The 144179-nt window shown below is 44.4% G+C and overlaps 2 protein-coding genes across 2 annotated transcripts; both read right to left on the reverse strand.

Moving 5' to 3' along the window:
* Positions 1–34052: 34052 nt before the first annotated feature.
* On the reverse strand, positions 34053–34476 carry LOC120915139 (39S ribosomal protein L52, mitochondrial-like). Its single transcript, XM_040325403.1, has one exon. It carries the CDS (start codon positions 34457–34459, stop codon positions 34055–34057), a length of 405 nt encoding a protein of 134 aa, XP_040181337.1. The 5' UTR covers positions 34460–34476; the 3' UTR covers positions 34053–34054.
* A 2336-nt stretch (positions 34477–36812) lies between these two features.
* On the reverse strand, positions 36813–91339 carry PPP2R1B (protein phosphatase 2 scaffold subunit Abeta). Its single transcript, XM_040325402.1, has 15 exons — positions 91164–91339; positions 76281–76371; positions 73268–73368; positions 64788–65020; positions 64444–64591; positions 61701–61856; positions 59205–59319; positions 55651–55721; positions 54129–54263; positions 49722–49895; positions 47513–47573; positions 44318–44472; positions 40001–40143; positions 39827–39918; positions 36813–38505 (listed from the first exon to the last, which is right to left on the reverse strand). The coding sequence occupies exons 1-15, from the start codon at positions 91239–91241 to the stop codon at positions 38489–38491; spliced, it is 1770 nt and encodes a 589-aa protein (XP_040181336.1). The 5' UTR covers positions 91242–91339; the 3' UTR covers positions 36813–38488.
* Between the last annotated feature and the right edge of the window lie 52840 nt (positions 91340–144179).

Consider the following 144179-nt stretch of genomic DNA (forward strand, 5'->3'; position numbering starts at 1 on the left):
ATTCTCCTCGGGCCCATACCCCTTCCATTTAACGAGGAACTGAATTTGGTTGCGTCTCCTCCTGCAATCAAGGATGGATTCTACCTCAAATTCTTCTTCCCCATTGACTAATACCGGTTCTGGGGGACCAGTATCTCGTTCAGGAAAGGGATTGGGAACATCCGGCTTGAGCAAAGCAACATGGAAGACTGGATGAATTCGAAAGGTTTCTGGTAAATCAAGTTCGTAGGCTACCTCATTTATCTTTCTTTTAACAGAGAAGGGGCCCACAAATTTAGGGCCTAGCTTCTTCGTGGGACATGCAAGTCTTAGATTCAGAGTGGACAAATAAACTTTGGTTCCAGGTTCCAGATTGAGTTCTCCTCTTCTTCCCCTGTCAAAGATCTCTTTATTGCGTTCCTGTGTCTTAGTCATTGTCTCCTGCAGGATCCTGTTATTTGTGTTGAAAAAATTTAGAGTATCCTGGACAGCGGGTACCGTACTCTCCGGAATAGAATTAGACAGGAACAGAGGATGAAACCCGTAGTTGGCATAAAAGGGTGACTGTTTGGTGGCGGAGTGAATAGAATTATTGTAAGCGAATTCCGCTAAGGGCAGCAGGGACACCCAATCTTCTTGAGAGAACGAGGAGAAGCAGCGGAGATACTGCTCAAGAGTTTGATTTGTTCTCTCCGTCTGCCCATTTGACTGTGGGTGGTATGCTGATGAAAAGGAGAGACCGATTTTGAGACTACTGCAGAGTGCCCTCCAGAACCTAGACGTGAACTGCACCCCCCGATCGGACACGATGTCCGCTGGGACGCCGTGAAGCCTAACAATTTCCCTGATGAAAACTTTGGCTGTTTCCGGGGCAGAGGGTGTGCCCTTCAAAGGGACAAAGTGTGCCATCTTTGAGAGCCTGTCCACGACCACAAAGATAGTGGTGAAGCCTTCTGATGGGGGAAGTTCCACAATGAAATCCATGGAGATCATTCTCCATGGTCTCTCTGGCACTGATAACGGTTTAAGGAGTCCCCAGGCTCTAAGCTTGCTTCCCTTGTTGCGAATGCACGTGGTGCAAGACTCCACATAGTCCTTGCAGTCCTTCAGAAGTTGAGGCCACCAAAAGGTGCGTTGCAAAAGTTCCGAGGTTTTTTGTATCCCAAAGTGACCGGCCAACTCATGATCGTGACAAGAGCTCAGAACATCAATTCGTAGACTCTCGGGCACGAAGATCTTGTCCTGATGCCATAGCAAACCGTCCCTGGACTGCAGCTCCGAACCAGATAAAGGGAAAATTCCAGCAGAGGCTTGCCTGATTTGCGGTAATAAGTCCCTTTGTAACAATAGAAAGTTCCCAGATGACAAGATGGTGTCAGGGGGACTGAGAGACCCTGAATCTCCGTACATGCGGGAAAGAGCATCCGGCTTGGTGTTTTTTGACCCTGGCCTGTATGTGATATGAAAAGAGAATCTCGTAAAAAAAAGTGCCCATCTGGCCTGGCGTGGTTTAAGTCTCTTGGCCACCTTCAGGTACTCGAGATTCTTGTGGTCAGTGTAAATTAAAATTGGGTGCGCTGCGCCCTCCAGGAGGTAACGCCACTCCTCCAGAGCGGCCTTTATTGCCAACAACTCTCGGTCCCCGACGTCATAATTTCTTTCTGCTTCAGACAACTTACGGGAGAAGTAAGCAACGGGGTGTAACAGAGCCTTGGGGCCCTGTCTCTGCGAAAGAACTGCCCCAACCGCGGTTTCAGACGCATCCACCTCAAGAATGTATGGCAAACTCGCGTCGGGGTGTCTGAGAATGGATGCCGAAGTAAACAAGTTCTTCAGGGTTTCAAAGGCTGTTTGGGCTTCTGTAGTCCAGCGGAAACGAGCAGTCTGTTTGGTCAAATCCGTTATAGGAGCAATGATGCTGGAGAAAGCTCTGATGAATTTCCTATAAAAATTTGAGAAGCCGACAAATCGCTGAACGCCCTTTCGGTCCGTAGGTGCTGGCCAGTCGAGAATCGCTGAGACCTTCTGGGGGTCCATCTCAACGCCTTTTATGGAAATTATAAGCCCCAGGAACTGTATACTTGAGCGTTCGAACTCGCATTTATCGGGTTTGGCATACAGTCCGTGGGTTCGGAGACGCTCAAGTACATTCCTGACGTGTAGCCGGTGTTTTTCCAGAGAAGGGGAGAAGATCAGGATATCGTCCAGATAAATGATGACAAAGAGGTCCAGGTAGTCTCTAAAAATGTCATTCACGAAGTGTTGGAACGTTGCTGGGGCGTTACAGAGCCCGAAGGGCATGACTAAATATTCGAAGTGCCCGAAACGGGTACGAAAAGCGGTTTTCCACTCATCCCCTTCACGTATGCGGACTAAGTTGTAGGCCCCACGGAGGTCTAGTTTGGTAAAGACAACCGCGGACCCAAGACGTTGAAACAGTTCAGGCACCAAGGGGAGAGGGTACCGGTTCTTAATTGTTATCTTATTAAGTTCCCGATAGTCCACACAAGGGCGAAGGGAATGGTCTTTTTTTTCCACAAAAAAGATGCCTGCTCCCGCGGGTGATGTGGATGGGCGGATGAACCCCTTCCTCAGACTTTCATCGATGTATGTTTTTAAAGTCTCTAGTTCAAGTCCTGTTAAGGGAAAGATCCTTCCGAAGGGAACTTCAGCACCTGGAAGGAGTTCAATGGGGCAATCGTAGGCCCTGTGTGGTGGAAGGGTCTCAGCCCCCTTCTTGCTGAAAACATCCAGGTAGTCGTGGTAAGCTTCTGGAACAGATTGACGGGTCTCGATGTCGAAGTCCATACAAAGTAAAGGCAGAGGAGGAGGTGACACTTGTAAGCAGTGCTGTCGGCAGAACAGAGAACCGAAGCTGACCTTGCCCGTGGTCCAGTCAATCTGCGGGTTGTGAATTTGAAGCCATGGTACCCCCAGTATGACAGGAAACAGGGGAGAATGAATCACATCTAGGCATAGCAATTCATGGTGATTTTCAGCAATGGTGGTGGGTAGAGGCTGGGTTTCTCGGGTGACTGGTCCGGATTTTAGCACCGAGCCATCCGCTAGGTAAACAGAGAGTCCAGTAGTCCTGGGACGAAGAGGGATCCGATGCTTGATGGCGAAAGACTGGTCCAAAAAGCAGCTGCAGGCCCCTGAGTCAATTATAGCGCTGACTTGGATGGACTCTCCTGGAAGCTGGAAGAGAATAGGAATAGCCAGATGAGCGGAATTACTTGGCAGAACAGGTAGGTGAACGGAAGACATGGACAGACACTTACGAAGTTTGGCAGGACAGGTCCTCACGTAGTGCCCGGCCTCTCCGCAATACAGGCATAAGTTGTTGACCCTGCGGCGTTGTCGTTCTTCGGGCGTCAGGGAAGGACGGAGGAGACCCAACTGCATGGGCTCTGAGGTGTCAGGAATAGATGAGGCTGAAGGAACCGGAGGAACTATACTGGAAACGGGAGGCACCCGTGGCAGCATCCAGACCGGACGAGATGGGGTAGTGGTCCTTTCCGTTCGGCGCTCCCTCAGGCGCCGATCGATCTGGATGGTCAGGTTAATTAATGCCTCCAGGGTCCCTGGAACTCCTACCCGGGCCAGTTCGTCCTTCAGTGGCTCAGAAAGACCAAGGCGGAATTGGTAGCAGAGGGCCGAGTCATTCCAGGTTGTGTCTGAGCTCCATCTGCGAAACTCGGACACATAGTCCTCTGCTGGTCTGCGACCCTGTTGCAGGGCGTGCAAAGCGGCCTCCGCGGAGGCGGCCTGGTGAGGGTCCTCATACAGCAGAGACATGGCTTGGAAAAAGGTAGTAACATTGTCAAGTGATGGATCTTTGTTTTCCAGGAGGCGATGGGCCCAAGCTTGCGGTTCGCCAGACAGCAGTGAGATGGCGAAACCCACTTTAGTGGCTTCTAACGAAAAGGTCCGTGGCTGCAGAGCAAAGTACAGTTCGCAAGCATTGCGGAAGGCCCGGTATCTACTACGTTCACCCGCGAACCTCTCGGGCATAGGGACTTTGGGTTCGGGCGGTAGCATGATCACGGATGGGGAAGCAGATGCCCCAGAAGCCGCTGCAGCGGTGGTGGGAGTAGATAGAGCCTGGACACGATTCTCCAAACGCGTGTAGCCTTCTTGTAAGGTTCGGACGGCCTGGGTCAGTCCCTCAAGATGGCGGCAAAGTTCCTGCATAGGATCCACTCCCTGCGCGGGCTCGGACATGGCTGTCCGGTACTGTCACGTACCTCAGAGGGTGAGCCCGACGTGCAGGAAGTGGCAGCCGTTACTCCTCTGATTCCGGGACCCCTGATAGAGTAGACAGGGGGAACGGAAATGCAGAGTCGCACAAGCGCCTGGAGAGACGCTGATGCAGGGGCTGTTGGTCGCTTCTGCAGGATCTGATGGAGTCTCTGGAAGGCAGGTGCAGCCTGGCAAGTAGCAGACCGATGGGAAGAGGTCTGGAAGATCAAGCAGCAACAAGTCCCAGAAGACAGTGCAAGTCCCAGAAGCCGGAGAGAAGCTGGACCAGCCGATCAGGCGCAGGGAGGTCAGGATGGTAGAGGGGTCGTCAAGCCGGGTCAGTAACAGGCGGGCGGCAGAGTACCAGGGATGAGGCAGAGGGATGGTCGGAGCAAGCCAAAAGGTCAGGGCAGGCGGAAGACAGGATCAACAGGAACAAGCCGGGTATCAGGATTAGGATTCAAGCAGGGGTAACAGGTACTGGCAGGTTCAGGAAACACTTCAGACCGGACAGCAAGGGGCCAGACTCCCAGGACGCCTTAAGTACCTTGTTTTGGCGCCGAATTGCCGTTTGCACGTGCCCGTGCGCCGTTGCCGCCGGTGCGCGTGCCCGTGCGCGCCGTTGCCGCCGGTGCGCGTGCCCGTGCGCGCCGTTGCCGCGATTGCGTGTGCCCCGCGCGCGCCGATGTGCCGCTAGCGCCATCTGGTGGCTGAGGTATTTCATGACAGGTGATCAATAATTTGAAAACGGATAAGGCTCCCGGTCCGGATGGTTTTTCTTCTCCTTACTACAAAACATTTTCAGTTGTCCTGTCGCCCTATCTCGCACAGTTTTATAATTACTTAACGTATGGTAACCCTATAGGTAAACAACTCAATATGGCATATATTTCGGTAATCCCGAAACCTGACAAGGACCACAGTCAAGTTGAGAATTATAGACCAATATCCCTTATAAACAATGACCTTAAAATTTTGACTAAAATAATGGCCAATAGATTGTCATCTTTCATAGGTCAATATATTCATAAGGATCAAGTGGGTTTTATTCCCGGGAGGCAAGGTCCAGACCAGATAAGGAGGGCTGTCGATCTAATTTCTATAATGCAATCTAGATGGACTGGGGAACATAAGCAAGAGGGTATGCTTCTTTCATTAGACCTTCAGAAGGCCTTTGACTCAGTTTCTTGGCCATATATGTTTGCAGTACTGAGGAGATGGAGATTTGGTTCCAGAATTATGGGAATTTTATCTGCACTTTATTCTTCTACTGAGGCTAAAATACGATTACAAGGTATATTTTCGGAACCTATTAAAATAAAAAGGGGTACGAGGCAGGGATGTCCCTTGTCTCCCCTGATATTCGCGATCGTGATAGAATCTTTGGCAATAGCTATTCAAAGTAACTCGAATATCAGGGGGGTTAACTGTACGCAAAAAGATCATAAATGTGCGTTATTTGCAGATGACCTGTTACTATTCATAACCTCACCAACCTCCTCTTTACCTGCAATCTACTCTTTGCTGGACAATTTCTCAGAAGTTTCAGGGCTTAAAGTCAATATGGCCAAATCTAGAGCCCTTAATGTATCGCTACCTGAAACTATGGTATCCTTACTGAAAAATGAATATAAATTCAGCAGGAACGATTCATCTATTAAATATTTGGGTATTAATCTGACTCCGAATTTCGAGTCTTTATATTTAGCTAATTACCCTCCAATGTATAAGAAACTTGAAAAGGATTTGTGCGACTGGGGTACTCAGAGCATAGGCTGGATAGGCAGGATTAATTCGGTTAAGATGACCCTTCTCCCCAGACTTCTATATCTTTTTCGCTCACTACCTATACCGATAAAAAAAATCATTTGAAGTCCTTTCAGGGTAAAATTACCAAATTTATCTGGAACAAAAAGGGTCCGCGTGTTTCTTCACATTGTCTTTTTAATCTCCCTGAACAGGGGGGTCTGGGAGTTCCAAATTTGTGGTGGTATTACCAAGCTGCTAGATTGGCCCAACTATCGGACGTATACATCAAAAAGGATCGTCCTGAATGGGTTAATATAGAAGAACAGGCATCCCCAGCGTATTCGTTAGAAAGTTTATTGTGGTGTATCCCCAAACGTAGACCTTCTATTCTGTCCCCGGCTCTTTCACAGGCTTTAGTTCTCTGGGATTCACTTAGGAATAATCCTTCCATAATCTCGAAGGATCAACCTTTGGCTGATATTTTTCAAGATCCGATCTTTACCTCTAATGTTGATATCGAATCATTTAAATGGTGGCGTGACAAGGGGGTGTACCGTATTGGGCGTTTTTTTTTCACATTTAGGTCCCCTTTCTGAACAATATTTTGTGGATAATTTTAATCTTCCTTCCTCTGAGAAATTGAGATTTTCTCAAATATACGATTATGCTCAGAAACTTTGGACAGACAAAATTGTATCTGGACGTCTATCTCCATATGAGCATAAATGTGATCAAGCTTCGGAGAGAAGGGGAGTTATTTCGGTTATATATAAATCACTTGCGACAAATGATAATAAATTACCTCATATGCTAGCTTGGGAGAGGGAACTTCATGATGAATGGGACTTGAAAGATTGGTGTGGAAACTTTATTAGATCTATTAAAGGCTTTATGAGTGTGCCTCTTATGGAGGCAAATGTGAAAATATTTACCAGGTGGTATCTTGTTCCTCTAAAATTGGCATCTATTTATCCCTCCTCCTCACCTCTGTGCTTTAGAGGATGCCATGGGGTGGGCTCTATGATACACACATGGTGGGAATGTCCAAGGATACGTGGATACTGGAACAAGGTATTCCATATTATTAGACGGGTCACGGGTTGTAATTTACATCAGTCCCCGGCGATTGCTTTGCTGAATGGATTCATACCTCAGGTTCAAAAGGTTACCAGAAAACTGATATTATTTATCCTGACGGGTGCTAGAATTACTATAGCAGCTGCCTGGAAGAAACCATCGGTTTCTATACTAAATATGAAAAGAAAAGTCACATGGATAATGGAACAAGAAAAAATAATTGGCTCCATGATGGATAAACTTACCCAGTTCAATGAAATATGGGAGCCTTGGTTGAAATTTATGGGAATCTCATATACCTTGCGGATTTAGTATTAGCTTTCGCTTTGGACTGATGTGCACTTTTGACAGGTAGACTCTTTGTCCTTCTTTTATCTCTTCTCCAACTCCTTTCTCTTTCTCTTTCTCTATCTTTCTTTCTTTTATTATGCTGTCTTTTTTTTCTCTATTATTATTTCTCTTTCTCTCATTATTTTGTTTATGTTGTTTCTTTTTTTTTTTTATTATATGAATAAGGAACAAGTTTTGCATACATATATTGTTATTTTCCTTTATTTTGACAAGAATAATATATATTCTTTATTATTCTTCCCATATGTTACATTTTATTTTAAAATGGTTTGATTGAACATAATTGTAATGGTTTCTTAAACCCTCTTAGGTATGTTATATAGAGGATGGTTTTGAAGTTGTCCTCTTGTTATCGGGTTATTCTTATTATCTATTAACAGAGAGGGGGGATGATAGGGGTTATTCTGCCTCTTAGGGCACAGAGTGATCCCATTAGGGGTGTCGGGGGGTGGAGTTTACCCTAGGCATCTATCCTCCTTATAGATCTAAACAATCTATTATATTTTTTTAAATTTCATGGGTCTGGACTGGATTATACGGATTATAGTATCTCTGGAGGTTGGGGAGGACAATTGGGTTGGATTTTGTTTTCTTCAATATATTTATTCTTTTTTGTTATTCACGATTTCTTTTACGTTTTAATGGTACTTTGTTTCAATGTGGAATGGAAGGGCATGAAATGAACTAAATGTACCTTGTTGTTTTTTTTTTTTTCAAATTCTTTATTTTACCATTTTTCATCATTTCACATACACATTGCCTCTAACAAAGGTTTGTATCTTAACATACAGCACAAATCAACTTAATTCTTAACATCGGGCAATTTTTCCATTCTTTGATAAAGTCCATCTCTTTATCCTATACACCTTTTTCTTTATTAATCCTCGAAACTAAAATGCTAATGGACCTTAGCTTTCATCCTTTGCATCACCCGCATCTTTGACGTTAACTCTCCCCGTTAGAGACCTTGATACCCCTTATTTTCCCTAATAACTTCCTTCCCCCCCTCTCCCTCCCCCCCCACATTCGAGCCTGTTGTTCAAAACCGCCACATTCTCAAATGAAAAAAAGAAAAAAGAAAAAGAAGAAAAAGAAGAAAGAAAAGACGAAAAAAAAAAAAATACAAAGGACTCCAAGCTACTCCCTCTCCCCTCCTCCTACTCCTCCCTTCCCCTATATCTGACATAGGGTGCCCATATCTCCCTAATCCCCTCCTCTTGTTCCCTCAAAGCTGCCGTGAGCTTCTCCATGTGTTGCATTTCTGTAATTTTTGCCAACCATTGTGGTCTGCTTGGGGGGCAGGTACTCTTCCAAAGAGCTGGAACACATGCTCTAGCTGTGACCAATAGATGCCTTACTAGGGATTTCTTATATTTTTCTATTGATATCGGAATGTCTAGCAACAGGTATGTCGCCGGGTCCTCTCCTAAAGACATCTCAGTTATTTCTTCTATAACTTCGGATACCATTTTCCAAAAATCTTTCACTCCCTCACAGTTCCAAAAAATATGTAACAGAGTTCCCTCTTCTTTTTGACAGCGCCAGCAAAGATTTGTCACTTGTGGGAAGATCTGGTTCAGAACTTCCGGCGTCCTATACCACCTGCTTAGGATTTTATACCCTCCCTCCTGAAATTTAGATGCCAGTGATGCCCTATGATTAAATTGAAATAGTTTTTTCTTCTGATTTTCTGTAAAAGTTACCCCTAAATCTCTCTCCCATGCCTGAATAAAGCTTATCTCTTGTGGGGCTTTTAATTCAATTATTAAAGAGTAAAACAGTGAGAGTGCATGTCTGACCGGTTCTCCCTTAAGACACAGTTTCTCAAATTCCGACAGTGTTACTCTAACCCTTGTTTGTCCTTGGATTGAGCGTAGAAAGCCCCTTAACTGTCTTCTCCTATAAGGGTCCAGATCGTCAGAAAATTCCCTTTCTATTTCTTCATTTGACATTACACGATTCTCTCTCAAGAAATGTATCAATCTGGTTTTGCTCTGAATTTTTAAATTCCCAAAAATCGAGTCCCTCAGACCCGGAGTAAACGCTGGGTTCCCTAATATTGGTGTCATCGGATTCACGTCAGTTTCCCCAACTGAGTTTCTAAGTGTTTTTTTAACTACACTAATTGTTGTCCCTATCGTTGGGTGTCTTTTAACTGTCTGTGATAGAACAGATTTAGAGAGCCATATTAGGCCTTCCAATGGAAGCTCCGACATTGCCTGTTCTAAAAGCACCCAGGGTTTATCCTTCGGTGCTATGCACCAGTCTAATGCTCTTGATAGATGTACCGCCTCATAGTAGGCCACTGGGTCCGGAAATCCTACCCCTCCCTTTTCTTTTGGTAATGTAAGTATATCTCTTCTCACTCTGGCAGGTTTCCCCGCCCATATAAATCCCGCAAACTTAGCTCTGATTTCTTTCAAAAATCCCTGAGGTATTCTGGTTGGGAGTGTCTGTAATAAGTACAATAATCTTGGCATTGCATTCATTTTTATGATGTTGATTCTGCCGAACCAGGTGAACACCTCTCTATCCCACTTCAGTAGATCTTTTTTTATTTGTCTCATCAATGGGGCTAAATTTAACTCTAAAATTCTGTTTAATTTCTTCGGAATTTTAGTCCCCAGATATCCTATATGTGAGTTTGTCCACTTAAACGAGAAGAAGTTAGTTAATTGTAGTTGTTGCGCCGTGCTCATCTCAACCCCCATTGCCTCAGATTTATCATAGTTCACTTTAAAGTTTGAAAGTGCGCCATATTTATCTATCTCCGAGAGCAGTGGGGGCAGAGATAACGCCGGCTCAGTTATGAAAAACATTAAGTCGTCCGCGAATGCTGCAAGCTTGTGTTCTCCCCCTCTCACGTCAATACCTCGAATATCTGTTCTTAACCTTATTGTCCTTAAAAAGGGTTCTAACGTTAAAATGAAGATAAGTGGCGATAATGGGCACCCTTGCCGCGTCCCATTGCAAATGTCAAAGGGGTCTGACATAATGCCGTTTATCTTAATCTTAGCTTTCGGTCGAGAATACAAGCTCATAATCCATCTTTGCATCCCCTCTCGCAGTCCAATATATTGTATAATTGTTTTTAAAAATGTCCAATCCACCCTATCGAACGCTTTTTCGGCGTCGGTTGAAACCAGTACTAAGGGCTTTTTGTTTGACTGTGAGAGGTGGATTGCATTTATCACTCGCTGCGTATTTTCTCTACCTTCTCTTCCTGGGGTGAACCCTACCTGATCCTGATGTATCAGACCAGGGATATAGGGTAGTAACCTATTTGCTAGAATTTTTGCGAAAATCTTTAAGTCTGTGTTCAATAAAGATATTGGCCGATAATTTGTGCATTGCGCTGGATCCTTCCCCTCCTTATGTATAACCGCTATGTGTGCCATGAGAGCTTCTTCTGGCATCTCCTGTCCTTCTCGTATTGAGTTATATGCATCTAAGAATCTTGGCATCAGTTTTTCTGCATAGGTCTTATAATAAATGAGGGTAAATCCATCTGGACCAGGGGCTTTGCCTGATTTTAGTAATTTAAGCGTGTTTGTGAATTCTTCTGCTGTAATCGGGCCTTCTAAGCTTTTCCCTATTTCCTCTGATAATTTCGGCATTCCTGACTCCTCCATATATTTTTTTAATCTTTCCTCCCTCCCCTGAATCTTTGCTGTATTCTGTTTCTCCTTTAACTGGTACAGACTCACATAGTAATTTCTAAATATTTTCGCAATTTCTTGCGGGGATTTGACTATCCTGTCTCCTGTTGTTTTGATTCCCTCAATGTGATGTTTGGCCCTTGCTTCTCCTAATGCTCTCGCTAACATCCTACTTGGCTTATTCCCATATTCGAAAAAAGCTTGTTTACTTCTACTTAATGCCGCTTTTGCTTTGTCAGTTAGTAGCAGGTTCAGTTCATCTCGGGCCTTCTTCAGCTTCTCCTCTGCCTGTATTGCCAATGACATTTTGTGTATTTTTTCTAGTCTACGTATTTCTCCCATCAACGATTCGATCTGTGCTCCTATCTGACGTTTCCTATGTGCTCCCATTGATATTAGTATTCCTCTAATGTAGCACTTATGCGTTTCCCAAACGCAGGTTGGGGTCACCTCCCCCACCTCATTATTAGCAAAAAACATCTCTAACTCCTGTGTTATCTTTCCTTCATACTCTGGGTCTTTTAACAAGGACTCGTTAATTTTCCAGTGCCACTCACGTGCTACGTGTTCCCCCAATTCCAATATACAGTTTATCGGTGAGTGGTCCGATATTGAAAAAGAACCAATGGAGGCCTCTACTATTCTTTGTACAAAGTTTTGAGATATAAATATATAATCTATTCTGGAATAGGTTTTATGTTTAGCCGAAAAAAAAGTGTAGTCTCGCTCATGTGGATGGGTAGTCCTCCAACAATCTACCACCTGTATCTCTTGTAACAATCTATTTGCTTTACTTAATTTACTGTATGCTATATGCGAGGTTCCCTTAGATGTGTCTAGTATAGGGTCTAGAGCAATGTTTAAATCACCTGCCATTATTACCATGCCTTCCCTATTCTGGTACACCTTGTCTGTGTACTTCTCCAACGCTGCAATCTGTCCCTCGTTGGGCAAGTACACATTTACCAAGGTGACCTTCTGATCATTTAGATATCCTTTCACTAAAAGAAGACGTCCTTCCTCGTCCTGGATTACACTTGTCTCTTTCCAGGAAATCATTTTTGAAAACATAATTGATACCCCCTTTGTCTTTGTTGTCAATGAGGAACTGTGGTACACTGTTGGGAATCTGTGATTCCCCAGCTTTGGGATTTTATTTTTTCTAAAGTGTGTCTCCTGGAGGAATACTACATGCACTTTCGCTCTCCATAATTCTGCCATCAGTTTAGATCGTTTCTCCGGGTTATTTAACCCTTTTACGTTATAGGACATCACCGATATCTTTGCCATTTTGATGTTTTACTAAAATTTTTCCCCCACGGCTCCTATAGGGATGAGGAAGGGGTGAGAAGAAGGATCGGGGAGTCAGGATAGAGAGAGAGAGAAAGGAAGGAGGAGAAGAGAGAGAGAAAAAAAAACACAAGGGGGAGATGGCCCCCCAAAAAAACAAACAAAAAAAAAAAATATTTTTTTGCCCCCCTCTTCTTCAAATCTGGTTGATCCCCTAGGATCCCAGAGATGAAAAAAAAAAAAAAAAAAAAAGAGAAAAGAAAAAAAAAAAAAAAAAAATTTGTTAGCGCCTCCGACTTCCCTCCACACGGAGGAGAGGCGCTCTAATGGGGATAGGTGTATGAGCACCGAGGAGAGTCACATCTTCCTGTTAGTCCGGGTGCAACCCGTTGATTAACCCTTGAACTCCTATTTTTTTTTTTATTATTTTAACCCCCCCTATACAGACAGAAAAAGACCATTTTAGTAACTAGGCATTTTATCCAACTACCATATGTTTCAACCCCGCATTTCTACCAGCCCCTTATCAACCCCTCTCCCGCCTGTGCCTCCCCTCTCCCTCTTTACATTACTTGCTTTTTACACTTCCAGTAATTCATTCGTCCATACACTTTTAACCTAAATTTTCCCTATTCCTTATCTTCCCGGGCTGGCTGTTATCCCACTTTATATCCTCCCCCCCCCCCCCCCCCCCCCCCCTCCCCTTTTCCCCGTGTCACACACTAAATTTACCCTTTCCCTTAGTATCTCTATGTGTGGTATGTGTACTATACATTAATGTGTATTTTATTATAACATGCTAATTAAGTGACCTTCGTTGGTTTCACAAGTGATATCCAGTGATACATTTTTCCGTTATTCCTCCCCCAGTGAATAAAACATCAAATTAATTACATAGAATTCCCAATTTGGTTTGTGGCTAAGTGATTGGTTTATGACCCCTTCCTCCCACCCCCCATACTTGATTATATTTACCCCTTAACTACCCTTAAGTTAGTGGAGAAAAAAAAAAAAATATTTTAATAACCCACCCGGTTCACAAAAAAAAAAAAAAAAAACCCCAACCTTATCTACCATTATCCCCCCCCCTTTATCCCACCCCTCCCCTTTCTATAATAATATATATTATCCTTACCCCTAAACTACCCTTGATTCAAAAAAAAAAAACACTCTTTATCCACCCTTACCCCCCCCCTCATTCCCCCCCCCTACCCCTCTCTGGGTGGGAGAGGTTTCTAATCATTGGTTAACCTCTCTAACATCAAACCCTTCAGATACATATAGGAAAAAAAAAAAACTAGAAAAACAAATAAGACCATCAATCTTAATAAGAAAAAGCATATATACATTTGAGTCTAGCAAAAAAAAAAAAAGGGAGTCTAAAAAAAAAAAGAAGGATTCTAGCACATTGCTTCCAGAGACAACCCTTGTCGGCTATATTAGACCCCTCTTAAACCAAGACTGGAATATTTTTCAACCAACTCCCTCTTCAAAAAAGGGAGTTCCTACAGAGGGCGCCATCAAAGAGGGAGATAATGGGAGAAAAGAAAAAATAATATTTATGTATAAACAACAAAACGAGAGAAAGAAAAACAGGCGTATTAAGTTTTTCTTTTTAGAAAAGGGAGTTGGTTAGTTATTATGTAAGACCCCCCCCCCCCTCCTGAAAGTTAATATTAATATCAATAAACTTTCTCTCTTCCAGAATTGAGGGAGCGATCTTCCATGTTCCATATTGCCATTGTTACTATAACAGATAGGTCTAGGTCTGTCCTTCTGTCCATATCTTCCCTCTGTTTATCTAGCATCCCTCTCTGCTGCACCTGGTAAGTCCAGCCAATTAGGAACTTCTACTGGCGTTGTCCCCAAAAATTCAAATAGCGAGGGAAGCTGAGAGGGCTCTCTTAAATAAAAGTTCCTTCCTTCCTTTTTTACGTTTAAGGATAGAGGATAGCCCCATCTATATATAGCATCTTGCCTGCGTATTAATTCAAGTAATGGTCTAAACAAGCGACGTCTTGCTTTGGTTTGCCAGCATAAATCGGGGAATAACTGTATGCTTGCCCCCTCCCATGACACCGTTCCTTCTTTCCATGCTTCCCTTAGAAGTTCTTCCTTTATTCTGAAAAAATGTATCCGGCATAGCACGTCGCGAGGACTATTCTGTTCAGGGCTCCGATATGTAGGGACTAGGGTTGTCCAGATACCGATACTAGTATCGGTATCGGGACCGATACCGAGTATTTGCGGGAGTACTCGTACTCGCGCAAATGCTCCCGATACCTAAATAGAATACTTTTTTTGTATTTATCAACATGTTCTATGAAAATTCTTTGAGTTTTTTACTACTGCGTGACAAGCAAATAAAACATTTTTATTCATTTTTACTCATTTTTATTCTTTTATAATGTCTTGAGTTAGAGTTCTTCATAATTCTAAAGAAAATATCCTTAGTCTGTATTGTGGTTTGAAAACTGTCACATGACATTTAAAAAAAGTATCGGTATTCGGTATCGGCGACTACATGAAAAAAAGTATCGGTACTTGTACTCGGTCCTAAAAAAGTGGTATCGGGACAACCCTAGTAGGGACCTTATGGACCCTGTCCAACTCCAATGGGGATTCTGGGCTTTTTTTTAGAATTTTATTGAGAATAGACAAGACAGCTTCCCTGAGTGCAGGGCCCTCAAAGCTTTCGGGTATCCCTCTTATACGTACATTATTCCTCCTGCTTCTGTTATCAGCCTCTTCAGCCTTTAACTGCAATCTAACCAGTTGCTGTTGCTGCTTGCCAACTCTTTCCTCATGGGCTACCAACCTACAGTCCACCGCCATTTGCTGGCTCTCCAAAACACAAATTTTCTGCTCCCCCACCACCACTTTTGCACGGACCTCCTCCATCTCTTCCTTTAAAGTGCTTGTCATAACCAATAACATTTTCTGAATGTCCTCCTTAGTTGGGAGAGCCTGGATAAGCCTGCTTAGCTGCCTGATATCTGGTGTCACTTCTAATGCAGATATATTCCTTGAGCCCCCCAGGCTCTGTGTGTCAGACTGCATCTCCTCCTCAGGTGGACAGTAATTTGCTTTAGGCATTACAGTACTTATTATAATATTACCCTCCTTAGATAACGGTATATGTAATGTAGCAGGAGTGGTTACTGCAGTCAGTGTCTCTGCTGATACCTCTGTAGATGTCACCGTAGGCTCTATTATAGGTTCTCCTGACACCCTTAATGCATCTGGTATGACAGGTAATATAGGTAAAGCTGACAATACCTCTACTGCGAATTCAGGGGTACCTCTCGTCAATTCCGTCAGCTTTGCGATCACTGCTTTCCTCTCAGCCTCGAGGGGTGTCATAACGCTTCCCACCCCCTCCTGGTCCTCCGGTATAAGCTCTCTCCTTACCGGCTGGTCTGCTGGGGTGAGTGCGGGTGCTTGTGCTGCGGGTGCTGCCGTACACTTCGTCCCTTCAAGCAGCTGTAGTCTTCCTGATCCCAGAGTGACTGCAGTACCTTGGATTTGTTTCCCAGCAGCGGCTAGGCGGGGGCTTTCAGACAGCGACTCTCTCCTCTGAGCGTGACTTCCACGTGCGTCCTCCTGCCTCGCGTCGCCCCCTTTTACCGTCATATACCGCGTGATGTTAGAGTGACTGGGTACGTTCCCTGTGCTTCTTCCAGTGCTCTTTCCTCTCCGTGACATCGGTCTTGGTATCCGCGGTTAGAGAACAGCTGAGAGCGTCTGGTTCTCCCTCACACGCTTCTGTAGATTAGAGGGAAGGGGGGTCGGGGATTCACCGGATTCACCGCTCCACTATTGAGCCGCACCACGGACCCAGCTCAGACTCTCCTTCTCTGCGCTCACTCCTCCATGCTCACATCACCTCCCCCGGAAACGGAAGTCAGTGCATCATGATTGTCCATAGCTACCTTGTTGTTTTTGACTGTATGCCACAATGTAATAATTTTAATTGATGTTCATTACATTATACTGATTTATTTTTTCTGAAAATAAACTTAAACTTGAATGAAAAAAAAAGAAATTATGGAAATTAGAGATAAGGTGGCACCATTTAAGGATGATGCCAGATATATTTATCTTTCTTCTAATTTGCAGAGATTCCTACATCTGGTATTGTCTTTAAATGGAAATGAAAGGAGGATTCAGCTATGCAAACTCAATTGTAAGGTACCATGTTTCAGGGACCAATACACGTTTAAACTCTTTTAGGGACACTCATGGGTTACCTACTAGAAAAGTGAGATCATCTGAAAGAGGAGAGATCATCTGAAAGAGGATTGCAATCTCTTGGACGTCACAATCCAAAAACTTCCATGAGCAATGGAACCCAACCCTATGCATATTATCCAAGAATTTAATGATCATCCTCCCTATCAGGGACCACCTCATAGATACCATTACCCATCAGGAAGAGGTCAACATACACGTTCTGGTAGGGAAAAAGTTGGTAATAGGGGAGGTAGGGGTCGAGATCGCTTGTACCAACCCCATCCCCCCTCAGGACAACTATTAAGGACCATCTAACCATTATCCCAGAGGAATATATGGAACCCCTCAAGGGCAGAGAGTGTCCACAAACAATAGGTAACCATGAAACAGCCCATATTCCTATATGGCCTATTATAGACACGTATAACACATGCTCTTACAATTACAATCAGTATTTTCCCCCATCAAATGGGCGGGGTTTTCCCAAAGTCTCCAGGGGAAGAAAAAAGGGTCCTGAACAAGGAAAAGCACTAGAGGGGGAGGCGAATACGGAGGAAAAAGGAGGAGGATGTAAAAGGAAAAGGCATTTTTAATTTGAGTAAGACAGTCCTTACACGTGGAGACTTTGGTGTTGGATAAAAGGTCTGAAATGTGTTCCATCTAAACAGATGAATCGTTTAATACCTTCATATTTATAAATATATTTGAAAAAATTATATACAAAGATATGTCTTCTCTAATCCCATTCCGGGCAAAACGGCTATACAGACAGGACACATTAAACATTCAGGCCTTACCAATAGCTCTGTTTAATCTGCCAGGAGTTTTGCCTGCATCTATCAATATTTTTAGAGATCTTGTTTTGAGAGATCTGGAAAAATGTAATTTAAGGAAACCCCCTTCCAATCCAGCTTTCAATTTGTGCCTCAAGAAGCTTTGTGAAAACAGATCTTGTAGTTCACCCTGCGGACAAAAGGTGCACTATTGTTATTTTAGACAAAACCAACTACCTTCAGGAGATGTCCAGGATCCTAGGGGATGGGGATACCTATGGCCTACTTACCAATAACCACACATTTTCCTATAAAAAGGAATTGTCCATTCTTATTGATAAGGGTTTTAATGCCCAAATTTTTGACAAAAAGGAGAAGTCCTTCTTGGTACTGGAGGTCCCTCATATCCCTACGATGTAATATTTGCCTAAAATACAATAATTGTCCTCCCAGCCGCCCTATTATCAGCGGGATTGATTCCATTACTGCCAGGAAATACACTGATTACCACCTTCAACCAGTCGTCAAAAAGACACCCTCCTATTTAAAAGACACCAAAGATACCATTCGACTATTAGATTGTGTTGTGTGGGACGGTGGTTACAGCTGATTTGGCATCACTCTACACATATATATCTCACGATTTAGGTTTTGAGGCAGTGAATCACTTTTTATCCAGGGAGATAGATATGTCCAATATTCAGAAGGATTTTATCCTTCATCTGCTTGTTTTTGCTACTACCCATAACTATTTCTGGTTCAAGGACCAGTTGTATATTCAAAAAAAGGGAGTGGCCATGGGAGCAAAGTTTGGCCAATTTGTTTATGGTCAAGTGGGAGAAGGATGTCGTCTATGCCTGTGCCTGAAACTTGTCCTGTGGGCCACATACATAGACGACATCCTCCTCCTATGGAGAGGCAGTCATGAATCCCTGGAGCAATTCATGAACCTTCTGAATTCCAACCATCAAGGTATAGTCCTTACATATGAGGTGCATCCTGATAAAATAAAACAATTTTAGACCTCAAGATTTTTGTTGAGGATAACAGATTAGTTACTAGTAGGGATACACCGATGCCACTTTTTTGACACCGAGTACGAGTACCGATACCTGACATCATGTACTCGCCGATACCAATTACTGATACCCATGGCCTAGGAAGAGCAGGTGGGGTGGGGGTGGTTTGGGAGCAGTAAGGTTGTTAGGGAGTTGGGTGAGGGCACCGGGGGGGAGTAGAGGGGTTAGTGAAAGCAGGGTAGTTGAACACAGGGAGGGAACAGTACAGGGTTCAAGCAACATTGCATGCAGAGTGCAGGGTTCAGGCACCATTACATGCAGAGTGCAGGGTTCAGGCACCATTACATGCAGAGTGCAGGGTCCAGTTTTCCTCCACCACTCCTTTCCACTGTATTCTCATCCCCCAGCCACCCCTCCTCAGCTCTGACTCATGTTCTCACCTCCTCTACTCCCCCCTCCCTTAAAAGCTACATTGTGCACATGCCTTACCATTGTGAAGTACCCGGCCGGCTCTAGCACAGACATCCCCCACTGCAAGCGCTTCCTCTGCAGCCAGATCATCCGGGGGCGTCGGCATCCAGTGTCAGGTCAGAGAAAGTGGAGAATACCTTCCAAGGCCCCACTCCCACCCCTGACTGTACTAGCTGGGACAAACAACAAAAAACCGCGCTAATATCCCCCCCCCACCCTCCAGTCCCCGGCAGCAGCAAGCGTGTGAAAACACAATAGAAATAAACAACAGAAAAAGCCGCGCCACAAAAGTCAGTTGAATCACACGCATTAAAGATGTGATGAATCCGTGGCTGTTCAGATGACACAAGTGTTCACAGGCAATAAGATACAGTCCTTGCAATGATCGATCCTACGTTCCACACCACCCAGTGACACATATGCATACAGTGACCCTCCACCGGAATATGGAAAGCCGCTTACCAGAAGGCAAGCGGTTTGAGGCAGGTGGCTATAGCCCAGCCCAGGCCTTTATCCCTCAGATGGTCACCAGGAAGCTCTCCGTCCCCTGAGCGTGATGTCTCAATACCACCGTAGAGATGTAAATAAAGAAAGACAGGCGCACATAGCGTGACTCTGTAGCATACACTTTTATTTTAAAAAAGGGTAAAATATACTCACAAGCGAGCGTGTTAAAACAGCATAAAAAGGTAAATTGCCGGCCGGCATACAGGAGCCCTACTCCTTGTCGTGGTGGCGTCACTGCGTGACGCCGGCATCTCCCTTGTCACTGCATGCAGGGACCAAGCTGTGTCCAGTAAACATCACTTCCAGTACTGGGTTAGGGTATCAGAGCATTTTTGCGAGTACCGATACCCGCAAAAATGCATAGTATCGGCCCTGATACCGATGCATCCCTAGTAACTAGTACTTTTTTAAGGCCACACATCGTAATTATTACATACCTACTGACAGCTGCCATCATGAAGCATGGCTGAAGTCCGTACCATGCAGTCAATTTGAGTACCTCTTTTGTGGCAATAGATAAATATATACCACCATGGAGAGAAGGGTCTGCAAAAGAGGTGTATCCCAAATTGAAGTCAGGTGGATTTATGAACTAAAATCCTATGCCCCTTTTGGTATAAACATAGACTGGGATATCAATGCCTTTATCAATAATGCCTGATGTGTTTGCTATCCTCTCCTTTATAAAAAAAAAATAGTTTATTACATATATTTTTCATTTTTGAAATATATTGTTGATCCTTTTTCCTGACTATGTTGTGTCTTTTATACAAAAGGGAAGGAATTTAATGGATTGTAGAGGTGCAAATTTACAACAAGGTTATAAAAAAAAATATTTATTGAAGGTTTAAAATGACAATCCAAATATAAAAATCTAATCATACAGTACAATTGAAAAGTGCAGACTGAATAGTTCTCTACACGTTTTGGCACGAGTAGTAGCTTCCTCAGGAGAATTTATCAGGCACTCTAAACACTAAAAACAGAAAAAGATCTTTTAGAAAAACATAAGACAATACAATAATATACACATACACACATATTATAATTTTCCTGGATTGGCTGAGAACACAATGGCAAGTTAAATCCAAATTTGTAGGAATTACCTGTGTTTTGTATAGTAGCTAGTAAGAGTTTTATATTATCATGGAGGACGTGGAGTCATAGGGATGCAATAAAATGGATTATCTAGTGCAACCATAGAGGGGGATGTACCTAGATACACACAAAACCCACTTAATGGTCCACCTAGGTTACAGAGATAGAGATGGGAATTAATCAGTATATACATTAGGAGGGTTAACTTTATTCTACCGAAGGTAGGACAACACGCAATTGAAGTGTTACCTGTGAAAAAAATAGAAATCATCTGTGATCAGAGAACTGGGTTTAGGAATATTTTAAAATTCTCAAAAAATCTTCCCATCATTTCTATTCCAAGGTAGGTAAAAATAGCAAAAAAGGAATAGAGGAGGAATAAGATGGACTATCGTCTGGTACTCCATGAAACCAGAGACAAATAACCCAACAATCAAATAAATGGCATGTAAGCAGACGCACATGCAGCGTCCTCATCGCCCATTTATTTGGCGCCAAACAGGCGCCCTATAGTGAGGTGGAGGTGGGGTTTTTTTTTAAACTCACCTGCTAAAGTCTCTTTGTTGGCCCAGTGCTAGGGGGGGGGAATACACCTTGGAACCTCTGTATAAGGCAACCAATTTATTGATCTATCTGGGTATTTTACTACATTAGTATATTTCCCAAACAAATTGTTGGGTTATTTCTCTGGTTTCTACTGTCATGGACAGTAGAATAAAGTTAATTCCTAATGCATTATACTGATTGGTTCCCATTTCTATCTCCATAACCTAGATGGACCATTAAACAAGTTGTGTGTATCTAGATACATCCCCCTCTATGGTTGAACCAGATGATCCATTTTATTGCATCCCATGACTCCGCTGCCTCAATGATGATATAAAACTTTTACCAACTACGATACAATACACAGGTAATTCCTACAAAATTGGATTTAACTTGCCATTGTTTTCTCAGCCAATCCAGGAATAATAATATTTATGTATGTCTATATAAATTGTATGGTCTTGTTCTGTCTTTTGTATGTTTTTATAAAAGATTTTTTTAGATTTTTAGTGTTTACAGTGCCTGATAATTTCTCCTGAGGAAGCTCTCGTGGCGAAAAATGTAGAGAACTATTCAGTCTGCATTTTTCAATTGTACTGTATGATTAGATTTTCATATTTTGATTGTCATTTTAAACCTTCGATAATTAATATTTTCTCTTATAACCTTGTTGTAAATTTGCACCTCTAAAATCCCATAAAATTCCCTTGCTTTTGTATTAAAGCGGGGGTTTACCCAAAAATAAATTTTTAACATTACATTCAGCCGAGTTGTCCTAATGACAATCGGCTGTTTTTATTTTATTTATTTTTTCGTACATACTGACTTTCACCGCCGCTTCTGGGTATATCTTCCTCGGTACTGGGCATTCCTATCTGATTGACAGGCTTCCGACCGTCGCATACAGCGCGTCACGAGTTGCCGAAAGAAGCCAAACGTCGGTGCGGCTCTATACAGCGCCTGCGCACCGACGTTCGGCTTCTTTCGGCAACTCGTGACGTGTAGTATGCGACGGTCGGAAGCCTGTCAATCAGATAGGAATGCCCAGTCCCGCAGAAGACAAACCCGGAAGCGGCAGTGAAAATAAGGTATGTACGGGGAAAAAAAAAAACAGCCGATTGTCATTAGGACAACTCAGCTTAATGTAATGTTAAAAATTAATTTTTTGGGTGAACCTCCACTTTAATGTTCTCTTCAGTGGATGTGGCGCTGGTTTAAATTTAGAAAAGCAATAACTTCTCTCCTTTGGATATTGTGTATTTTGTTGACCTGGTGTGGTAAGAGCATAACAAATTTAAAGATAATAAAAAAAAGGATTTATATTCATTTTCACTTTTTAAAAATTTTCCTTCCATAGGTTTCTCTCTTTTATAGACACTTTCTATATATATTTTTTGGATATAAAACAATTTTCTGTGCATATTTGATGATTTTTTTTTAAATAAATACGGCTGATATGTTAGGATTATATCTCACTTCCGGAGTGACACCGTGGGCTTCCTTACAGTCTTTTTTTGGATGTGAGACTTTGGCTATAATTTATGTCTTCTATGTGGGGGCCATGTTTTTTTTTTTCCAAACTAGGTTTGGTTTTCCCTTTTTGCACTTCTTCCTCATTGAGAATGAGGCTTGGTTATCCAGTGTGTTGCAACTGTGGCTATTCCCCCTCTCACAATGTTTTGATTCTTTACATGTGCTGGCCATAGTGCAGACATTTACCTTTTGTTTTGGCAGTCATAATTAGCTATAATTGTTGAACCAGATCAGCTGTGCTCTTTCCGTCCTAGACCCTATATTAAGCACGATTCCTGGCATAGACTCCACACCCCCGATGTCGATTATGATAAAACTAGTAGGGTGGAGTATTCAACTTACCGCGCTGGTTTGGGATCTGCAGAATCTTAACCCAGGACATTTTTTAACTCTTGTGGCCAGGGCCGGACTGGGAGGAAAAACCAGCCCTGGAAAACCTTTCATACCAGCCCCATAGCATTATTATACCAGCCCAACATCATAACGTCATTATTTTCTTGTTTATAAAAGAGAAAACCATACATTTTAAAGAAACATTTAAAGAGCGTATTATATAAAGATAAGACAGATATGAAAGCACATAGGGCTAGGGAGATATATATATATTACAGTGGAACCTCAGATTACGAGCATAATCCGTTCCCGGAGAACGCTCGTAATCCAAAGTACTCACATATCAAAGTGAGTTTCCCCATTAAAGTTAATGGAAACGAAAATAATTTGTTCCGCATTGACTTTAATTGCATGCAATACCGCATGTGGCCAGAGGTGGGGGGCACCGGAGAGCATCGGAGACACTCGGAAATGTCACTTGCCACTTGTCCCTTGTCACCAGATTCAGCATGTCACGACAGCAGGGGACTGGGTGACAGAGGACTGGGCGACAGCAGGGGACTGGGTGACAGAGGACTGGGCGACAGCAGGGGACTGGGCGACAGAGGACTTGGCGACAGCAGGGGACTGGGCGACAGAGTACTTGGCGACAGCAGGGGACTGGGTGACAGAGGACTTGGTGACAGCAGGGGACTCGGTGACAGAGGAATTGGCGACAGCAGGGGACTGGATGACAGAGGACTTGGCGACAGCAGGGGACTGGGTGACAGAGGACTTGGTGACAGCAGGGGACTCGGTGACAGAGGAATTGGCGACAGCAGGGGACTGGATGACAGAGGAATTGGCGACAGCAGGGGACTGGGTGACAGAGGAATTGGCGACAGCAGGGGACTGGGTGACAGAGGACTTGGCGACTGGGTGACAGAGGACTTGGCGATAGCAGGGGATTGGGTGACAGAGGACTTGGCGACAGAGAACTTGGCGACAGCAGGGGACTGGGTGACAGAGGACTGGTTGACAGAGGGCTGGGTGACAGGGGACTGGGTGAGAGCAGGGGACTGGGTGACAGAGGGCTGAGTGACAGAGGGCTGGGTGACAGAGGGCTGGGTGACAGAGGGCTGGGCAACAGCAGGGGACTGGGTGACAGAGGACTGGGTGAAAGAGGACTGGGTGACAGCAGGGGACTGGGTGACAGCAGGGGACTGGGTGACACAGGGGACTGGGTGACAGAGGACTGGGTGACAGAGGACTGGGTGACACAGGGAACTGGGTGACACAGGGCTGGGTGACAGCAGGGGACTGGGTGACAGAGGACTGGGTGACAGAGGACTGGGTGACAGAGGACTGGGCGACAGCAGGGGACTGGGCGACAGAGGACTTAGCGACAGCAGGGGACTGGGCGACAGAGGACTTGGTGACAGCAGGGGACTCGGTGACAGAGGAATTGGCGACAGCAGGGGACTGGGTGACAGAGGACTTGGCGACTGGGTGACAGAGGACTTGGCGATAGCAGGGGATTGGGTGACAGAGGACTTGGCGACAGAGAACTTGGCGACAGCAGGGGACTGGGTGACAGAGGACTGGTTGACAGAGGGCTGGGTGACAGGGGACTGGGTGAGAACAGGGGACTGGGTGACAGGGGACTGGGTGACAGAGGGCTGGGTGACAGAGGGCTGGGTGACAGGGGGACTGGGTTACAGAGGGCTGGGCGACAGCAGGGGACTGGGTGCCAGAGGACTGGGTGACAGAGGGCTGGGTGACACAGGGGGCTTGGTGACACAGGGGACTGGGTGACACAGGGGGCTGGGTGACACGGGACTGGGTGACACGGGGGACTGGGTGACACAGGGGACTGGTTGACACAAGACTGGGTGACACAAGACTGGGTGACACAGGACTGGGTGACACAGGGGACTGGGTGACACAGGGGGCTGGGTGACACAGGACTGGGTGACACAGGGGACTGGGTGACACGGGACTGGGTGACACGGGACTGGGTGACACAGGGGACTGGGTGACACAGGAGACTGGGTGACACAGGGGACTGGGTGACACAGGGGGCTGGGTGACACAGGGGGCTGGGTGACACAGGACTGGGTGACACAGGGGGCTGGGTGACACAGGACTGGGTGACACAGGGGGCTGGGTGACACAGGACTGGGTGACACAGGACTGGGTGACACAGGGGGCTGGGTGACACAGGACTGGGTGACACAGGGGGCTGGGTGACACAGGACTGGGTGACACAGGGGGCTGGGTGACACAGGACTGGGTGACACAGGACTGGGTGACACAGGGGGCTGGGTGACACAGGACTGGGTGACACAGGACTGGGTGACACAGGGGGCTGGGTGACACAGGACTGGGTGACACAGGGGACTGGGTGACACAGGGGGCTGGGTGACACAGGGGGCTGGGTGACACAGGGGGCTGGGTGACACGGGACTGGGTGACACAGGGGACTGGGTGACACAGGGGACTGGGTGACACAGGACTGGGTGACACAGGGGGCTGGGTGACACGGGACTGGGTGACACAGGGGGCTGGGTGACACAGGGGGCTGGGTGACACAGGACTGGGTGACACAGGGGGCTGGGTGACACAGGGGGCTGGGTGACACCAGACTGGGTGACACGGGACTGGGTGACACAGGGGACTGGGTGACACAGGGGGCTGGGTGACACAGGACTGGGTGACACAGGGGGCTGGGTGACACAGGGGACTGGGTGACACAGGGGGCTGGGTGACACAGGGGGCTGGGTGACACAGGGGGCTGGGTGACACGGGACTGGGTGACACAGGGGGCTGGGTGACACGGGACTGGGTGACACAGGGGGCTGGGTGACACAGGGGGCTGGGTGACACGGGACTGGGTGACACAGGGGGCTGGGTGACACAGGGGGCTGGGTGACACAGGGGGCTGGGTGACACGGGACTGGGTGACACAGGGGGCTGGGTGACACAGGACTGGGTGACACAGGGGGCTGGGTGACACAGGGGGCTGGGTGACACAGGACTGGGTGACACAGGGGGCTGGGTGACACGGGACTGGGTGACACGGGACTGGGTGACACAGGGGACTGGGTGACACAGGGGGCTGGGTGACACAGGGGGCTGGGTGACACGGGACTGGGTGACACAGGGGGCTGGGTGACACGGGACTGGGTGACACAGGGGGCTTGGTGACACAGGACTGGGTGACACAGGGGGCTGGGTGACACAGGACTTGGTGACACAGGGGGCTGGGTGACACAGGACTGGGTGACACAGGGGGCTGGGTGACACAGGGGGCTGGGTGACACCAGACTGGGTGACACGGGACTGGGTGACACAGGGGACTGGGTGACACAGGGGGCTGGGTGACACAGGACTGGGTGACACAGGGGGCTGGGTGACACGGGACTGGGTGACACGGGACTGGGTGACACAGGGGGCTGGGTGACACAGGGGGCTGGGTGACACGGGACTGGGTGACACAGGGGGCTGGGTGACACAGGGGGCTGGGTGACACACGGGGCTGGGTGACACAGGGGGCTGGGTGACACGGGACTGGGTGACACAGGGGACTGGGTGACACAGGGGGCTGGGTGACACAGGGGGCTGGGTGACACGGGACTGGGTGACACAGGGGGCTGGGTGACACGGGACTGGGTGACACAGGGGGCTGGGTGACACGGGACTGGGTGACACAGGGGGCTTGGTGACACAGGACTGGGTGACACAGGGGGCTGGGTGACACAGGACTGGGTGACACAGGGGGCTGGGTGACACAGGACTGGGTGACACAGGGGGCTGGGTGAAAGCAGGGGACTGACACAGGGGACTGGACTCTCTCTCTCTCTCACCATTCCATGGTCAACCCCCCCCCCCCCCTCTCTGAGATTATTAGACAGACTGCTGCCCCTGGAAAATGTAAACAAAGGTAGGTAGGTGGCAGAGAGAGGAGGGGGGGGGCGGGGGGTGCAACGTTATATGGTGAGAGATACACACAGTATATAGGATTTGTTCCTCACCCTGTGGCCGGGCCGGGCGTTCACTTATTCTCCTCTGGCTGCGGCTGAAGACACGTGACTCTGCACTGGGACTCTGGGAGGTGCTGGCGCCGCACGGGAAGATAGAACAAGATCTGACGTTCGGTTCTTCTCCCGCTCGGCTCCTCCCCTCCCTCAGACACGTGACACGATCGCTCCAGTGACAGTCCACACAGCGCGGGCGCCGGGAAGGAAAGTGCAGCGGCGAGCATGGCGGCCGCAAATCGCCGGCGGCCGGCCGCCGCTGCTTTAATCAACATACATACATAATGTGACTGAGACATTAACATGACACTGACTGGAGAGGGCAGGCGCATAATTGAAAAGTGCGGCCGCGGCCGCGATGGCGGCCGCCGCCGAGGCCCACAGGCAGCTGAGCTGATTAATATTTGACTAACAGCAGGCGGCCTACCGGGAATTTTCCCGGTATCCCGGTAGGCCAGTCCGGCCCTGCTTGTGGCCTTATTCAATAAATACCATGGTTTTACGCTATGTGGTAGATATCTTTTTTTTATATCAGTTGCATGAGAGAAAAAGGAAAAACCAGCAAGGCAGATTTCAATGCCATCTTTGTCTGCTTTCCATGGATGGATCCTTAATGGGGTGTGTGAATCCATGCTTTGCTGGGCTCCTATAACGTGTAGTGTATCTATCCGGTAAGGGCACATCTTTTATACTTCACGGTGGAGGTGCACTTTGGGTGTCTGTTATCCTTCATGCCAGGAATCACGAGGAGTGTTTGGAAATACATGGATTTATTATCCAGCGCCTCTGAACTCTGTATGTAGTGCATCCCTAAACTCTGTACATAATGCACTTCTGGTATTTATTGCCCCTTTCAGATCTTCCCATTATGCAATTTGGCCACACATTTGATGCAGTTCAGTGGAGGCGTGCGAGTTCCTGCACCCATTCTCGGAGGAATAAAGCCCTGCATAAATTTATATAGTCTTACAGATACAACTGGCCCTTTGAGGACAACCATAATGCTGATGTGGATAGATAAATAAATCCTGCGCTTAGGACCAAATGTGTACGCCAAAGGCTGCTGCCCCCCCTAAAAACAAACCCCCGAGGATAGTGAAAAAGGTGTGGAAAGGGGGTAATGGCGCTGCCTACCCCTCTGTACCCCTAAAAATAGGTAGGGGGATGGGACTCCTAACCAAGGGTCCTATAGTGAACTAATAAAATATTCAATGTGCAAAAACTATCATAAATAAACATTGATATAGTGATAAGATATATGTGTATACCTACACCAACCCTAATGTAGGTATGTGCAATATTATAACACAAATCCAATAACCATAGTATAGTGACAAAGAACCTTAATAACCATTAGATCAGTTCAGTCACGTTTTTTTATCATCAATTGTTGTCAGTAAACATCAGTTTTCATCTTTTTTAACTTCCGTTTTTCATCCATTGACATCCATTTTCCATCCGTTGTCATCCGTTTTTCATCCGTATAGGTCCGTTTTTTTTTTTTTAGAACTTTATTTAATCAGTTTTTCATGAATTTTCCCATGATTCTTTGTTTTCCCCAGCGTGCATTTCGCTTTCAGTGCTGCGTTGTGGTTTCAGCTCGCGTTGTGCTTCCCGATACCTTGCTGTAGTGTTTGTGCTTATACAGCAATGGATTTCGACAGATTTTTGGAGCATGTGACATTATTTGTCATGTTATCCTATTTGAGGAGACAAAAAAGCACAACAGGTGACGTGGTAAGTGGAAAATCCACAAATTGTGGCAAGTGGACAATCCACAACTTGTGGCAGGCGACGTGGCAAGTGGACAATCCACAACTTGTGGCAGGTGACATGGCGTGACAAGTGGACAATCCACAAATTGTGGCAGGCATATGGATGCGGACATATGGGTGGACTACAAGTTTAACCATGCCAACCCACCCCCCATCCCACAAACTGCTTATTTTGATGAAAAACGGATGTCAGCGCATCGGATGTTAACGGATCGTCTAACATCCGTTTTTCGTCCGTTCTGGGTTTTTTTAACGGAAGAAAAATAGGGTTTTCTTCCGTTCAAAAAAACGGAGACAGATGTTAACGAACGTTAGCGGATGCTCATCCGCCAAAGTCCGCTATCCCATAGGAAAGCATTGCAGTCAGTTTTAATCCGTAAACGGACGTATGAAAAAACGGACGAACGGTCCGCACGTGTGAAAGGGCTCTTAGGTAAAATGTAGCACAACCAGTGCAGTGTCAGATACACCCTATGTCAACATAATTGAAATAATAATATAAAAAAAACGATGGCATAAAATAAAAAGCGAACAGCAACAGTTATATGATGCACCAAATATGAATCACATAGGTAAAGAATTGTCCTATGAGGAAACTATGACAACGTTCTATTGCTTCCAAACAAGAATTTGATAGTTTATATGGTGCCACTTCTTGCAGTGAGGGAGGTGCTCCTATGTCACAAATGGTGGATTTGCAGTGATTCCAGTGTTGCCCCCACAGGGATCCCCACTCACCAGATCCTACTACCACGGCCGGGGGTGTATGGCATATAGTGCAGACTTCCCGGTACTGCGTTACTCCAGGGCTCCCCTTGATAGATTGGGATCGTCCATGATTAAGGATTCCCAGCAACAAATGATGTAGTAATTCCTCAGAGAAATTTTTTTTTGGCTCCCATAGTGTAGTATTTAAATACAATTTTATTGCAGCCACTACTGCCGGCTATAACAAACGTAGTGTAGCACTTATATAAAAAAAAAAGTTGTGGCCCAAATAAATACAAATAAAAATTCCAGGCTCGGCTATTATTGGCTACCAAGCTGATTAAAAAAAAGCTAAACGGGTGTTTGTAAAAGTCGCCTGTGCTAGCGAACAACAGCATGCGCTCCAGCTGCGTTCCTCCTGGGGTTTCCCGGAAGTAACGTGAGTGCGTAACTGCCTTACGCGTTTCATCATCAACGTCTTCTGAGGCAGTGTTACGCACTACTCACTTGCATCCTATTAAAAGAGAAGCACCACGCAAGAGAACGCCCACTCCCCTAGGATGCGCCAATCAATGGGACCCAACGATAGCCTTCTGCCCCCATAGGATAAACTACCAGGGATATGCAAGGAATGTAACCCTTGGAGTTGAGTTTGTAATGCGCGGTGGTGCTCTCCCTACATATTTAATCATTCACATTGTTATACAAAACCAAGCAGGTGATAAAGTAACTGTGCAAACAATTGTGAATACACAATTACCGCCAGCACATAAATATATAATGCAAAATGGCAACGGAATTATACTAATAAAAACAATAGAATAAAAAAAAAAAAATGGGAAGAAGCAGAAATTGATTGGCCTAAAATGTCTAGGCAGCCCCTTGAGGAGGGGATAGAATGTATAATTATGCATAAATGAATGTGCTCCTTTAGATAAAACTTAACTGGGTAAGTTGTGTATACAGACCCTGTTATACCACAGCAGGTCAGCCTACAATTTAATGATACTACATAGCTAAACCAACTGGTTGCAAGTAGTAAGCCCATACCTAGTATAGTATAAACCATAAAAAAGGTAATGGCCCCTCAATAAGGGGATAAATACCAAGCAAAAAAACAGGTTATAATAAACTACAAACGGAGTAAGTAAAGGGTACACACCCAAATAGCCACATGTCCTGTGCAAAAGAGTCCCCTATTGCATTGGGGTATCCATAAACTAGGGGGTACTAGGTCAACCCAAACTAAGTAATATGTACCCTAAAATGACTCTCAAACCCCATGTAAAACAAATATATAAAAGTGTGTGATCCCACCCAATAGGCAGACACACAAAACCACCCCAGGCCACTCCTATCTCATAATAGAAAAGGGGAGGGGGGAGGGGTATGGCTGGCTATTGACCCTCCGTTATCATATCTAAACCAAAAAGTAGTGTCCTGTCATTTGATGTGATCTATTAAGGGTTAGCTAGAAAACAGTTTAGGTCAATATCCAGGTTCAGTCCATATGGTACCAAAGAACCAAGCCGGTATATCATGCTAGTTTCATTTTGCGATATAGCTGTCTGTTGCCTCCCCTCCAATTGTCCTTAATCATATCAATCCCATAAAAAATGAGGCTTGTAGGATCTCTTTGGTGGACCTAATCAAAATGACGGGATAGGTTAGGTTTAGGAAACCCTTTACGGATATTATTCTGTTCCCGTATACGGACATGTATTGGTCTGGTGGTTCTCCCCACATATTGAAGGTGGCACGGACATTCTATAACATATGTAACATGAGTGGTGTTATATGTTCCAAGATCCTCGATTTTTTACTCTTTATGGTCTGTTCTGGATTTGAAGCTAGTTTTCCTGCGTGATTGCTTTTTACCAACCCTGCATGCCAGGCACCTTAGGCACATGCAGAAGCCTTTTAATTCAAGGCAGATGTTAACTGCCTTAGGTGGGTCTATTACATTATGCACAAGGTGAGGTCTCGGAGATGGAGCCCTTCTGTAAATGAAGGTGGGTTTATTGGGCAATATTTTTGAAAGGGCCAATCCTTAGAGGACCTAAAAGGCTTCTGCGAGTGCCTAAGGTGCCTGGCATGCAGGGTTAGTAAAAAGCAACCACGCAGGAAAACTAGCTTCAAATCCAGAACAGACCACAAAGAGTATAAAATCAAGGAACTTATAACATGTAACACCACTCATGTTACATATGTTATAGAATGTCCGTGCCACCTCCAATATGTGGGGAGGACCACCAGACCACTACATGTCCGTATACGGGAACATAATATCCGTAAAGGGTTTCCTAAACATAACCTATCCCGTCATTTTGATGAGGTCCACCAAAGAGATCCTTCGAGCCTCATTTTTTTATGGGATTGACTTGATTAAGAACAATTAGAGGGGAGGCAACAGACAGCTATAGCGCAAAATGAAACTAGCTGGATATACCGGCTTGGTTCTTTGGTACCATATGGACTGAACCTGGATATTGACCTAAACGGTTTTCTAGCTAACCCTTAAAAGATCACATCAAATGACAGGACACCGTACTTTTTGGTTTAGATATGATAACAGAGGTACACTACACTATATAATGGGGTATAATTATTATACCGTAGACCGGGTCAATAGGCAGCCATACCCCTCCCCTTTTCTATTATGAGATAGGAGTGGCCTGGGGTGGTTTTGTGTGTCTGCTTATTGGGTGGGATCACACACACACACAATATATATATATATATATATATATATATATATATATATATATATATATATATGTTTTACATGGGGTTTGAGAGTCATTTTAGGGTACATATTACTTAACCACTTGCCCACCAGGTAAATTCTGGCACTTCTCTCCTTCATGTGAAAATCACAATTTTTTTGCTAGAAAATTAATCAGAACCCCCAAACATTATATATTTTTTTTTTAGCAGACATCCTAGGGAATAAAATGGCAGTCATTGCAATACTTTTTGTCACACCGTATTTGCGCAGCGGTCTTACAAGCGCACTTTTTTTGGATAAAAATCTTTTTTGAATTAAAAAATAAGACAACAATACATTTTGCCCAATTTTTTTATATATTGTGAAAGATAATGTTACGCCGAGTAAAATGATACCCAACATGTCACGCTTAAAAATTGCGCCCGCTCGTGGCATGGCGTCAAACTTTTACCCTTAAAAATCTCGATAGGCGACGTTTAAAAAATTCTACAGGTTGCATTTTTTGAGTTGCAGAGTAGGTCTAGGGCTAGAATTATTGCTCTCACTCTAACGATCGCGGCGATACCTCACTTGTGTGGTTTGAATACCGTTTTCATATGCGGGCGCTACTCGCGTATGCGTTTGCTTCTGCGCGCGAGCTCGTCGGGACGGGGCGCTTTAAAAAATTTTTTTTTGGTTTTCTTATTTATTTTTATTTAGTTTTATAATTTTTTACACTGAAAAAAAAAAAAAAAAAAAATTGATCACTTTTATTCCTATTACAAGGAATGTAAACATCCCTTGTAATAGAAAAAAGCATGACAGGTCCTCTTAAATATGAGATCTGGGGTCAAAAAGACCTCAGATCTCATAATTAGACTTAAATGCAAAAAAAAAAAATAAAAAAAAAAAAGTCATTTTTTCAAATGACAAAAAAAAAAATGTTTCTTTAAGAGGCTGGGCGGGACTGACGTTTTGACGTCACTTCCGCCCAGCAGAGCTATGAGGACGGGTGAAGGAGATTTCTCCTTCAGTCCCGTCCCCGCTCAGCTGCCGGACACATCCGATCCCCTCCGCCGCTACCGACGGCTCCGGTAAGCGGCGGAGGGCGCGGGAGAGCGGCGGGAGGGGGGCCCCTCTCCCGCCACCGATAACGGCAATCTCGCGGCGAATCCGCCACGGAGACCGCCGTTATCGTGTACACCACCGCCCCCTGAAAAGATGAATGTCTCGGTTGTGGCAGCAGCTGCTGCCGTTATCGAGATATTCAACTTTAAAAAGGAGGACGTCTTTTTGACATGGGGCGGTGGTCAAGAGGTTAATTAGTTTGGGTTGACCTAGGACCCCCCACCCTAGTTTATGGATACCCCAATGCGATAGGGGAATCTTTTGCACACTAGATCCTATCCCCAGAGGTGGTACCCAGTCACGCACGCACCTGACGCAACTTCCTGTCCCGCTGGTTCGAGGTGCTATGCGAGGTGGAACGCAAGCACGCCATTACAGCCACTAAGTCGGGACTTCGATCCACCCCTACAGACACGCGAGCAAGCCTCAGTGCCGGGTTTGGGGCACTTTTAAAGTAAGCTGCCACTTGGCTATTTTATGTTACTCCCTTTTAAAATTAAACAGTACTATACAATGTTGGCATCGGTTTTAGCTTTACATATTCGCTTGGGAGATATCTGCCACTAAGGAACACATGCAAAGGATCCATTTAACTATACAGGATTACACCTGTTAAAGCGCATGGACTCCTTTTTTGGTAACAAATTAGGGTCAACTCCATTCGGTAAGAGACCATCTATTACTGAACATTTTGGGTGCATACAGCAATATTGGTGAAGGTGGAACACTACTTCTTTCATCCTACCTTGATGACACAGGAGAAATATATGGACTTTGATGAAATTATTTTGCATGCAGCACTTTATTTTTATATTTTTTCTCTTATCTAATTTTTTTTTTTTTTTTTCATATTTAAAGTTTTATTTAGAGCTTGGTGTTTTATTAAATAATGACTTAGACTTCAGTTTGGTCTTCTGTTTAAAATGCTTTTGTTGTTCGAGGTCCTCCTGTTTCTCAGACCACTTCATTCCTTCATCAATTTCATTACTGAGAAGAACAATTCGGCTAGCCAAAGCCTTGTTTTCCTCTAGTCTCCTGATCTGGCCTTTCCACAGTGGGGCTGGACGTCCATCTGCAAAGCTCCAGTCTGGAAGGTCTGTCAAGGGTCCATACTCTGAATCCCTGCGAGCAAAACCATGCTGTTTTCTCCAGTCTTGCCCTGCAAAGAGCACAGCACTGTTCTGCAAGTTTCTTTTAAATGTGCATAATACAGATGTCCTGGGCACACCTCGCCGCTTGCATGTCACCAGCAAGGGCGCCGCCATCTTCCCGGCTCAGCTCCACCCCCTAAGTCCCTCTTATCTAATTTAGATTTTTTTCTGCACACAGACTTTTGCATAGTTTCCCACACATAGTGGGTCACATATTGATGTCACATTGAGTTACTACTCACTGTTTCCACATTTAATGCTCAAATCTGATTATTGTCATCACTTATCCAGTTATGGTATATTAAGTAGGAGCTGGTCATCTTGTTTTATGCTTTATAGCACTATATTTATTATTCAGTAATATATATTGATTAGGCACTCTATTTTAGCGCCCCCACTTTCCATTTATCATTCATTATAATCGTATAGATTATTTGGGGAGCAGCTTATATTTAGATTTATATACACAATTGGGGCAAGATATTTTTTCTTTTTCACTAGATCCTATGCATTGGGATATGTGGCTATTTGGGTGTGTACCCTTTACTTACTCCGTTTGGAGTTTATTATAACCCGTTTTTTGCTTGGTATTTATGCCCTATTTGGGGGCCATTACCTTTTTATGGTTTATACTATACTAGGTATGGGCTTACTACAGTTGGTTTAGCTATGTAGGATCATTGAATTTGGTTCAGGTAGGTTGACCTGCTGTGGTATAACAGGGTCTGTATACACAAGGTACCCCATTAAGTTTTATCTAGAGGAGCACATTCTTTTATGCATAATAATACATTCTATCCCCTCCTCAAGAGGCTGCCTAGATATTTTAGGCCAATTCATTTCTGCTTCTTGTTCCCATTTTTATTCTATTATTTTTATTAGTATAATTCCGTTGCCATTTTGTATTATATATTTATGTGCTGGCGATAATTGTGTATTCACAATTGTTTGCACAGTTACTTTATCACCTGCTTGGTTTTGTATAACTATGTGAATGATTAAATATGTAGGGAGAGCACCACCGCGCATTACAAACTCAACTCCAAGGGTTACATTCCTTGCATATCCCTGGTAGTTTATCCTATGGGGGCAGAAGGCTATCGTTGGGTCCCATTGATTGGCGCATCCTAGGGGAGTGGGCGTTCTCGTTGCGTGGTGCTTCTCTTTTAATAGGATGCAAGTGAGTAGTGCGTAACACCGCCTCAAAAGACGTTGACGAAACACGTAAGGCAGAGTTACGCACTCGCGTTACTTCCGGGAAACGCCAGGTGGAACGCAGCTGGAGCGCATGCTGTTCGCTAGCACAGGCGACTTTTACAAACACCCAGACAGCTTGTTTTTAATCAGCTTGGTAGCTAATAGTAGCCAAGCCTGGAATTTTTATTTTATTTGTATTTATTTATTTGCCACAACCGTTTTTTATATAAGTGCTACACTATGTTTGTTATACCTGGCAGTAGTGGCCGCAATAAAATTTTATTTGAATACTACACTATGGGAGCCAATTTTTTTTTTCTCTGAGGAATTACTACATCATTTGTTGCTGGGAATCCTTAATCGTGGTCGATCCCGATCTATCAAGGGGAGCCCTGGAGTAACGCAGTATCGGGAAGTCTGCACTATATGCCATACACCATACACAGATAGTAGGATCTGGTGAGTGGGGATCCCTGTGGGGGCAACACCGGAACCACTGCGAATACACCATTTGTGACATAGGAGCACCTCCCTCACTGCAAGAAGTTGCACCATATAAACTATCAAATCCTTGTTTGGAAGTAATAGAACTTTATGTCATAGTTTCCTCATAGGACAATTCTTCACCTATGTGATTCATATTTGGTGCATCATATAACTGTTGCTGTTAATTTTATGCCATCGTTTTTTTATATTATTATTTCAATTATGTTGACAAAGGATGTATCTGACACTGCACTGGTTGTGCTACATTTTACCTTAAGGTCATTTAGGTTCTTTGTCACTATACTATGGTTATTGGAATTGTGTTATAATATTGCACATACCTACATTAGGGTTGGTATAGGTATACACATATATCTTATCACTATATTGTTTATTTATGATAGTTTTTGCACATTGAATATTTTACTAGTTCACTATAGGACCCTTGGTTAGGAGTCCCATCCCCCTACCTATTTTTAGGGGTACAGAGGGGTAGGCAGCGCCATTACCCCCTTTTAACACTTTTTTCATAATGCTGATGTGGCCCACAATTAAATTGAGTGTGACACTCCTGGGACAGCCACTCTCCTTTTGACTTGTTATAAAGTTACTATGTTGTTTTCTGATCCGTGCTTCCCCTACCTGCAGCAAGCTGATGACATTAGGTCTGCATACACTTGGAATGTCTTTTGCAATGGGACAGCATAATGCAAGTCCCAGGATTAAAAAACATGAGTTAAAAGATAGAAAGGGAAAACTACAGAACAGGGAAATACAAGACATCCATATTGAATGGTAATTGTTTATTTCCTTTTTGTCAACCACTTACATTACAATTTCTACAGTCAACATCGAGCTATCCCTTAAAAGAGGGACCCAAAACAAGACAGATCAGTTCAACTTTACACTTTAATAAAATGCTCTTCTGAGATGATTGAGGTGCACGCTCATTGCCTGCAGAGAAATATTTAATTTTAAAAACAGGAGTGACATTTGTTCAGGCAATGTGATGCAAAGCGAACCAGCTCAAAACACACAAGGAATGCCATCAAGGAGTCAGGATTTTTAACACAATAGATGCTCTTCTGTCTGTAAGCAAACACCCGCATCATGCCAGATACGCACAAGGATTAACCATTGCATTTCATTCCAGTGACTTTAGAAATTAAAAGTTAAAAAAAGGGAAGGAGGTAACAGGAGGAACTTGTGTAGTCTTCAAAATAAGTTACAGGTTTAGTGGAAGTTGTATGTAACAGCCCCATTTCTTTTAAAAGACAGTCAAGACTAATCTAAAAAGCTAGGTCATGAACAATACTCTTAACAAGTAATCAATATCCTGTGCTCACATTTGTTATGCAGTTAAGCTTTATGGTGTTCACAGTTACCCCCTTTCCGTAGCAATGTTGAGACACAGGGTCATGTTATTAAACGATATTACCAACACTTCTAATTTTCATTCCTCTACAATGTCCCTTCCTTCCAATTAGAATAGCCAAAACCTCAGATAAAGTATGCAAAATACACCAATGCTTTTACCAGTCTGACGGCAGCTTTATTCCTTCTACAGCACCAGCCACAATTTAATTCTGGCCTATTAGACGCTTCAATTTACAAACGGTTCCACCATGTTGGCAGAAGCACTAACAGGTTTTACTCATTCCAGAGTACTTTTTTGGGCGACTCTGCAGGTGAAATCTATGAGGCAGCCAGCGATCTGCACCCCAAGTTGGAAGGAATAGATAAGATGTCTGCAGCAGAACAATATCTTCTACATTATATTACCTACTGATTTGGGGAAACTGAAGCTGCCTTAAATTTATTATGTGACAGTGGATTCCTGACCGGGATCTAGAAAATGCATTTGATGCAGATGCTCATCAACTGATAAAATACTGAAGAAATTCTAAAAATGTACTCTGCAGATTACCAAGTCTGTTCAAGACACTGAAGAAATAGTAAGCCATTTCTATGATTTATAAAAAAGCATATTTTGTTTTTCATTAAATTGATCCATGACCGACTAGCAGTCATCTTTCCAAATACAGATTTGACTGACCTCTAAAGACCTCTTGGATCCAAATTTTAAATCTAGATCAGCCCTCATATTGCCTCAGAAAAAAAAAATAAAAAAAATCTCAACTGAAACAGGGATCTGACCACGTTTCTGCCATTGAACCACTAACGCTGTGTTAGTACACCAACCACCACCAGTAACAAATAAGACTTCTGCAGTAGAAATGCCAAGAATACATGAAACTGGAAATGTATAAATAAAATAGTTTAAAAGGGGGGGAAAAAAAAGTCTTTTAGAAGAGGCACATGTTCAGAGAATGTGGTCTTCCAACAGTAGTTGCCGTATCGTATCCTTGAGGTCTTGACAGGTTGTTCTGCGGTTCCAAAACAATCATTCTACTACACACTCAACAAATAGTGGGGTGGGGGCATGGTCCTGGCATCCTCTTATGCCAAAGCAAGAACTGCAAAGGAAACAGACATTTATATTTAAAAAAAAAACAGACCAAAAAAATATATAAAGTAACAAAGGCCTAACAAACAAATCTTTCTTTCAGGAGTACTGTAGCCTAGTTGAAGAAATATACCCAAAACTATTTTGGCTATACTTCTCCTGGGGATCAAAGGAGTGCAGTTCGTTCTGCGCTCCTGTGACCCATCTTCAGCCGATAGCAGTGCAAAGTTTCATCTGGTTGAGGCTCAGGAAAGTTCCCGACTTTACAGATCCGCCGAGAGCCTGAGCCAGCCCCTCCTGTCCCATCCTCAGTCCAGCGCAGAGAGCCGGTGATTGACAGTCACGTGTTCTCCGCTCACTGAAGGCTGAGAACCGAGTGATCAGCGGCCTTTGATCCCTCAGTTCAATCTTAAGAGCCAACGGAGCACAGATACAGCATAGATTGATGCTGCATCCATCTAGGGGGGTATATTTTTTTTTTGTTTTACAAGCCCATACTTCCTCCAAGGAACTAATTTCATGAAAATAAAACCTGTATGCCTACTGAACATATGCAATATTTACCTACAGTGTGCTATCAAGGTGATTAATATTAGCAAATTATACACAAAGGGGAGCTACAGAGAGAGAGTTAACATTTAAAAGGACAGCTTTACCTTTTAGTAAAGGAATACAACAGTGTCTGCTTCACCATCTGCTGATCAGACAGTGAAAGAGCAGAAGCAGACCAATTAGGTAATCTCTGTTCCTAAGAGCATGTTCATTTTCAGCACATTTGCATGCAGCCAGCATACCTTGTTGGCTCCCTTCCCTGCCCTCTTAGTCTGTGGTATGGAGGATTGCAAGAGAAAAATATATTTTTTTTAAAACAGCAACAGGATGGGTACTTGAGGGAAGAGTGTCCCAAGTGCTGGTGGCTACTGTGTTAGGATGAGATTTGAAGCACTCTGCCCCCAGATAACCCACGGTGGTGATCTTCCAGTGCTGGAGGGCTTAATATGAGCCATCTAAAAATGCGTCAGGCACTTATGTGTCGAATATGACCTTTTATTCCCCCCGCTCCATACATCGAATCTGTATTATCAATCAGCTCCCAGTTCGTAGGTGCTCCATGAACAGAGAAATGGGAAGATGAATTAAATGTCTGCCTCCTCCATTCATTAAGAGTGTTTCCACTTAACACAGCATAAGAGCCTTCCCTTGTGCTGTTCATATATAAAAAAACTAATCACCGAACTTCAGCTGTGATAATGAATACAGAGCTACATTCATTAGTGTCTAAACTTTAATAATGTGGAGGTCAAAGGCATCTGACTGTTTGTTAAACTTACCAGTTATTGCTTCCTGTGCAAAATATTTCACATCCATATCCTCATCCTGACCCAACTTCTGAAGTACAGGCTTTACATCAGACTGCAATGTGCTGAAATAAGAAACGTATCAATATCATTTAAGATAGTAAGGTAGATTTAGCAGTAGCTTGCAGGAGGAAACTAGATACATACTTGCTTTCCAGGACTGGTCCTATCCTTTGTAGTGATTTAGCCACATTGAAGCGAACATTAGCTACTTGGTCAGCTGCCATCTTTAATACAATAGGAAGCATCAACTTGGTGGTGATCTCCTTGCCACATGCTTCAGACAGGGCCTACAGACACAGGTAACATACATTAACAGGACAAGCCCATACCACATGATCTCTTTATTAAAATGTAAAGGCATTGAGAAAACATTTTATTAAAACATTTGTTTTAAACAATAAGCGCTTGTATCAGGTTGTAGGCTAAAGTACAACACATACCAAAAATGAGGTGTTGCATGTGAACATCATTACAAAATTAACCCGTTCTAAAATGGAATTGGACTATTCCTATTCATGCTAGTAACCCAAAAGCCACCATTATTGCATTATAGTAAATGTCCTATCACCAAATCCTGTGTGTGTGTGTGTGTGTGTGTGTGTGTGTGTGTGTGTGTGTGTGTGTGTGTGTGTGTGTGTGTGTGTGTGTGTGTGTGTGGGGGGGGGGGATAAAAAAGTGTTTCTACACTAAACCGATTGTGATTATACAGGTTCAACTAGATTTTTTGGTAGCAAAATGAAAATGTTATGTAGCAGGGTAGTGAAGGGTTTGCACAGATGAATAGTTTTTTTGAAAAGGATATAAACTTTATGCAACCTTGTAAAGCAAGAATACCAAAGGTCAGAATTAACTACAAAGCTGTATTAGTCCGCTCTATAAAAGCAGAAGGTTGAACCGTCGTGCCTGATGGAACAATTTGGTATTTCATATATCTACCCCCCAATTACTTTATGACATGCTTCTTTTATCTTTGCATTTATTTAATTGATCAAAAGCATTGTAAGTTGTTAAATACAAAAATTAATGGTGTACCGTAATGAAAAATCTGTGCCGAAAGTAAAAAAAATAAAAAATAAAATCAGGATACACTTGACCGAAAATCTAAATATATATTTATGAATTTAGCCAAAAAGGTGGCAATAATGGCTGAAAATAATGTATTGTGTTCAACTTTTTAATTGATATCATGAATTTCAATGAATACGATTCTAATTTTCAGCCAGTATTGGCACCTTTTTTGGCCGATAGGCTGCTTACACACAGGTTTTGAAGTGCATTTGCATTAAAAAAAAAAAGAAAAAAAAAAAAAGAAGAAAAGCTCAAAGAAAAGTGCACCCTCTTAAAAATTTTCTATGTATGTCTTTACACTGGTCCATTATGCTTCGGTTGTAGTTTTAAAAATCCTACTAATCCACATTTTTAGTGCATATTTGGTCAGAAAAAAAAGCACCAAAAACACCCATTGCATTGAAAAATGTGGCAAAAACACATATTTTGGTGGCCATTATCGGCACCTTGGCGATGGTCTTATTTTCAGTGGCCGAAATATCGGTGAATCCCTAACAAAAATGTAGAAATCATTACATCAAAAACACACACGTGTTTTTTTTGTTTTGGGGGGGGGGGGGGGCACATTGGTCACAAATCTCTTCCTCTAGGGGTCCCTTACTGGCGTTTCAGGCTCCTCCTTTTCTCAGTGAGCCAACATAGGAAGCAGCTTTATATGGTGGCACACCTGCAAGCTTGCTCCCTAGCTGGGCCGTGTGTCTATACACGTACACTGCCCCCCGCTCTCAGGATTTGACAGCTTGAGCCAATGGATCCCACTGCTGCCTCTCTCACCTGTGAGGAGAGAGATACACAGACACCAGTGCTGCTAGGTAGGAAAAGACTCAGGCAAGTATGTAGAGGGGTGATAGGCGATATTTGCACTGGATCATTTGTTTAAAAGTAAAAAAATGTTTAGCTTTAACCACCACTTTAACCCTTTCGCCACCAGGTACGTACATCTTACGGACATGACAGCGGGGGGTATTACACACAATTCGGTGGCTGCAGCCACGGGGATTGCACGTGAAACCGATAGGCAGACACCTACCTGCCTGCCAGGGGAAAGCATTCTTATGGCTATGCTGCCACCTGATCGATCACACACTGATACTGGCGCCACACCCGCCACCATGCTTACCGGGCCTTGCGTGCCCATCTGTGGGTCTGGGAGCTCCATGGCAGGGAAGAAGAGCGGACACACGTCCGGAGGCTCCCCTGCTTCTTGTGATCCAGAAAGCGACATCTGTTGTCACTTCTGGGTCAAGCTCTCGGTGTCCCGGAAATAATTTAGTGGAGCACAGTGGAGACATGCAGGGTCTAAAATTTTAGATCCTGCATATCTCAAAGAAAACCCGTCACCAAGAAAACATCACATATAGGGTAAAAATTCCACTATGTGATGAAAAAAATAAAAAAAAAGTAAATACATTTTTTGTATTTATTTTTTTGAAAAAAAAATTACATAAAATCCCCTCCCAGATATACACACGTACAAACGTAAATACGGCGGTTGCAATACACGTTACATATCGCCGTGCACGCCTGAAATAGAGCAATAATTTAAAAAAAATTGTAGTGTTTGTTTTTATGATTTGTGACTTCATAAACTACAAATAAACTGTGACTCAGCAGGAAACTTCATTCGGATTATGAAGTCACAATTATTGGAAGCAAACAGCGATAAAAAATGATGCAAACTGTGCAACCAGATCTATCTAAAGCAGGCATGTCCAAAGTCCGGCTCGGGGGCCAATTGTGGCCCACATTCTGGTTTAATGTGGCCCCCCTGGTAATTTGGAGACATATGTATATTTTGTGGCCCCCAGGGCCACAAAAGATAAATACTGTATTTATCGGCACTGCCTCGGATGGGACAGGGAGGGGTGCGGGATGAGTGCTGTCAGATTACATACAGGAGAATCTCCTGTTTACTCTGCGGCGTCTGCAATATGAAGTCCCGTCTCCGGGGCTGCCATTGGACGACTGTTCTGTCTATCATAGGAGGCGGGACTTTGTATTAAAGAGGCTGCCATGTAAACAGGAGATTCTCCTGTATGCAATCTGTTGGGGGCTCGTCCCACCCCCCTCCCTGTCCCACCCGAGGCTGCAGATGGGCATCAATCAGGCTGCATTCATGGCAATGGTGAGGCTGCATTCATGGCAATGGAGAGGCTGCAATCATGGCAATGGAGAGGCTGCAATCATGGCAATGGAGAGGCTGCAATCATGGCAATGGAGAGGCTGCAATCATGGCAATGGAGAGGCTGCAATCATGGCAATGGAGAGGCTGCAATCATGGCAATGGAGAGGCTGCAATCATGGCAATGGTGAGGCTGCATTTATGGGCACTGAGCCTTATTTTGCTTCACAGTTCCTAATTAAATTTTTTATTTTTGTCTGAAGCTTACCTCTTAAAGTGAAGGTGCGTGTTATACACTGATAAATATGGTATATCCAAATAACACGCCCAAGCTCATCTCTTCACCACACACAGCCACAAAGGCAAGAGAATTCTTGTTGGGCATTGGCAGTGTATTAGTGCTCAGACGAACACACTTAGACCGAATTTTAATGGTTTAAAGAATTTCAGGCAAAATAGTCGGCCCTCACGAATATTCACTTCATCAAATCCGGCCCTTTTTGAAAAAAGTTTGGACACCCCTGATCTAAAGTGTCCCACACGCAAATGGGACCTTCGATATCATGGGATCATACAGCTGTACCTCTAGTATTGTTGTGTACCTCATCCAATGCAAAAGGAGTAGCAAAGGATCTTATGTTGGTGAAACAGGACAGAAGTTGCAAGCGAGGAAGAATTTGCACAGACAAACCAAATCAAGGAACATAAAAAAGATGAGTTCTGCACACCTGTGGGACATCACTTCTCACAACCGTACCACGCTATAGAAGACCTCACTGGTTTAGTTGTTAAAAGGGAATTTCAGAACTATCCAGGAAAGGAAAACTTTTGAACTAAGAGTGATATTTTGACACAAAATGGCCTAAATTTAGATACAAGTTTCCTTACCAATTATCCTACAGTTTTAAAACCCCCCTCTGACTGTCAACAACCCCCCATCTTAAGCTATCCCTCTGTATTATCTCATTAGCTTTGCTTGTTTTATTACCATGTACACTTGTTTGTGCGCGTTTCTCCCCCCCCCCCCCCCTCTTACCTCAGATTTACTTTATTTTTATTAACATTTTGCTAAAACTTTTGTGAATTAGTACTGCTGGGACCTTAAAGAAGGGGACATACCCTGAAAGCTTGTCCTGAAAAATTGTATGTTGGTGCAAATAAAGTATCACGGACAGTACTCAAGAGTCTGTCACAAGTGCACCAATATGGCTACAATCACCTCAAGCTGGAACATAGTTAGAAGACATAAAACTGCAGAAATTAATACTTACATTGACACAAAAAAGCGTTGTCATTCGATGCAAGTAGTTTGGATCATTTGCCATGGCCAGAACTTTTGGCACAATGGTATTTTGGGCCCACTCAGCACCAAATTTTTCCACCAACTTCATAAGATTATTTGTTGCTGCTTCTCGAATGGCATAAACTGCAAAAGAAAAAAAAATCCTTCATGTTAATCTTTCATTACCATTTAGTAGGGCATAACTATTGCATTATTTAACTTTTTTTTTTTTTTTTTTTTAAGAATAAGAAACAACTCAAAAAGATACACTAATTCACCCTAAAACCATCTACAAGAAATTATAAACTCAATAAGACAGATCCCCAACAATCATCCACAAACACAAACTATTGCAGCAAATGCTGGTGATGCAAATTTGAAAAGCGACTCGCTCCTCCATGCCTTCTGGCAACAAATTTAAACAAAGGCAGAGAACTTACGGACCATCACATCCCAGATGACCCGGCTTTCTTCCTCCTGCATAAAACACTACATTCCCCCGTAAACATACAGGAAATCTATCCTCTACCACCTTCTGAATGCCGCTGAATCCTACATCCCCCCCCCCCTCTATGATGGAAGGATCTTTCCATCAATATTTTTGTGGATACACAGAGTAGAAGACATTAGGCAAACAAAAGATCTTATACTCTACTCCCAAAACAGATAGGATTCATACTGCACCACATTTCTACTGGAGGATCTTTGTTCTCAGCAGAACCTAAAATCCTCCTACAAGAAGCCTAACCCTAAGGAAGAGCCAATCTAAAGACAGATAAAATTATTATTATACAAGATTTATATAGTGCCAACAGTTTGTGCAGCACTTTACAATGTAAAATATATGGAGAACACATCTTGTTTGCGTCAATTCCATGCCATATTCATTGTAAAGTACCCTGTACCTTCTTTGGATTTAGCCAATCCAAGCTCAATGCTAGGTTTCTTGTAAATCATTCTTCTCTGAATCACTTGCATAAAATAAAAACAAGTGTCTATAAATCAGATAAAGCAGATAAAACAGATAAAACAGTGTCTGCAAAAGTGAGCACTGATAGCAGAAAGTCCATAAAATCTTTTCTCCAGACAACATCCTGAAACATGCTATGCGAATAACAATTTAGCGTTTTAACTGTACAGTGTGAAACAATCTATTCCGCCATAGCCTAATGCAGGCATAACAGAATGTTCGAGAGCTTTAATGTACAGTTTACCATCTATAACAATTGAGAAAATAGTGGCTGGGAGGAAGGAATATCCAAAGGGACCATCTAATTAATCGACAAAGGTGTCTGGTACCACATCCTAAGAACAAATCTGCACAACAAAACCTTGGAAATTAAATTTAGGGACTTTTACGGTACCACTGGAATATGATAAAATTTAAAATTATACAAAAATTAAAAGCATGTAAACCATGAAAAAAAAATCATATGGATACAAAATTACACATGTACAAGAGTTGCAGGATACTGTATGGTAGTTTCCTCATCATCCCTGCTATGATTGGGTTGCTTGCTGATGCATTTCACAGGTCGCTGCCTGCTTCATCAGGAAGAAAACTACAGCCAAGCTCCATCATGTATGTATAAAAGGGCATACAAAAGGTAAACACAAAAGTACTATGACCAGTTACTGCCAACTTCCACACTGGATAGGGCAGTTCATCAGGCATATGTCCACTATCACCTTAGGCCCAGGTACTAGCTCACTATTACTATAACAAGTTATAGTAATGGGGATTGTCTTGGTAATTCTTAGGTGTCCCCAAATGGTGAAATAAGTATCCAGAGGTCTACATGTGGTGACACAAAGCCAATGGGGGAGAAAGAGGGAACTGCCGTTTCCCTCGTCAAGCCAGTTGTGGAGTTCGCCAGTGTTCTGTTATACAGATTTTATCATATAAAACACTGCATACATGTTCTAGAAATTGTAACATTAACTAGATGTATCCATGATCAATGAAAATTGGTTTGTGGCTGTCAGACTCCAGCACTACAGTGCAATTAACTTCTGAATTCCAATATCCAGACAGACCACACAGCACATCAACAAAACTATCTGCATACCCATTATGAGAAAAGTATTACCTACTTTCTTACTGGGTACATAAACACCCTTCCTGTCCAGGCCAATATTCAGCTTTCAGTGCTGTCACTCTTTGAATGACAATTGTGCAGTCATACTACACTGACTATATAATTTTTTTATTTTTTCAGACAAATAGAGCTTTCTTTTGGTGGTATTTAATCGCCAACGTTTTCTTTTTTTTTTCTTTTTTTTATTTATTTATTTACATTTTTGTTGTTTAAAAAAAAAAAAAAACCAAAAATGTAAATAAATGTAAATGAATAAATAAAAAAAAAAAAGTTTTCATAAATTTGTTATAAAATTGTCTGTTACTGTGTGGGACCGATGTCCCGTTTACACGAGCTGGCAACAGGCTTATCAGCGCGAGGAAAAGAAAAATAAAAAGAAGATTGCAGGCTTCTGTTTACATCATGTGATTAACTGTCATTGGTTGTCAGCTTATCACGTAGTAAAGGGACGGGATCCCAAGGAGTCAGCGATCAGAGTGTGCCGCCCGTACCCCGCAGGCAGTGCGAGCACAGGAGGCTGTGCATAGATGCCCTCCCGGCAATCCAAGCACTTGCTGTAGCCATATTCCGGCTATAGCGCGGGCGAAGTGGTTAAAGAATTTATTTTAAACAGGCACACAATAACACCCACACTTCGCCTTGCATAAGTAAGCACTAAATTCAGTAACACATAGCTACTCGTTTCTACCCCTCACTTACAGCACTCAGATCACTGAAAGAGGACTGGTTACTATGGAGGATTGGTTCTTGCCCACAAGTCTATAAAACAGAATACGTAAATCTTTACTCTTCTAGCTGAACAATCTTGGAATCTGTTTTCTAAGAAAATTTAACAATACAATTTATAACTTGTGCGAGTGGAAATTTCCAACCATTTAAATCTGTAATCCTAGGCGTAATACAGTCTTATCATAGAAAACTGCCATAATCAAAGAGCTTTTGTGAAATCCAAACTAACAGTGATGTAAACTGCAGTTCCCGTTAAGGTTCATTATGATAAGAATTGCAGACTGATTAAATCAGTCACAGGAACTTAGACAGAGACATAATTAATAACATTATCTTGGCACATCTGAAACACTTACCATGGTCAACAAGCCAAGCCATGCACAAAGAATTCAGCTTTTCATCAAAAAACTCAACACCCTGAAAACAATGAATGGGAGATTCAGTTTAGATATTACATATAACCAACATTACTAAAAACAAAGACAGTAGTAATTTTGGGTGGTCAAATATTGCATCCAATGGGATACTGGGTGAGAATCGGATCAAGTAGTCCTTCAAGCGAAACTTTACCCATAACAGTTTGAGAACCATTACCATGTTACTAAACCCACAACAGTAAAATCAGTCTGTATATGCAGCATAGCATGCTTGTTATACTCACTGTGAAACTTAAGGGGTTAATCCTCTGCATCGTGTAAAAAGTCTGTTTTATCCTGTATGCATAGATCCTTCCCTCCTGCACTGTCTATCTGGGGAAAGCCAGCCAACGCAGACATGGTAGCCAACCTGTACATGCTCAGTTGTGTCCTCTAGCTCTGAGAACAAGTAAATGTTCTCTCCAGCATAGCCAGGTCACATGATATTGGCATCACAAGTGGGCATGTATACAGGCCGAAGTGGAAATATCCTCCTACCTGAACTCTCAGCACTGGAGAAACTGTGCAGTTTATCACTGACCTTGGTATACAGATCAGCCAAAAAGGTATATAGTGGCAACATTTTAATGTAAAAAGATTAATAAGCTGTGGGGCAGATAAACTATTTTCATATTACTGGGTTTAGGAACACTTTAAGGTTAGTTTAAAAAAAAAAGAACATACAGTATACTATCAAAATTAGTGCGTGCTGAAAACTGCCCATTTGTTCTTGCTGGAGGCCGCCATTTTGCTCAACAGCAGAGAAGTAATATCCTTATTGAAAACTCTACCCCTCTCCTTGGTCTCAAAAACTGTCACTTGCTGCAATTTCCAGCCTTGAATATAGGTCTCAGCTAGAGAAGGCGGCTGACAGAAGCTTTACAGCGATAACGTTTACAGTGCTGCTGCTGAGAAAAGGGAGAATAAATCAGGGAGATATGACACCACCTATGTAAGTTTTACTCCGTCTCCCTGGCAGCACAGTTTGTCCTACCACCTCTTACACTTTTTTTCCTTAATCCGCATTCCCACCAAACAGTCTCATTCCTGTTGCTTATTTTCCCTCTCAGCAGCAGTAAATCTTTAGGCTGTCTGCCAATTGGCCTTTAGTGACTAGCTGATTATACAAGACAACAAACTCAGTGCAGAGCAGGGCGAGACGGTGCATTACTGGATTTTAAACCTGTATAGGCACTTATTTTTAAATGTTTTACATAGCTATACCTGCAAAGGACCAGCATGAAGTAATCTATTAAAACCCAATTATCTAAAGTTAAACTTTCAACAAAAAATGAGAAAAAAAAAAAAAAAAAAAAAAAAAAAAAATTAAAAAACACATACAGATTTGGGTGAATGGGGGTTAGCTCAGTCTGCTGCTTATTTCATTGTCCAGTCAGATGTTGGGGGGAGTAAAATTACCTTTAACAACTTCAATACTGGACACTTTTACACCCTTCAGAGATGTCACGCTTTGAACGACAAACTGCGCGGTCATGCAACACCGTACCTATATGACATTTTAATAATTTTCTTTGATACAGATACGTTTCTTTTGGAAGCAAATAACCAGCACTGGGTTTCTTTTTTTTTGCTAAAATGAAAAAGACCAAAAATTCTGGAAGCATTTTTTTCTCACCCACAATAGTGCAGTGTCACCATAGTGACATTTTATATATTTTTTTTTTTTTTCTTTTAAACACTTCTTGCTTATTACATGGATGATCACTGTAAAAGCAATTTTAGAGGTCATGAAAGGATTCAGGACTCATTTACAGCCATTGCCCGATACAGGGTCACTGTAATTGTTTCAAATACCAAGTGATCACTATGTCCAATCACAGAGACCACAATAGTGAGCAATGCGGTCATGAATGAAAGCTATTCACAACAGCTGTTTTCTTGTGATCCCTGTGATTAGTCATAGTGATCACATGGTACCCAGGCAATTCACATCGGCCCACAATATTTTTAGCTCTTGCAATTCCTCCATTTTAGTGACATTGTATTTTAGTGGTACTGCATTAGTGAACGTGGTAATGCCATTAAACCTTGCTCTAAGATGTCTGCTGCTGTGCAGATAATGGAAGTTAACAAAATATTATATTTTATTCTGTTTTATGCTGGGTGTCTGTATGTAGCAGGTACTTACCAACTGACCAGCAAGGAGAGGCATGTACTCAATGATTGCCAGCCGCACCCTCCATTTGGTGTCCTCTGCCAGCTCAACAATGGCTGGTAAGAGGGACTGAGAAAGCTGCCGTATTCCAATCACTTCATTCACGCAGTCTAGGTTAGATATAATATTCAGCCGTACTTCTGGGCACTGGGGAACAAAGTTCAATAGAATTAAGCATAGAAAATGAGTTTGCTCGAGTCAAGACTTTTCACTTACTGCTTTTTATTCCCATTAAATAAACCACAGCGACAACAGATTACATCATACTTCCATACGCAAATGTAACCACTGTTACAATATTTAGCCACCCTTCCCGAATGCAGTGTTCCTGTGTGCATATTCAACAATGATATACCTACAATTATTATGAGCCAGCGCTAGTCCTCTCTCTCCATATACTGTAACGCGATTGTCTACTTTTTAAAAATTATTACATTGAATGAACTTTAAAAACATTGTCAGGAGAACAATTATTGCAAGCGGCTATTACTGATTGAAATGTGGATTTAAGTTTTATTATTTGCAGGAGTATAAACAAATGTCCTAATAAGAAGCTTTACCTCATGTCTAAATATAGTCTGTAAAGCTGCATTTGGTGTAAATACGGAACTGAAAATGAATGTAAAGTTTGTTCAACAGAAAGCTGAAAGAAGACAAGATATGTCAATGTATTAGAACAGTGTTGTGCATTATTGCTGCAGTTAATGGGTGGTTATCACACTGTCCTTTGGGGAACATTCCAAAGTGTCAGACAACACAACCCCCTGAGCTATTCAAGACTGAGGCGGTCAATCACCTCCCAGCAAAAAAGGAAAGCATAAACAATGTTCTTTTTTACAGGGTGGCACCAATTTATATTTTGTACTGCAGATCAGTGGTCATCGCCTCCTGTCCTCAGGGTCCACTAACAGGCCAGGTTTGCAGGATAACTGAAATACATCACAAGTGATATCATTTGCTGCTCAGTGACTGCAGTATTCTAGTCTGCATCTCCCCAAGGTAATACATAAAACCTGGCCTTAGTGGTTGGAGTCCTCCTTCACTTACCTCATCCTTCGATTTTGCTTATAAATGTCCTTATTTCTTCTGAGAAATCCTCACTTCCTGTTCTTCTGTCTGTAACTCCACACAGTAACGCAAGGCTTTCTTCCTGGTGTGGAGAAAGCCTCTTGAGGGGGGAGAGGGCGAGCAGGAGTGTCAGAATGCCCACTAACACACAGCTCCTTTCTCTATCTGCAAAGTAGAGAGTGTCCTGACTTGCCTGCTCTCCCCCTCCCCCTCAAGAGGTTTTCTCCACACCAGGAAGAAAGCCTTGCATTACTGTGTGGAGTTACAGACAGAAGAACAGAAAGTGAGGATTTCTCAGAAGAAAGAAGGACATTTAAAAGCAAAATGGAAGGATGAGGTAAGTGAAGGAGGACTGCATTAAGGTAAAGGAAGCTATTTGGGGGGGAAAACAAAAATTCCTTTACAACCCCTTTAATGGCATGGAATCTCAGTGGAGGTAGTCGCAGTAAATGCAGCTTCCAAATAGACTAATAAAAGCAAAACATCTACAACAGTCCATAAAACTGATTCATATTTTAGCAAAAACATCCAACCAAATGCATTTTTGTGCCTGAAAGCTTGTATGTTTGTTATTACAACAAAGTAGCTGTCAGGCACAGGTAGGGTAGGCAGCTATAAATGACATGACATTTCTGTAAAGAGTGGGAACAGTGGAAGGTTTTCATAGGCATTTCCAAACATGCTGCTCCTGAGAGAGAACTACAACAAGAAATCAGATGGAAGGCCATCAGCTGGACAGAACTGATCATCTTTAACAATATACAATGATAATCAGCCGATACATACAAGGATTCATATTTGGTGACATTTGACGACATTCAGTGCATTAAAAAAAAAAAAAATATGTTATGCTTAAAGCAGTATTAAACCCAAAACCAAAAAGGCTTTTCCCTCTGCTTTCACCTGGCGATCTAGCCTGTAACACTTTGTTTTAGAGTATCTACACTGGATGAAGGAGCACAGGAAAACTTGTGGACAGCAGCGTGATTAGTCTGGAGCATGGGGAATGTAAGATGCACTAGTAGATTTAGATACACTAACAAATTAAAACCAAATTCCAGCTCACTTTATAAGCAGTTACACCAACAGATTTATTACTTTTGAGATAAAGGTTTTGCATAAATAAAAGCAGGTTATTGTAAGCACCCCGTCTGTGTTAAATGGTTTGCCTCAACGCTCTAACTGCTTTGCAGGACAGCTTGTTCTGTTAAAAAAAAAAAAAAAAAAAAAAACTCGCTAGCCAAACCAAGGTGAAAATAAAAAGAAAGAAAACCCAAATAATAAAACAAATGCAGCCACATCTAAGAATTGGCAAGGTTTGCATTTGGGTTTATTACATTTTTAAAGTGAAACTTTAGTGAGACTTCCTATGGTAATAAGTGGAAGCCAGAACTTGCAGAGGGCACCTACAATAGGCAACATGTCATCCAAATCAATAGGGCATACACATACCACCATAATCAAATGCAGAAAAAAAAAATACTACTCCTCAGTTCCCAACCTAAGCAGCCAAGATCAGTCTTCAAAATCTTCTAAATGGTAGCCAAAGACCATCATCTTCAGTCAGCGAGATTGTAGAAATATTTGTATAGAGATAACAGACCAGCAATGAACAAATGAAGGAGAGCTTGTATATATAATGTAAAAGTATGTAGAATTCAATCAAACCCGCACTAAATGTGCCTGTATAGTATTCCTGTTCATTTTCTAATCAAAAATGCTTATCAAACCACAGCGCAAAAACATTAAAGTTCCAATGTGCTCGCACCAAACCATTAAAGCGCCAGAACTGTGCATACATAAAATATATAGTCCAACAAATTGTACATTTGAAACAAATTATACAGTGCAAAACAATATATGCAGACTAAAAAGTCCCCAAAAACGTTCTTGCTGTTGTGCAGAACTTCCTGCAGTACGTCAAATGGTCACATGGTGAACTGTGCTCCACACAACCCCCATTGTGCCTTTATTCACCAGATAGTACGGACAATGCATGTGGGTCTATTGGGCTTAAACTGGTAAGCGGAGAGATGTAGCCACCAATCCTCCATTTCTTTCTATGTAGTCACCACTCACACATGGACAGACAATCTGTGTAGTACTTTTTTTATTTTGTAAAAAGTTAAAAATTACACTTGGTGTTCCAGAGAATGTATGTCCTGCTTTATCAATTTTATGTTAAAACAAACAAGAACATACTACACAACACAACTTCTCTTTTCTTCTTGTATGAGTGGCGACTACATTAGGAAGAAATAGATGATCGGCGGCTACAACTCCCCACTTACCAGTTTAAGCCTAATAGACCCACATGCAGTATTGCCAAGGGGTCCATACTATCTGGTGAGTAAAAGCACAAGGGGGTTGCGTGGAGCACAGTTCACCATGTTTGAGGGGCTTTAGGAATTTCTGCACAACAGCACTTCAAAAGAAAGTTTTTGGGGACTTTTTAGTCTATATATAGTTTTGGGCTTTATAATTATTTGTTTTAATTTGAAATATACAAGTAGTTGGACTATATTTTTTATGTATGCACAGTTCTGGCACTTTAATCGTTTGGTGCGAACACATTTGAATACGGTTTGCACTGTGGTTTGATATGCACAAAATGTGCAATTATGGCTACCCACATTTTTACAGAAAAACAAGTTTTAGATGCATTAGCACAAGTTAAGCATTTAACTATGCCTAGATCAAAGTTTTGAAAAGAGTAGTTTTCTGTCACTCGTTTTATAAGGGAAGGTAAACCTCTCCAAAGTGAAGAAAATCCTTAATTTGCAAAAAGAGGCCATGTTAGAAGACTTCCCCTGTTTTGGTCACAAGTCAAAATTGTGAATTTTCTCACTTTTAGTTTGGGGACAAGAATGGTTACTAGGATAAATAAAAGTGAATTTCCCCCTTCCCGCTCTATCAAAATATATAGATATAAAAAATAAAAATAAAAAAGTGTTTCGATAATTTTTACATATTTTATATAGCGTTAAAAAATAAAAATAAAAGGGGGCTGGGCTTCAAATAACCCCCTGACAAATACTGAGGGGTCTAATTCCCATTTCTTGACCAACAGTAGAATCCTCTTCCTAATGTTTGTGTTTGCTCTATGTATTGCTCTAAATTAACAGAAAAGTCTTTTGAAAACACACTATTAATTCTCTCACACAAAGAAGGACAAGGGGCATTAAAATCAAAACATGATCATTTTAAAATCCTGAAAAGGAACGAAGATGATGTGCACAGACAATACAAAATGTAGATTCACATAGTTTCATTTGTAAAGTCCAAAGATTAACCTGAGAAATTAAACACTACCTCATCTTTCAACTGAGCCAAGAAGAGAGGCAAGAGGTGTTCAATTGTATTTTCCTTGCCTAAAATTGTGGATAATCCCATGATTACAGAGGCCAGTGCAGACTTCACATGCTGGTTTGTATCAGATACCAGTTCCTATAAAAAGATGATAAAAAAAATAAGACAAAATTAATTTCAGTAAATACATAAGAAAAGAAAAATTAAGCAATTCTTTAATAAATCTGACATAAGTTAGCAGCTATTTTTTTTTTTCTGGTCATAATATCTCAGGTCTGCAAAAGTGACAGTAATTATGATTAGAGAAAACTCTTCTGGTTAGTCTAATGTTCTGCAAGAGGTCCCTAGTGGTTATGTCACTTGGCCCCGGTCGCTGTTGATTTATAGCTGTCCAATGCCGACTTTTGCATTTCCCCTGCAGACTGCAACACCGAGTTCTGCCAGACAGAGGGATACCACACAGACCGTAGTAGTAGGTTCAAATGCCAAGGCTTCCTGCTCCAATTCTTGCAGCACACTCAGCTCTAGATTGCAAACAAACTTTATTCTCGATTCTGCCTCCCTACCTGCTTTCAGGTTTGAATAGGGGTAACTAGCTACCTCTAGCAGACGGTGTAGCCATAAGCTTGGGGTCCTTGCACATTATGGTACAGTAGCTATAGAAACAAGAGACCCCCCAATGTGACTTTAAAGGCAGTGGGTAATGGCGGTAACCAGAGTAAAAAATATCCAAAAGATTGAGTATATAATGATCAGTAAAAACAATAAAGAATCACTATACAGAAAACGATGTACAAACGCAAACGGGGAACCCTAGGTCGGTCTCATGTAGATATGATCCCGGTTCACACAGAGGTTCACCCAGTGATTACCTTTTTCCGATTATGGCACAGTAGCAACAGAGGCCCATCTGTCAAATGTACCTGGTGGTGTGGAGATCGATATATGCCCCTTTACTCCCATCTCATTCCCCCAACTGAAAGATCAGACAGCCCCTTGTCCTTTCTTCTGCCATACAGGAAAAATAAAGGACAGCAGCAATTTTCATGTTGGTGTTTGACTTTAAAAGAAGTATAGGAATTTTTCAAATATCTACCTAGGTGGTGATACTGCACCTGTCCAACAACTCTAAGGCTGAGAACTGAGCGATCAACCACCACTGATCGGTTAGTTCTTCCCGCTGCTCTAAATAGAGAGCCGTGACTGTCCGGCTTAGGCACTCTGCTCTGCCGCCAACCCTCGCCTGGCACTCACTGGAGCACTGAGCCATGGCAGCGGGTTCAAGCTGAGAAGCTGAGTGGCCGAGCAAGGTGCCAAGGTGAAGCCCGGCCATATGGGTGCGATACTTCAAGTCTGGACCGTCTCTGATGTCAGCTGATCGCAGGCTTTAGCCCGCTGACGGCTGAAAAGGTGTCACAGGAGTGCAGAACGAACTGCACTCCTGTGATCCACAGAAGTAAAGCCAAACCAGCTTTTTTATAAAAAGATTTTTTATTTTTTTTTTAACATGTATTGGAAAAATTACCTTTACATAGGGTAAAATGTTGTTCATGATTATCGTTTCTCTTCCATCAGAGGGCAAATTCTCACAAAATTCTAGGGAAAAGAAAAGAAAACAGATTTCTCATCTCTGTAGTTGTCAAGAGAGATCAATGGCATCTATTCTGAACTGTATTCCCTTAGCACTTTGTATGAAAAGTTTAACCTAGGGCCAAAAAAAGTTAGCAGAAAACAGAAAAGCACCAACTAAAGGAGATACATAAAGCAAAAGGCACACAAAGCACCACTATCAAAAAATGAAGAAAAAAGAAAAAATTAAACAAACAATGAAAAAAGCTGCAGCTACACTTTTTAATAAATAAATAAAATACATCACATCTCATCATTAGATGTAGTGGCTACATTTGTTTTCTTCTTTACCCCCCTGGTGATCTGGCCAATAACACCACATGTATTATACAGACACCACTTTAAAAGGTACCACAATCTACCGTTCATCACAAACAGGTGAATAATAGATCCCATCCCCAAAGAGCTGACAGGCAGAGCAACATTACTGTCCTTTGCATATCTTAGCCGACCCTCCCTTCCTGTCTATCCCAGGAGGCAGTGTGTAACCTCACTCGGGAGGGAATGGGAGAGTAGGGGGGGGCAAAAATCAGCATAAGATACAATCATGATCCAGCAGCTTCCCTAAGCATGAGGTAAACCACTACAGATCTCAGTATTGTGCCCTCCAGTTTATTCCTGGTGCCCTGTACGGTGTTGTTCTGGCCCCCCTGTACTGTGCACTCTTGGCAACCCTTGTACTGAGCTGCACTTCTCTGCCCCCCCCCCCCCACTCGCCTCCCTCCCTGTACTGTTCTCTCCTGGATCCCTGTGCTCTGCTGAACCCCAATGTCATGTTATACGCAAGTCGCCGCCGCATATGTAAATAGTGTTCAATCCATATGTGGGGTTTTGCCGCGATTGTTCAAGAAAGAGCATTAATTTTAGTGCAAGACCGCCTCTAACTTTAAAAAGGTAACCAGTAAAAAAAAATTAAAGCATCGCCTATGGAGATTTTAAGTATTGTATTTTGTTTCCACTGTACGAGTGCGCGCAATTTTAAAGCATGACATGTTTGGTATCTACAGTGCCTTGCGAAAGTATTCGGCCCCCTTGAACTTTGCGACCTTTTGCCACATTTCAGGCTTCAAACAAAAAGATATAAAACTGTAATTTTTTTTGAAGAATCAACAAGTGGTACACAATCATGAAGTGGAACGAAATTTATTGGATATTTCAAACTTTAACAAATAAAAAACTGAAAAAATGGGGTGTGCTAAATTATTCAGCCCCTTTACTTTCAGTGCAGCAAACTCTCTCCAGAAGTTTAGTGAGGATCTCTGAATGATCCAATGTTGACCTAAATGACCAATGATGATAAATAGAATCCACCTGTGTGTAATCAAGTCTCCGTATAAATGCACCTGCACTGTGATAGTCTCAGAGGTCCGTTTAAAGCGCAGAGATCATCATGAAGAACAAGGAACACACCAGGCAGGTCCGAGATACTGTTGTGGAGAAGTTTAAAGCCGGATTTGGATACAAAAAGATTTCCCAAGCTTTAAACATTCCAAGGAGCACTGTGCAAGCCATAATATTGAAATGGAAGGAGTATCAGACCACTGCAAATCTACGAAGACCTGGCCGTCCCTCTAAACTTTCAGCTCATACAAGGAGAAGACTGATCAGAGATGCAGCCAAGAGGCCCATGATCACTCTGGATGAACTGCAGAGATCTACAGCTGAGGTGGGAGAGTCTGTCCATAGGACAACAATCAGTCCCTGTATACTGTACAAATCTGGCCTTTATGGAAGAGTGGCAAGAAGAAAGACATTTCTTAAAGATATCCATAAAACGTGTTGTTTAAAGTTTGCCACAAGCCACCTGGGAGACACACCAAACATGTGGAAGAAGGTGCTCTGGTCAGATGAAACCAAAAATCTAACTTTTTGGCAACAATGCAAAATCTTATGTTTGGCGTGAAAGCAACACCGCTCATCACCCTGAACACACCATCCCCACTGTCAAACATGGTGGTGGCAGCATCATGGTTCGGGCCTGCTTTTTTTCAGAAGGGACAGGGAAGATGGATGGAGCCAAATACAGGACCATTCTGGAAGAAAACCTGATGGAGTCTGCAAAAGACCTGAGACTGGGACGGAGATTTGTCTTCCAACAAGACAATGATCCAAAACATAAAGCAAAATCTACAAAGGAATGGTTCACAAATAAACATATCCAGGTGTTAGAATGGCCAAGTCAAAGTCCAGACCTGAATCCAATCGAGAATCTGTGGAAAGAACTGAAAACTGCTGTTCACAAACGCTCTCCATCCAACCTCACTGAGCTCGAGCTGTTTTGCAAGGAGGAATGGGCAAAAATTTCAGCCTCTCGATGTGCAAAACTGATAGAGACATACCCCAAGCGACTTACAGCTGTAATCGCAGCAAAAGGTGGCGCTACAAAGTATTAACTTAAGGAGGCTGAATAATTTTGCATGCCCAATTTTTCAGTTTTTTATTTGTTAAAAAAAGTTTGAACTATCCAATAATTTTCATTCCACTTCACGATTGTGTCCCACTTGTTGTCGATTCTTCAAAAAAATAAAAATAAAAATAAATACAGTTGTATATCTTTATGTTTGAAGCCTGAAATGTGGCAAAAGGTCCATTATGGGGTTTCAATTCATTTTCTAGCAAGCAAGATAAAAATGTCCAGGGTTCCCCAAGATCTCAGACTTTTTGCCAAGGGTTCCTCAAAAGTAAAAAGGTTGAAACACCGTTAGGTGTTACTAGCAGATTTAGACACTAAAACTAAGCCAAACTCCAGCTAATATTTCATAAGTCGTTACAGCAGTTTTTCCTTTTTGGGATAAAGGTTTTACATAAATAAAATCGCACCTTTGCTATTGTTAAAGCGGGAGTTCACCCATTAATCTATTTTTTCAAACAATCCCCTTAGATTAATGCTCGTTTTGTCTAGGGGAATCTGCTAGTTGTTTTAAAATATGAGCTGTACTTACCGTTTTCGAGATGCATCTTCTCCGTCGCTTACGGGTATGGGTCTTCGGGAGCGGGCGTTCCTTCTTGATTGACAGAGCGACGGAGAGGATGCATCTCGTAAACCGTAAGTACAGCTCATATTTTAAAACTAGCAGCCGATTCCCCTAGACAAAACGAGCATCAATCTAAGGGGAAAAAGTATATTGTACGGGTGAACCTCCGCTTTAAATGTTTTTTTCCCCCATCACAAAACGTTTACACTCTGCTGGAGAGCTTGTTAAAGAAAGAAAGAAAGAAAGAAAGAAAGAAAGAAAGAAAGAAAGAAAGAAAGAAAGAAAGAAAGAAAGAAAGAAAATAATTCAACCACATCTATTAAAAATGGAAAGCTGCAATATAATAAAATGTCTGCTTCAATGGTAAAGACCACTTAAAAGCATCAGTTTCAGTAGTAAAAAGAACATACTTTATGTCAAAACAAAAAAAATAATTTAATACCAAAAGAGCCAAATCTAGTAACGCCTGCCTTACCTTTTACTTTGTGCGCTCCTGCAGCTCTAACCTCTGCTTCACAATCTTTCAATAGATTCTGGAATGCGGGAACAAGGTCATTCTTTGTAATCTCTGGCCCAACAGCTTTCTGGAGCTGAAAAGTAAATGAGATGTCAGTTACAAGTACTTACCCTCAAAGTAGCAAGCTCATCATAAAATCTCAGATATGCAATATATTTAATGTCACACCTGTCTTTAACTCCCTGGCGGAATTCCTGAGTCTGGCTCGGGGTGGAATTTCAGAACCAAAAGCGGTATCCCCGATGCCAGACTCGGGATTGGCTCGCAGCATCCACAGGCATGGTTTACTTACCTTGTCCCTGCGATGCCTCTCCCCTGTGTGATCGAGCGGTGTCTTCGCTCGATTTACACAGTGCCTGTGTGCCACCGAGCTCCGTTCCCTGCGACGTTACGACGCACAGGGGCAGAAATCAGCGCCAAATTCAAAATAGTAAATAAACACATTACATACAGTATACTGTAATCTTATAGATTACAGTACTGTATGTAAAAAATACACACACCCCTTGTCCCTAGTGGTCTGCCCAGTGTTCTGTATGTACTTTTGTATAATAAAAACTGTTCTTTCTGCCTGAAAATTGTCCATAGCAACCAAAAAAAGTGTCCCTTTATGTCAAAAGTGGTTTTAGACCAGCTATAAAACTGCGATAATAAATTATAATCACTTGCAGAATTGAGCGATAGCGATTTGTGGGGAAATTCGTCATCAACAAATAAAAGTAATGACAGCGACAATTCTGCAACTGAGCAAATTTCCGTGTTTTTGATTTGATTACATTAATATAATTATAATAAAAATTATTCAATAATTTGTAATAATTATTTATTATAATTTATGATTTTGTTTTTCAAATTTTATTATACCCGGAATGTCTACTAGACTCTGGTTTGGATAGATTTAAGTGAGTTATTCCTAAGAATTGCAGGCCTACAATGTAAAACGCCAAATTTCCATGCAAAATAATTGTACCGCTTTCAGCACCTAAAATCTGAAATAATCATCATAATACCGCCAGGGAGGTTAAAGTGGAATTAAATTAGGTCCATGTACCACTTCACTTTAGTTTGGGCCAGCTTATTTCCATAACCAAGCTATTCTTGTTCTGTAACATACTTTAGTGGCATTAATCACATACAGTATGAAGTGCGGTGCTCAGGCAGCATCACAGGCAAATTCCTGTCTGCTGCTGGAACATAAATGAGTGCTTCCCAAACAGTCAGAGGAATACTTGTATTTTCACGAATACAAGGCTTCCCTCTAACTGGCCAAGGTGGAAACCGTGACATCTGCACAGCTCTCCACTCAGCCAATCAGTGAAAGCCTTGTACGATTTTTAAACATACAAGTCTTACGCTGAATGGCTGAGAAACTCTCAAGCCTGACTCAAATTTGTTCGGGTAGCAAACCGGTTGCTGTGCTCATAGTGATTGTAGATGCTACTACAGTATTATGATAGAACACAAGAATAACTTTGGTATAGACCTTTGAGCCAGCTCCGCCAGACCTGATCTTACTCTAGGTGGTACAACTAGGTCTTGCTCCCAACCCTCAGTCTGCGACTAACCAGTGAAGGAGATGCAGCAGACTGATGAAATCTGACAGTCAGCTCTTTTCTCATCAGTATGTTCCCTGTTAACGCATAAGCATTGCAATACATGTGACTGGCAACTTAGGCTGCTTCTCCCTCTCCCAGTCTAATGTTTGCTGCATATGGGGATTGAAAAAGGTTAACAAGTCAAAATCTGGTATTTTCACTAGTTAAAGTGGATGTAAAGCCACTCTCATCCTTTCTAAACTACTGCCATAGTGCTGATCTATAAGGATATAGATGCCTCCTGCATGTATCCTTACCCGTCTAATGTCTCCCCTCTGTTTTAAGAACTGAAAAATTGCAGATTCTGTGGGTGGATCTGTTGTCTGGAGCTCTGTGGGCAGAGTCGTGATGTCAGTAGACTCCCCGCCCTCCTCTACACCCCCCTTGTCAACGTGTATTTTTTTCCTGTGTATTCCTTACACTAAATTCTACTATGATCACCAACATCCAGTCAAAATCCAGAAAAGTAACCACATGACTGCAGAAAAGGAGTGGGGGTGGAAATTAAAATAATGCCCGTCTCCAGGCTAGTGCATGAGAGATGTAAATAACCTGCCATTCACAGCAAGGTGGCGGAATGGACTAAGGTTTTTCTCTGCAAGTCCGTTTTATTTCACTGAACAATAAAAGAGGATTGCTCAGAGCTGGATTAACTGTGTGGCAAGACTGGGCACAGATGATAGGAAATCTTTTACTGTACATTGTGACATCAAAAATAAATGCATACAATTTTTGGGTTTACATCCACTTTAAGTTTAAAAATATTTTTAACAAATACAACTGTGGAAGCTCAGCTTGCCAAAACATAAAAACACTCAATCCTAGGACAGGATATGGTTAGCAGTAGATTTCTCACTACCTCAGAAAATTTGTCAGCCACCATGTAGCGGACACGCCAAGATTTATCTTCAGTTGCTTGTCGAAGAGTAGGCATCACCAGAGCTTCAAGATCCTCTTCTGGAAGAAGCTGAGCAATGCTAACACAGGCTTCAACGGCCAATAGTCTCACAGAGTCCTACAGCAATAACAAATTGTAAAGAAAGGTGAGGACTGTTTATGTTTTCTATGGGAGAACAATGTTCTTTCATACAGATTTACAATCAGTTCCTAACACGCAATAGTAAAGCAACAAGAATGTGAGGCACTGTTCCTTCAAATACACAGCTTTTGGATGCAGTCATTTGTTCTTCTCAAGACCTCCTGCTCTCTCATCACCTGCTCCTATGCTCAACTCCAGGACTTTTCCAGTGCCTCTCCAAGCCTATGGAACTCCTTACCCCAATCTATCCGTCCATCTCCTTCTCTATTAGCTTTTAGAGGATCCCTGAAAACCCTCCTCTTCAGAGAAGCCTACCCTACCCATACCCAACAACTGCACATCATTTGAGTGCATCTGATCATCCCTCACAGTCAACTACCCTTTGTTCCACTTGACCCTCCCTTTTAGATTGTAAGCTCCAACGAGCCGGGCCCTCTGATCCCTCCTGTATTGATTTGTATTGCGACTGTACTGTCTTCCCTGATGTAAAGCGCTGCGCAAACGGTTAACGCTATATAAATCCTGTATAATAATAATTCAGGGACATGGTAGCAGATTGGTACCAATGGTCTGCAACACACATCCATGAATCAAGAAAACATAGTGCGTAATCATGGGAATCGTAGCTTTTCCCCTCGACACTGGCTATTTTGCTTAAAGTGTAAATTCCAGTCAAATACTAACTAAAACTACTCGCACCCCCATTCCACACCTATTCCAACTACCCTGTAAAGGAAAGTGGCCTTTACTTGCCTATGTTGAGGGTGCTTTGGTCTGGTCACATTATCTCTTAAACGGTCGGCTTCGGTGTAAAAAGATTGCTGACCACAGAGCCTGGCTGAGGATGTCACCCATAGGCCCCTTTCACATGGGCGGACTGTTCAGGTCCACCTGCCAGTTTTTTAGGCGGAACCTGAACGGGCGCTCTGTGCTCCTCTATGGAGCTATGGGTGTCAAAGGTGACATGCCCGCTGATTTCCGACCCGCCAAAGTGCGACGGCGGAAAACCCTACTTTTCCATCCGTCAGGCGGATCGGACGACAACAGACTCTACGGTTCTTCGTCATCCGATCCCCCATAGGAGAGAGCGGAGCTTTGACAGGTCGGTCCCTGCACAGAATGCAGAGACAGACCTGTCATATGCCTGCTCAGCAGGGATCAACGGAGCGATCCCCGCTGAGCTAAAGCGGAGCCCGCACACAACAGCCCCATGTGAAAGGGCCCATAGGCTTACTATGGCACAGCTGTGGTCGTCTGTCCCCCCTTCTACACTGAAGCCAGCGCTGGGACCCAATCAGGTGACTAGACTGAAGCTTCTTCAGCATAGGTAAGTACAGACATCTTTCCTTTACAAGGAGTCGGAATAGGCTTACAATGGGGATGGGAGAAGGTTTAGGCTTTGTTAGTTTTTGACTGGAATTACATTTTCCGCTGTAAAGTATAAACAAGGGTTGCCTCTTCCAGCCAAGCACAAAGACATATCTGTGGGTAAGGCATTGAATTGATGCGAGTACACAGCGGAGAGTGAAATAATTATTCCATAACAGTGTATATTTTACAACCCATGCTTCCAACGGGTCTCAACCTGAAAAAGGGTCTCAAAAGTAATTTGGTCACAGTATACACTTTTTTTTTTTAATAACAGTACAAAATACTTATTTTTGCCACACCAACCCAAGGTTACTTGAAAAACTTTCATATTGTGAGTACAGACTCTCTGCTGGCCATCTTTCCTTCACTTCTCTGCTGTTTACTATCATTTTCTAAGGGCTATATAGACCGATCAGCAGGGCCGGATTTGCTCTCCCTGCCGCCCCAAGGCCAGGTTCCACCCCGAATTTTTTTTTTTAACATTAGATTGAGGCTAATTACGGGAAGCACAATCGGGTGTTTTTTTTTTTAAATCAATGCAGTACATACCATTTTAGAGATAGATGTTCTCCGCGGCTTCCGGGTATGGTCTGCGGGACTGGGCGTTCCTATTTGATTGACAGCCTTCCGACCGTCGCATAAAGCAGCGCGTTACAAGTTGCCGAAAGAAGCCGAACGTCAGCGCGGCTCTATACGGCGCCTGCGCACCGACGTTCGGCTACTTTCGGCAACTCGTGATGCGCCGTATGCGTCGGGCCGGAAGGCTGTCAATCAAATAGGAACACCCAGTCCCGCAGACCATACCCGGAAGCCGCGGAGAACATCTCTCTAAAACGGTATGTACTGCATAGGTTTAAAAAAAACACCCGATTGAGGCTAATTGTGGGAAGCACAATCTAATGTTAATGTTTTAATGTTCGGGTGAACCCCCGCTTTAAGATGTAAATGAATATGTAAATGAATATCCTATTTGTGAAACAGACCAGAAGGCATCCTGTAGTGTTGTTTTAAAATAAAAATCTACAGTATACCTCATGCTCCAAAAGCAATCACCTGACAGGTACTATATCAGGAAAAGTGGAGGAGTGCTTATAGACTATTTGCAAAACTTTCACTACATTGTAATTTTCCAATATTCTTTGGAAATCTATCCATATAGCATGATATGATAGATAGATGACAGATCGCTCACCTGCTCATCCGAGGCTAGGTTGGTAAAGAGTGGAATGATATCATTTTTCACATACTCCAGTTCAAGTACTTTAGCAAATTCACCAAGCTTTGAAGCAGCAGCACGTCGTACCATTGGAGTGTCATCAGAGCACAGATTGCGGAAGTGTCTATATACAAATAGAAATGCAATACATTTTTATATATCTATATACATGAATACATGGAATTTTAGTAAATTATTTCAGCCAGAAGAGTTTCCTGGTATTTATGTTAAACATAAAAAATAAAAATACACAAATTAGGTTTTATAAAAAAAAAAAAAAAAAAAAAAAAAAAAAAAGATTAAATCCAAGCTCGACTTACTGCCTGATTTCCATCTTGACAGTACTAGAAACTCTTGGATAGCATACACTGAAGAGCCCACAAGCTGATGTACGTGATGTGAACCAGTCTCCACTGGCTAGACGTTTCACTAGTGGCACAAAATGAGCTTCGAGGTCAACAGGAGAATGTTCATGAGAGATCTTCCTCAAGGAATCCACTGCCTTGTCACGAACTACTGTCTCTTCAACAGTTGCCAAGCTTTCCAATGGAGGCTGTGTATATTAAAAAGACATCAATTACTGGAGGCAGAACACCGTAATGAACAACAGCCCAACAAGAGAGCATTTATAAGACAGACGAGAAAAAGTATTTAAACTGAGGCTTATTTGGCATAAGACCTTAAAATGGAACACCCGTGTCTATTACTAGTGTCTATTGCACCATTTTACCATCCTCCAGGATGTTCCACTCACTTACTCGTGTATTTAAGGCTGAAATACAGTGCATTTGGAAAGTATTCACAGCACTTCACTTTTTTCACATTTTGCATTACAGCCTTATTCCAAAACTGATTCAATTCATTTTCCTCAAAATTCTACAAAAACAATACCCCATAATGACAATGTAAAAGAAGTTTCACAAATTCCTTAAAAAAAAAAAAACCCCATGTAGATCCTTTGCTCATTACTTTGTTGAAGCACCTTTGGCACCAATGACAGCCTCAAGTCTGTCTATGATGCTACAAGCTTGGCACACCTATTTTTGGTCCGTTTCTCCCATTCTTCTTTGCAGAACCTCTCAAGCTCCATCAGGATGGATTGGGTGCACAGCCATTTTCAGATCTCTCCAGAGATGTTCAATCGGGTTCAAGTTTGGGCTCTGGCTGGGCCACTCAAGGACATTCACAGAGTTGTCCCGTAGCCACTCCTTTGTTATCTTGGCTGTGTGCTTAGTGTTGCTGTCCTGATGGAAGATGAATCTTTGCCACAGTCTGAGGTCCAGAGCGCTCTGGAGCCGATTTTCATCAAGAATGTCTCTGCACATTGCTGCATTCATCTTTCCTTCGATCCTGACTAGTCTCCCAGTTCCTGCCACTGAAACACATCCCCGCAGCATGATGCTGCCATCACCATGCTTCACTGTAGGGATGGTATTGGCCAGGTGATGAGCGTTGCACGGTTTCCTCCAGACATGAAAGGATGCTTGCCATTCAGGCCAAAGAGTTCAATCTGTGTTTCGTCGGACCAGAGAATTTGGTTTATCATGGCAAAAGTGCTTCAGGTGCCTTTTGGCAAACTCTAGGCAGACTATCATGTGCCTTTTACTGAGGAGTGGCTTTTGTCTGGCAATTCTACCATACAGGCCTGATTTGTGGAGTGCTGCAGAGATGGCCGTTCCCCTCTCTTCACAGAGAAATGCGAGAGTGACTATTGGGTTATTGGTCACCTCCCTGACTAAGCGCTGTGAATATTTTCTGTATGCACTGTACATACAGTATATGGGCAGCCAGCTTTGGCTGCAGAAAAATCTGCAGTGCTGTTCAGCCACCACTCACACACCACTGCATATCAAGGACAGTGACACCGCTCTTTGAATTACAGTTAAACAATATGGTGATATCACAGCTCTGACCACATCCAGTAGACTGGATAGTGAATATGCCGCAATACAATTCCTAATAGACACCAAAATGATCTGTGAAATGCCAGTGGGCTGCTGCCTGAAACCTCTAGAGATACTGCCATCCAAAGACTGCAGGGGTTTAAAGGAAGTGAACAAAAAAAAAAAAAATTGAAATAAAGTACTATTACATGCTACATTCCACAGCCTGGCCACATACAGAGGCAGCGTATGGCCAAGCATGGAAGGGTCTCGCAGAGAATAGCAGGGTATTGCAGAGTATGGCTGAGCATGGATGGATGAATGACTGGCTGGATGTGACTGCAATTGTCACAGAGCAGCACTGTGGGCACTACAGATCCAGCCCACAGAGCTGCTGCCATGATCTCTCCCCCTCTCCTCTTACACTGTACCAATTGGTACACAAAGGGGAGAGAGAAACCGGTGTCATGACATGATGCCGGTTTACACGTGGTCACGCCATCATTTGACGGAGCGTTCATATGGTAAACGGCCGCTATCAGCATCAGTCATGGACACTCCAGTGTGCGCGATTCTGGGAGGACGTCAATGTACGCCCTCCCAGAATAACAAAAATCGCCCTGCAGTCATCATTTGGCTATAGGTCAATCGGCAAGTGGTTAATACACAACTGTGATGACCAATATCTGCATTTTACACATGCCGAAAGTTCTGCTTATAATAAAAGGCCAAAACCCCCTTTAAAAACACATTTCTCACATAAAATATTATCTTCACTTAAAAAGGCAAGGAGTATATAGCCTTTAATCTGCTGCCGGAAATCTATTTTTGAAAGGAACAAGCATTGTAGCTGCTTAATCTCACGTTGGAATGTTCCTGTTCTTACCTACACTCAGATGCAGGACAGGAATCGAAAGAACAAAGGAGCAATAGCTCCGAATACAGGCCAATTATGTGCCATTGCCATACATTTCAAGTTAAAGGAACCCGAGAAATAAGATTGCCACTGCTGACCTCCTGCTGAAAATGTTGCCTGGCAGCTTCAGAATTCAATGCTTCCCAAATCACTGACTACATATACTTGCTCCAGTGACTCCGAGAATGGATGCCACCAGAGCAGTGAGAGTCAAGTCATTTTCAGAGGGAGAGGTTGGCTGTGGAAGCCTCCATATGTGTCTCAGAACGGTTGGTCTTTTTAAGGGAACTTTCTGAACCACTTTCACAGAATGTACATAAATTCTGAGCAGCCACTGATTACTATAAATCCTGCTGCACCATAAGCTTATTATGTCTATACTTACAAGACCACCTGGTGCTGCCTGTTTTGTTCAAGCAGCATCTGCTCCCAACCTACATAAATGAGTTTCAACTGAGCTGGTGACGTTGATAAAAAATATTTAAGAGCTGCCAAATTGAACACAAGTTTGGGACAGGAGCCAGGAGAGAAGGGCCCCCCAGATGGCACCTAATGTCTCAATATCCGCAATGCTTGCAGGCCGCTCATTTCAGAAGGCGGAAAATGCTCAGAAGAGATCTAAGACTTTGGCAGCTTTACTTGCTGACGCACAAAGTAGATTGGCAGGGAAGTGGGGAGCCAGATGCAAGCTTTGTAGCTGAAGCCAACAAAGGACAAAAAAGGACAAGGCATCAGTCTAAGAACAACTTTCATGTTTCTTGATGGACTAGACTGAAATAGGGAAGAAACTCTCTCAAATCCTTGTCAAAATTCTTTACAAATCGGCTTCATATTGTGTTGAAACCTCATCAACAAATCATACAAGTCAACAATTTAGAAGCCTTATAAACGATGATGCAAGCATGCAATAACTATATCTAAGCCTATAGGAAAAGCTGCAGGAGGCTTAAAAAGTGTTCATACACCTAAAAAAATTAGGACTTCAACTGTTAAAAAGTGACAGTAAACCCCCTGCTTTTATTTTTACCTACAGGTAAGCTTAAAACAAAAAGGTTACCTGTAGGTAAGATTATCTACTAAAAGTGCACCGTACAGGCGATATTCTAACCGTGCCATTCCTTTAGAGCTATGTTCCGGTCAGACAGCCGCAATCCGCAAACCTAGAAGGAAGACCGGTGGAAGCCTCTGCAGCGGTGACAGAATGCTGCCGGAGGGCTTTGTTTTAAGGTTAGTCTTTCAAAATGTGCATGATATTGCCTTGCAGTGGGGAACGTTTTTTTTGTTTTTCCATTCCATTTAACATGGTGACTGAAGTGGTCTTTTATGCAATGTAATTATTCCAGTTATAACAGTACGAGACCCCATTATTTTACAAATATTGAAAGGCTAAAAAACACATTTATAAATTAATACAAATATGGATCTTTTTGTAATTAGCCTGATGTGATCCTGAACAAAAAAAAACACCCTAGTAAAGCAAAGTGAAGACAGACTTAAATAATAAATCTGAGCCTTCAAAAGAAAAAATGTATAGCTACTTTCACACTGATGCAGTTTTCAGGCATTTTAGCGCTAGAAATAACGCTTGTAAAGTGCCTGAAAACTGCCTCTCATGCCTCACCAGTGGAAAAAGCCAGAGTGCTTTGACACTGGGGTGGCACGCTTGCAGGAAGTAAAAAAAAAAAATTCCTGCAAAGAGCATCTTTGGGGTGGTTTTGGAGAGCGGTATACAGCACATTGCAATGAATACATTTAAAATGCACACAAATTAATTGTTCGACAACAAGATTTGTGATTCTGCCCATCCACTATATGATACAGCCAACCTGACTTACTGCAAAGCAGGCAGAAGACCACACTATATGAAATATTACAGCTTGATCACTTCCATGCCTCTTGATAAGGCAATCACCAGGTATCGCCACACTGATGCAACAGAGTAAAGCCTGACTGGGACAGAGTTGAACTACCCTCCCGAGTTCTGGTATGCAGTATATGCGACCCCAATCTAAAACAAGATAGCAATTACTAATACTAGCCTTAATAGTTAAACAACTTTTATAGGATTTGCCTGGGGTCTGGTTTAAAACTGATGAGGCCCAGACACTGTATAACGGCACTAATTTTCAGCAGCTAAAATACAGACCTGGAAGAGTGTGGTGCTGAAGGGATGAAGCTAGAATTTTCTTATTGCTGGACCTAGTGATATGAGGAAGCTGGACAGCAAATATTAGAAGCCTCCGAACCACAAGAATGAGGTGACAATTTCCAGCCCCTGCATTTCTAAAATCTTCCCTTACCAGAAAATCAATAATCCCAAAGGTCTCTCTAATGGAAAAAAAACACACATTTTGCCTAAGTAACACCTACATATTCTATCCACTTCTAAAGGGATGCAGGCAATACAGCTTTTCATTACACCATTTAGGTGATATCAAAGGCAAACCCTCCATTTTTTGCAAACTGTATATTGTACCTTGAGGGTTGATTTTTTTTTGCTGCAGTTACAGTTCAAAAATCTGTCTGTCGTGTGTAGGTAGGCAACTAGCTTCTAGATTCCTTCTAGTATGTGACTGTTCCAAGCATCATATGATCGCTTTGTTTTGTTTTTTTAATTAGAAGTTAACAGTAACAGAATTGTTACATACAATATAGAAACCGATTACCCCTTTTTTAAAAAATCACATTTTGTTACTTTGCAGCCTGAAATAAAGAAAGACAGTTTTTGTTTTTATACAGCTGGGATTCCCTCAATACAACTTATAACCTCCAAGTGAATGATACAACACCAACATGTCAAAAATAAAATGAGAAAAATTCTAAAACAGAATCACTGAGTTGGAAAAAGGATCACCCCATCGTTAGTATTTTGTTAAACTGTCTTTTTCTTTAATTACAGCCTTTAGTCTGTTGGGATATGTCTCCTAACTTGACATCTATTCTAGACTTTGCAATATTTGCCCACTCTTTGCAGAACTGCTCAAGTTCAGTTCAATTTGATGGTGACCGTTTGTGGACTGCAGTCTTCAAGTCATTCCACAGATTTTCAAAGGGGGTTCTAGTCTAGGCTTTGACTAGACCATGCAAAGACATTCACCTTTTTCTCCTTTAACCACTGTGTGGTCATTTTTGCTTTGTGCTTTAGGTCATTGTCATATGCAAGTGCCATACACATTTGTATTAAGAATCATCTGAATAAAAAAAAGTTATTACACGATCATCTGCCTCTCTGTGGCTCATTGGTGGAGCCGTCTTTGTAGAGCCCGTGATTGGGAAAGGAGATAGAAGATTTAAAGGATTAACCCTCTTGTGTTAGGGTCAGAACCGACCCGTTTTCAGGTTTTGAATGTCTATAAGTATCACATAAATTTGTTTATTGCATCAATATTTTTTTACTTTGTCAGGAACCTATATTTAAACAATGTAATAGAAAAAGAATCCTTTTCACTAAAATATAAAATACTGTGGTGAAAATTAAGACGTTTATGGTGTTAGGGTCAATTCTGACCCAGTTATAATATAGGATTATAGGACACTAATAAGTGCCAAAACTGAAATCATAAACACTCTCTGCTTAGTAACACTGACAGCCAATCACCTCTCAACCCTGTGAGCTGTAGTTAGGGAGGGGCCTATCTTTTTGCCTGCTTCTCTAAATAAAGTAAAGAAACATAGGACCAAATACATTTCAGAGTTGCTGACTATTTTACCATTTTTTTTAAAATGAGAGGTATGCTATCAAAAGAAAGGTCTAAGGGGTCACACCAAAAATATTAAAACCAATCTTTTCAAGGATAAAGAAGCCCAACAAGGTAACCAAGAGGTAAGAAACAAATTGGATGATAAATAATTGTTCAGCGGGTATTTTATGGCCGATTTAGGACACGGGTCAAAACCGACCCGTTAACATCATGGATAGTAACAGAAAGCTAACATAAGAGGAGGGTTAAGCTGGCTTATCGATTGAAGGACAAGATTTATACATATCCATGCTTGGACACTTGCTGGCTGAATGTTTCTGGTGAGCGCAATTGATCTCACGTTGGGTGGAGCGCATTTCCTTTGAATATTGGGGCACCATATTTGACAGACACCACAGTACTGGAGTTTTAATCATTGGACTATTTATACACAGAACTTTAATTTCAATATTTCACATAGTTCTATTTTTTTGGTCACAATAGGAAATTTGGCTTTTGGATACACATAATTATTCATTTTAATGGCATAATTAGTTTTTTTTTTTAAATATAGTTTTTATTTAGGAATGTTACATATTGAATACATAGTCTTGATAATAATGTAGCGCCCTTTTTCTTACACATTCATTGCTATTTGTGTGTCACTAATATTAGGAGCATAACCGCTTTGTGATTTATATTTTTATTAGTTGGCGCCGTTCCCCTTTTTTCTTTTCATTAAGTCTGGGCTCTGACTAGGCCATGCAAGGACATTCGCCTTTTTCTGCTTCAACCACTGTGGTGTATTTTTGCCGTGTGCTTTGGCTCTTTCATCCGTCCTGATCCAGGGAGGGTTTTTGTTGTACCAAATACCTTCCACATCTTAATAGACTTCACTGTGCTTCTAGGCATTGATAAAGCATTTGAATTTTTTTGTATCCATCTCCTGACTTGTGCCTGTCCACAACTTTATTTCAGGAATCTGTTGACAGTGGCTTGTCATCCATAGTTGATTGTTTGCCTTAGCTGCACTACCAGGCACGGAAATGCTCCAGGAAAGCCATTTTCATCAAAATGACCACAACCGATCACAGTTGAAAGCGAAATGGCTTTGTGCAATTAGCTACACCAGATTGAGTTTACAAGTAATTTTTAGGAGGGGGTCGATCCTTTTTCCAACTCAGTGATTCTGTTTTTGATTATTTTTCTTTTGACATGTTATATCTTTAACTTGGATGTTATAAGTTACACTGAATAAATGCAGCTGGATAAAACAAAAGCTGTCCGTTTTAAAAAAAAATCCACAGGCTGCAAAGATTGTGATTTTAAAGGGGGGGGGGGGTAATTATTTTCTATATCCATTGTGAATAAGGGGTGCTGTGCGGATGTTTGCTTTATTTTCACAAGGAATTCCTTTGTATTGTCTAAAATGTCATCTAGATTTCCGGTGAGATCCAACAGCGAGACCACCTAGAATCCCTGTTGCCTCCCTTCAATATTACTTGCTCCTGCTCACAAGTAGGAGCATAAAGGCAGATTAGCAGGTCGTTGAAACCAAGTACCTTTCTGCCGCTTTGCACAGTGCTACATTGTGAACATGCCTACAAGAAAACAGGGCCCTCCAAACTGCAGCGTGTGGGTCGAATGTGGCACTCTGTCTGCCTTCATCTGGCCCGTGGGGCACTCTTCCTCCCATGGACACCAACAATGAGACACCATCAGTGGGGCACTATTCCTCCCACCAATACCAATGATGGGATACTTCCTCCTACTGACCACAGGTTTTAGGACAATTTTTTGTCCCAATGATGTTGGCACATTTTCTACCTCCACAGTAAACTGGCCCCTTGTTTATAAAGCGTGGAGACCCCTGGAGTAGAACACAGGATGATCTGCTGCCGTTTAACTTCCCAATGACAGATATGGGTAAGCCCTTGACCACTGTACTCTGTATTGTACAACGGCAATAGTGACTAATAGAAGTCCAGAACCTAAGTATGTTTAGCTGAAGATAAAAATCCTTTGGCAACTGAAATAAGTCAGATAGATTTTTCAACCACGTATTCAGTAAGTCAGACAGGGGAGGTTTCTATCAGACATGCATCTATCGCAATGGCAAATTCTCGTCCAAAGAAGAGAAGTGGGAACAGGGCAGCCGCAGGATTTCTAGCATGCCAAGCACTGTACACTCATGGCACCAACAGTTGCTTCACAGGACTGCGACAGTTGTCCTTTAAGATAATGTATATTTAACTTAAATACAACTGTATAAAGCTGATGAGTTAAATTGGTTACTGTTAAATAAAAGCATATGTACTTACAAGAAGACAGTGGACAAATTCCGGTCCACCAACCAGAGTAGTAAAGCTTCCCAGCTGCTCAGCGAGGGCCAGAAGTACTTCATCTTCATCGTATATAGTGTCTGAAATGGACAAAAATACTATTATACCTTTCTCTTTATAAACAAAAATATTCATAGCTACAATGGTGTAGAAAACTACATAAACACAAACTAAAAAAACAAAAAAATGTGTGCAAGGGAATAAAGCTCAGTGAGTTGTTTATAGAGGTCTACTTCTCATCAAATAACAGCCAGAGAATAGCAACAAAGTTTCACTAATCAATGATTACAAGAAATATCCTAGAGAAACCAGATATGGTGTGTTACCTGTAACCTGAAAGGAAAGTTCCAGCACTCGCTAATTGGCAAGATGGAAGACAGGACAGAGCTCTGCATATGTTGAATACGTAAACAATGCAGAGCTCTGTCCTGTCAGTGGGGATGTGGCCTTTTTCCTCCCTGCAAAGCAGGGAATAAAAATGGTCACATACCTTAGTAAAAGCACCTTGCAGTACACACAAACACTGGTGTGGTTCTCAAGTCACTGAACGCTGCCATTACTAGTATGAAAAATAAATTCCAGTATATACCATAGTTTGCAAGTGCTATAAAGTTTTCGTAAACCAATCAATATATGCTAATTGGATTTTTTTTTTTTTTTTTTTTTAACCAAAGACATGTAATAGACAACATATTGGCATAAACTTAAGAAATTTGATTTCTTAAAGTTTTTTATTGGATACGTTTTATAGCAGAAAAGTCAAAACATTGAGTTTTCTTCCCCAAAATTTCATGTATACCTGAAAAAAAAAAAAAAAAAAAAAAAAAAAACCTGCAGTGGTAATCAAATACCACCAGAACAAAGCTCTATTTGTGGGGGGGGGGGGGGATAAAACGTTCCTTTTAATATAGCGCTGCATGACGGCGTAATTGTTAAATTAATGCAGTGCCAAAAAGCAAAAAACGGCCAGGCATAAAAAGGGTAAATCTTCTGGAGAAAAGTGGTCAAGTGGTTAAGGAATGTATGAATTACTAGCTGGCTGGGACTCACCAGCATCCTAACAACCATGACTCATTTGTGATCAGTCCACATGCTTTAGGCTATGGCTCTCTACATATCTCTTACTATTTGTACTGTGTCGATGGATGGAAGTACATTAAACAGAAGACACTAAAGAATTCTAACAGGTCTGTATCAAATCTAGAATTAACACAGTGGGGTTTATTTACTAAAACTGGAGTGTGAAAAATCAGGTGCAACTCATAGAAACCAATCAGCTTCCAGGTTTGAGGCTTGGTTCACACTACTACACTACTTTCATCCTACTTTGCTCTGTGTTCAATGTTTCCCTATGAGAGCGTCTTGTAGCGTCCTACACAAGTCGGTCCGACTTTGAAAATGCTCCCTGTACTACTTTTGGTCCTACATTGATCCTACTTCAGGCCCATTGAATATCATTGAAGTCGGACCAAAGTAGTATCCTGTTCATGAAAGTAGGATGGATGTAGGACCAATGTAGGATAAATGTAGGACCAATGTAGCAGAGCAAAGTAGGATGAAAGTAGTGTAGTAGTGTGAACCCAGCCTTACTGTCAAAGCTCAATCGTACAAGCTGAAGTTAGAAGTCGATTGGCTACCATGCACAGCTGCACCAGATTGCGTGCACCAGTTTTAGTAAATCGACCCCATTATCTAGTATTAACACCAAAGATGAGGATAACGGTCTGAGCCATGTACAAAGACTTGGAGCGCCACTCAAAGCACTGCCCCTGCAGTCCAAAGTACAGGTTGGGTGCCGATGTTCATACAAGCTCCTCCAGGCTAGCTGAGAAACAGTTTAGAAGGTGGAAAATGCTGCACACAAGATCCCAGCCACTATATAGAGAGGTAAAGATATGACTTCAGTCTGAACACCTCCTGGCTATGCTTCTCTAAAGGCTGAAGCCATATCTTTACCGCTTTATAAAGTGGCTGGGTTCCAGTATGCAGCCTTTCCACCTTCTGTCTTAGGAAGACAGTCTACTAAATATGACACACAATCTGATTAATAAATTAAAGTGAATTCATAGACATTAGAGAAGATACCATTAAAATACTGACTGGATATACTGGTTAATTTTAAAATTACCTCTAAACCAAGATATAACATGTGTACAATCTTTTAGAAATTAAAACATTTTGGGGGGCAAACCCATTTTTTTGTACTCCAATCACACATGTGAGGTATCATCGTGTGTTTGTGTGAGAGCAACAATTCTAGCCCAAAACCTCCTCTATAACTGTTTTATAGAGTTGCCTTTGGAGATTTTTAAGTACCAAAGTCTGGTGTCATAACATCTTTCACAAAAAAAAATTGACCGTGTGACAAAGTCGCAACCACCATTTTATTCCCTAGGGTGTCTGCAAAAAACAAAAAAAACACAACATCTAATGTTTGGGGGTTGAGTAATTTTCTAGAAAAAAAATTAAAAATTACATGTAGAAGCAAAGTTCCAGAATTGGCCTGAATGGAATGTGGTTAAAAGAGGAAGGAAAATAGTATAGCACAGTGTTTCTGAACTCCAGTCCTCAAGGCGCCCCAACAGGTCATGTTTTCAGGCTTTCCATTATTTTGCACAGGCGATTTGATCAGTTTCACTGCCTTAGTCAGCCGTTTCATCTGAGGGAAATCCTGAAAACATGACCTGTTGGGGCGCCTTGAGCACTGGAGTTGAGAAACACTGGTATAGGATATAGTCAATTCAATATACATTATATGACCAAAGGGCTGTGAATACCTGACTATCACATTGATTTATATGACCAAAAGTAATGTAGACACCCCTCCACATTAATGATTTCAGGTGCTTCAGTGAAGGGAAACGGTAATTCTACAGAATACATATACATTTTTGTCTGTGATTGACTAGGCCTTTTTTGCCCCAACATATACTTTTACCATGTAGGACATCTTGCAGAGACAAACACATTATGACTATATAAAAATACCTACCAGTAAGGAATGGCAGCAATTCTGTTCTAGTTCTTTCCACCCCCAAAGCCAGGGCTATAGTAGACAACTTCTTAATGCTGTTAAGACGCAGCTGTGGGAGAAACATATCAAAATGACCAAACCATTGAATAAGCTTTTTCTTTTCATACTATTACCAACCACACATTACAATCTTATCTCCTTTACATTTACCAGTCCCAACAATGTATTTCCAGTAAAGGAAGATTACACTACACAGAAAATCCCAACAAGACTATATAACTTCTGTTTTGATCACAGTGTCCACATTGGAGAAGTCTCTCCTCCATTTCTATCCCTGTGAACAAAGTTCCAATTTAAAAAACTGGAATGGCAGAACAAGTATACTTTTCACAAGAGCAGTGGAGCTGTAAAACTGCGTCCTATCCCCCAAAATCTAAGCATGGTTTTCACACACACAGGCTTCATGCACTTGTTTCAACATGTCATCAGTAAAAAGTACTGCTCTTTCAAAATTCCTAAGCTCCAAATATTTAATAAGGCACATCTAAACTTTGATGACTGCGGTTGTAAAAAAAAAAAAAAAAAAAAAAAAAAAAACACAGTTCTTGGAACCAACCCTGTGATACATAAAATGACAGAGTTCTTCTGAAGTGTTACATACAGAATTCTTGGTTAGAAAGGTAGACATTTTGGGTCTCATATTAGGGCTGATTTATTAAAAGTGGAGAGCGCAAAATCTGGTGCAGCTGTGCATGGCAGCCAACAGCTTCTAACTTCAGCTCCTTCAATTAATCTTTGACAATAAATGATATAAATAGGAAGCCGATTGTTTCCTTTTCAGAACAGCACCAGCTTTTACACTCTCTAGTTTTAGTAAATGACCCCCATAGTGTCCATAAAGTCCCGATGACCACCTTAACCTATAATGTCTATAACCTATAAAAACCGGAGGCTTGGTTTAAAAAAAAAAAAAAAAAAAAGGCACACCTGATCCACGCACTTGTTGAGAATTTTTTTTACATTTTGCCAGACCTGACACTCCTGAAGAACCCAGAAGGCATCCTGGTTGAAAAGGGCAGATCTAAATTATTCCCTTCATCTGTTCAAAGTGCTGAATCTTTACAGCTCGTCTGATAGTTCCAAAAAAAGGGGCGGAGAGCTGAAGTTACACTCTGCAGAGCTCAGCTAATGGGAGGGGAGGGGGCGACCCAGATTACTTTTATGTACAACTTCTATACTAGCATTCTATATCAAATCATACATTTTTCTTCATTTGCCAGCAGAGGCAAGCTCTAAAATGGGAAAATGTACCAGCTGGGGTACGTGTTTCAAAGAAGCTGGTATGTATAACAGTCATCAATTCCAAAGCAGTGCCGAGAACATCTACTGAAACCAGCAAGTCATCTTCTGGAAGCAGAATAAGAACACACTCGTTTGGTAAGTAGGAGTAGCTGGCTCCCTTACAAGTTATAGGTCTTCTCTGCAACAAGAAAACACAAAAATACACAATGTCTATCTCCAACAGAAAATACTATTTTAACCAGTTAAGCCCCGGACCAATATGCAGCCTAAAGACCCAAGGTGTTTTTACAGTTCGGGACTGCGTCGCTTTAACAGACAATTGCGCGGTCGTGCGACGTGGCTCCCAAACAAAATTGGCGTCCTTTCCCCCCCCACAAATAGAGCTTTCTTTTGGTGGTATTTGATCACATCTGCGGATTTTAGTTTTTGCGCTATAAAAAAAAATAGAGCGACAATTTTGAAAAAAATTCAATATTTTTACTTTTTGCTATAATAAATATCCCCCAAAAACATATATAAAAACATTTTTTTTCCTCAGTTTAGGCCGATACGTATTCTTCTACCTATTTTTAGTAACAAAAATCGCAATAAGCATTTATCGATTGGTTTGCGCAAAATTTATAGCGTTTACAAAATAGGGGATAGTTTTATTGCATTTTTATTAATTTTTTTTTTTTTTTACTACTAATGGCGGCGATCAGCAATTTTTTTCGTGACTGCGACATTATGGCGGACACTTCGGACAATTTTGACACATTTTTGGGACCATTGTCATTTTCACAGCAAAAAATGCATTTAAATTGCATTCTTTATTGTGAAAATGACAGTTGCAGTTTGGGAGTTAACCACAGGTGGCGCTGTAGGAGTTAGGGTGCACCTAGTATGTGTTTACAACTGTTTGGGGGTGTGGCTGTAGGAATGACGTCATCGATCGTGTCTTCCCTATAAAGGGAATGACGCGATCGATGCGCAGACACAGTGAAGCACGGGGAAGCCGTGTTTACACACGGCTCTCCCCGTTCTTCAGCTCCGGGGAGCGATCGCGACGGAGCGGCTATAAACAAATAGCCGCGCCGTGGTCCCGGATCGCTCCCCGAGCGGACCCGACCTCCGCATGTAGCGGGGGGGTCCCGATCGGACCCCCCACCCGCTAATAGGCGAGGACGTACATGTACGCCCATGTGCCTGTACGTGCCATATTGTGGACGTATATGTACATGCGGGGGTCGGGAACTGGTTAATCAATCCTAGCCCCCCACACTGTAGTGTTCCATGTCCCCCATAGCAATGTCCTGGGCCCCTCCGAAAGCCATGTCCCCCATAGCAATTTCCTGTGCCCCCCTCCCCCCCCCCAATAGCCATGACCCGAGCCCCCTCCCCCAATAGCTATGTCCCCCATAGCAATTTCCTGAGCCCCCCTCCCCCCAATAGCCATGACCCGAGCCCCCCCCAATAGCTATGTCCCCCATAGCAATTTCCTGTGCCCCCTCCCCCCAATAGCCATGACCGGAGCCCCCCCCACTCCCAATAGCTATGTCCCCCATAGCAATGTCCTGTGCCCCCCCCCCCCCCAATAGCCATGTCCCCCATAGCAATGTCCTGTGTCCCCCCCCCCCAATAGCCATGTCCCCCATAGCAATGTCCTGTGCCCCCCCCCAAATAGCCATGTCCCCCATAGCAATGTCCTGTGCCCTCCCCCCAATAGCCATGTCCCCTATAGCAATTTCCTGTGCCCCCCTCCCCCAATAGCCATGACCCGAGCCCCCCCAATAGCTATGTCCCCCATAGCAATGTCCTGTGCCCCCCTCCCCCAATGGCTATGTCCCCCATAGCAATGCCCTGGGCCCCCCCCCTCCGATAACCATGTCCCCCATAGCAATTTCCTGTGCCCCCTTCCCTCCAATAGCCATGACCCGTGCCCCCCCCCCCCAATAGCTATGTCCTCCATAGCAATGTCCGGTGCCCCCCCTCCAATAGCTATGTCCCCCATAGCAATGTCCTGTGCCCCCCTCTAATATCAATGTCCCCTATAGCAATGTCCTGTGCCCCCCTCTCCTCAATAGCTATGTCCCCCATAGCAATGTCCTATGCCCCCTCCCCCCAATAGCTATGCCCTGTGCCACCTCCCTCCCCATTAGCTATGTCCTTCATAGCAATGTCCTGTGCCCCCCTCACCCCAATAGCTATATCCCCCATACAATGTCCTGTTGCTGTCAATCAAATCCAATAAAGAGGTAGTAGGGGGTGGGGCCAAGCCGCACTGTGTGTCAATAGACACAGAGCATGTCTCGGGGTCAAGGCCATGTGCGTGCCACCAGAGGAAGCAGCTTACTATGGTGGCACATGGCGAAGAGGAGGGACCCAGAGAGCCAGTGGGGAACCAGAGAAGGGGAGGAACCAGGTGTCATGTACAAAACCCATTGCACAGAGCCGGTAAGAGCCCTTTCACACCGAGCCGCAACGAGCGTCGACGGTAAAACGCTGCTATTCTTAGCGGCGCTTTACCGTCAGATTGACAGTGCTTTTCGGGCAGTTTTAAAACCCGCTAGCGGCCGAAAAAGAGTCAAAGACCACTCGCAAAGCACCGCTACAGCAGCGCTTTGCCGGAAACGCTGCCCATTGATTTCAATGAGCAGGAGCACATTAGGAGCGGTAAGTTCACTGCTCCTATTGTGCTCCAAAGAAGCTGCTGGCAGGATTTTTCTTGACCCCCTGCCAGAGCAGCCCTCAAGTGTAAAAGAAACAGCTGTTTAAAGTGGAGTTCCACCCATAAATATAAGATTACATCAGTAGTTTTAAAAAAAAAATGTCATTAGTCCTTTAAGAATTTTTTTATTTTTTTTCGATGCCTTCAAAGTGTTGTTGCTAGGCAGAATAGTTAATCTTCCCTCTTCCTGCACCTAGGTGCTTAAGCTTCCTAACCTACACCGCACAGACTCCTGGGAATGTAGTGGGTGTAACTTTCCAGGAGTCTGTGCACTCCCCAGTCTCGAAGAATCATGTGACTTGGACAGTACAGGTGCTGAAACCTGATCTGAAACCCATTACACTGCTTGTGCAGCACTGAGCATGTGCGAGATCTGCAAGGCTGAAATCCAGGAAGTCATACAGTCTGGCTTCATGATGCCCACACTTAAGATGGCCCCAGTCAATTTCTATTTTATAAAGTGTCTAAATGCTGTAACAACCTAACAAAATGGACCTTAGTTTACAGACTAACTTTACTAGAATACATTAAGCTTGTGTATTACAGGGGTATTTATATTTAAAAAGTGAAATTGTGGCCGGAACTCCGCTTTAAGAGCGTTTTGCAGGCACTATTTTTAACACTATAGCGCCTGCAAAACGCTCCAGTGTGAAAGGGGTCCAAGCATTACATGTTTGTTAATAAAAACTTTACAATCACTCTAAAGACCACATAGTAAACAACCTGTTATGCGTCAGTGAACTGGCCTTCATTTTCTTTCCAAGAAGCTCACAAAAGGATTCCATAGTGCTGTACATGTGCCATCACTTCCCAACTACCTCTGAACCATGTTGGGCTTGTACAGGTCTACAAGAACCTGCATCTATAAAGCCTAGTACACACGGGCTGAATGTCGGGTGGCATCGGTCTGCGTGTACTGGAGTCGGGCCAGCTTCTGTCGAAGGGGCATGACCAAAAAAAGGTCTGCCGATCGGCCCTCAATCAACACTCTAAGTCAATGGCAGGGAGCACTAACTAGAGTGTTCTGGGGGCTGTCAGAACACAAGAGCACAGCAGGGGAGATTGCTGTACCAAAGGCGGATTGTTACAGCAGCTAGCTCCCATGAGAGCTGTCAGTCCTTTTCATTCAGCCCAGCTGGGTTAAAAAAATAAACGCAGGGCCACAAAAAATATATACCGTATACCGTATTTATATTACCATGAAATAGACGGGCTCTCGCGCTATCAGTATTTATATTACCGGGGGACAGGGAGGGTCAGGACAAGCGCCGTCAGATTACATGGAGAATCTCCTGTTTACTCAGCAGTGTCTTATTGGAAGTCCCGTCTCCTGGGATGCCATTGGATGACTGTTCTGTCTATTGTAGGAGGCGGGACTTTGAATTAAAGAGGCCATAGAGTAAACAAGATATCCTCTTGTTTGTAATCTGCCGTCACTCGTCCTGCCCCCCTCCCTCTGCCCACGGAGGCTGCAGATGGGCATCGATGAGGCTGCATTTGTTGACAATGGCAAGCTCATGCGTGTTATACGCCGATAAATACGGTATATCCAAATAACATGCCCAAGCTCATCCTTAGTCCTGAGCAGCGCTCTGGGATTTGTTGGGGCCACAATATAAATATATACAGTATATCCAAATAACACGCCCAAGCTCATCTCTTCACCACACACAGCCACAAAGGTAAGAGAATTCTTGTTGGGCAATGTATTAGAGCCCATTCACACCTAGGCAGACAAATTTGCGGCGTTTTGTCGCCGCAAATCGCGGTACAAATAGCGGCGATTTGCGGCGACAAAACGCCGGTATTGTCCGCCTAGATGTGCCCCAAGATTACACCCTCTATGGAGATGGTTCCCATCTCCTAGCCGAACGCCGCCTGAAAAAAAGGTCCGGGACCTTTTTTCAGGCGGCAGGCGTGAAGATGTGAACCATCTCCATAGAGGTAAATGTGTTTTCATCCCTCTGGCGGCAGCGGCGTCACACTACAGGCGACAAAACGCCTAGGTGTGAATGGGGGCTTAGTGCTCGGACGAACACACTTAGACTGAATTTTAATGGTTCAAAGAATGTCAGGCAAAATAGTCGGCCCTCACGCATGTTCACTTTATCAATTCTGGCCCTCTTTGAAAAAAGTTTGGACACCCCTGATATAAGGTGACCGGTCCTCATCTCCGTACCTAAAGCCCTGATCACACCGATGCATTTTTACCAGGCTAGAATGTGCCTTCTAAGTGTGACAGAAATAGTCCCCTTTACATCCTCTGTAGCGGTCACATGTGCGCTGTGTTTTCAAACAGCCCTGCTTGCTGCATCTAGAGTGCCCTGTTTTAATCACATGACCAGGCAATAGAAAATGCATGTAAAACGCACTGCATGTTGTTTTATATTATAATCCAACGCATTTAAAACAAGCCAACAACACTACACACGTTTTCAAATAATTGATATTGTGTTTTGCTACACCCCGGAGTGAGCGGTCCTACTACAAGCACAGCTGCGTGACGCTGCACTTTTTATGCCCTCTTTTGAGCAGTTTGTGTGCAACAGTGTAAGGCAGCCTTCTCCCCTAAATAAAGAACAAGGAAAGAGGGCACACCAGCCTTGCACATTACCTTTACAACACTGAAATGTATTTAAAGGTAAAATTGCATACTCACAAACAAGTGATACAAAAAAAGGGAGGGGGGTGATGGTGCCAAAATAGAATAATAAATAGTGTCAAATGCTGCACCTAAATTAGTAATTGAATATACAAGGACTGTTTATTTATGCATATATGATCACATAGAATGTCATTTTTTTTATGCAGTTTATATTGTCTTTGTTTAATTGGTCCTTTGCGCCCTTCACTACTTTATCACAAATGAGTGATAAAATCAAGCAAATAAAAAGTCCATCATATGCATTCAGCAAGATCTGCTGGCCAAAAAACTTGGGTGTGGTGAAAGTCCAAAAATCTGACACGTTTCAAGGGGTATCACCTCTTCTTCAGAGCCAAGTTCGGAATGCAGGTAGGTGTTTTTTTTTTTTTTTTTTTAAGATGACTGGGATCAAACGAATTGGATCATGTGATCCAAACCCTTTCCTCATGTGGGAGGGCCAATTATACATTAAAAAACAGATATTTAATTTCCTATTATTAGGGACATACGCCAGACATCATACACACGCACTTCAAATTTATCCTCATACACACAAAATAGAATATATATATATATATATATATATATATATATATATATATATATATATATATACATACATACACACACACACACACACACACACACACACACACACACATACATACACACACCCAGGACAACGTCAGAATAGTGACGAAACACATCGGAAGCAGCGACGTGCTGAAGTCACCGAGGGATACCTCCTGTTAGATTGCACGGGCGTGTGTACTGTAGCCGGCCGCAGAAATTTTATTGTGATCACATTTTATGCCTTGTTGGCTAGATGCCTTTTTCGTTTTTTTTATTAAATAAACCAATCAGGTTTTACCTATGGCCTTGGTGTAGTGACAGGATCATCCCTTGGAATCACTGCTGAGAAAATACCTTGGCTGGGTGTAAAGCTACAGGCTATATTGGTAAGTGCACACTTCTTTCGTTAGTGGATTTGTGGTGCTTTGAGAGTCACATGAAGTTTGATATGTTTATATGCTGATTTGCCTTCCTATTTGAGTTTTTCCTGCAAAGGAATTTGCATTTTGGACTCACTTGGATTTCTTTTTTGCAAAAGATCTTGGGCCAGATTCTCAAAGAATTACGCCGGCGTATCAGCAGATACGCCGACGTAACTCCAAATCTAAGCCTGTCGTATGTTTAAGTGTATTCTCAAACTGAGATACACTTAAACATGCCTAAGATACGACGGCCTGCGCCGTCGTATCTTAGGGTGCAATATTTACGCTGGCCGCTAGGTGGCGCTTCCATTGCGGTCGGCGTAGAATATGCAAATGAATCATTACGCCGATTCACGAACGTACGCTTGCCCGTCACAGTAAATTTACGCCGTTCCCGTAAGAGATACGCGGCGTAAAGATAAAGCTGCCCCCTAGGTGGCGTATCCAATGTTAAGTATGGCCATCGTTCCCGCGTCGCAATTTGAAAATTTTACGTCGTTTGCGCAAGTCGTCCGTGAATGGGTATGGACGCCATTTACGTTCACGTCGAAACCAATGACGTCCTTGCAACGTCATTTACCGCAATGCACGTCGGGAAATTTTAGAGAAGGCGAATGCGCAGTAGGTTCGGCGCGGGAACGCGCCTAATTTAAATGATCCACGCCCCCTACCCGGATCATTTGAATTAGGCGGGCTTGCGCGGAGGGGATTAAAGCTACGCCGCCGCAACTTTACAGGCAAGTGCTTTGTGAATCAAGCACTTGCCTGTAAAACTTGCGCCGGCGTAACGTAAATGTGATACGTTACGCCGCCGCAGATCTACCTGAATCTGGCCCCTTGAAAACATTTAATTTACAGGATTTATATTTACCGTATTTATCGCCGTATACCGCACACTTTTTTGCCCTGAAAATCAGGGCAAAATCGTGGGTGCGCGGTATACGCCGATACCCGCGCCGAGTTTGAATACTGCGCCGACTTATACCGAGCGTAGTACACTCGGTATAGTCGGGCAGTCTCGGCTCCTTCCGCGCTCACGTCCTGGACGTACAGGACGTCAGCGCGAGAGGTGCCGAGCATTGCCGACAATACACGAGTGTACTGCGCTCTGTATATGTCGGCGCAGTATTCAAACTCGGCGCGGGAAACGAGCGGGGAGGACGTGAGGACTCCGCAGAAGGACACCGGACCCGACGAAGAGAACACCCGAAGCCGCAGAAGGACGCCGGACCCGACGAAGAGGACACCCGAAGCCGCAGAAGGACGCCGGACCCGACGAAGAGGACACCCGAAGCCGCAGAAGGACGCGACGAGGCCGCCGATGGACGCCGTGCAAGACACCAAAACTGTGTACAAAAAAAAAAAAACTTTTTTTCCACAGGATTCGGGGCAACTTTAGGGGTGCGCGGTATACGCGGGAGCGCTTTATACCGCGATAAATACGGTATATTTAATAGAACTCACTTTTGTTGCCAGCGGTTTAGACATTAATGGCTGTGTGTAGGGCCAAAACAACTAATCGATTAATCGACAACTAATCGATTATGAAATTAATCGATTACAATTTTCATAATCGATCGGCCAGTAACATAATGGGATTAAAATACGAAAATTAGCCCTTTATAGTACAAAAAAGCAAATCGCTACTGTAAATATTACTTTTACTGAACCCCTTACAGTAGCGATTTGCTCTTTTTGTACTTGTTTTTTTAACCCCATTATGTTACTAAACATCTCAGGCCTGGGGTCACACCTCTGTTTTTGGTGCTTTTTGCAGAAACACACTACAGTTCATTTACATGTTTTCCTATGGGACACGTTCACATCCATGATTTTTTTTTTTCAGCTGCTGCGTATTTGGAAAGGGCAAGGACTTTTTAACGCAAAACGGTGCCATTTTTTTTTTTTGGTTCAATATACTTCAATGGAGAAGCTGCAGAAAATCATGTAATGTGTTTTTGCGGCAATTTGTGTTTTGTAATCTGTGTAATCTGCCCAACAACAAATTTGCCACAATTTTTTTTTTAAAAATGCTATTTTTTTTTTTTTTTTTTTTTAAGGCTATTATCCAATTGAAACAACAATCGGCCAACTAATCGATTATGAAAATAATCGTTAGTTGCAGCCCTAGCTGTGTGTTATTTTGAGGGGACAGCAAATTTATACTGTTATACAAGCTGTACACTCACTACACAACATTGTAGGAAAGTGTCATTTCTTCAGTGTTGTCACATGAAAAGGTATAAATAGTTACAAAAATGCGAGGGGCGTACTCCTGATTTTATAATACACACAAACTAGAATGTATGGGTATAAATTTGAAGTGTGTGTATATGATGTCTGGTGGCTTATGTCCCTAATGAGGAATGAAATCTGTTTTAATGTACAATTAATTGTATTGGCCCTCCCACATGAGGGAGGGGTTCAGATCACATGATAGAATTTATTTGATCTCAATCATCTTATAAACACCGTCTACCTGCATTCCAAACTTGGCTCTGAACAGGGTATACCCTTCAAAATGTGTCCGCTTTCTTTGGACTCTCATCCCACCCAAGTTTACTGGCCAGCAGATCTTGCTGGATGATGCATATGATGGACTTATCTGCTTGATTTTATCACTCGTTTGAGTATGCAATTTTACCTTTAAGACCCCTTTCACACTGAGGAGTTTTTCAGGCATTTTAGAGCTAAAAATAGCGCCTAAATACCGCCTGAAAAACTCCTGCTCTGCAGTCTCAATGTGAAACCCCGAGGGCTTTCACACTGGAGCGGTGCGTTATCAGGACCGCTGCAAAAGTCCTGCTGGCAGCATCTTTGGAGCGGTGAAGGAGCGGGGTGTTTACCGCTCCTTCCCACTGAAAGCAATGGGAAACCGTGGCTATACCGCCAACAATGTGCCTCTGCAGAGCAGATTCAACGCGGCAATTCTGACAGTATAGCGCCGCTATACCGTCAGTGCACCTCCCGCCCCAGTGTGAAAGGGGCCCTAAATAAATTTCAGTGTTGTAAAGGTAATGCGCAAGGCTGGTGCGCCCTCTGTCCTTGTTTTGTTTTTAGAGTTTCCTTTGGGTTCCCCCTGATCTGTTGAGAGTGACAGCACAGCTGATGTGGCAAGATATTCTTCCCTATGGCAATCTTGAGCGCAGGAGCATTTGTATCTATTCCCCTGAATTGCCAGACCTACGTACAAACATGCCAAACCATTTCCTGTACCCTTTGTAGGAGCCGACTTTGGTGCTTTTTTTTTTAACAGGCAGATGTTTGTGCATTTCACACGGGCGCCTCTGCTAAGCGGAATCAGCTTGCTTAGTAGGAATCTCACCACCGATTCTTACTGAGCAGGCGGATGACAGGTCAGTGTCTGCTCTGCAGATAACACACAGTCCCGCTCACCTCTATGGGACAATCAGATGGAAACGGACCACCTGTCCATTTCCATTCGATCTGGACAGGATTGGATGGCAGCAGGTGTCAGCGGATCCGCTTCTCCACAGATGAGACTGGAGGGTCCGAAAAACTGACAGGCGGATCTGATTGGACAGCCTGGGGTCTAATGACTCGTACACACGATCCAAATATCGTACGAAAACTGTCATCCGAGGAAGAATTGTACGATAATCGGATCCTTAGTACAGAGCTTTCGAGAGCCGATCACGACAATTCATCTGATATTATTCGATCGGACAAGCAACGAAAATTTTCCTCGTACGATACCAGATCGTACGATTTTCGTTTAGTCAGTATAGTTGTCCGAAAATACAATACAAATACTATACAACAAATGACATCACTTTTTTTTTTCTGTCGTACAAGAATTTGTCACTTTAGTAAATTGATTCAATTCCTACTTGCGACTATTAAGCGAAAAAAGTTGGACTATCTGTCGTCCGATTTTCGGATCATGTGTACGGGCCATTAGGCCTCAAACACTGCAATTGCATCTTTTAGAGTTTTTTTCTGCTTCTAAACGCCACTGTATGTTAGACAAGTCCTGCGATAAAAATACTTTTTTTTAGTGTTTTTGGGTTCCAGTAAGGCCACATGCACACTGGTTTCTTGTAAACGCGCTTTATCCTGACAGGCGAGTTTATAACGTTCAAAAACATTTTGGTGAGTTTAGCAGAGTTTGGAGTTTATTTTATTGGCTAGAATTTTTATTTATTCTGGGCATTGAAATAAACACTGAAGAGCTAAACATGCCCAGAGTTTGTGCATTGAACGGCGTTCAGCGTTTTTTGTGGTCAGAATTCTCTCTCCTGAATGCGATTTAGAAAATCTAAGCCTACAAGCTCCCCTGTTGATAAAACTGCTAGAAATGTCCATGTGTGCATGGTCACATAGGATAACAGAGGGGAGTTTAGGGACAGGAAAAAAAAACGGTCAATCTCACAAACGTGCGTTTAACAGCAGCTGTGTGCATGAGGCCTAAGTGCCGGTTCATACTAGTGCGGTGCAAGAACCCTGCGAATCCAGTGCAAGTTCCCGCATCGCAACTGAATCGCACAGTGGTTTACACTGAGATCTCTGAACCACTGCGGGTGTCAAAGTTAACGACAGCCCCAGATTGGTCAGCAGATTACATTGTAAAATGGTGCAGGAATTGGATCACATGCGACACTCATGCGATCCGATTCCAGTGCGGAACAAAAAAACGGGTCCTGCACCATTTTGTGCGAATGTAATGCGAATTCAGCGCCAGTTTGTATGGCTGAAATCGCATCGCAGATATCACAAGTAATCTGAACAGCAATGCGGTGCGAATCAAATGCGATGTCTGGCATCACACTAGTGTGAACCGGGCCTAAGGCTTCATGAACACGGGACATTTTAAAACCTCTCTGAAAGGATGGAACTTCACAGCTAGTAACCGATGGTTAAAAACGTCCATTGTGCTGCGTTTGCGTTTAGAGGCTTTTTTTGCATTGCAAATGGTCAGAAATGTATCTTCATTAACCACATCACCCCCGGAAGGATTTACCCACTTCCTGACCTTGCCCTTTCTTTGTGATACTGCGCGGTGTCGCTTTAACTGACAATTGCGCGGTCGTGAGACGTTGTACACTAGGAGGTCGACCAATATTCGGTCGTTTTGGAGAAATCGGCATCAGCCGATTTTTATCCAAATTAGGCCAATATTTAACATGGCCGCTAGTGGTGCAACAGATCACCGTTGATCCGTGATCCGAAGGGGTCACCCCCTTCAGGTCGGCACACTGTTCTGCGGATTGCCGCCGTGGCCATAGCATCAGGAAAGGCCGCGGCTTCGGCCTACCCCCGGAGCCGCGGTCATCTTGGTACACCCAGTGCGGCGGCCCTCCTCTCTGTTTACAACCAGAGGAGGAGGGGCCCACACTCGGACACACACCGCTCTCTGGTGTCTGTACTGGGGGGGTCTGCACCGAGGGGGGGGGGGGGTCTGCATACTGGAGGGAGAGGGGGTCTGTACTGAGGGGGGGGTGACACCATTTTTTGCACCAGTGTCACCTGCCAGTGCCAATTAGTGGCATCTGCCAGTGCCACCATCCAGTGCCAACTAAAGCCATCCAGTGCCACCCGCCAATGCCATCCAGTGCCACCTGCCAATGCCAACTAAAGCCATCCAGTGCCACCTGCCAGTGTCAATTAGTGCCACCTGCCAATCAGTGCCACCTGACAATACCATCTTCCATTGCCATCCAGTGCAACCTGCCAATCAGTGCCACCTGCAAAAAAAAAAAAAAAAAAAAAAATCGGCATCACATTGGCCGCCCCGATTTCTAAATATCGGTATCAGCCAGAGAAAACCCCATATCGGTCTACCTCTATTATACACAAAACATTTATGTCCTCTCTTCCCCCCCCACTAATAAAGCTTTCTTTTGTTGGTATTGAATCACCCCTGCGGTTTTCCCTTTTTGCGCTATTAACAAAAAAAAAATTTTTTTACTTTTTGCTATAAAAAAAATCCCAAAAGATAATTTCTTTATCAGTTTAGGCCAATATGTATTCTTCTACATATTCTTTGGTAGGAAAAAAAAATTCAATAAGCGTAAATTGATTGGTTTGCGCTAAAGCGTCTACAAAAAAAGGGGATAGATTTATGTCTTTTTTTTTTACTAGCAATAGTGATGATCAGTAATTTTTAGTGGGATTGCGGCAGACAGATCAGACACTTTTTGAGACCAGTGACATTATTAGTGATCAGAGCTAAAAATAGCCACTAATTACATGTCACTGGCAGAGAAGGGGCAACACTAGGGGGCGATCAAGGGGTGTATCCTTGGGAGGTGTTTCTAACTGCAGGGGGCAGAGACTGACTGGGAGAAGAGAGAGATCGCCGTTCCCAATCACTAGACACAGCAGATCTCTCTACTCCCATCAGAACAGGGATCTGTTTGTTTACATTGACAGATCCCCGTTCTGGTTCTCTGTGGAGCGATCGTGGGTGGACATCGCAGCCACGGGTGCCTGCTATTGCTCTTAGGCTCCATTCACATCTATGCGACAACGGCGTACGTCGTATTTTGCCGCGAGTGTGAAACTTTTTTTTTTTTTTTGACAAAGCATTCCCGTTGCTGTCAATGGGCGAACGCCAATGTCGCCTGAAAAAAAGGGTCCGGGACTTTTTTTCAGGCGACAGGCGTTCGGCGTCTATGAGATGTGAACCATCTCCATAGACAGCAATGGGAATTCTCCCCTCTAGCGGCAGAAGCGTTGGGCGTTTTGTCGCATAGATGTGAATGGAGCCTCAAAGCGCCGACATACACCTACGGCGATTGGCGCAGCCACATGATGGCAGCTGGCTGCAAAGCAGTTAAAAACGCCTGTAAACAAAATGCAGCGAAACACGCATTACACGCTGTTACATGCATTTGGCTTTGAAATGTCTCTGAACATCCATCCTGAACGCATTTTTTATTTTTACTTTCCAAAAAAATGCTTGTAACCTCAACTGCCTAGAAAGCCCCCTGTGTACTGATAACAGAGGAGAGTTCAGGGGCAGCTGAGAAAAACGCCCATTGCTCCTATACGTCCGTTTATCAGCAGCCAGTGTACATGAGGCCTACGAATGAACAGCACCCAAAATACTGCTCCATCCAGGTGAGGAGCCCCCCGCAGAGGATGCTCAGGCCCAACAGTGTCCCGCTCATTCCACAGCTGCAGCCGAGGGAGGGGTGTTTGTTGTGAGGGGGGGTTCCTCTGCTCGGAGACAGCCTGCATCCCCAGCACACGGAGCTCCCTCCATTCATTCAGCCGCTTCCACCCCTCACCTGCACATCCTCATTCCTCAGCTCGTCGATGAGAACCGCGATAGGATATAACGAGTCGTCTCCGTCAGCTCCTGCCATTCTGACACCGGCTTATGCTTCTCTCTTTTTCGCCCACTTCACCAGGCCCGCTTCCGCCTCAGACACACACACAGGGAGCAGAGGAGGTTCCCGGAAGTGACGCGGAGGGCGTGGTCGGAATGCACAAGGAAGGTGTGGGAATGCGTGTGTGTAGACACGCCCACTCCGAGGCTGCAGGGCTTCGCCAGTGCGGCGGATGAGTGGAGGAGTACTGCGCATGTGCAGAGCCCTGTGCGCGCCCTATGCAGATGCTGAGCTGCGCTCGGTGTGTCAGTGCTGACAGGGTTGGGATTTGGGTTATAGTTTGGGACCTGATAAAAGTGAAAACTCCAGGATGTCTTTTATCAAAGTGAGAGTGCAATGTTCTCTGAGAACAGTGATAATTGGTGTAAAAACAAGCGCTGGATACACAATCACAACATTAACCACTTCTGGACCAGGCCTATTTTTTACAAGTTAAAATCAGTATTTTTTGCTAGAAAATTACATGGAACCCCCAAACTATATATTTAGTAAAGATTCTAAAGAATAAAATGGCATTTGTTGCAATACTTTATGTCACACAGTTGTAGCGCTACCCCCTCAGGAGCCGCTGGTTGTTTTTTGGGATCAGCAAATTAGGTTACCTCTAATCAGTGGCGGAACTACCGCCATAGCGACCCACGCGGGCGCTATAGGGCCCGCAGCTGAGTGAGGATAAGAGCATCGCCGGCATGGTCCCCCAGCCAGGGGAAGAGAGAGGAGAGGAAGAGGCGAGCTGTCCGTATCAGCAGAGAGCGGAATTGCCCGCTGTAATAGCTTTCATTAGAACTTCCAGTGTTCCCGGGGCTCATGTCACATAGCTCCACCTCTTGGTCCGGCACCTTTGATCGACAGAACGCCGGTCCAGTGTCGGACATGTGACGTCATCAAAGGCGCTGGGCTAAGAGGTGGGGCTATGTGACGATTAGCCCCGGGAAGACGGGAAATTCAAATGAAAGCTATTACAGCGGGCAATCCCGCTCTCTGCTGATCCGGCCGGCTTGCCTCTTCCTCTGCACAGGTGAGGCTGTATTGGGCATAGGCAGGCCAGGCTGTATTGGGCACAGGCAATGCTGTATTGGGCACAGGTCACGCTGTATGGGGCACAGGCAGTTCAGACTGTATTGGGCACAGGCAGGCCAGGCTGTATTGGGCACAGGCAACGCTGTATTGGGCACAGGTCATGCCGCATTGGGCACAGGCAATGCTATATTGGGCACAGGTCACGCTGTATGGGGCACAGGCAGGCCAGGCTGTATTGGGCACGGGCAACGCTGTATGGGGTACAGGTAACGCTGCATTGGGCACAGGTCACGCTGCATAGGGCACAGGTCACGCTGTATAGGGCACAGGTCACGCTGTATGGGGCACAGGTCACGCTGTATGGTGCACAGGTCACGCTGTATGGGGCACAGGTCACGCTGCATTGGGAACAGGTCACGCTGTATGGGGAACCGGTCACGATGTATGGTGCACAGGTCACGCTGTATGGGGCACAGGTCACGCTGTATGGGGCACAGGTCACGCTGTATGGGGCACAGGTCACGCTCTATGGGGAACCGGTCACGATGTATGGGGCACAGGTCACGCTGTATGGGGCACAGGTCACGCTGTATGGGGCACAGGTCACGCTCTATGGGGAACCGGTCACGATGTATGGTGCACAGGTCACGATGTATGGGGCACAGGTCACGATGTATGGGGCACAGGTCACGCTGTATGGGGCACAGGTCACGCTGTATGGGGCACAGGTCACGCTGTATGGGGCACAGGTCACGCTCTATGGGGAACCGGTCACGATGTATGGGGCACAGGTCACGCTGTATGGGGCACAGGTCACGCTGTATGGGGCACAGGTCACGCTGTATGGGGCACAGGTCACGCTCTATGGGGCACAGGTCACGATGTATGGGGCACAGGTCACGATGTATGGGGCACAGGTCACGCTGTATGGGGCACAGGTCACGCTGTATGGGGCACAGGTCACGCTGTATGGGGCACAGGTCATGCTGCATTGGGCACAGGTCACGCTGTATGGGGAACCGGTCACGCTGTATGGGGCACAGGTGTCACGGAGCCATGAACCAGACGTACAACAAGAGATAAGTGAAAATAAGAAGGCTTTATTGAAAATCAAGCTGTAAAGCAAAAGTCCAAACGGATGGTGAAACCGAAGCAGAGTCTTTGCGAAGCCAGAGGTCAGGAACCAGAAGGGTAGTCAGACGAAGCCAGGATCGGAACCAGAAGCAGCAGCAGTCTTAGAAGCATGTGAACACAGGAGGACCAAGCAAGGAACTGAAGCCACAGACCTCCTATATATATGAGCCAGGCATCCAGCTTCTCCCAGTGGGAAGGAGGAGCCGCAGGGTGGGAGGCTACAAGAAACCCAGAAACCAAGATGGCCGCCAGCACATGTCAAACGAAGGAGAACAGCAAGGAGGTAAGACCATGACAGTACCTCCCCCTCAAGGGCCCCTCCTCCGCGGAGCAAAAAACGGTTTCTGAGGGAAGCGTGCGTGGAAGGCTCGGAGCAAGGCAGGAGCATGGACATCTGCGGAGGGAACCCAGGAATGCTCCTCTGGACCATAACCACGCCAGTGGACCAAAAACTGCACCCGACCGCGGACCAGGCGTGAGTCCAGGATATTGCTCACCTCATACTCCTCATGATTACCCACTTGGACCGGACGAGGCCGAGGAACCGAGGAAGTGAAGCGATTGCACACCAGTGGCTTCAACAGGGAGACATGAAACACGTTGGAGATCCGCATGCCAGGTGGAAGCGCAAGGGCATAGGCTACCGGGTTTACCCTGCGAAGCACTCGGAAGGGACCAACAAAGCGAGGAGCCAGCTTGGGAGTGGGCACTCGAAGGTTGAGGTTGCGGGTGGACAACCATACACGGTCTCCGACCTGGTAGGAAGGAGCAGGCGCTCGTCTGCGATCAGCCTGGAGCTTCTGGCGCTGCGCAGAGACCTCAAGGGACTTCTGGATCTGTACCCAAGAAGCACGTAGGACGGAAAGGTGATCCTCCACAGCCGGAATATCCTGGGGAGAGAATGCCTCCGGTAACACGGCAGGTTGGAACCCATAATTGGCCATGAAGGGAGACGTCCCAGAGGAAGAGTTCACCGCCGTGTTCCTGGCAAACTCAGCCCAAGGCAGGAGGTCAACCCAATTGTCTTGGTGATCGGAGACATAGCAACGAAGGAATTGCTCCAAGGCCTGATTGGATCGTTCTGCGGCCCCATTGGACTGAGGGTGGTAGGCCGAGGAGAAGGAGAGATGAATCCCCAACTGGGAGCAAAAGGCGCGCCAGAACCTGGACACAAACTGACTCCCCCGATCCGACACAATCTCCTTGGGCAAACCGTGCAACCGGAAGACCTCCCTGGCAAAAATCGTGGCCAACTCTTGTGCAGAGGGTAACTTCTTGAGAGGAACACAGTGGCACATTTTGGAAAACCGATCCACAATCATGAGAATGACCGTATGGCCTCTGGATGCAGGGAGGTCCACGATGAAATCCATCCCCAGGTGTGACCATGGGCGTTCCCCGGTGGCTATGGGTTGCAGAAGGCCCAACGGAAGGTGCCGAGGGGACTTACTCTGGGCACAAACGGAGCATGCCGCTACATATGCGGCGATGTCGGAACGTAGGGAAGGCCACCAGAACAGACGTGAAACAGCCCAGGACAGCTGATTCTTTCCAGGATGCCCCGCGGTCTTGGAGTTATGGTAGGTTCGCAACAACCGAGTGCGCAACTCCTCAGGCACAAAACATCTGCCGTTGGGTCTCCCAGAGGGAGCACCAGATTGAGCCGCCAAAATCTGCTCACCCAGGGGAGAGGTCAGGCTGGTGCGAATGGCGGCCAGGATCTGATTCGGAGGTATGACCGAAGTCGGAATCGATTCCTCCCTGGACAGCTCGGAGTACTGCCGTGATAAGGCATCCGCCCTGATGTTCTTGGAACCGGGTAGGTAGGAGACCACGTAATTAAAACGTGATCAGAACAGAGCCCATCTGGCCTGACGTGGAGTCAATCTCTTGGCCTCAGAAAGGTAGGTCAGATTCTTGTGGTCTGTCAGGATGAGAACCGGAACCACCGAGCCCTCGAGCAAGTGCCTCCATTCTTTAAGGGCCTGCACGATGGCCAATAACTCCCTGTCACCAATCTGATAGTTGCACTCCGCGGGAGACAGTTTCCGGGAGTAAAACCCACAAGGAAGCAGAGGACCCTCTGGTGTTCTACGCTGAGACAGAAGAGCGCCTACTCCCGTCTCAGACGCGTCCACCTCGAGGACAAAGGGCAACCCAGGGTTGGGATGCGACAGAATCGGAGCCGACACAAAGGCGGATTTAGGGCCTCAAAAGCTCGGATGGCCTAGAGCGGCCAGACCTGGGAATTACTGCCCTTCCTGGTCAGATCCGTGAGAGGCTTGGCCAGCATGGAAAAGTCCCTGATGAACTTCCGATAATAATTGGCGAAGCCCAAAAAGCGCTGCAGGGAACGAAGACCACTGGGCTGGGGCCACTGTAAGACAGCCGAAACCTTCTCAGGATCCATGGAGAACCCCTCAGCGGAAATGATGTAACCTAGGAAGGTTACCTGGGATCGGTGAAATTCGCATTTCTCAAGCTTACCGAACAGCTTGTTCTCTCGTAACCGTTGCAACACTCGTTTGACATCCAGAATGTGGGCCTCCATGGATTCAGAATATACCAAGATGTCATCCAAATAGACCACCACACACTGCTGCAACAGGTCACGGAAAACATCATTGATGAATTCCTGAAAGACTGCGGGCGCATTGCACAACCCAAAGGGCATAACCAAGGATTCATAATGACCGGTCCTGGTGTTAAACGCGGTCTTCCACTCATCGCCCGCCTTGATCCTTACCAGGTTATATGCCGCCCTCAGGTCGAGTTTGGTAAAGACCATGGCCCCTTTAAGGCGATCGAACAGCTCGGAAATCAAGAGTATCAGGTAAGCGTTCTTGATCGTGATGCGATTGAGACCCCTGTAATCGATGCAAGGCCTCAACTCACCGCCCTTCTTTTTCACAAAGAAAAATCCAGCCCCTGCCGGGGACGAGGATTTGCGAATGTGCCCGCGTGAAAGCGCCTCCATCACATACTCCTCCATGGCCTCATTCTCCGCTACCGACAGTGGATAGACCCTGCCACGAGGAGGAACGGCACCAGGTTGTAACTCTATGGCACAATCGTATGGGCGGTGCGGAGGTAGGGCAACCGCGCGCACCTTATCGAATACATCCCGGTACTCCTCGTATTCAGGAGGCGACAGAGAGTCCGAGGAAGTACACAGCAACTTGACAGGCCCATGGATGCAACTAGCCCCACACTGCGATGACCACGAGAGGATCTCGGCCGATCTCCAATCGAAAGTCGGATTATGCTTCTGGAGCCAGGGGTACCCCAAGACCACCGAGTAGTGTGGAGACGAAAAATAACCTGGAAGCAGACCGACTCTCTGTGAACGGCACCAATGGCTATCCCCACTGGAAGGGTCTCATGAGTCACGTGTGACGGCTGGAGGGGTCTGCCGTCTATCGCCTCAAGAGCCAGCGGGGAACCTCGAGCCTGCAGAGGAATGGAATTGGCGGCAGCGAACACACTATCAATGAACAGACCACCAGCACCAGAGTCCACCAACGCCTGGGTCGTCACCGAACCCCCGACCCAGGAGAGGACAACAGTGATCAGTGGTTTGTCAACACGGGAAACCGGGGACGAGGAGACTCCACCCAAGATCTGCCCCCGACAGGATCTCAGGTGCGAGCGTTTCCCGGACGGTTCGGACATGCCAACCGAAAATGACCACCGAGACCACAGTACATGCATCGGCCCTCGCGTCTCCGGAGTGCCCTCTCCCCCTCGGACAGGCGAGCAAACCCCAGCTGCATGGGTTCACCCCCAGACAAGTCAACCCCAGGAGGCGTGGGAGGAGAGGGAGGCACGGGTGGGACAGCAAACGTAGGCGCCAATCTGTTAGGAGGCCTCCGCAGGCTCTCCTTAAAGGAAGGTCTCTCCCTGAGTCTGGTGTCAATCAAAATCAGGAAAGAAATAAGAGCCTCGAGCTCCACTGGTAGGTCCTTAGCTGCAACCTCATCCTTCAAGGCATCCGAGAGACCATGAGAGAAAGCAGCGACCAGAGCCTCATTATTCCAGCCCACCTCTGCTGCCAGGGTACGAAACTCAATAGCGTATTCGGCTACGGATCGTGAACCCTGTCTGACGGACATAAGGAGCTTCGCAGCAGAGGCAGCGCGAGCCGGCACATCGAATACCTTCCGAAGAGAAGCAACAAAACCGGAAAACTCGGCAACCACCGGATTGTTGTTCTCCCATAAAGGGCTGGCCCAGGCCAAGGCCTTGTCCGAGAGCAGCGAGATCAAGAAGCCCACCTTTGATCTCTCAGTAGGAAAGGCATGTGGCAGCAACTCGAAATAAATGCCCACCTGGTTAAGGAAACCTCGGCACTGAGTTGGCTCTCCCCCAAAGCGCTGTGGAAGGGGGGCAGAACCGATCATACCCCGAAACACCGCAGGCGCAACAACAGGTGTCGGGGTAGACTCTGGCGCAACAACCGGAGCGGCAGTAGGAGCGGGCCCAGGAGCGACCACCGACCCATCGGCAACGGGAGCGAAATGAGCCGTGCGTTCAAGCAGGGTTTGCAACGCCACAGCGAACCGACCCAACAGGTGATCCTGCTGATCAAGTCTGGCAACCAGCGTGGGTAGCGAGGATGGCCCTGTACCGTCAGAATTTATGGCTTGGTCCTAATGTCACGGAGCCATGAACCAGACGTACAACAAGAGATAAGTGAAAATAAGAAGGCTTTATTGAAAATCAAGCTGTAAAGCAAAAGTCCAAACGGATGGTGAAACCGAAGCAGAGTCTTTGCGAAGCCAGAGGTCAGGAACCAGAAGGGTAGTCAGACGAAGCCAGGGATCAGGAACCAGCAGGGAAGTCAGACGAAGCCAGGATCGGAACCAGAAGCAGCAGCAGTCTTAGAAGCATGTGAACACAGGAGGACCAAGCAAGGAACTGAAGCCACAGACCTCCTATATATATGAGCCAGGCATCCAGCTCCTCCCAGTGGGAAGGAGGAGCCGCAGGGTGGGAGGCTACAAGAAACCCAGAAACCAAGATGGCCGCCAGCACATGTCAAACGAAGGAGAACAGCAAGGAGGTAAGACCATGACAACAGGTCACGCTGCATTGACACTAGGGCGGCTCTGGGGGGCCCCATACAACATTTTGCTATGGGGCCCTGTGATTTCTAGTTACCCCCTGCCTCTAATCATTGTCTAGGGTGATAGCAGTGAGTAGAGCAGTAAAACGAATGTCCAATCAGCTAAATAGGTTTTCTGAATGCTTTATTTCTTGGCCCAACACGACCAACCAGGCAATTGGTTCCACTAGATTTTAGTTAGGGGTAACGGAGTAAAGAGGGCTGAATACCAACGCACGCCACACTTTTCACATATTTATTTGTAAAAAAAATAAAATGTGAAAACCATTTATCATTTTCCTTCCACTTCACAATTATGTGCGACTTTGTGTTGGTCTATCAAATAAAATACATTTACGTTTTTTGGTTGTAACATGAAAAATTGGAAAATTTCAAGGTGTATGAATACTTTTTCAAGGCACTGTACCTTTTCTGAAGCCGCTCCAGTCGACTCCATTGGCTGAAGCTCTGCAGAAGATACAGCCTACAAGGCTAGGAAGTGACGTCACCCATAGTTACTATGGGGCTTCCGTTGTCAGCTGCCTCCTCTGCATCCACCTACACAGAGAAGTCACTGCTGACAGCTAAGGGTGGGACCGGACTGGAGCAGCTTCAGAAAAGGTATGTATAGTGATTTCTTCTTTACAGGGCTACATAGGTTAGTCTTAGACTGGATTCACACCTATGCATTTGTATTGCTTTTTGCATTTTGCAGGTTTGCACGACAGTCCATTTAACATGGTTTCCTATGGAACACGTTCTGTAGTGCAAATCTGAAAAATGTAAAAGCACTAAAAATGCAAAGGTGTGAATCCAGCCTTAAGCCGCGTACACACGACCATTTTTAATGTCCTGGAAAAAACAACGTTTTTTTTTACGTGATTCTTGTCAAGCCTGCCTTGCATACACGCGATCGTGAAAAAAAAAATGGTCGAGCAAAGCGCAGTGATGTACAATACGTACGACGGCACTATAAAGGGGAAGTTCCATTCAGATGGCGCCACCCCCCTTTGGGCTGCTTTTGCTGAATTCGTGTTAGTAAAAGTTTGGTGAGAGATGATTCGCGCTTTTCAGTCTTTGTGCTTTTCTGTCTGTTACAGCGTGACGAATGTGCTATCTCCATTACAAACGCTAGTTTTACCAAAACGAGTGCTCCCGTCTCATAACTTGCTTCTGAGCATGCACGATGCCAAAAATTAGAACATGTTCTAAATTTTTAATGCCCGTTTTTCACGTTGAGAAAAATGCTCAGGAGCCTACACACGATCGTTTTCAATGACCATTTAAAAAAAAATATTTTTCACGTCTTGAAAAACGGTCCTGTACCCGGCATTAGATTGCGGATGCCAATTACATTTTTAGTATTAGGGTTAACTTCTACTTTAAGTCATATGGACATTTTGGGGCAGATCCACGTACAACGGCGCATTATTACGCCGGGCGTAGCGTATCTAAGATACACTACGCCGCCGTAACTTACTTTTTTTTTTCAAATTCACAAAGAATTTGCGCCGTAAGTTACGGCGGCGTAGTGTATCTTTGGCGGCGTAATGGCGCGGCATTCAAATCTCTGTGATGGGGGCGTGTTTTATGTAAATACGTTGTGACCCGACGTAAACATTATTTTTTTTTTTAACTGCGCATGCGCCGTCCGTGGGGGTATCCCAGTGCGCATGCTCGAAAATTAACCCGGAACAAGCCAATGCTTCTGACGGTGACGTCATTCTACGCAAATCCCTATTCGCAAATGACTTACGCAAACAACGTAAAAATTTAAAATTTCTACGCGGGAACGACGGCCATACTTAACATTGAGTACGCCTCATAACAGTAGCTTTAACTATACACCGGAAAAAGCCGAACGCAAACAACGTAAAAAAATGCGCCGGCCAGACGTACGTTTGTGGATCGCTGTAACTAGCTAATTTGCATACTCGACGCAGAATTCGACGGAAACGCCACCTAGCGGCCGCCGAAAAATTGCATCTTAGATCTGACGGCGTACTAAGACGTACGCCTGTCGGATCGACCCGAGATGCCGTTGTATCTTGTTTTGAAGATACAAAACAAAGATACGACGCGGGAAATTTAAAATTAGGCCGGCGTATCAATAGAGACGCCGGCGTAATTCTTTTGTGGATCTGCCCCTTTGGATCTAATTGTGTGCTAATTCTTTGGTGCAATGCACAGTGGCCACAAAGAGGTTAAAAAAGTCAAGTTTTACCACCATTATAGAAGCATCACTGGTCTAAGCTTTTAGAGCATTGTATAATAAATCCGAACTTTGAAAATTTTACAGTTTAGATTACTAAATGAAAGCTTATGCGCTGGAAGCCTATCTTCCCGGGAGGTTGAAAGTCTACGCATCAGAAAGCGCTGGTTACTGTGGGAACTACTAATGTCAGAAAGAAAATATTGACTTTAGTAACTCCAAAAAGTTCAAACTATTCAGTGTTTTATGTCACAGAATGTTTAAAAGTGCATTCAGTATAAACATTTTTGATTTGAGAAACGTTCAGTATTTCAATGTCAAACAATTGCATAAAGTAACGTGGTAACAACAGGTTCATATTTGCAGCTGTCAGATGACTTTTTTTATACTGGGCAGTACCTGGATCACTTTACCAGCGGGATTTTATGCAGGCTGTGCTCAAGGCTGAGTTTTGGCATTATCTATGGCATAGGGCAGCACTGACAGTGCGCACGCAGGCACCTACACATCACTTTGACAAGTAAGACCACAAGCACACTGGGAGTTTTGCTCATGTGCATCCATTCCTTGCGATTTAGCGCATGACAGGCTGCAGACGGCAGGGCTGGACGCTGCACATGTGCTACCCGGGTGCACTAAAACACCAGGATTGTACACACGTGTGCTAAACGCTCAGTGTGCGTGACACAACACATTCTGATGTATAATAAAAAGCTCCAGATTACCAGTCTGCCTGCCAGTGAATTCTTAAGTGATACTCATTGTAAATATCTCTACACATGTGGGCTGTGTGGAGTGGGTCCATCCTTGCCAACTCCTTCGAGCTGTAAGCCCACTGGGTTCTTGGGCTATGCCAGGCAGTGTGGGCCGGCTCACTCGCCCTAAACATGGAGGTACTTTTTAGCGTGGACGCACTTATCAATGCCCGGGACCAGGCGAAGAATCTAACATTAAGGCAGTTCCCAGACTTAGAGATGAGCCTTCACTGTGTGCAGCAATTAAAGTACATGGGGCCAGATTCAGGTACAATTGCGGCGGCGCAACGTACCCCGTTTACGTTACACTGCCGCAAGTTTTCAGTCTAAGTGCCCGATCCACAAAGCACTTACCTGTAAACTTGCGGCGGTGTATCGTGAACACGTCCGGCGCAAGCCCGCCCAATTCAAATGGGGTGGGTACCATTTAAATTAGGCGCGCTCCCGCGCCGGACGTACTGCGCATGCTCCGTTCGCAATTTTCCCGATGTGCTTTTACGGCGGCGCGACGTGTTTGTGAATCGCGACGTGCGTAACGTACTTACGCCGAAAAAAAAAATTCAAAAGCGGCGCGGGAACGACGGGCATACTTTAACATGGTGGAGTAATTTTACACCATGTTAATAGCAGCCCTAACTTTGCGACGGGAATCTAAGACTTGAGCCGACGTAACGACGGGAAAAACCTTTGTGGATCGCCGTAACTGCTAATTTGCATACCCGACGCTGGAATACGACGCGAACTCCACCCAGCGGCGGCCGAGGTACTGCATCCTAAGATCCGACGGTGTAAGTCAATTACACCTGTCGGATCGTAGGGCTATCTATGCGTAACTGATTCTCTGAATCAGCCGCATAGATACGACAGGCGATACGACGGTGTATCAGGAGATACGCCGTCGTATCTGTTCTGTGAATCTGGCCCATAGTTCCTCTGGATGCATTAAGGTGAAAAAACACAAGGGTTTACAACCCCTTTAAAGCAGAATTATGCAAAAATTATTAGTTAAACCCACAAGTGCTTTTTTTCTACTACTATTCCTTTATACTTGCTTTTGGAACCAAGCAAACAAGGGTACCCCCAAGTACGTTGGGACTTTATGGGCAACTCACATATACAAATATATAGTAAAATATTAAGTTTTATTCATATACATAGATAAAAAGTGGTGCATACATCCATGGGCGTCCGCTGAAATTTTTTCAGAGAGGGGCGCTTTGGCAGCGGCGATACACAGTCGCATTTAACCCTTTCTTCAAACGCTAGCGGGGGTTAAAAGCACCCCGCTAGCGGCCAAATAGCGCAGCTAAAACGATGGTAAAGCGACACTTTACCGATAACACGACCAGCTGGCAGTGTGAAATAGCTCTTGAGATAATTCAGCTTCCCTCCATGCCCATTAAATATAGCCTAGAGAATGTACCGAACCCCCTTCAGCACAGATGGACCCCACCTTCAGCACAGACCCCCCCCTTCAGCACAGACCCCTCCATTCAGCACAGATGGACCCCCCTTCAGCACAGACCCATCATTCTGCACAGACCCCTCCATTCAGAACAGATGGACCCCCCTTCAGCACAGACCCCCCATTCTGCACAGACCCCTCCATTCAGCACAGACCCCCCTTCAGCACAGATGTACCCCCTTTAAGCACAGACCCCCCTTCAGCACATACCCCCCTTAAGTACAGACCCCCCTTCAGCACAGATGGACCCCCCATTCAGCACAAACCCCCCTCCCCATCCCATTCAGTACCTCAGATCAGCCATCAGCGCAGCACAGGCACAGGAGGTTACCTCCCCCTGTGTACACATAAACACTGGAGGGGGGCGGCTTCACTCTGCTCACTGTGCCTGTGTGACATCCAACCCGGGACCGCTCAGACAGCCCATGGCTGCAAAACTCTTCAACACCTTCTCGATTTTCCGGGGGGGGGGGTCAATTGCCCCCCCTTGCCCTATGGAGCGGATGCCCATGCATACATCATCATTGAACAACATTTCCAATACATACTATAAAATATGACTATTGGCAGAGCTAGAGATGGTATTGATATTCTCTTTTCCCTATGCGTTTCAGAAACATTGAAGAATCCTTTCTTCAGGGGCCCTCTACAGAGAAGATCATAAGTTTGCAATACTCTAAAACAGAATATAACATACATTAAAACTCATGAAGCAGAGATATGAAATGGGAACAGGTTAGAAAATAAATGACATACCAACGCAACAGCCCATGCCAAGCTTGTCATAAGTAAAAGTAGTGGTAGAAATTCTGTAGCACCAGAGTCGCAGTGGTCCCCCTCAAAAGTGTCCCCCATAGAGTGACACAGAGGCCCCGATGCTCCTCACAAGGATCCCCAGAAACACAGCCGATATTGAAGTAGATGTCAGAGATATATATAAAAACTCAAGGTTATTGGAGAGATTGCCAGCTGTTAGTGGGGGAGAGAGCAAGAAACAGATAAAAACCTAGTAATCATGTGGAAAAGGGGAAAAACAAAAAAAGTACAAATCTACTACAAGCTTTGAAGGGCAGAAACTCAAAACACTTCCCCATTCATAATATAGTATGCTGCTATAAATTCAATAGTATATCCATTAAAATGGCTATCGGAGAATGTTACACAGATTATCAGTATTATAAGTCTGTATACAGAGAAAAAGCGGGAGCAAAGAGCAAAGAGGCAGAATGAAAGGTGAAAGGGGAGATAACTTGGTGGGGGATGTAAATACACCTTAATTAACCTGCTGAGAGTCCGCATCACCCAATAAAAAGCAGATATATGTGACCCTATGAATATCAGATACTGTAAGCAGATACTACAATCAGAGTATGGGGGGGCATTGTGCACCAGTAGCCCACTGATGCACAAAGAGGGCAGCCAACAGCGGACGAGAGCATGATCCGGGACCGGATGTCCCGGGCCACCACACTATCCATACGCAGGCCGCATGTGAAGGCCCCTATCCAAGGACGGGAGGCCTTTGTGCGCCGGGCGGGAGCACAACAAAGTCCCAAAGGAGACCACTGGTATACATCCTCTTGTGTATGCATGCTAATAAAGCATGCAGCAAGTATTGGTGTGTTTGGATGGTAAAAACATAAGTACAGCCCACATACATCAGATCATAGGCGGAACATAATGCCGCGTACACACCATCACTTTATGTGATGAAAAAAAACGAAGTTTTTAAAAACGTCACTTTAAATGACCGTGTGTGTGGGAAAACGTTGTTTTATGTCTTGTGAAAAACTACAAAAAAAAAATTGAATTGCTTTAATTTTATGTGTCGTTTTTCAAAACGTCGTTTTTTACTTCACAGAAATTGACCGTGTGTAGCAAAAAACGACGTTTAAAACGAAGTTTTTACACCCGCGCATGCCCAGAAGCTAGTTATGAAGCGAGCTCCAATGGAAAAACGCGGTGAACGTAACCTCGCTTTGCTAGAGCATTGTGAGAAAACGATGGTGTGTAGGCAACTTCGTCTTTGAAAATTGAAGTTTCAAAAACTTCGTTTTTTACTTCACAGAAAATTTCGTTTTTTTTCATCACATAAAGTGATGGTGTGTACGCGGCATGAGTCATTGATGTCAATAACAGTAGCATTCGGCATTTGATAAAATCTCAAATTTGCATTTCACCACTCACACATTGCATAGAAACAAACAATCCGCACAGGTAAGAAAAGACAAAAAGCATAAGGGGTAACTATAGCAATTAGTTTTTTAGCCCCAGGGTCCTCCTTACATTCAACTGTAAAGCTACTTTCACACTGAGGCATTTTACAAGCGTTTTTGCGCTAAAAATAGTGCCTGGAAAGCGCCTGTAAACTGCCTCTTCTGCAGCCCCAGTGTGAAAGTCTGGGTGCTTTCACACTGGGGCGGTGTGCTTGCAGGACGGGAAAAAAAGTCCTGCAAGCAGCATCTTTCATTGAAATGAATAGGCAGCTCTGCCAAATCGCCTGCAAAGCGCTTCGGCAGCGACGCTTTTCGGTCGCTTTTAACCCTTTCCTCGGCCGCTAGCGAGGCGATTTTAACCCCCGCAAACTGAAAGGTGCCGCTATAACAGCAGTAAAGCTTTACCACTAACACCCCTGCCCCAGTGTGAAAGGAGAGTAACCCAAAATTAGAATATATAGTGTGATTGTTCTTTCTCACAGCCTCCTGATGAGAATAGCTCTAGAAAGGGCTGATAACTGAGCTAATTGATAAGGCCTGGGGGAGAGGTTGCCCCAAGCTCCACAATCCAGCGTGCTTCACGTTAAAGTAGGAGCTTGTTTCAATCTCCCCCCTGGGATTGGGGTGAATCCGGTGCAGATTGAGGACCTTAATCCTGCAAAATACACTCGGGTGATGATCCCCAACATGTCTCCCCAATGGGAGTTCAGGATTAGCAGTTGTCATACTTGCAACATGTCTATGTGCCATTTTCCGAAGTTCTAATTTGGTTTTAACCACATATAGAAGCTAGTACATTGACATGTCAGCAGATAAACAACTCCCATGATCTTGCAATTCGCATAGTCTTGTGGTTTGTATGTATGCCCATTAGGTAACAAATTTGCTTTGAACCAGCTGGTCTTTCAGAGATTTGGCTTTTCAATAAGTAATAGCTGGTTTGGTTGGTATATAAGGATTTAAGGTAGGATCTATTTGTAAAAAGTGCAATTGTTTTCAATTATTCTTCTGACTGCACTGTGTTGTTTATTAAATCTCGTAATGATGCATATAGTTTGAGGTTTCACATCTTTTTTGTTGGAAAAAAGTAGATCATGCCTAGATTGATTGTTTGCCCCGCTTGTAGGCCTTTTTGAGACATGTAAGTGTAGCACTACCCCCGCGGGAGCTGCTGGTTATATTTTGGGTGGCACGTTACCTCTATGTTCTCGCTGTCCAGGGTGAAAGGAGAGTCTGAAGAATTTCAATGTCCACACAATGCACTTATTTTTCTTGGATTTATTTGGGAGAACTTTAGAAGAAAAGAAGGATAAGGGGTGGAAGGGTAGGTAGGTTCAGGTGCATATTCAAAAGTAAGGAAACACTTCTGTTTCCAGTATACAGTTCTCGTCGCCACTCTAGCCAGAGTGGGCACTGCTCACCCAGATAGGTCCCCCTCACTGGCCTAGCAGCCGGGATGGCGCACAAAGTAAAGTACAGTCTCTGTCACAGACCTTCCTTTCTTGATGAGACACTTTGGTCCGGAATCCCCTGCCACAGGATTCAGCACCCGGATCTCTTTAGCTTTGTTTCTTTAGAAGTTTAGATCAGACAGGCGAAACTGTGAAGCCTCTCGGTATACGGTGCATCCTTCGATAAAGTTTCCAGGCCTTCTCCCAAGGTACCAGCCTCTTGCATGGTCCTCTCCAGGATAGGTCCTCCCCTGGCTTCCTTCATCAGGTGGCTTCCTCCCGCAGGACGGACAGCACAGGATCACCTTTGCAGTACAAAAATATGAATGGAACATCTTTGATAGTATGGTCTCAAGTAGTTGCCGACACCCCTGATGAACAGGAAAAAATGGAGAATCCCCCAAGGTGGGGCTTTTAAGGCAACAGTAATTCAAATAGTCATGGTAGATACAAAAATATATAGTAGTTTAATAATAACAGAAAATATGATAAACATATATAGTACAATGGTTTTAAAACAACACATATTGGGGTGTAATTTGAAAAGAGTAGAGAGTCCACAATATAAATACAGGGCCCAACGCGTTTCGGGTTTCCTTCTTCAGGGACCGAAGTATGTGTGGAGTCAAAGAGTGTAATAAACAACTTTTCTAGAAAAACAAATAAATAGCAATGTGTTGAAAATAATAACATACAATGGAGAAATGCATATTAAACTGGCACAGATAAGAAAACATCATACCACCCAAGACGTTTCAACGGCTCAGCACACCCCTAAGTGGAACATCGCGGTCAGGACGCATTCTGAGGTTTCTTATGCGTCCTGACCTTTTCTAGAAAAGTTGTTTATTACACTCTTTGACTCCACACATACTTCGGTCCCTGAAGAAGGAAACCCGAAACGCGTTGGACCCTGTATTTATATTGTGGACTCTCTACTCTTTTCAAATTACACCCCAATATGTGTTGTTTTTAAACCATTGTACTATATATGTTTATCATATTTTCTGTTATTATTAAACTACTATATATTTTTGTATCTACCATGACTATTTGAATTACTGTTGCCTTAAAAGCCCCACCTTGGGGGATTCTCCATTTTTACCTTTGCAGTACAGGCCCCAGCCACACAACTGGGCCCACAGGCGAAGACGCAGCCCCGGGCCAACGTGGTCCCGGAACTAGGATTCAGAACGCGCACCTCAGGCTAGGTGGGCCACGAGGCACGGACGGACGACAGACAGACCAATGGTGTCTGACCCTTAAGTACCCCTCCTCATCATGCACAGCGGGCAACCACTTCCACTGATTCAGGGGACACTCAATACACCTTGACCTTGCTGCTGCCACCCTTGGCCTGGGGTGGTAATGAAACCCCTAGGCGAGCAATGATGGATACTCTCAGCACAGCCATGACTGGAACAGAGGCTAAATTGCCCTTAATCACTCTGGTCTGAGCCAAATAACAGCTCATACCCCCACTAAATTTAAAGTAGCGCCTGTTCAACAGGAGCAGGGTGCTACATAAGGGAGTATATTCGATTAAGCAATCTCTCTTTTAAAAGATCAGCTTCCAAACGGAAAGTTTCATCCGTTGAACAGTTTCTTCTTAGCCTGAGGTATTAGCTATAGGGGATAGAGTGTACCAATGGTTGTGGGTGTGCACTTGTGGCATGTAGGGTGGTGTTTCCCATGCTGGACTTACTAAAAAGGCCACTGGAGAGACAACCATCATCATTTTTGGTAATCTTTACATCTAGAAAGGTGATCGTAGATTCACTGTAAGACATTGTGAAACGTAAATATTAATTTGTTTTTGTCCATGGCCAACATACAAGCATTGGGGGCTTGAAGTGAACCCTCCCAGATAAGGAAAATGTCATCTATATAATAAAACCATGTGGTGACATGGCTGGGTAATGAGGACAAACCTTCATCAGCAAGGAAGGAGCATTCCCATCCCCCCAGATACAGATTGGCATACGATGGGGCACAGCATGTAAAAAAGCATTTAAAAAAAAAATGTGTAAAAAAAACTACTGACACCATTCACTGCCCTACTGACATAATCACTGCCACATACTCCCCACCCCTTCCCCAGAAGCACTGTGAAAAACATATTTAAAGAAAATAATAAACAACATAATTGTAAAAAATAATAGAGAAAATAATAAAAACAAAAAACTACTAACACACTGCTCTACTGACACTGTCCACTAACCCCACCCCCAATCATTGTGAAAAACCAAAACATTTATTGTAAAAAAATAAAGAATTACTGACACCACCCACTGCCCTACTGACACCAACCTGCACATATTACTCACCGCTATACACTCCACACTCCTTACATGCACATTATACCCACCTACACCCTGCACTCCTCTCCTGCACAAACTACCCACCCAGGGGTCAAGTCCTGGGGAAAAAAGTGTGGGAACTCCCACCCAAGATCCTCTCCTCCCACTGATACGCTCATATGCATAATTACTAAACCGCATGTTTTTTTTTTTTTCTATCCACTGAACCCTAGTAATCCTTTATGTTACTGGTCGCTTCCTGTATATGGATTCATCGGGTAGTGTGCGGGTATTCCATCGCTTCCTCGATGCCGCAATGTCTCCTGGGAGCTTTTGTCATTGTTCCCAGGAGACATTGCGGAGGTCTGCCGCGAGTTATCGCGGGATTTAGAAAGAACTTTAAGCAAGTTTCTAAATCCCGCGATAACTTGAGGCAGACCTCCGCAATGTCTCCTGGGAACAATGACAAAAGCTCCCAGGAGACATTGCGGCATCGAGGAAGTGACGGAATACCCGCACACTACCTGATGAATCCATATACAGGAAGCAGCCAGTAACATAAAGGATTACTAAGGTTCGCCTGCCCCTGACAGTGACTCGAGCTGGGCATCGCCGCTTAGTGAAGGATTGGCTCGGGTGGCTTGGCTGCTCTCGGTTGCTCTAGTCCTGCAAAGGGAACTGCGTTCCTGCTGTGAAAAAAGTGCAGGAACTCCGTTCCCACGCGTTCCCGCAGGACTTGAGCCCTGTACCCACCGCCATACACTCCGCACTGTACATTCCCTATTTAACATTACTACATATTGCATTATGTAAGTCATCTCAAACTCTATAAAACCACACCTCATTTAAGCCACATGCAATATGTAGCACGGTTTAAGCCACGACCACCTCCTTGAAATGAGTTTGCCACCTCCCTGAAATGAGTTTGCCACCTCCCTGAAATGAGTTTGCCACCTCCATGAAATGAGTTTGCCACCTCCATGAAATTAGTTTTTGCAGGTTGGGATGTCTGTCATATGGATAAGGAAAAAAAATAGGATTTAATTTCCACATTCAGTTTTATGGTGCAAGATATAAAACATTCTTGGTCTGGTGTATTTTTTTATGTGGCTGTATAATTACTGTATACCAAGCATATAATTTATCCTCTTCCTGTGCCCTTCCACTTGGTTAAATGTGTCAGAGGGAGAGGTCATATCATCTGTTGCAATAAGTTGTCATACTGGTGTGGTGCTGAAGTTCTGACTTTCCGAGGATGACTGCTGGTCTTAATGAGCTATGTGATGTGTGTGGGAGAACCCATAGAGGAAGGCAGATAGGGGGCCAGATTCTCGTTTAATGGCCTAAAGTTGCAGCGGTGTAACGTATCTCATTTACGTTACGCCGCCGCAAGTTTTACGGGCAAGTGCTTGATTCACAAAGCACTTGCCTGTAAAGTTGCGGTGGCGTAGCGTAAATCCTCCGGCGCAAGCCCGCCTAATTCAAATGATCCGGGTAGGGGGCGTGGATCATTTAAATTAGGCGCGTTCCCGCACCAAACGTACTGCGCCATCCCTAAAATTTCCCGACGTGCATTGCGCTAAATGACGTCACAAGGACGTCATTGGTTTCGAAGTGAACGTAAATGGCGTCCAGCCCTATTCACGGATGACTTACGCAAACAACATACATTTTTTAATTTTGACGCGGGAACGACGGCCAAACTTAACATTGGCTGCACCTCATATAGCAGGGGCAACTTTACGCGTCGCAAATCTTACGTAAACGTTGTAACTTCACTGCGTCGGTCGGGCGTACGTTCGGGAATTCGCGTATTTTGCTAATTTGCATACTCGATCGGAAAAACAACGTCGGCGACACTTAGCGGCGAAAAAAAAAAGCCTAAATGGTTACTGTCCAATTGAAGTCTTACCTGGAGAGGAGTTCTTACGATTGGGAATAGTTTTCTCACACTTCCTACATCCAGAGATAGTCCCATTGAGAGGACTATAAATATCCCTGAGCTTCATACGACCGTTGTAATACGGTCAATCGTTCTGGTAAGGAGACTACAGTTCAATATTTGGGTGTTCTTTCCGGTGGAGGACCTCTGTTCACCTTTATCCACATATTTGTTTTTTATGAACTTTTTGTATGAATTTCCTTTTTTCTCATTCATTTGTATAAGGATCATATTTATGGACTTTTATTATCACAGATGTCACAGATCATTTCACATGATTTTACTGTGTTTTGTTGAGCACTTTAATTTGGTGTGTATTCTTTATATCAATATTTATGCCAGTGAATTTCATAATTGATTGGTTGTCACCACCCAAGCGTATCATTATCACCTGTTGGTATACTGACTCTTTGGGTTATTGAGCGCCGTATTCTGTTGTTTTTATAATTTAAGAGATGGTCAGAGGCAGCCTCTGTGGGCCCACAAATTGCAGCCTCTGTGCCCACAAATTGCAGCCTCTCTGTGTCCACCAATGAAGCCTCTCTGTGCCTACCAATGAAGCCTCTCTGTGCCCACAAATTGCAGCCTCTCTGTGCCCACCACTGGAGCCTCTGTGCCCATGATTGTAGCTTACTATTTCCTGGATTTAACACACAGCGGCCATCTCCCGCTGTATGTCGTGGAGCTGGGTCTGTGTGTGTATGGTGGTGCTGTAACAAGGTTCCGCCCCCCTAGACCGCCCCCCTAGTAACACTCAAGGACCAATTTTTCCACACCTGTTTGACAGGTGCATATCATTAATTTTTTTTACAGCAAGGCCAATTATTGCTTTCATCAATAGTACCTCTATAGGGTTACGATGTGAAGGCACCAGCAACACCCAAAGCCCAATTTTTCCACACCTGTTTAACCACTTGCTTACTGGGCACATAAACCCCCTTCGTGCCCAGGCGAAATTTCAGCTTCCGGCACTGCGTCGCTTTAACTGACATTTGCGCGGTCGTGCGACGTGGCTCCCAAACAAAATTGACGTCCTTTTTTCCCCACAAATAGAGCTTTATTTTGGTGGTATTTGATCACCTCTGCGGTTTTTATTTTTTGCGCTATAAACAAAAAAAGAGCGACAATTGAAAAAAAATATATATATTTTTTACTTGTTGCTATAATAAATATCCCAATTTAAAAAAATAAGCGACTGGTTTGCGCAAAAGTTATAGCGCCTACAAAATGGGGAACAGAATTATTATTTTTTTTATTATTTTTTTTTACTAGTAATGGCGGCGATCTGCGATTTTTATTGAGACTGCGATATTGCGGCGGACGTATCGGACACTTTTGACACAAATTTGGGACCATTCACATTTATACAGCGATTAGTGCTATAAAAATGCACTAATTACTGTATAAATGTGACTGGCAGGGAAGGGGTTAACACTAGGGGGTGAGGAAGGGGTTAAATGTGTAGCCTGGGTGTGTTCTAACTGTGTGGGGGGAGGGGGGTGACTGGGGGAGGTGACCGATGCTGTGTCCCTATGTACAAGAGACACAGATCGGTCTCCTCTCCTCTGACAGCACGTGGAGCTCTGTGTTTACACACAGAGCTCCACGTCCCTGCTGTCAGTTGCCGTGTCACCGACGATCGCGTGTACCCGGCGGACATCGCTGCCGCCAGGTACACGCATCGGCTCTTCGGCGATGCGCCGGGACAGTGTTTACTCGCCGCGCGCCCCCCAGTGGCGCGCGCGGGTAATGCACATAAAGGGCCGTGTAAACACGTCCACTTGGCACTTGAGAGCCGCGCTGTGGACGTCTGTTGTCTATAGCGCGGATCTCAAGTGGTTAACAGGTGCACATACTTTTCAATGTTTTACAGAAAGGCCAATTCGTTCTTTAATCAAGACGCAGGGGTCAAGTCCTGGGGAAAAAAAGTGTGGGAACTCCCACCCAAGATCCACTCCCCCACCAAAAAAAAAAATGATACGCTCATATGCATAATTACTAAACCGCATGTTTTTTTTTCCGATCCACTGTACCTTAGTAATCCTTTATGTTACTGGCCGCTTCCTGTATATGGATTCATCGGGTAGTGTGCGGGTATTCCGTAACTTCCTTGATGCCGCAATGTCTCCTGGGAGATTTTGTCTTTGTTCCCAGGAGACATTGCGGAGGTCTGCCGCAAGTTGTTGCGGGATTTAGAAAGAAGCAAGTTCATAAAGCGGCCAATAAAATAAAGGATTACTAAGGTTCACCTGCCCATGACAGTGACTCGAGCTGGGCATCGCCGCTTAGTGAAGGATTGGCTCGGGTGGCTCGGCTGCTCTTGGCTGCTCTAGTCCTGCAAAGGGAACTGAGTTCCCGCTGTGAAAAAAGTGCAGAAACTCCGTTCCCACGCGTTCCCGCAGGACTTGAGCCCTGATCAATAGTACCTCCAATGGTGTGTTCTCTGAGTATTTCGATGGGAATTTTTTTTTCTTTCACTGGTCTGTAGATCAGCAGCAGCTTCAGCGGCAGAATGAGTTTGCAACTAAACCCAAAACCATTTCTTAATGGTCTTACTGGTAAGCATGTAATGGTGAAACTGAAGTGGGATATGAAATACAAGGGATACCTGGTCTCTGTGGATGGCTTCATGGCTACAAGGGAAAGGTGTACCCAGTCGGCTATTCGCAGGAAAGTGCCACTTTGCTGACATATATTGGCGTGATATTTGGGTATCTATTTTGACCCTTCCCCCCCTTATATTTACCTGAGCCCTCATTCGATCCAGTGCTGTGCATGTCTGCAGCTCTGCTCTCTCCTCACTCTCATAACATAGAGATGGCACAGGTATAGGCGCAGAATGCGTAAGGCACAGATGTAGTATGCCTAATATCTTGACTCCAATGGCTGAATGTGTGGGTGCTGAGTCATCACACTAGTCGCTGTGGTAAAGCTGCAAGTTTTTGCCGTGGAGTGGGTTGCCCCACTCTTTATTTCTCTCCCTAGGATGCCTCTGGAGTCTGGCTCTGGGAAGGAGAGGGTGAGAGGACACCCTGGTCTCCCTGCAGCAATGATGCGGTGCACTCACTGTAGTCTGTGCTGTACGTCAAGGGTGTCTCCTAGCTCCTGGGCCTCTGCTCAATCCCACTGGTTTGGCCTTTGAAAGGCTGCAGATGTGTACTACCTGAGTCCTGTGGCACCAAGAGAGTGAAGTGCTCCCAGACAGTGGGTCTTAGTTACGTAGTGTTTCCTGTTAGAGGCTGGGGTGGAGCCATGCCGAGAGAAGATTACTTAACCACTTAACGACCGGACCAATATGCTGCTAAATGACCCAAGGGGTTTTTACAATTCGGCACTGCGTCGCTTTAACAGACAATTGCGCGGTCGTGCGACGTGGCTCCCAAACAAAATTGGCGTCCTTTTTCCCCCACAAATAGAGCTTTCTTTTGGTGGTATTTGATCACCTCTGCGTTTTTTATTTTTTGCACTATAAACAAAAATAGAGCGACAATTTTGAAAAAAATTCAATATTTTTTACTTTTTGCTATAATAAATATCCCCCAAAAACATATATACATTTTTTTTGTTCCTCAGTTTAGGCCGATACGTATTCTTCTACCTATTTTTGGTAAAAAAAAATTGCAATAAGCGTTTATCGATTGGTTTGCGCAAAATTTATAGCGTTTACAAAATAGGGGATAGTTTTATTGCATTTTTATTAATTTAATTTTTTTTACTACTAATGGCGGCGATCAGCGTTTTTTTTCGTGACTGCGACATTATGGCGGACACTTCGGACAATTTTGACACATTTTTGGGACTATTGTCATTTTCACAGCAAAAAATGCATTTAAATTGCATTGTTTATTGTGAAAATGACAGTTGCAGTTTGGGAGTTAACCACAGGGGGCGCTGTAGGAGTTAGGGTTCACCTAGTGTGTGTTTACAACTGTCACTCGATCGATGCGCCGCCACAGTGAAGCACGGGGAAGCCGTGTTTACATACGGCTCTCCCAGTTCTTCAGCTCGGGGGAGCGATCGCGACGGAGCGGCTATAAACGAATAGCCGCGCCGTCGTCGCGGATCGCTCCCCGCTGGAATCCGACCGCCGCATGTAGCGGGGGGGGTCCCGATCGGACCCCCGACCCACGTCTAGGCAGGGACGTACATGTACGCCAATGTGCCTGTACGTGCCATTCTGCCGATGTATATGTACATGTGGCGGTCTGGAATCGGTTAAACATGCAGCTGTGAGAGTGCGGTCCTTTTTTTCTTTTTAATATCCAACAGCTTACTGTTCTCACCCCAAATGATTGGGAGCAGTCCCTAAAGGACAATTTATGCGCATTCGTCGTAATTGTGATGACATCAATGACTTCGAACAACAAACAGACATGTTAACTAATAGGTTCGTTGCCAAAGGTTATTCACAAAGTAAGCTGATGGATATTAAAAAAGAAGTCAGAGATATGGACAGAAACACGTTGCTCGAATCTAAATCTAGACCTCCTTATCAGGGTGAAATTTCTTTTTTGTCTGGGTTCCACAGACAATACAAACATGTGGAAAAAAATTTCAAACAATTTTGGCCCATTTTATTAAAAGACAACGATTTGGCCAAAATATTACCCTCTAAGCCTAACTTCATTTACCGCAAAGCCCCTGGCCTCAGAAATAAAATAGCAGGAAATGTCCCAGACCCTCCAGAAAGACCCCTTACCTTCTTGGATGGCTCTGGTTTTTATTACTGTACTCGTTGCAGATCCTGCAAAAAAAACAACAGGAAAGGTCGCAAAGTAACCAAATTTAGCTCTAGTGTTACCAAGCAAGAGTTCTCTATAAAGCCCTTAACTACATGTCATTCCAAGTACGTAACCTACGTCTTGGAATGCCCGTGTACTTTTCAATATGTGGGTAGGACTACTAGAGAGCTTAAAATAAGGATAAACGAACACGTAGCAAATATCCTTAAAGGCTACCCTAATCATAGCGTATCCAAACATTTTGATTTATTTCATAATAGGGATCCTAGTAAGCTCACTTTTTATGGTATTGACAGAATTACCAGCCATTGGAGGGGCACCCATCTTACCCGAGCAGTGTCCCAAAATGAGACTCAGTGGTTGCATCGTCTGAGGACTATGCGACCACTGGGTCTCAATATTGAACTTGATTTAAATTGTTTTTTGACCAATGAATGATCAATATGGAGTCCTTTGAGATGACTAATCAAATATCATCTTTTTATATATATCCCCTTTCTAATTATATATTTTTATGTATGCCTTTTCATTTATAAGGAATATTATTATCTAATGTCTATTAATCGTTAATTACATTATTATATTTCTTCTGTTGATATTTTCCATCTTTAAATATCAAATAGGTGCACTCTAGTGGTATGCGAAATGCACAACTTTCTATATTCCACTAGTTCCGTATTCACACTGAGTGCGGCTTGTTTATGCATCTTGTATTGTGTATAGTTGCCTAGTAACCGAGATTGAGGCTTTCATTGGCTACACACTCTCGTTTCTGCTGCCTATGAGACCTATTTATATCGGGTCTTGTGCGTGAGTCTAGCGCGCTTCCTGATGACGACATATTGAAACGTACGTTGAGGCGACACGCAGACCACGCACAGCATCTTCCTGTCCAGCTGGTTTCTCAGCCCTGCGAGGTGAAGCGCACGCTGTAGATCATCCCAGTGCGAACATCGCTCTCGAATTTTTGATCGGTTCCAACGATCCTTTCTGACCAATAAGCCTAAAGCCTCAGTGCCGGGATGTGGGCACTATTCAAGTAAGCCTCCACTCGGCATTGTGTTTGTTTTTATTGTTTTAATAAACGTTATTATGCCATGGCGGTATCTCTCTGTTTATATCCTTATGACGCTCTAACCAGCTGACCCACAGGAACTTCAGGTGTCCACTCTTTTGTCCATGGTGACAACAAGCTTTAATTGACCTTTTTTTAGCAAAATAGGTCAACTACATGCGGTAAGGGGCCATCCTTTATGCACTATTGGGTGATATAGATCGGTGAAGGTGGAATCCTGCTTATCTTATCTTATCACATGCACAGTGATAAGCAAGGAACTAACGGACACATGCTATTTAGCCTATTCAATTTATGGACTTTTTTTATGTATTTTTTCTTTCTTTTAGTGCCCAATATATTGTGCATTCATCGAACGGATAAGATCCTAAGGCATTTGTACCTTTTTATTGGCATTTATTGCACATGCACTTTATTGCTGTTTAGTTCATCCACACATGGACTGTTTTTTGTGTTTATTACATATATCATTTCACGGATGAGATCATATTTTTGCATTTCTTATATTGCCCTTTACATTGTCATTTATTACACTGGCAAATAACCCAAAACATACAGAAATCATGGCAAGAAAATCATCTTAAAAATATTAATCCTACCCAGTAATGTTAATGTAAGATTAGCCAAGGTTTTGAAAGTAGTTTTCATGCGCCCTATGAGGGGGTCTAAATTAGTCTTGACATAGGAGGCCATGGGATGTTGTATTATGACTCCTAAGTACCGGAAGGAGCTGACTATCTGTAGTGGACAAGATGGTGGTAGCCTGGTCCATCATAAACAGAATGGACTTGTCCCAATTAACCTGGAATCCCGAAAAGTGGCCAAACCTCCCAATGAGATCCAGCAGGGCCGGGAGGGAAGACTGGGGGTCTGACAAGTATATTAACATGTCATCAGCGTAGAGAGATACCTTCTCCTCTAGACCCCCAATCGTCAGCCCCGCGACTGCCCCGCAGGACCTCACCAATGCCGCCAGAGGCTCTATCGCCAGCGCAAAGAGCAGCGGCGACAGAGGGCACCTCTGTCTGGTGCCTCTCTTTATCGGAAAGGGATCAGATATGGCTGCGTTCACTCTTAGTCTAGCAGTGGGTTTTGAGTACAGTAGTTGCACACACCTGATAAAGGTATTGCCGAATCCAAACTTCGCCAGGACCTCCAGCAGGTAAGGCCATTCGACCGAGTCAAATGCCTTATGTGCATCTAAGGACAGAACAGCCCTAGAGCCCATCTCTTCATGGTTGGCCTGCAGATTGGTGAATAATCTACGTAGGTTGATGGTGGTCGATCGCCCCGGGATGAACCCGGTTTGGTCTGCACCAATAATGGTAGAAATGACCGTGTTCAGTCGCCGGGCAAGTACCTTTGCTAGAATTTTTACGTCTGAATTAAGGAGTGAGATCGGCCTGTTAGGCCTCGTACACACCAGAGGATATCCGCTGGAAACGGTCCGCCGGACCGTTTCCAGCGGATAAATCCTCTGGCGGATTTGGATCTGATGGCTGTACACACCATCAGATCGAAATCCGTGCGGAATACATCCGCGGTGACGTGTCGCGCCGTTGCCGCGACGATGACGCGGCGACGTGCGCGACGCTGGAAGGCAACTACTTCCACGCATGCGTCGAATCATTACGACGCATGCGAGGGATGGGAGCGGACAGATTGATCCGGTGAGTCTGTACAGACGACCAGATCAATCCGCTGGACACGATTCAAGCGGATAGATTTCTTAGCATGCTAAGAAATTTCTATCTGCTTGAAATCGATCGGCTGGACGAATCTCCACGGAAAAATATCCGCTAGGCCGTACAGACGATCGGATTTGTCCGCTGGAACTGATCCGCGGATCAATCCCAGCGGATAGATCCGGTCGTCTGTACGAGGCCTCAGATTCACAGAGGAGGTGATCCTTGTGTGGCTTAGGAATGGGGACAATCAATGCCTCTGACATAGAAGGCGGCAGCTGCCCCGTCCTGATAGCAAAATCATACACCCTGCCCAGATGAGGCACAAGCAGATCCCTGTACTGCATATACAACTCGATGGGGAAACCATCCAATCCCGGTGTTTTGTTTTTGGCAAAGGATTGGATAGCCTCCCCAATTTCCTCAGCCGTCAGAGGAGCGTCAAGGAGTGTTGCCTGTTGGGCCTGAAGCCTAGGCAGTGAGATTTCAGAAAGATAGTCATCCAATTCCACAATTGTGTAATGTGCTCTAGTAGCATAAAGGGAAGAATAAAATGTGACAAAGGCCTCCATGATCTCCTTATTCTGTTCTACTACAATTCCCCCGGAATCCTTAATCCTAGGTATACTACAAGGCTGGTAGTCCGATCTGGAGAGATATGCCAGGAGGCAACTGTTTTTATCCCCAAACTCAAAGATCCGCTGATTCTGATACAGCAGCTTCTTCTGGTGCAGACTTGGCAAAAAGGATGGAAGTGCCCCTGACATAAGTAGAGTATGTGGAGTGGAGAGCATAAGCGATTTTCGCCCGCTTAAGGGCCATTACTCTAGAGCCCTGGAGGTGGGTTTGCTGGAGTAGGATCACATGCGGATTATGACGTGTTAAATATTCAAACATTAACGATCTTTTCACTTTTGAATTAAGCCCCCGTACATTCCACGACACAAAACGTAATTTAGACATGAAAAAGCATGTAGTGTATGGCTGAAGGAACCCATTCCCCGCCGCACGCCGGGAGTGACCATGACCCCCCAACAATAATCCCTGAGAAGTGGTAGAGGTCCTTAGATGCTGGCCGCCGTCCGCGACCGCACAGAACAAACATATCAGGTGATCCCGAATCAGGATGGAGGATTCAAAAAACAGCAGGTAAGGCGTTCAAAAAATGGGGGTGGAAAAGACAAAGAAAATAATAGTAAATGCATCAGCAGGAACAGGATGACCACAGCCCTCCAGGCTGGACAAATAGTGTGCAAACAATGGCACAGGGGAGTACCCCACCACCCCAAAATATTTGAGAAAAGGGTTGTCAAGGAAAGTATACTCAGCATGTTCACTTTCAGTGTGGGGGCGACCTTCGGTCCTGGTTCCTGCGTTCCGGTGAGAGTGCGGTCCTTAAGCTGATAAACAGACCAGAGAGGTAAGCAGGCAGACAGGGCATAAAACATTACTGCAGATTCATTACAAATAGTCCATGGGTGTTGCAAAGTCTATGGGTTGGCTTGGCTATGGCTCCTCCTGTTGGCTGGAGGGGATAGTGCAGCATGAAATTAAGCATCACAATAAAGAGCGGAATAACAACATTCTCCTTCTCCATGTTGTTGTAGTACAGCATCTGGCTACATCAGACACCGTGAATTAAAAAACTGTCAATTAAATAAAGTCACAAAGCACATAGTATCTGATATAAAAGCCCTCAAAATTGCCACTCACCTGCTTACATTAGGCGAATGGAAATAAGCTGAGAGCGAGTGTGGAGCAGGGGCGGACAGGGCCAGGGGACAGGATGGCAATTGCCCCCCATGCCGGTCTGCTGCTCTATAAAAAGGCCACACAGCTTCAGCCAGAGAGGATCTCCCGCTGTGACACAGCTTGGATCTAAAAAGCCGGACGCTTTTAAACAAAGTCCTGCCTCCTGGACCAACTCCTATGATAAACAGCACACTGATTCAATTTTCTGGCATTGGATCAGTGTGCTGTCTCTCATAGGAGCTAGTCCAGGAGGCGGGACTTGATGGGCGCTGCATTGATGGGCACTGATAAGCACTGATGAAGCTGCACTGATGGGCACTGATAAGCTGCATTGATGGGCACTAATAAGGCTGCACTGATTGGCCGCATTGATGGGCACTAATAAGGCTGCATTGATGGGCACTAATAAAGCTGCACTGATGGTCACTGGTGAGGCAGCAATGATGGGCACTGATGAGGCTGCAATGATAAGGCAGCACAAAAGGCATAGCTTGAAGCTTGTGGGCCCCGATGCAAAAGTTGACCTGCCAGGTGCTGGGGAAAGGTGTCCTCCCAGCGGTGTGTGTCTTTTCCCCAGTTGTCAGGGAAGTGGGGTAAGCAGACATCCCCGGGTGGGGGGTACAAAGAATCCCAGCTGGTGACTAGGAGACACTGAGCGGTGTCTTACCTCACCAGTAACATCCGTCCCATCGTGGCTACAGGACGGCACTCTCCTCTTAACTCACTGAGCTTGGTTACCATTCCATGTTGCCAGCACACAGACACTTCCCCATCCTGGGCTGTTCTCACCCCGTGCTCCTCTCCATTCAGGAAACGGCTCACAGCTTCTCCCCAGCCAATGAGAACAGAGGGGTGTGGACTGTGGAAGGCAAAGTGGAAGCCCAGTATTGGAGTGTGGTTGTAGGGCCCTAGGGCATCTGCATCTCCGATCTGGGAGCTGGACTTTGTGGAGGATATGATAATATGACAGGGAGGCTGCAGGGGCGATTGTGACCCCTGCAACCCCTTACGCTACGCCCATGGGCAGCACTGATGGGCACAGGTAAGGCTGCACTGATGGGCACCGATATGCGTTTTGTTAATACTGTTAAAGTTGTTGCTAATATTTATTTTTGTAACTTCATTCTGCATAAAACATTTAACATTGCCATTTCTTGAGATAATTTATGAGAGCGTGTTTAGGGGTGGAATTAAAAACATGGCAGGGGTTGGGCGGGGGCCACTGGTGGCAAGTAACTCTTAAGGCCTGGCTAGCAGCTCAGGACTAAGGATGAGCTCCAGTGTGTTTGCACAGTCCACGTGCAGAGCCCGCCAGGAAGTTAGCACTGCAATGCGCTAATCACAGGCAGGGAGACATTTCCCGATCTCTGCAGCCGAGCATCGGGACAATGTCTCCCTGCCTGTGATTAGCGCATTGCAGTGCTGACTTCCTGGCGGGCTCTGCACGTGGACTGTGCGAACACGCCAGAGCTCATCCTTACTCAGGACTTGAAATTTTGAGCCCTGTGATATAACCTTTATTTCTATGAATGATGTGTGCATACACAATTGTATCACCAAACTGCGTTTCTGCCCTGAGACCACTGCCCAATAAGGAATGGCTAGGACATTCTAATGTTCTTGTTTATCAAGAGGTAAAGGCATTTCATTTTGCTTATGGCTTAAAAGACTTCACAGGCTGATGCTTTTTTGTACATACCTTCCAATTTTATGCAATTAGATTCAGTTCAGTTAAATTGTACCATTTTAGTCAGGATTTTCAATGCACAGTGTTAAATTGGACTGAAGATAATGTGCTTCTGTTTAGATTCATTTCCGCTGACGCCAACAGCGTATAATTACAACTGATTTCCTATCCCAACAGCAAAAAAAAAAGAAAGAAACTGCTTGCAAAATTATTATCCACTGACGCACTTTATCACCTGATTAATCAATTCCAGGGATGTCTCTAGAACACTTGGGAGCTCTAACATGCCAACTTGTATTCACACCAAAATGTAACACCTTTAGACCTCATGCACACAGGGCCACACTGGGTTTGCCCAGCTCTTCTGAATTCCTTTCCTCCAGCAAAACCATGTAAAAAAACTATGCCTAAAGCTGCATATTGTAGCGTGTTTAGGCACATCAATCGCTTGGGTGTTTATTCATTCCATTGGCCAGAATATTCATTTATTTTGACTTGTGAAACGAATGGATGCTCAAGTGCTAAACGTGTCAAAACTTTCCTCTCCTGAATGCGCATGTGATGTTTTTTTTTGCCTCTAAATGCTCCAGCCTCTATACGCCTGTAAATGCATAAATGTGCATGGATACACAGGCTAACACACGTGCGTATATATATATATATATATATATATATATATATATATATATATATATATATTTGGGGGTTCTAAGTAATCTTCTAGCAAAAACAATATTTAAACTTGTAAACACGAGTCTAAAAAATAGGCCAGGTCCTCAAGTGGTTAAATCATAATGACAGCAGAAACTACCCAAATTACCCTGATAAAAAGTTTACACACCCCCGTCCTTAATACCGTATATTGCCCCCTTTAACTTCAACGACAGCTTGAAGTCTTTTGTGGTAGTTGTAGATGAGGCTCTTTATCTTCTCAGATGGTAAAGTACCCATTCCTTTGTAGCTCACACATACCAAAACATCAGCAACTCACCTCTGTTTCACAGTAGGAATGGTTTGCCAGATTCACATAGAATTGCCCTGGCGCAGCGTATCAGAGATACGCTATGCCACCGTATCTTACCTGGCGCATTTTCGAATCCAGGAAGATTTTGCGCCGTAAGTTACGGCAGCGTAGTGTATTTCTCGGCGTGTATTTCAAATTGGGAGGGTAGGGGGCGTGATTCATTTAAATGAAGCGCATCCCCGCGCCGATTGAAATGCGCATGCTCCGTTTCAAAATTTCCCGCCGTGCTTTGCGCAAAATGACGTCGCACCGACGTCATTTTTTGAACTTAGACGTGAGTTACGTCCTTTCCTATTCACGGACGACTTACGCTAAAAAAAAAAAAAATTCAAAATTCAACGCAAGAACGACGGCCATACTTTAACATGGCAAGTCTATCTATACGCCACGAAATAGCAGCTTTAACTATACACCGGGAAACGCGACTAGCGACGACGTAAGAGAATGCGACGGCCGCGCGTACCTTAGTGGATCGACGAAAAAGGTAATTAGCATACCCTACGCAGAAAACGACGTGAACTCCACCCAGCGGGCGCCGAAGTATTGCACCTACGATCCGAAGGCGTACGAAGCCGTACGCCTGTCGGATCGAAGCCAGAAGCCGTCGTATCTTGGTTTGAGGATTCAAACTAAAGATACGACGCGGCAAATTTGAAAGTACGCCGGTGTATCAGTAGATACGCCGGCGTACTTGCTCTGAGAATCTGGCCCGATGTACCTTTCATCATAGGCCTTGATGACTCCTCTCAAAATGTAGCGTTAAGGCTGCATTCACACCTGAACGTCGGTCGTTTTTTCCGGCGTTTTTTTCCGGCATTATATCGCGCGTATTCATGCTTATTTGCGCGTTTGCATACAGCGTCGTCCGACGTTTTTGTACTTCGACGTTTTTTATTTTAGCCAATAAATGATCATCTTTTCATCACTTGTTGCTATGTTGGTAGATTTTTTTTATCTTCTGCCTGGGTGAAATGTTCTATTGATGAAAGCGACGAAACGCCCGTAGCAAACGCTCGTTGTCGCGCAAGTCGCTTGAATCGAGCGTTTCCATTACTTTCTATGGGAAATGGAAACGCTCAAAAACGACCAAACCCGCCCGATACGCGCATCAAAAAAGGGTCCGGAACTTGTTTGAGCTTCAGTCGTTCGGCGTCAGGCGTATTGGCGTGCAGATGTGAACCATCTCCATAGGGAATAATGTATGTAATGCTTCAGGCGACAAAACGCTCAGGTGTGAATGGTTGAAGGTTATGACGTTGTGCCAGAAGGTTTGAGACTTGTCTCTGTGCTGTGTGGCATATTGTAAACGGGATACTTTGTGGCATTTTTGTAGTAATGGCTTTCTTCTGACGACTCAACCATGCAGCCCATCTTTCTTCAAGTGCCTCCTTATTGTGCATCTTGAAACAGCCACACCACATGTTTTCAGAGAGTCCCTTATTTCACCTGAAGTTATTTATGGGTTTTTCTTTGCATCCCAAACAATTTTCCTGGCAGTTGTGGCTGAAGTTTTAGTTGGTCTATCTGACCATGGTTTCAACAGAACCCCTCATTTTCCACTTCTTGATTAGAGTTTGAACACTGCCGATTGCATTCTTAATTTCTTGGATATCTTTTTATTTCCCTTTCTTGTTTTATACAGTTCATCTACCTTTTCCCTTTGCCAATTTTTCGCTTTCCCCATGACTCAGAATCCAGAAACTGGATGAAAGATGGAAGGGTCTGTCAGGAGTCCAGAAACTCATTGACCTTTTATACATACACACTAATTAAAAACAAACAGATCACAGGTGAGGATGGTTACCTTTAATAGCCATGCAAAGCCCTTTGTGTCAACTTGTGTGCATGTTATCAGGCCAAAATCACTGGGGTATATAAACTTTCGATCAGGGTCATTTCTGTTGCCATTATGATTTAAGAAGAGTAAACACAGTTGATTGATAATAAATGGCTTCAGCCAAACACTAAAACGAGTAAAAGAAATGTTTTTGTGTTCTCATTCATATTCTCTGAAAAATGGCCAAGAAATCATAAATTCTGCCACGGTATGTAAACTTATGAGCACAACTATATATCCATCTGTCTTCTTGATTCTTGGAGTAGAGACAGGGGGGTCTTCTTTACTTCTTGAGAATGCCTCTCTGGTAAGTACTTCATTCAGTTTCTCATTCCACATCCTTGTAGATTGTTTAAGACCGTAGATGCTCTTCTGAAGTTTACACACAAGGTTATCTCCTTGTTCAAACCATGGTGGTTGATCCATGTAGAGATCTTCCTTAATGTCTATGAAGTGCCCCCTTACTTTCAGTATGGGCACTACGCTAAAGTTAGTGGGTAATGGGAGAGTTATTTTGCTCCCATTCACAATTTGTTAAATTGCAGGGCTACTGTCCTTTCAGAACTGTCTTGTAGGTCAGTCTGCGTTTCAGGGGTGCGTTTCCACCTCTGGGCGGCAGTTGGCGCTAGAGGGGTTCTGTCAGAGTCACTTTTGCCCAGCAGCCAATCAGAGGAGTTTTTCTCTCGCTGGGCATGCTGGGGAAGGGTATATCTGGGGCAGACGCCATTGATTCTGGTCCATTTTCGCGGGGTCCAAGTTCCAGGTGTGGCATCCACCTTCAGGGTGCGCGCATCCATTGACCCCGCCTCCATGGCCTACCTGGCCGGAGTTGCGCACCATGCGGAGCTTCATCCTGATGATGAGAAGGGCCCCAGCGACTTGCTGGTTCCCAACCTTTGCTGAGAGGATCCTAAGCTGAGAGCTGTGCGATGGGGAATCGGCTCAGGGAGAACCCCGAGAGAGGTTATCCAGGAGGCCTGAACGAACCACCGGGGATCTGGTCACCACGATACTGACAGATATGTTGCAGCTGTCAACGGGTGACCCTGACTGAACTTTACTGGGAGGATTCGCCCAATCCAATTTTTGCACCCTAAATCGCTAGGCCTGTGGCAGAGGTCCAGAGTCAGGCCTGTGGCAGAGGTCTGTTCCTCCCAGCGATTTCTAGTATACTGACATGTGATGTGTAATGTTTTAGATGAAGATAGACACAAGACATTTTATTGAAAATGCCGTGGTTGTGATGACTGTATCATTTGCACTGTATGACCATGCTGTTATTATTTAACCCTGCTGTAATGTATACCCATGAATCCTCGTTTGATTTTGTATGCAACTTTACTCAATAAACACCTTGTTTAATGGAGTCCCACTCGCGCTGTAACAGGGAGAGGAAAACTGCGGGCTGTCTGTATCTACCCCGCCGCCCCCTTTCCTTTCTGTAAGACGGAGTGGGAGAAAAGAGAGAGAGCGGCTCTAATTGGATTTGCCCCCGCCGCCCAGCTTTCTGCCCATCGTTTCCCTCCCCATGATTGGCCAAAGCAGAGGGCCAATCAGAAAACTCTGGGGGCTTCATGGGAAATGTAATCTGAGTTCCGGCCCCCGTGTGTCTATAGACATCAAGCAAGCACTCTGCTAGAGGGGAGGAGGGGGTGTTAGAAGAGGAGAAAAAGAGAATACTGTGCTGGGGGAAACCAGAGAGGGAGCCACACTGTACCCCTACCACCAGAGAGCCACTCTGTACCCCGTACCACCAGAGAGCCACGCTGTACCCCGCACCACCAGAGAGCCACGATGTACCCCGCACCACCAGAGATCCACGCTGTACCCCGCACCACCAGAGAGCCATGCTGCACCACCAGAGAGCCACGCTGTACCCGCACCACCAGAGAGCCACGCTGTACCCTGCACCACCAGAGAGCCACGCTGTACCCGCACCACCAGAGAGTCACACTGTACCCGCACCACCAGAGAGCCTCGCTGTACCTGCACCACCAGAGAGCCACGCTGTACCTGCACCACCAGAGAGGGAGCTACGCTGTAACCGCTGTACCTGCACCACCAGAGAGAGAGAGCCACGTTGTACCCGCACCACCAGAGAGAGAGAAAGACCGAGCCACTGCCAGGATACAGACATGCTACACTACTGACTAGAGTTACCCCAGGCAACCCAGAGTGAGCGAACGTCCAGCCAGAGGGATCACTGTTGTGATTTCGCTGGGTCTGGTAAGAGGGCCTGTTGGCCATTATCCATTACTATTCTTAGGGAGCCATTAGGCCGTGACCACGTCTATACGAAGACGAAACGTTGGGAGGTTGGCGTGCTGACGTCATCGCGTACAGAGGACGTGCCTCGTTTGTTTGTTTGCCGGCCGGCTACATTTTATCTCTGCTGCATTGAATCTTTTTAATTGTAAGTGCTCTACTTTTTTTTATTAATTAAACCTTGATGGTATTTCACTATGAGAGTTTGCATATCTTTCATGTTTCCTGGTTACCTGACCTCTGGATCAAAATGACCTGCCTGACAAGCGTCTTCCTGCTGTAGATCGTTACACACTGACATGCAAAACTGATCCTTTGAGGGTCGCTTATCTTTGGTAAGGGTCAGTGTGTTCGTTTGGTGGTGGGACCCCAGCTTTACTGCACAGTGTCTGTCAACTTTAGCCACTGGGAGTTAGTCTGTGTCTGCTTATCATCCGTTTTTGCACTATTTTTGTTTTTCTTTTTTTTCCCTTTACTTTTCACTGGGCTGAGTCTACGGAAGTAGGAACCCCTGTACCGCTCCACATAGGACCGCTCCACATATTTGTGGCCACAGTATGGATGGCTCTTCTTGATCCCCTGGGATCTATACTTCTGGTAAGGGTCAAGCCTGAATTCTCTCACTTGGATATTGTTCCAACTTTAAACCACAGATTTGGATTCACTTCCTAGTGTTTTTGGACTTTTTTTGGGGACTTTCTTCAATTTTATATTATAATTTTTTTATTGATTTGTTTATGAACACACATTGAGATTTTATATTTCACATTTTGGTTTTTTGATTGAGCTGACTCTGGCTCAGCGCTTTTTTATTTTTATTTATATATGGTCACTCATTTATTATTTTTAGCGCAACTCCCACTTTTTAACTAGCCATTAGGAAGTGCCTAGCCTGCTATTCTCTAGGCTTTATTGACCGCCACAACATCCCTCTCTGTCCTCTTCCCATGGCGTCCTTCTCCCATGGCGTCCCTCTGTCCTCTTCCCACAGCGTCCTTCTCCCACGGCGTCCCTCTGTTGTCTTCCCACGGCGTCCTTCTCCCACGGCGTCCCTCTGTCCTCTTCCCACAGCGTCCTTCTCCCATGGCATCCCTCTGTCCTTTTCCCACAGCGTCCTTCTCCCACAGAGTCCCTCTGTCCTCTTCTCACAGCGTCCTTTTCCCATGGCATCCCTCTGTCCTCTTCCCACAGCGTCCTTCTCTCACGGCGTCCCTCTGTCCTTTTCCCACAGCATCCTTCTCCCACGGCGTCCCTCTGTTCTCTTCTCACAGCGTCCTTCTCCCACCGCGTCCCTCTGTCCTTTTCCCCACAGCGTCCTTCTCCCATGGCGTCCCTCTGTCCTCTTCCCACGGCGTCCTTCTCCCATGGCGTCCCTCTGTCCTCTTCCCACGGCGTCATTCTGTCCTCTTCCCACAGCGTCCTTCTCCCACGGCATCCCTCTGTCCTCTTCCCACAGCGTCCTTCTCCCACGGCGTCCCTCTGTCCTCTTCCCACAGCGATCTTCTCCCACGGCGTCCCTCTGTCCTCTTCCCACAGCGTCCTTCTCCCACGGCGTCCCTCTGTTCTTTTCCCACAGCGTCCTTCTCCCACGGAGTCCCTCTGTTCTCTTCTCACAGCGTCCTTCTCCCACGGCGTCCCTCTGTCCTCTTCCCACAGCGTCCTTCTCCCACAGCATCCCTCTGTCCTCTTCTCACAGCGTCCTTTCCCACGGCGTCCCTCTGTCCTCTTCCCACAGCGTCCTTCTCCCACGGCGTCCCTCTGTCCTTTTCTCACAGCGTCCTTCTCCCACGGAGTCCCTCTGTCCTCTTCTCACAGCGTCCTTCTTCCACGGCGTCCCTCTTTCCTCTTCCCAAAGTAGGATCAAAGTCGGAACGCTGTCTTGCACGCTCCGACTTTATTCTACTGATCTTGAGGGTAAACTCCACACCAAATTTTAAGCAAAAAAACGGCATGGGTTCCCCTCCAAGAGCATACCAGGCCCATGAGTCTGGTGCGGAATTAAAGGGGTCCCCCCAAAATCCATACCAGACCCGTATACCGAGCAGCAGCCCGGCCGGTCAGGAAAGGGGGTGGGGACGAGCGAGCGCCCCCCTGCTTAACCGTGCCAGGCCGCATGCCCTCAACATGGGGAGGTAGGTGCTATGGGGCAGGGGTGCGCATGTTGATGAGGGCAGGGCCTCTTCCCAACAACCCTGGCCGTTGGTTGTCGGGGTCTGCGGGTGGGGGGCTTATCGGAATCTGGGAGCCCCCTTTAACAAGGGGGCCCCCAGATACCGGCCCCCCACCCTAGGTGAATGAGTATGGGGTACATCGTACCCCTACCCATTCACCTGGAAGTAAAGTGTTAAAAAAATAAACACACTACACAGGTTTTTAAAATATTTTATTAGTCAGCTCCGGGGGCCCCCCCTCTCTTCTTTAGCTCTTTTACGAGGGGGGGCTTGCTTCTTCCGACGTCTTCTTGGGGGGGGTCCCAGTCTTCACTGCCGTCTGGTTCTCTTCCGCCGGGTGGGGGCCGCTTTCTTATTTAGCTCTTTTACAGCGGCCCCCCTCCCGGGCTTCCTCCGACGTCTTCGGCAGGGGGGGGGGGGGCGTTGCCCGGGCTTCTGTCGCCTTCTGCATCCTTCTGCCTTCCCCTACTGCCTCCTTCTTCTTCGCCGTTGTAATGTAATGCCGTGTGCGCGGCTCGCACCGACTTATATAGGTCTCTTATGACGTCACAGTCCCATCATGCTCCGTGCACCTGGAGCATGATGGGACTGTGACATCATAAGAGACCTATATAAGTTGGTGCGAGCCACGCACACGGCATTACAGCGGGAGGAAGCGACGTGTCAACAGCGAAGAAGAAGGCAGAAGGAGAAGGCAGAAGGATGCAGAAGGCGACAGAAGCCCGGGCGCTGTAAAAGAGCTAAAGAAGAAAGCAGCCCCCACCTGGCGGAAGAGAACCAGACGGCGGTGAAGACTGGGACCCCCCCAGAAGACTTCGGAAGAAGCAAGCCCCCACCATACTCATTCACCTAGGGTGGGGGGCCGGTATCTGGGGGCTCCCAGATTCCGATAAGCCCCCCGCCCGCAGACCCCGACAACCAACGGCCAGGGTTGTAGGGAAGAGGCCCTGTCCTCTTCAACATTGAGGCAGGGTGCTGTGGGGTGGGGGGGGGCCGCAGTGCGCCCCCCTGCCCCATAGCACCTCCCTCCCCATGTTGAGGGCATGCGGCCTGGCACGGTTAAGGAGGGGGGGCGCTCGCTCGTCCCCACCACCTTTCCTGACCGGCCGGCTGCTGCTCGGATACGGGTCTGGTATGGATTTTGGGGGGACCCCCACGCCGTTTTTTCTGCGTAAGGGGTTCCCCTTTAAATCCGCACCAGACCCATGGGCCTGGTATGCTCTTGGAGGGGAACCCATGCCGGTTTTTTGCTTAAAATTTGGCGTGGAGTTCCCCCTTAAGATCAGTAGAATACAAGTCGCATGCCAAAGTCGGAGCGTGCAAGACTGCGTTGCGACTTTGATCCTACTTCAATGATGTTCAATGGAGTGAAGTAGGATCAAAGTCGGACCAAAGTAGTACACGTATGTCGAACTAGTGTGAACCCGGCCTGAGAGATTGAAGTGAGATTACTGCAGCTGAGTTCCCCAGTCTATCCACTTGCTTCATCTACTAAGGAGGAGGTTCACTCTATATAGTACATCAGGGATTATGCTTCATTAGGAGCAGTACGCCTACAAGCCTAAGGGAGACACAGCCAACTATTCCAGTGGGAGATTTCACTGCTGGAATACTCAAGAGATATTAGGCTTGCAATCTCGCCACATAGTAAAACAATCAGGTTTGGGTGGACTGACTCAGCATAACTAACATCATTTCATGGTTTGTTAGATACCAGTAAGTTGAATAAATGTTCATTTATTGCTCAGGACATACTGTGGCAAAACCACCATACTGCATCAATTCCAGCTGTGCCAGGCTCTATCAGCTTCCCAGTCTTATTTCTCCTGCAGAAAAGGGAATGTAATTTATGCTGCTGCTCTAGGCTACATTCACACAGGCACATATCTGCAAATAGTTTGCTGTGTGACATTGGAATGAATGTAAAACGGACTCGATTTCCCATCCACACACTCGATGTGGATGGGGCAATCCTCCCTCCTGGGTTATTGTATTCTGACAGTATGGAGACTTTCCCACCACTAGAATACACTGATCAGCGCTGCCAGCTATAGCCCACGTCACTGATTGGACAGAAAAAACACAATAAGGTGGTTGTACAGAAGTCAGTCGGTAAACAGACTTCTGTATAACCTCAGTGCCCATATATAGATCAAAATTTGGCTGGTGCCTGCTGAACCAGCTGAATTGTAATCCATGTATGTCTAGCTTAAGGGAGAAGTAAAGCCAAAGCTCATGAAATCTGCACTCCTGTGACCCGTCTTCAGCTGAAGCCCGCTGTCGGCTGACGTCAGAGAGCCGATCCAGGCTCAGGCAAGATCGCGACCATATGGTCGGAATCCACCCACATGCCTGGACTGGCACCCAGTTCAGCCTCTCAGCCTGAGCCAGCAGCTTCTGTCCCCTCCACTGCCCAGTGCACTGACAGTAACTGGCTCTCTGCTCGGGGAGCTCTGAGAACCGAGCGATCGGTGTTATTTGATCACTCGGCTCTCATCGGACGGATATGAGCAAAAAACAGAAAAAAGAATGGACTATTAAAATTGCCACTAAAACCCTGATTAGGAAAAGAATGGGTCTCACATTAAGATAACATTTTAAAATGTATTAGATTCACATATAAAACACAAAACTAAGAAAATACATGAACATGTCTGTATGCTACATTGTCCCATATAGAGAGAATGGAACAATGAGCTGATAAAAGAAAAACCACATGGATGGCCCTGTATTGATGACACTGCAGTCCAAGAAGATGACTTCTGGCTGGGGCGAAACGCGTAGTGATCCATTGGTGCTGATATTTGTGACTCCATCTGTTTGGCCCCCAGCCAGAAGGCATCTTTTTGGACTCCAGTGTCATCAATACAGGGCCATCCATGTGGTTTTTCCTTTATCAGCTCCTTGCTCTGTTTTCTCTATACGGGACAATATATCATGGTCGTGTATTTTCTTAGTTATATGTTTTATATGTGATTCTAATAAATTTTATATTTTTATCTTTATATGAGACCCATTCTTTTCCTAATTTAGGGTTTTAGTGGCAACCTTAAAAGTCTATTATTTTTTCAGGTTTTTGCTCATATATTGTTGGATGCGGTGCCACGTTCTGAAGCGTACGTCTCTCATTTCTCTGTTACATCTCATCGGACTGAATCTGCATCAACCTAGATAAGTATGGCTAAAAAAAAGTATTCCCATACTTCTCTTTTAAGACAGGAGATGTGTTACTAGACTGAGTAAAAATAAAGGAAAATAGTCTAAAAAAGAAAACAAATGCAGTCACCACACTTATGGATTGGTAGACTGCAATATTTAAAATGTTTGGTTTTGGGTTTAATACTGCTATAAACATATTCGCTGTCAGGTCATTCATCCAAGTGGACACATAGGGGCAGATCCACAAAGATCTGCCTCGGCGCACCGTATCTGAGATACGCTACGCCGCCGTACCTTACTGCAGTTTGGTTTGAATCCTTAAAGATTTTGCGCCGTAAGTTACGGCGGCGTAGTCTATCTCTCGAGGCGTAAGGGCGCGGAATTCAAATTGGGCGGGTAGGGGGCGTGTTTCATTTAAATGAAGCGCGTCCCCGCGCCGAACGAACTGCGCATGCGCCGTCCCTAAATTTCCTGCCGTGCATTGCGCGAAATGACGTCGCAAGGACGTCATTGTTTTGACTTGGACGTAAATTACGTCCATCCCACGATTCACGGACGACTTACACAAACGAAAAAAAAAAATTCAAATTAAACGCGGGAACGACGGCCATACTTAACATAGCAGGTTTAACTATACGCCACGAAACAGAAGCTTTAACTATACGCCGGAAAAAGCCGACTAGAGACGACGTAAAAGAATGCGACAGCCGCTCGTACGTTCGTGGATCGTCGGAAATAGCTAATTTGCATACTCGACGCAGATTACGACAGGAATCTAACCCAGATGCCGTCGTATCTTGTTTTGAGGATTCAAAACAAAGATACGACGCAGGAAATTTGAAAGTACGCCGGCGTATCAGTAGATACGCCGGCGTACTCACTTTGTGGATCTGCCCCATAGGCTGTTATCGTCTTCTGCCAAATAACACATTTTTCGTGGGAACAATATAAGCAGACCAGAACCCAGTAAAGAGTTTGGAAGTAACTGAAAGGAACTGCAGTTTTTGAAGAGGGGTAGGCACTAGGTTACAAAATGAACATGCAGAACCCCCCCCCCCCCAAAAAAAAAAAAAAAAACTATAGAAATGACACAAGGATGTTATTGTTTGTGACCTTTTTTTTTAATGTATCATTATATACCTTACAATTTAATGCAGAGAGTACAATATGGGGTGAAATATTACACTTGGGGGTATGTGAGCCTTCCTTTCACACAGTTGATGTCTGTGAGACACCTTGTGGTATCTTGTTGTACTACAACTAGATTTTCATACTAACAAAAAGGCTTAGGACTCGTTCATTGATCAGCGTTGCTCAACAGAGGTTCAAGGCAAGGGAACATAAAAAAGAAGAAAATTCTTTATACCAAGTTCACACTGGATGTGTTCCGGTGCATTGCATTTTTACTCAGTGTACTGCACCTCCCTGCCTGCACTATTGTTATATTCTTGCAGTGCATATAGTTGAATGGAATGTACTTTGTGATATTTCAATAAAGCTTAAAAAAGTAAAAAGTGCATTGTGTTGTAACCAAACATTGCAATGTATATCAATAAAAAGAGCTCTATGATTGGAGGGGCAGACCTTTTATTAATTTGCCTATCCCTCATTCATAGATCATTCTTCATTGCAAGAAGCTATAGTACAACTTACAACTATAGTACGAATGGAGGAGGAGGGCAAAAAGGATGGGCATAGTTGGGCCTCTTTTTTTTTTTTTATAAATTCTTTATTTTTTCTGCAGCATTAATATTATACAGTAACATACATATGTGTATTAACATTTTCATTCTGCTTATGCTACTAATATTCTCTTCCATATCTACCAGCCAATACCACGTATCCACACAGTTGCATTATCTTGACATACCTATGTTCATCCTTAAACAATTATTTCCTCATAGTTCTAATACAACTATGTTATTATTCCCTAATATTAATGCTGTACGTTTTCCTTAACCAGGGTGAAGCCCCAGTTATCCTCCCAACCAAGTATAAATAGACTTAGTCATAAAATAAACATAGATATAGAAAGAAGAAGAAAGAAATAAGAGCAAAAACAAAACAAAAAATAGTTGGCCCTCTTGACGAGTGCCTATGACAAGTCTAGTGGCTGTATTGACCCCTGCAGCACTAGAGACTACTGCTGTGTAGGTATGTGGGGGTGCAGATGACTTCAGATTTTAAGGCAGCAGCCATCATCACAATACTTGTGAATACTTGTTCTGATTTAAAAAAATAAACAGGTTTTAAAAGAATGTGTGAAAGGTATCGCTTGCTATGTAGAAACAAACAAGAGAGACTCTGAGAGACTATTGGTTCTCTTGTTATGGCTATACAATGGGATCCTGTTCTGGAAATTCGCAGTTTTGGATATCTAGAGGGTTACATAAGTGAGTTTGGCTGGTGTTAATATGTTAAAAGCTTCTTTGCATAAATAGTCAAAATGGTATAATATATACAGTGTATACAAATACATTGGGTATAGAAAAGAATTACCCCCCTTTAACCAGTTGCCGCCCACCCACAGTCAAACAACGAAGGGACAGAGCGGCTCTCGTTCTGGGTGGATTTCATATGGCGTTGTTCCATTTAAACAGGGCATGCAGGCGATCAGGTGCGCGCAGCCTTGCACTGTTGGTGGCGGCGTGTTTTCCAAGACACAGCTTGTCACCGAAGGGCTGAACAGCCAAAGGGCATGGCTGTTTACCATAAGCCCTGCTGGCAATTTAAGCTGTATGGATTAGATCTCATGTGCCTTTGCCTTGGTCAACATATCTAGAGACTCTCTGCTGTGTTCCTGTTGAAGCTACAAAACGCTGGAGGGGAAAAAATCTATTATTCTCTATGGAGATGGTTCACATCTCCACTCCCACTTCTGGGACTTTTTTTAGGCAGATTTGGGCGTTCTTGCTTTTAACATTGGTGACCCTAGACCTGTCCAAAATCGCGGTAAAAAAACGCAGCAAAAATCGCGGCAAAATGCGGTAAAAACCGCCGTAAAAATCACAGCAAAAAATGCCGCAAAAAAAAACGGAAAACGCTACGCTCAGGTGTGAATGCAGCCTTTCTGGTTCCTGATCCTGTCTGCTGCTCTGACTACGCTGATCTCTGGCTCCCTGATTTCCTGGCTTGTTCTTACTACTAGATCTGGTTACTGAATCCTGGCTATATTTTGACTACATTTACTATTTGTACCATTTTTACCACTATATTAAATGGTGTGATTTTTACTGCATTTTTTGTCTCCACCTGATTCATGATTCCTGATGGTGAGTTATCGTTCTGTGTCTTATTTAGTGTAAAGCACAACACAATGAAAATCTGTCACATCGCCCCTAACCCCCCCCCCCCCCCCAATTTCACCTGCCACCCAACAGTCACCACATCAGTGCCCATAAAGTGCACCTGTCACCCATCAGTACCCAAAAGTGCACCTTTCACCCATCAGTGCCCCTGAAGTACACCTGTCACCCATCAGTGCCCATAAAGTGCACCTGTTCCATCAGAGACTGCTTTCAGTGACCACCAGCGGTGTTCTAGTCACCCGTCAGTCACTGTTATCAGTCACACTGTCATCACCTATCAGGGAATGTGAGAAGAAGAAGAGATTCCCAGCTCAAGCCCCCTGAGTGCCGGGTCTACATAGGCACAACTGGAAAAATTGTATGGGACCTGACATACCCATTGCTGAACAAAGGTTATCACATATACCTGGATAACTATTACACCAGCCTGCTGCCCCTTTTCAAACACATATACCTTGCAAAAACCCTGGCCTGCAGAACCTCCAGAAGGAACAGGAAGGGCTTCCCACAATCCATTGTGAACAAGAAACTGCAAAGGGGGGAAAAAAGCAACTTTGAGATGCAACAAATTGCTGGTCTTGAGGTGGAAGAATAGCAGGGATGTGTACATGATGTCCATCATCTATGATGATGATACTACAGTTGAGGTTCAAAGAAGACAAGGTCCCACCTGAGGGGGGGGGGGTTGGATTTCAATGACCAAATGCTTCAGCCCTATTTGTCAATAAGGAGGTCCTGTTTCTTGTACAAGAAGGTAGCAATATATTTAATTAATTTGGCGACAACTTCCCTTCTAATTCTGACCACGCAGGTTCTCCGGTCGGCAGAACGATCACTTATGGTTGGACCTCAAGCCGCAGTCCCAACCCTATGCTGCTCTCTTGCTTCTGGATAGGCCCTCAGACAGACTAGCAGTAATATGTCCCCAGGATAGGCCTCAAGCTCTGCCTAGAAGCCCGGGGCAACATGTCCACCCAGACAGTCATCCGGGTGGTACAGAACCCCTATCACCTGACTTCACCCAAATAAATAGGCTCTCCCAGCAGGCCAAGGGACCCAAAAAGATTCCTACTCATTGGCTGAGATATCCTATCTATTCCTAATCTGCCACGCGCTTGTTTTATCTAATGTCACCAGATACCCGGCCATCTAGTGACAGAAGAGAGAAGTGCAGCAACTCCAGAATTATGGTGTAATCAACTGATCCCCTAACAATTGGCAAAGGCAACTATGCCTGGCAGGTAAATGTACTAGCAACCCTGCGTAAACATCAGGGTGCTACATTTACATTGTAGCAAAGTGTCATTTCTTCAGTGTTGTCACATGAAAAAATATAATAAAATATTTTTTGAGATACTGTGTATATATACATATATATACACACACCAAGGGGCAGATCCACAAAGGTATTACGCCGGCGTATCTCTTGATACGCCGCGTAATTTCAAATTTTGCGACAGGCATACGTCTTAGTACGCCGTCGGATCTAAGCTGGAATTTTTCGCCGGCCGCTAGGTGGCGTTTCCGTCGAATTCCGCAGCGAGTATGCAAATTAGCTAGTTACGGCGATCCACGAACGTACGACCGGCTGGCGCATTTTTTTACGTCGTTTGCGTTCGGCTTTTTCCAGCGTATAGTTAAAGTTGCTGTTATGAAGCGTACTCAATGTTAAGTATGGCCGTCCTTCCCCCGTAGAAATTTGAAATTTTTACGTCGCTTGCGTAAGTCGTTCGCGAATAGGGATTTGCGTAGTATGACGTCACCGTCGGAAGCATTGGCTTGTTACCGGTTAATTTCGAGCATGCGCACTGGGATACCCCCACGGATGGTGCATGCACAGTTAAAAAAAACGTAGTTTACGTGGGGTCACAACGTATTTACATAAAACACGCCCCCATCACAGCCATTTGAAATCCGCGCCATTACGCCGCCAAAGATACACTACGCCGCCGTAACTTACGGCTCGGAAAGGTAAGTTACGGCGGCGTAAGAATTACGCCGGCGTATCTCTTGATACGCCGCGTAATTTCAAATTTTGCGCGTCGTATCTTTGTTTTGTATCCTCAAAACAAGATACGACGGCATCTCGGCTAGATCCGACAGGCGTACGTCTTAGTACGCCGTCGGATCTAAGCTGCAATTTTTCGGCGGCTGCTGTACGAGGATCTGCCCCAGTATCTCTATATATAGTAAAAACATTAACATAATCATAACAAATATTTCTCACAGCAGTATGGGTTAACTAAAGAGACATCAAGACAAACCAACTTACGGTACTTTGCATTGAAACCCATGACTCAGACCTCTGATAAGGGATGCCCTACTGTTGTGATGATTCACAGTCTGTTTTTCAGAGGTCCTCTTACAATAGAGGAATATACTACATATAAAGGAAACTAGAGCTCTGCTGGCCAAAAAGAAATCTTCATATTATTGTCATACAATGTTTCATATGTACAGTATTTGACTAAAAACTAGATTTAACTTTTTTTTTTTTTTTTTTGCATTGATAATAAATAAAACAAATCCTAAACCATACCAGTATACATTCCCTTTATTAAAGATCATCTTTTTTTAATATGTTAATGCTTAGAATCATTTTATTTTCATCTAGAACAATCTCATATTTCAGTTTGATGGGTTAGCCTTTGATTACCAGGGTTTTATATGTGTGTTGAGAAGGCAGATTGGAAAACAAAGCGTACAGGGTAACCTCTCGCTTCGCAATCCACCAGTCATAGAGCCTGTTTGCAAACAGACTCCAAATGTGTGAAATTTTCCTTGGTCAGACGACTAAGACAATTAAGCTTTCCTTCAGCACAAAATTGAACTCAATTCAGATCTGACAATGCAACTGGTTTTTAACGAAAGTGCAAAATGAGCAGAATATGCAGCTGCTAACGGCTGACAATGCTTGTCAGATTTAACTCTCCACTGCTGAATCACTGACACGTGTGCATGCTTGGCTCAGTTGTATCACTGACAGTTATGCCGCGTACACACGATCGGAAATTCCGACGAGAAAACCGTGGATTTTTTTTTTCGACTGAATTTTGGCTCAATCTTGTGTTGTCTACACACGGTCACACAAAATTCCGACCGTCAAGAAGGCGTGACGTACAACACTACAACAAGTTAAATGATTCCGAGAATGCGTCGAATTGATTCCGAGCATGTGTGTTTTTTTTTGCGATTTTTCAAATTTCCGAATGTTCGAATCCTGAATTTTTTTAATTTCTGAATTCCCAAATTTTCGAATTTCGATTTTCTTTGAATTTCAAAATTCCCGATTTTCGAATCTCAGAATTTTTAGAATTTCCGAAAAAAGCAAAAAAAACAAATTAAATGAAAACAAACACATTTTTCAGCAGTGCACATGTCTACGGCCTACCCTGAAGGGTTTTTCTCCATAGACTACAGGCTTACATTACTTATACCAGGGGTAGCCTATTCCCATCACTCCTCTGCCCAGACTTCTCCCACTCCATATATATAGGGATACACAACTCTGCCTACTAGATCCTTTTGTAGGGGTGGGACCTCACTAAAAGGAATACCAACCCCTGCTTACACACATAGGCATTCAGCTCCCCTGATGACCTTCTAACACTGCCCCTCCTTCTGCCAGTCTTATTGGATGGGGGTCGATACCAACTCACATTTAGCTACTTATACTAGCTGCATGTAAAAATAAAGTAACTTTTTTTTTTAACATATGCAAAACAGTTTTTTTTATACCTGTTCTAAACCAATAGTGTTTTCCACACCTGTTCCTAGGTCTTTTTGATGGTTTGTAAAAGTCCACACAGGTAGTTAAACCAGTGGCGGCTGGTGCTCAAAATTTTTAGGGGGGCGCAAACCAATGAAAAAAAAAAGACAATTGCAGCCTTGCTGTGCCCATCAAAGGCAGCCACTGTGCCCATCAAAGGCAGCCACTGTGCCATGCCATCAATTGTCGCCACTGTGCCATCAATTGTCACCACTGTGCCCATCAATTGTCACCACTGTGCCATGCCAAACGCAGCCACTGTGCCATCAATTGCAGCCACTGTGCCATGCCATCAATTGTTACCACTGTGCCCACATCAATTGTCGCCACTGTGCCCACATCAATTGTCCCCACTGTGCCCACATCAATTGTCCCCACTGTGCCCACATCAATTTTCCCCACTGTGCCCACATCAGATGTCCCCACTGTGCCCACATCAATTGTCCCCACTGTGCCCACATCAATTGTCCCCACTGTGCCCACATCAATTGTCCCCACATCAATTGTCCCCACTGTGCCCTGTAAAATGCTGCCAGTCAGTTGCCCCCCCCCCCCCCCGCCTGGCACTTACCTTTCTGGGGTTCGCCATCCTCCTTCCACGGTCTCTCGATGTCTTCTGCCGCCCTCGATGACGCTTCAGCCAATCAGGTTACTGATAACCAGAATCAGTGAACCTGATTGGCTGAGACGGCCGTCAGTCTTATCCAAGGGACGTAGCCCACTACGTTCCGAGGATAAGACATCCGGGAGCTGACGGGCTGTACTGGGAAAGCCTATCAGAGCCGCCGGCTCTGATAGGCACTTCCGCACAGCCAACCAGCTGTCCTTATTCAGATAATCGGCGCCCAATGTCCGGTTATCTGAATAGGCTGGCCACAATAACATACACTCATGCAATGCATGAGTGTATGTTATTTGCGCGGCGCTACAAAACTAATTTTTAAAAGCCTTAAAGGGCCCGTTTTTTATTTATTTTTTATTTTATGACTACAGGAGGGGGCAGCGCCCGGGCGCCCCCTATGGACGGGCCGCCACTGAGTTAAACCTCATTGCTGAGAATAGAATGATATTGACTGTACAACTGCAAGGTTATCAGCAAAACTATACATTATTTTTAGGAAGTGAGTACTCTTTAGGTCTGCTTTAAACTAGAGATTTGGTGAACAAAACGTGGCTTGATGTCAATGCGGCTATGGCTTTATGGCTAAAACAGCAATGTGCCTTCGGTACCTAATAGTGTTGGCCTGCAGAGCTGCTAATGGTGACTCATCTGTCACCGTTGTCATCTACAGCTGTGTCTTTGCTCTACGCTCACCCTGGATACAAAATCTACATGGCTGTTCATAGCACACAAACAATTTTATTCCAAGCTGTTTTTTTTTCTTTCGTTTGAGTATATTGATGTAAAAGCAGACAAACCACTGAATACTTTATTACATATGCTGGGCAATTGGTTAATTACTTGCACGTGTTTTCTTTATTGGAACGCACAGCTTGGCACAATAAATAATGCTCCATATCTATTTTTCGGTTATGCAAATTTGGGCTTCTTGACATCAGAAATGGAAAAGAAAAAAGCGTTTGTAGATGGAGAAATGCAGCATACTTTTAGGTGTATACAGAATACATTTGGGGCCAGTTTGAGATGCTTCTGACCATCTAAGGCATCAAACTGCTTTAACCACTTCAATCCTGGGCATTTTCACCCCCTTCCTGCCCAGGCCAATTTTCAGCTTTCAGCACTGTCACGCTTTGAATGACAATTGCGTGGTCGTGCAACGTTGCTCCCAAACAAAAATTGACATCCTTTTTATCCTACAAATAGAGCTTTTCTGGTATTTGATTATCTCTGCGGTTTTTATTTTTTGCGCTATAAACAAAAAAAGACTGACAATTTTGAAAAATAAAATATATTTTTTTACTTTTTGCAGGATGGAACAGCTGGGCATTCCCGGGGATTAAGGAGTTCTCCTGTCCTCCCTTTCCCTGCTCTCTGTCACCCTTTTCTCTCCTGCCCTTGGGGTCGCTGCACCCGGGGTGTACTTGTGGGGGGACTCCCGGTCCCAGTTGGGAACTGTGGGGTGTCGGGGTCCACTTTCTGTGGGGGGTGGTCTGTCCCCTGGGAAGTCTCTGACACAGCCTTCTCGTCCACATCGTGGTGCTCAGGCGCCATTTTTACAGCCTCATCGGCATTTCTAGTGTGCCTACTGTTTCTATTGAAATTTCCATTGGTGGCCACTTTGCCGTGGCCGCGCTGTGACGCAGGTCGGCATTGCGAGCGGCCATTTTCTTGTGGTCTGTGTCCTTTTCTCTGAGGCGTCTGGCAGCCATTTTGGAGTGCGTTTTGGCCTCTAGCACTGGCTTCCTGTACGGTGCACAGCACAATCACCTTATAGTTTTTTCCTCAGACACACGCTGTGTACAGATGGAAGGCGGGCAGCGGCTCTGAGCGGTCTCCCTTTGGGTGTTGAGTCCCCTGGGTAACCCCCCCGGTCGGTGCAGCAAGGAGGGTGGACTTATTGAGTGATTTCACTTAGTCCCTGAGGGCTGTCAGTGGGTGATTATGGAGTCAGTACCTGGACTTTCTTCCCCAAACATGCCAGAGGTAGCTACTGGTGCAAAGATTTTGTGTCAGACAGTGGAGGAGCATCAGCTAACCCCTGAGTGTGTGAGGCTGGCTGACCAGTTGGTACAGGGATCAGTTTGTTGTGTATTGCTAGAAAGTTATATTTGTTTTTCTTGGGAAGTTGCGTGCGATCAGCACAGGGCCAATCAGCACTGTCCAGACAGAAGGTCAGGGGTCCTGCAGCATCATAGGACAGTCAGAGAGGAATGAGAACTCCTCCTACAAGCTTTAACCAAACACTGATAGAAGTCACAAGACTACTATATACTGCTGATGGGAAAAGGTATTTATCATTTTTTATTTCATAAAAAAAAAAAAAGTATTTCCATGTTCTGTGTACTGTGAGAGACCAGATATAATGAATGCAGGGTCCTGGGTTTAGGAACACTTTAAGCTGTAACTGCATCCCAGTATAGATGCCACGGCAAAAAATAGGCAGCTACTGTAAGATTGGCATTAGAAATACACCTGATTATGTTGATAAATTGCTTGATCAATATTTTTCACTGTTTGGGGATTAAAAGTCCACTCTATTATTGATCTGAGCTGACTTTGGTCCACTGATCTGTATGTAATAAATATCATGTGCAAATTACTACAAGGGCAAATTCTGATTATATCAGAAGTGGAAATATAAAAAGGCTGAATCTGACTTTCACCCCTATCAGGAATGCACAATGTTCCATCCAAAGTCTATGAACCTTGCACATCAATGCGTGAAAGTTTCTTCAAGTACAGAATGGTAGACGGAAAATGAGACTTGGGGTATTATGGGCAAAGCTACTCTTTAATAAATAAGGTCAGTTATGTCTACATGTATCATAGATTATATAAGACACAAAACCGTTATTGTAACTTTCTGTGTTCATAATTATTAATGTCCTTGCATAACCCTTTTTCTGTGAAAGCCTCTGTAACCCCATTGTTGCAAGTATATAATTTAGTTTAGCTGTCATTGTGCTCTAATTATTGAGCTTATGGCAGTTATTTTCCGAATGAAAGAACAAACAATGGTAGCGATTGTTTAAATAAATAAATAAAAAGGTGATGACAAGGGCAAGATCGTTTCAGAGGTGTGAATCTAATTACACACAGAGTTTACATTGTTGTCTTGTTCTGAAAATGTTCTGCAGCACAAGGGTAGAAGATTACTGCAAAATAATGATTCAGTGGGTACTGAATTGTTTGTAATATGCATTACAAGCTAATGCAATAGAAAACAAGAACAGCCATGTACTAACAAATACTTCTTCCCCCCCCCTATTGAAAGAAGGACAGAGAACGTTCATGCGCTATTCCTCTGACATTTTTAGAATGGCTGCCTACATATATCAGTACAGGTACAGACCCAACAAAATCACTAGTAAGCTGCTATAACACAATGGGGGTTATTTACTAAAGGCAAATCCACTTTGCACTACAAGTGCACTTGGAAGTAAAGTCGCTGTTGATCTGAGGGGGACATGCAAGGAAAATAAAATACTGCATTTTAGCTTGCACATGATTGGATGATACAATCGGAAGAGCTTCCCCTCATTTCAGATCTACCCCTTAGGCCGCGTACACACGGTCGGTCCAAACCGATAAAAACGGACGGAAGTTCAGTTTCATCGGTCCAAACCGACCGTGTGTATGCCCCATCGGTCTGTTGTCCTTCGGTCCCAAAACAGAGAACTTGCTTTAAAATCGAACCGATGGACGCCTGGCCGATAGGTCAAAACCGATGGTTAGTACGCAAAAGCATCGGTTCCAAACTCGCACATGCTCAGATTCAAGTCGACGCATGCTTGGAAGCATTGAACTTAATTTTTTTCAGCACGTCGTGTGTTTTATGTCACCGCGTTGGACTCGATCGGTTTTTGAACTGATGGTGTGTACGCACATCAGACCATCAGTCTGCTTCAGCGGTGAACCGATGAAAACTGTCCGTCGGACCATTCTAATCGGATGGACTGATCGTGTGTACGAGGCCCAAGATTTAGAGCAACTGCACTTCCAAGTGCACTTGTAGTGCAAAGTGGATTTGTCTTTCGTAAATAACCCCCAATGACGGTTCAGAAATTCACTTTACTTTGACTCTTGCAGAATTATTTATCTTAAAAACTTTGTATGAGTTCTTATATTTTATATTTATTGCTTTACGACACTGTGGCCATCCATTTCTATTTAAAGTGTATATTACCCCAACATTTCATATTTCTGATATGTGTCTGCA

This window comes from Rana temporaria, chromosome 10 (assembly GCF_905171775.1).
Source record: "Rana temporaria chromosome 10, aRanTem1.1, whole genome shotgun sequence".
Taxonomy (NCBI): Eukaryota; Metazoa; Chordata; class Amphibia; order Anura; family Ranidae; genus Rana; species Rana temporaria.

Coding starts and splice junctions, on each gene's coding strand:
- PPP2R1B (XM_040325402.1), bottom strand. CDS start 91,241: ATGGCAGGAGCTGACGGAGACGACTCGTTATATCCTATCGCGGTTCTC. Junction 65,021..73,267: donor AATTTGTCCACTGTCTTCTT/GTAAGTACATAT, acceptor TAATATACACAG/CCTCCATTGGAAAGCTTGGC. Junction 61,857..64,443: donor ACCTAGCCTCGGATGAGCAG/GTGAGCGATCTG, acceptor TTATTGCTGTAG/GACTCTGTGAGACTATTGGC.
- LOC120915139 (XM_040325403.1), bottom strand. CDS start 34,459: ATGGCGGCGCCCTTGCTGGTGACATGCAAGCGGCGAGGTGTGCCCAGG.